The sequence below is a fragment of the Bidens hawaiensis genome, unplaced genomic scaffold (genome assembly GCF_021521415.1).
Source record: "Bidens hawaiensis isolate Kalapana, Puna unplaced genomic scaffold, B.hawaiensis_p1.1 tig00009067_1, whole genome shotgun sequence".
Lineage (NCBI taxonomy): Eukaryota > Viridiplantae > Streptophyta > Magnoliopsida > Asterales > Asteraceae > Bidens > Bidens hawaiensis.
The window spans coordinates 295520-439698 of NW_027491664.1; the positions used below are offsets into that span (position 1 = coordinate 295520).

A 144179-nucleotide genomic window follows, 5' to 3' on the forward strand; every position below is an offset into this window, starting at 1 on the left:
ACGGTTTGTTCTTTGTGCTTCAAGAGTTGTGCATGGCTACCCTCTAACTAACTTTTTAACTTTTAGCTAAGTCAATAACTCTTTAGTTACAATGGAAGTCAAAGTTAGTTAAACTTAACTTTAACTTATATCAGGAAATAAAGGATATAGGAAAACTAAATAACTCTACCATAATACTCCCAACACTACATATGACGTTTAACATAGGGATTAGCAAATTCGGTACCGAATTGGTATTAAAGTTTTGAGTTTCGGTATCGGTACGATACTGGTACCGGTATTTCCCGAATTTTTACCTTCAGTACTGGTACTATCCCGAACCGGCACCGAACCGAATATTTCGGTACCGGTACCAAGAATTTGTAAATTTCGGATCGGTATTTTCGGTACCGGTACCGAGCTCATCCCTAGTTTAATATGGGGCATGCGTATCTGTAATTAACTTTGTGTGGACAGTAATGTAATCAACGATCGGAGCTCCAAAATGCCCACGTACGGATATTAGTTTCTTAAATTATTTGTCAATCTAACGCTTGTTTGAAACTAGGAATGAAGTCCAAAAAAATTATAAATGAAAAACATTAAGTGTGCTATTACACTGCGTAGGCACTAACACACTCGCTCGCTGACGTTGCCAACACTCAACAAGGATTCGACAAAAACGTTGTCTCCTACCCACCAACCATCGCGACGCTACATTAAATGCGTATAATAAAGTGTAATGAAACACTGGTCGGTTCATGGTCCATATATGTTCTTCCTCCCACGGAGAATATTCCGTACACATGTCCTACATTTAAATCATACTTCAACTTGCTTTCACTTAAAAGTTCGGTTACGAATCTTATGACGTTACAAACTGAATACCTTTTTAACATAGATTAAATCATCCAAACCTTTTACCATATGTGTATTCCCGACTAAGAGCATTCCCAACCCATCCCCCATAATTATGTGAGGGGGATTGGTAAATTATAGGGTAGAGTTTTGAATGGTTATGAGTGTAAATTATAGGGTGGAGAGAGAAATATAGCGATTTTTTGTAAATTTGAGGAAACATTTGGGGAACATTGTTTGCCCCTATTTATTTTTTAATATTTGTTGAATTGGTTGTGAGTAGAGGGCAGAGAAAACTGTAATAATAAAGATATAAAAAATATTATTTAATTAAACATGAAAGAGAAATGTAGTGTTTTGTAGTGTAATTATAGGAATAAGGATGGGGGATGGACTGTGAATGCTCTAAGTAGTTCTAAAAATATTTGTTGTAAAATTGTCATTTGTGATAGTTTCTAATGTTAAAAAGTCCAAAGAAATATACGATGATATGGTTTAAGAGCCTAAAATCTATTGAGACAATTTCACATATACTACTTAAATCATATATTTACTTATTTTACTCAATAAATATAAATGCATACATTTCTAAAGACTCGTAAGAATTAACGTGCCGGGCGTGAAAGTAGAATGCGTAAACGGATGCCAAATGGAAAAATGGAAGCTAAAACGAAGAAATGGAAATAAAAAAAATACATAAAAAGAAGTCAAAATGCACAAATGAAACCTAAAAGGCGTACACTGATGGCAGAGGAAAAAATGGAAGTCAAAACGAAAATATGCAAGCCCAAATGCACAAATGTAAACCAAAATGAATTTGTTTGTATTTGTGAAGAAATAAGAAAGATGGAGATGGTGGTATTGGGTTTGAGAGGTATGAGATGATGAGTTTAATCGGATCCATTAAAAGTTCCCATTGGATCCGAGATTCTTTAACAAGTTTCGTCGGATCCGACGGTTCTTTGAGAAGTTCTATCAGAGTCATTAACAATTTGCCGTCTTCTAATTCAATAGGATCCATTAACATAAAACGTCGGTGATTGAGGAAGAACCATCAGATTCAACGGTTTAGGTAGCTATTTTGGGTATAAGAGCATCTCCAATGCTATTGAGATGTTTGAAATAAAAACTCATCTTCTCTTTCCTACTCACCCACTAACCCCACTTAAACCTTCATTCTCTCTCATCTTTCCTTCCTTTTTTCTTCAAAAACAAATTTCAATACACTTCCCTTCATCTCTTTTCCACATAGTCACTCTCTCCTCCATTTGGACACTCTCTCTCCTCCAACTAGGATTCAACATGGGTAGACAATCTCCCACTGAAGATGCCCTAATAAGTGACTATTTTAGAAAAATGATGTTCAAAATGACGATTTTAAAAATTGTCCTATCAAATTCACCTACTTTTATTTTTTATAATGCTATCCATTTAAGCAATTGTAACCCAATCAGCCCGTTATTTCTTCTATGGCCCGTTATTTCTTCTATGGCACAATCTCATATAATTAGTGCAGATCTATTAATTTCCTCTTCACTTAGAATTCTTCAATGTTAATTGTTGTAACCGCGTGCTCTAATATAGGGTTGTACACGGTTCGGTTCAGTTTTTAGGCAAAACCTAAACCAAAATCATGGTTTTTTTGAATATACAAGTTTTTTCGGTTTTCAGATTTTTGGTTATTTTCTTTCGGTTCGGCTATAGTCGGTTTTTTTCAATTACGTGTAAACATTGCAAAAAAAATTTAAAAATGAATATGATAATTTTAAGCTTGTAAGAGTGTATTAGAGTACCACAAATATATTGAATACAAAAAACAAAAATAGACGCATGTTACGTGGAACCATACGAATACAAAGTTGAAAGAGTAATAAAGTTTAAAAATCAACAAAGTCCTTAATAAAAAAATACTAAAATTTTAGTTCTAATATTCATTCATCATCTTGTTCATATTCAAGATTTGGTCGGAGTATTCATAATCGTCATCACCATTAATCGGCTCGATTTGGTTTTTCGGTTTTTTAAAAATGGAAAACAAAAAATTAACCGTCAATTAATGCATCTGTTCGCTTTTTGGTTAATTCGGTTTTTTACTCACCCCTACTCTAATTTAACAACTCGGTCTTCATTATCTGTATTCCACATAATTCCAAAAGTATTGCATCAACTAGGTGTCTTCAAAACCTACAAAAATATAAAAACAATATAAAGTAACAAATTCTGTAACCAAATCGACGCAATTATAAGTTAAATAATAGACAGAATTACAGAAATTGTCCTTTATGTATGTATCAAATTTCACTCGTTGTCTTTTATCTTTAAAAGTAACGCGTTTTATCCTTTACGTTTACAAATCTAACACCCTTTGTCCTTTAGTCCTAACTCAGTTAGTTTTTTTCGTTAAGTCAGGCCATGTGCCTTGCACATGAGAACAAATTGGTTATTTTACCTATTAAATTAAAATTTTAATAAATATAAACAAAAAAAAAATAAAAAACTTAAAAAAGTAAATTGATATATCCCCTTCCTCTCACCCCCTCTCCCACTTACCACCAATGGCCACCGTAGTTAGTCCGAACCACCAGCCAGCACCGCCACCACCTGCCACAAGCCCACAACCGCCACCACCACACCTTCACCATCGCTCACCACCCCACCCACCGACCTCCCTATCCGCAGATATAACCCTACATCCCTAAATCCACCGTCCCAGAGAAACAAGTTAGAGAAGAATTAGGCCAGTGGCAACATTAATTATGAAGCTTTTGATATTTTTCAAAAATTACCCATTCTTTATTGAGAAATCCATCTGCAAACAATTCTTACAAAGTCACCATTCTTTGTTTGAAATCGATCTGCAAACCCAACCCACTGATACAATCAATCCCAATTACAAGTTAAGCGATGGTTAGTTATAATTGCTAGGGCAATAGATTCAATCAATACATTATTTTGCAAGCTGATGAAACACCCAACCAAACAAAACGTCAGACGTGATATTCAATTGTGGGCAAGTAAAGGAACAGAGACCATGGCCGCGGCTTCCTCCGACACCCCTTATTTCGTTTAGGATTCTGCCAAGTAGCTTAATTATGCGACGCATACGACAGAGATGGTATTCCGACGGGCCTTTATGTTGTGATTCTCACCAAATCGGTGGTAGGCCGTCAAAAGGAGAAGCTCGCACCAGATCTGGGATGGTGTGGATGGTGGATAGCGGTGGTTTAAGGCGGCGACGAGCTCGTGGATTAGATCAAAACCCTAGATTGACCGGCGGCCGGTAGGTTGGATGGTGTTTAGGGTGAGGGTTGGATGGCCAGTAGATTGACGGCCGGTGGTGTTGTAGTCTTATTAATTTTTTAATTAAATAAGTAAAATGACCAATTTGTCCTTATGTGCAAGGCACATGATCTTACTTAACGAAAAAAACTAACTGGGTTAGGACTAAAGGACAAAGGGTGTTAGATTTGTAAACGTAAAGAATATAACACGTTACTTTTGAAGATAAAGGACAACGAGTGAAATTTGATACATATTTTGTATAAATAATATGCAATAACGTGTATATAGTTTGCCCCGATCAGAACTAAACTAACCCGGACCTTAGGCTGCTTTCTTGAGTTAATTAAGTTATGTATGAAAGTTGCTCACTCATAAAAGCATTCGCATTACAATCATTATGTTATTGGTTTTCCATATCCTAGAGTTTAAGAAAAGTTTAAGGTTTTAATAAATTGTTACACGTTATCTGATTCCATAATATAGAGTAAATGCATGAAGTGAATAGTGTAGGGAACCACGGTTCAATTCATATATATATATATTCATAACTAGGTTAGAACCCGTATAATACACGGGTTAGTAAAAAATCTAAATTCTTGAAAATACACAAACTACAAATATAATGTTAAAAACAAATTTAGTGTTTAAAATATTAGCAAAACTGAGACAAAAAAAAAACTTCTTACTAGCTACTACCATAGGACAAAAAATCTGCAACTTTTAACTCAAACGAACCAAACTTTCACAAATCCCTAAACTGCCCTTAGACCAAAAAATGAAGAATTGACTCGCACTCAAAGTTTTAACTCGAAACTAAATATTTGATATGTTCACCCTACACATGTATAACCTTTAGTTCGCAAATTTTATGTTACAAAAATAACAAATAAAAAATTCTATAATTATCCTTCAGATGCGAATTTCATTTACAATATGTTGCTGGTAATTTGTGGCTGACACTTGTGGTTAAAGAAAATGCAGATCCAGAATGGCCGTCTTTAAACTTAATCATTATCTTAAATTTATTTCTTTGTTTTTTAAGTCACGAAAGTCCTGTTTCAACTGCTTCAAACATCAAACCCCAAAAATGTTGCTGGTAATTTGTGGCTGACACTTGTGGTTAAAGAAAATGCAGATCCAGAATGACCGTCTTTAAACTTGATCATTATGTTAAATTTATTTCTTTGTTTTTTAAGTCACGAAAGTCCTATTTCAACTGCTTCAAACATCAAACCCTAAAAAATAATGAATAAATAAAATAAAAAATCCATTTCTACATAAATAATATGGAGCAAGAAAAACCAACTTCATTATTTTCCAATTCACAAAAGTCATCTATTTACCCTTTTCAAACAAATTCTTTAAGGTAACTGATAATTATTAAATCTGTAAATTGTTTTTGTAACATAAGAAATCATAATGTTTACATATGAAATTCTTGGTAATGAAGAAAGTGTTAGTATGAGAATGTTTTACAAAAAATTATAAGCATGCTGGCGTATTAAAAGTTAAAAATCAAAAAGAAAAAAAACATTTTACTTATAAAGTGATTGTTTTTTTCTTTTTTCCCTTTTGTTTTATTTGACAAGGAATTCACATAAAAATACATTTACAGTTAAATATAAAAATAATAGCAGACGCAAAAAAATGTAAGTAATTGTTCAGATCATGATCGTTTGAGTTAAACACATTCTTACTTAAAAAATACATTGATCAAATTTATTTTAAACTAAACATGAACCCAAGTCGGTCATTTAAAATTACTTATAATTAACTGTATAATAATGGTGATATAAAGTTGCATTATGATGTGCAGACTGATAAGATATTTGGTAGGGGTTGTTCTTTTTGTTATCACAAGTCATCTCCTTAAAAACTACAAAAGTCTATAATTCTTCGAAAACAATCAACTAAGAATAAAAGTAATTCAAACATTGCATATTTGAGGACATTTACTCGTTAATTTATTAAACGATGAATCTTGTACTATATTAACTTGCTTTTTTGGACCTTTTAATGTGTATATTTAAAGATAATATGTCTTTATTTAAATAATACTTATCGATAACTGATGACATACTTTAATTTTTTTGTAATATATCTCTAAGTAAATAATTTGTGTTATATAATGATCATAAAATTAGAGTTTCAATTGAAAGACAACGGATTACATATAAATCAATCACGTGAATCAAATTACATGATTCGAAATTAAATTAATCGCATTAAGAAGCTTGATCGATTTAACCTATGAATCGATTGAATATGTGTAGGTTAATCGATTGACTCCAATTGAAGCTGTTAATCCGATTGAATATGTGAAGGTGAAACAGTTGGTTATGTGAATCCAATTACAACGGTTTGATAATTACCTTGAATACTGATGAATTTCAGTGTAATATGTATATGGTGATTGCGAGGGTTAGAACATGTGAATTAAGATGATAAAAATTTAATAGGCATCACAAATTTGATTATGAAATAGAATTAAAATAATTAGGAAATGCTATGTAAAAATTTGAAGAAATTTGGTGGATCCAATTTATTTATTATATAAAGAGTTAAAATAATTAAAAAATATTTAGGAAATGCCATGTGTCAATTTGAAGAAATTTGGTGAAAAACAAAAAGGAAATTTTGTGAAAACCCACTTGTTTATTATATATAGAGATAGAGATATAATTTTTAAGTGAAAAAAAAATATTATTTAATTAAATAGAGTTAAAATACAAGAAATTAGATTTGTGAAGTTTTTATTTGGTGAAATTTTTAAGGACAAAGGTATTTAAAAAAAAAAACTACATAAAAATGAAGATGAAAAATGCTCCAAGTTCCACAATTTTGTTTTTAATCCTTTTTATTTTTAGTGCAAGAGGTACTTTTGTCAATTCATAAAAACTAACAGTATTTTCATGGATATTATCGGTTGACAAACAGTAAAAATAAATCTGTAAAGTCTGACTCAAAATCATCGACTTCATGTATTTATTTTTAATTTAAAGTAGTTAGTTAGTCAAATTAAATTGTAAAATTCCCATGATAAATATCAACAATCATGTGGTACGTGTGACTACACAAAATTACTAAAATTTATTTCAAAAATTCACATTAAAAACTTTTTTGACGTTATTTTACTAATCGGTTGAAGATAACGTTAAAAGTGACGGAAGGTTAATCAGGCATCATGCGGTGGCGTTGATAGCCGAAAGACAAGGGCACATGCACCAATCAGCCGGTGTCCCTGATGATTGAGTGCTATGTGCCTTATGTCCAAGGCTTGATGCAAAACTACTATCGAGCCGGGGTCTCACCGGAAGCAGCCTCTCTATCCCTGTGGGATAGAGGTAAGACTGTCTACATCTTACCCTCCTCAGACCCTACCATAGCATTGCTATTGGTGGGATATACTGAGAACGATGATAATGATGATGACGACGTTAAAAACTTTGAAATAACTCTTTAACTAACCAAGTCTCGGATCCCCAAAGGCAAAACAAAACAAGCCCTAATTTCATTTAATTTTATTATTTATTAATAATAATATTATCAAACGAGAGAGAGCTAGCTCATCATTGTCATCTACAACTCCTCTCAGATTATTATTATCTTCTTCGGTCCATTATCACCTCACGATTCTTCAATTGGTACGTATTATTATTATAATTTATTATAAATTGAATTTGTTTGAATCCGATCTAGATTGCTTCAATTATCCTGATTTCTATCATATTCCGCATCTAATATCATGTAATTTGAGTTGAATCTGAGCAGTATGAAATGTGTATTGGTTAATGATAAACAATTGGAGGTAATGTTTTATTTATTGTCATTTCTTACTTGATTATAGAGCAGCAAGTATATTGTTAAAAGTACCAACTGAGAAATTGAATATGTGTTTGTTAGGTTAAAATGTTACTGAACTTGTTTGAAAATGGATTATAAGGATCTCTTGATTCTAACAGTAATTTAGTTTTTTTACTCAGTGTCTATGTCTAAGCATCAATAATAATTATTATTAATTAATAAAAGCATTTAAAAGCAAGAAAGTCGATTTTTTTGCTCTAAGATATTTGACTCTGTCTTCATGTTATTTGTATATGACGCTTGCATATCGGCCGAGGTTTTTAAAATTATTTAAAAGCAAGAAAGTTCGATTTTTGGCTCAAAGATACTCGACTCTATCTATATGACACTTGTATATCGACTAAGGTTTTGTAAAGAATTTGAAAGCTATCATTACTATAAAAAAAACTTGCTTATATGGTGACAAAGTTTGCATTAGCTTATCAACTCCAGTTCGCTACAAACTTTGGCGCTCTATTGGCAAGAAAGCATTTTTATAAGTTTTGTTACTATAGTTGATATATTTTGGTTATGCGTGTGTATAATTGTATATGACTGTGGTTCATGGAGAAAGTGTTATATGTAGCGAACACTATGGTTGTTTTTCAGTTTGTGCTGTGTGCTGTAGAAATACTTTTATGATTGCATGTAGCCAGATCCATTATGATCAATTACTCATGTCATCCATTTGACAATTGGGAGTAAAGCATGTAATGTTAGGAAACAAGCAACTAACTAACAGGATCACACACACGGCTACTGAAGTTAAATAATTAAACAATACAATTTACCTTTCCCTTACTAAATATCTTTTCATTTCATGCTAACCCTAGGTATACTTAGGAACAGGTAACAAATACGATATTTCGCTTTCATATTATTATGGTTTAACCCGGCAAGTGGAACACCCTTTATGCTAAACTGTTTGAACGTTTATTTCAATATCACATATTCTTATGTATCATATTGATGTAGTTACTTTGCTTTCATGTTTTGTTGGTTCATTAATTCGTCTGTGGTTCAGTTGTAGATTTAGTGAATATATGGAGCGAAACAGGCGAAACCCCTCCTTCAGGAAACGCCCTAACCCTAATTTTAACAAGGGCGGTAATAAAAGAGGGAGATTTGGTGAACAGTCTTCAGAAATCTCAAAGACTCCAGAGACAGTCTACAGAATATTATGCCAATCTAGAAAAATCGGTAGTGTGATTGGGAAAGGTGGTGGTATAGTCAAAGCCTTGCCAGAAGAAACCCAAGCTAAAATTTCAGTTGCTGAAACGGTTCCTGGTTCAGAAGAAAGAGTAATAACAATATCCAGTCCTTCAGATATGCCAGTAAAAAGTAACACCGAGAATAATGATTTGGAGCTGCATTGTGCAGCTCAAGATGCTTTATTAAAAGTTCATGACAGAATAATTGAGGAAGATATATCAGGTGAAAATCCAATAACTGCACGCCTGCTTGTTCCAAACAATACAGTAGGATGTGTTTTGGGGAAAAAAGGAGACGTTATTCAGAGATTAAGAAGTGAAACTGGTGCATCCATACGTGTTATGCCTGGAGATGAACGCCCTGCGTGTGCTTTGACTACCGATGAGTTGGTCCAGGTAATGCTTTATTAATATTAACATTTGTTTTTTAGCATATAGAAAATCTTAATATCAATCAATCAATCAATCATACCCAGTAAAATCCCACCGACAGCAAAGCTATAAGTAGGGTCTGGGGAGGGTGGGATGTAGGCACACCGTACCTCTATCCAAAGGAATAAAGAGGTGGCTTCCAGAGAGACCCTCGGCTCTAAGTACATGTGTATGAAGCAAAATAAAGGAAATCAAAGTTTAACAGTTATATAAAAACTACTACTAATTATAATAATATTAATAATAAGATCACAGTTTAACAGCTATATAAAAGCTAATAATAATTATAATAATAATAATAATATATGTAAGGGAAATACCATTATGGTATGTGACCTAAATAAGTTAATTCTAAGCCCTAAGGTATTCAATTCTCTCTAAAAATCCTTAACTTTAATTCTACTTCTCCACGAATTCCTATCCTCAACCATGTCCTCGGAGAGGTTTAGGTCTATCAAATCATGCCTAATCCTCTCATCCCAAGTCAATTTCGGTCGTCCTCTACCCCTCCTCCCCTCTATAGTAATGTTTTCTACGGATCTAACAGGATTCGTCGTCTGTCTTCTCTTTACATGTCCAAACCAGGTATCAGCCAAACCAGATGTTGCAAAAAGGGCTCTATATCAAGTGTCTACATTATTGCATCAGAATCCACGCAAGGACAAACCTCCAACCGTTAAGGGCCAAAACATGACCCCCGCAAAACGGTCTGTGCGTGCTGAACCACCCATGCCATGGATGGGGCCCATCAGATTTGGTCCAATGGCGTTAATGGTGATTATGCTGCTGCACATGGTGAGAATGTCCCATCTGAGTTCTCAATGAAGATCCTTTGCTCATCAGCTAAAATTGGAGGAGTTATTGGTAAAGGAGGATCATCTGTAAGACAGTTACAGCAAGCAACTGGAGCTAACATACAAGTGGGTGAAGGTTTTGCAGGGTGTGATGAGCGTGTGATTCGAGTGTCTTCATTTGAGGTCAGTAGTATTTATAATTTTATCTATAATTAACACGGCAAGTTGGAGATGGCAGAATCCCACGGGTAGGCCTGTAAATGAACACGGGCAGAGCATGTTTGTGTTCGTTCGTTTAACTTTAACTGAACAAACGATTGAACATGAACAAATAAATGGACGGACTTTTCTTGTTTGTGTTAGTTCGTTAAGAAAATGAACGTGTTGTGTTTGTTTATGTTCGTTCATTAACAATATAAACAAACGTTCAAAAACATAACTGAACATAGAGGAACGAACATAACTTAGCTAAAATAAACTAAAAGTAAATGTTAACAATGTGTGAGGCCTAAAAAGTTACTAAAACTGACTAAATTGTAATGAGGCTAAAAAAATTTGATGAACATATTAACAAACGAAAACGAATGATCTCACATTACACAAATGTAAACTAACAAACATGAATGAGCTTAAACGAATTTATATAAACAAGTTCAATTGAATGGACGTAAGTGAATGCTCACAAGCATAAATGAACGAACGAGCCATGTGTTAATGCTCGTTCGTTTAACCAAATGAAAAAAAAAAAAAAATCATGGTCGCTTATAATTGGTTTAAATTTTAATTTGTACTGTAAATGGATAATCAATTAATGTTTTTGGTGAATCATGTCAGGCTTTAAGGAACCCGAGGTCACAAACAATTGATGCAGTTCTCGCTATTCAAGATATATCGAATGAACACGGTGAGAAAGGCATTATGACTACAAGACTTCTTATTCCATCTAGTAAAGTCGGTTGCATAATTGGACAAGGAGGTCAAGTAATCAATGAGACGCGAAGAAGAACAAAAGCAGATATTCGTGTTTTCTCTAAGGAAGAAAGACCGAAGTTTGCTGATGAAGATGAAGAGCTTGTGCAGGTGTGTTATCAATAATCTTAAAGTTTTTTCTAAATAAGGCCTACAATCTAGTGAATTTACCATTTTGACCTTTTTAGGTTTCTGGGAATTACAATGCTGCTAAAGATGCCGTGTCTGAAATTGCATTAAGGTTTAGAGCAAGATGCCTCAGAGATGCAAAACCTGGAACTGGGCCAACGGAGCCTTCTCAAGTGGGCCCGGTTCCAGGATTCATGCCACCAAGAAACTTAATTAGTAAAGGACCGTCTCCTTCCGGTGTCATTCGGGGCGGTCGATCATTAGGCTATGAACCTTTTCAGGTAGCATATTATGCATATTCAGTTAAATGAACCTTTTAAGATTAGTCATTAGCATAACAAAAGATGTGGTCCTTTTATGAAGGGTGGTGGAAGAGAGTATGAACCTCTTAGTTATCCGGCTCCTTCAAGGGAATATGAGCCTCATGGTTACCCGGTTCCTCCACGCGCCTCTGGGTACCATACTACTTATTTCATATTACTATACTGATTCATCATCTTGTGGTTTATTTACTTATTGGTTTTGTGTTGTTTACACCAATATATTTTATGTTTTAAACAAGATACTCAGGTGCTGTGGACGTGAATATATCAAACAGTGGACAGATTTCTGGCATGGGACCTGGAATTCACAACATTAAGGAGGTCAGTTGGTTCTTCAACTTGCTAATTTTCTAACCCAAACTATCGAGTGGCATTATTCTACTCATCCACTTGCTGGCTATGTAGCGTGTGTATTTCGTTACTATTGTTTGAAGTGAGATCAATGAATTGATTAAGCTATAATAATAGGAAATGATGACTTAGGTTTAAGAGTTTTAAGGTTGAAGTTGTAGCTCATATCATTCTTCCGGACTGCATGTTTTTGTGGTTATCATGCAAGTTAGCTAAAAGAAAGTCAGCTTTTACTCCATTAATTTTGGGAAAATGGCATAAAATACCTACATGTGTAGATACAATTGCAACTTGTTCTTTTTTGCTGCAAAGTAGTAATTTTTTGCCCGGTTACCAAGTAATGGGTTAAAACCAAGTGATTTTTATTTTTCTTATATCCTCTTTATGTTATTTGTGATACCTTTTATGTCAAAGAAAGGGTTTTTGAGTCAGGGGTCTTGGTGGGTGCAACCTCTCGATCTTCTGGGTTAGCGGAAAATTTTCCCTTATCTCACCCTCCGCATAGCATGCTATGAGTGGGATCTTATTGAGCATGCTTGTTTGTTTTGGATGCGTAGCCTTCAAATGCCCATCATCAGCGGTTCATCACACATGTTTCACTTTCACAACAAAACCACAGTTACGACCTGGTTTTGCACTGTTATGTAAGAATCCATTAAAGAAAAGAAGAATCAAACATAAACATTGCAAAACCTTAATCTATAAAAACCGTAATATACAAATTGAAATCCAAATCGAAATAGATATTTATGCCTTGTTGTTTGGGTTCGAATCGTGTTGCTCATTAGAGATGTACTTTTGTAGTGAAAACATATATTGAGGCTGGTATAAGAAGTGGAAGACAAAAGTGTGAGAGGCTAGGGTAGGGCTATAACCTTAATCTTATCACCACCTTTGTCCTCCACAGCCACCTTTCTTCACCACCGCTTCTACGCACCTCTTTCCCACCTTGGGTTCTACCCAATCGTATCAAATCTTTCACGTGATAACAATCGAAACCTAACCTCTCAACCGTTCGTTTTCTGCTTCTTGTACTGGCCTCAATACATGTTCTCACCCCAAAAATACGTATCTAGTTCGATTTGGGTTCTACCCAAATACGTTTTCTGCTTCTTGTACTGGCCTCAATACATGTTCTCACCCCAAAAAAACCGTTCGATTTGGGTTCTACCCAATCAACATGATTCAACGTCAAGCAATAATATTGGGAAATCTAGTTCGATTTGGGTTTTAATTTGCGTCTTAGGATTTTCTAATGTTAGGTGTGATGTTTGTGTTTGGATTTCTTAAATTTTAGGCATCCTTGAATTTTTGACTGAAAATCTGATGGTGGGGTTGATGGGTTGAACAAAAAGTAAAATGATATAAATAATAGTGATTTGTGTTTAAAAGCTTTAAATATTAATTATAAACTAATGGAAACAAAAATGGCCAATTAATTTGCTTTTATACTAAGGTGATCAAAGTGTATTTTACTTGATGGAAACGAGGTTAAAGTTGTCAATTATTTTGATATGCAGGTTCCAGGAACAGGGATAAAACCCCAAGATCCGTATACTGTTGGTGTGGAACCCGCTTCCGAGATACTCGGTTCTAATGCCATTCATGGTGTCAATGTCTACCAAGGATATGGCGGTCCAGCTGTACAAAGCCATCCTCTAACTGCCACCTATGATCACAACTACGGTACTCAGCAAGGTCCCTTCTCAGATATGAATTCTTCTTCACACACATCATATAACACCACCACTGCCAGCACCGCCATCACTACCACCAACCCTAATTACCTGCCCTACCCCACTCAACAAGTCCATTACCCAGAAAGTTCTTATCAGTATGGACACTAAGTTCGGGTCATTTATGTACCATGATCTACAAACTTTTTACAAGATACCCAGTGTCAGAACTGTTGCTGTCTGTCCGGCTTTTTTAGAAATTTGAGTGGAGATGATACTATGGTTTCTTGCCTAGAAATTGAGACGTGTCTTGTTGTCGTTGGACAAGTATGGGACTTATGGTTAGGTGCCTTGACATGTTACTTTTAGCCTTATTAAAATGATATCCACAAACCTAGGTTTGAATTAATGGTGTATATGTGCCACAAGGGCTTTTGGCTTGTGAAATTGGCTTTTTGTAGGGTTGGGATTGGTTTGTGGTTTACCATGTTTGAAAAGCTTAGGCTCAAGTGTGTGTCTTTTATAGTTGATGTGTTCAGCATATATGGTCCTGACTCTAGAGACTTGGCTTGGGTTATTGACTTTACATAGAACTGAAAACAAACTGGTCGAATAAATGAAAAGGACTGTATCTTAGCATACGGGCTTACATAGATTAATAGGCTTGGGTAGTCACAATTAGAGCTCACTTGTTAGAAATACAGTTTGTGTGTGTGTGTGTTTGGTTCTATATGACTTATAGTTCTATGTAATCCCATAAAACGAGCCAAGTCTCAAGAGTCAAAACCATATGTGTTGAACCTTCTGGCCACGTGCCTAAAAAAGCTTATGTTTCAGGCGGGTGGCCAGAAGGTTTAACATACATGGTCTTGAGACTTGGCTCGTTTTACCGGATTGCATAGAACTAAAATCGGACCACGAATAAAACCAAAAGTTAACTTTTTTTTAAAAAAAAAATTTTACACTTAGGAATTCCATTCTTTGAGATTTTCACAAATATAGTTAGGAATGCCATATGTTTTAACGGGTCAGATCATGATATCAGTTTTTAAATAATATGCCATGAGGCTTTTGGCCCAGTGACAGTGGCGAGGGTTCAAAGTTCAAACCGTATTTTTGTATTTGTATGTATTTAGATGAATTTTAGACAGTGTAGAATTTGGCAGTGTGTGTTGCAGTTCTGAAAAAACTTATTAAATTCGTAGGTAGGATGAATGTTTATGTTCTTCCACTCGTCCCAAAATTCTTGTGCAGCATTATATTCAAAATAATGTATTTTTGTATTTGCGAGAGGAAAAAACACTTTATTTTGAATAGGAATATTGGATTCTGATAATTATAAGCCTAGCTTTGACTCGTTGTTGACTAATATTAATCCAAACTTAAATAATTATCTCTTAACAGTCCAAGACTTCTCTGTTCTGCTGCCCGAGCTCTCCGTTCCAACTACTAGCCGATCCTCTTTTCGTTGGTACCGTGCTGGCCTCCATTCTGCTGCCCGACTAGCACTGTTTGATTAGTTCATCAGTCCCCCCTCGCTGCCCAAGTTGTAATGACTGATGTAGACATCGGAAATAGCCTATCAAGTAGACAATTCTCTTACCCCCCTTGTCTTATTCGATTATTGGGTTATCTACTGTTCGGTTTTTATTCTATTGTCTAAAGAGTGCACTTCATGTACTGCGTAAAAGTTCTTCTCTTACGAGATTTCGAGTTGGATGAACAGATCGAGCAAGTTCGAATTAAGTAACATGAAACCTATTAGTCCGAAAGCGCCGTGGAGAGCAACAAAAGTCCACAGACCGCCTAATTGACACCAACGAGTAAAATCTCCTTGTGCTTCAGGACCCCATAGTAATAACAAAGAATGTGCTAAACTATTAGCAGGAGTAGAAACTGCGGCAGTTAAGAAATTGCAGCCTTCCAAATAGGAACTGGCTAATCCATGGGTATACCATGAAGTTACAAAGGTTGTGCCCGTGAACCAACCCCCTACGGCGAAATAGGCACAAGGAAAGAGCAATAGGCCGGACCAGCCTACAAAAACGAAACGGTCCCTACGTAACCAGTCATCCATAATATCAAACAAATCATTTTCGTCTTTGGTAAATTTACCAAGGGCTATAGTCATCGTAATCCTCCTATTCAACTACTTCGACCATTTCCGAACACCTCATAGTATTTTCTGGGCGTCCAAGTTTGCAAATTGTTTTCTTTAACTGAACCTTTTATAATACCTTTTCTAATTGGGGTTTACACCAGTTAGTTTTTTGGTGACGTAGACACTGATATGGCACAAGCATTTGTTATTTGATGAGGTCGTTGCTTATGTGGCACTCTCATCACAACCTCACCTCCACCCCCACCTCACCCCGTCTCCACCTCACCTCCTCCACTACCACCACCAAGAGCCAAAATGGTTAGGGTTTTTTAGGGTGGCTAATGGTGGTGGGTGGTGGTGATGGCTGATGGCGGTGGAGGTGAGGTTGTGATGAGAGTGCCACAAAGGCAGCCCGATCATCAAATTACAAATGTTTGTGCCGTGTCAGAGTCCACGTCTCCAGAAAACTAACTGGGCTAGGTACTTAGATTTCAGTTAGAAAAGGCTCGGTGGAGGAAAATAGTTTGCAAGTTGGAACTGTCACATAAATTTCTTATATTTGGATTAATATCGGCTAACTGGTCAAACTTGAGATTATTAAAATCCAATATCCTTTTTGAATGCAACTCGATTTTCCAATAGATTTATGTTGTGATGATGATGATCTTTTCTTAAAATTGAGTTAATTTAGCTAAATAAAAAAAGTTTGCTTATAGGTTTATTTTGGTGTATTAAAAATAGGGTTCCAGACGTGTCTAGTTAACGGGTTAATAGAATAAATTGAACACAACTCATATACTTATGTCAAATACGTCAATCTGAAGCCGGACATATTCAAAATCATGCTGTGTTCCTATTGACCCGTTTAAAGTTCATTTGCGAATATAACGATGATTTAGCCCCAAATGATCAATTACTTCAACTTGAATGAACCTTATTTTTGTGGCAACATGTCTTTATTTATATCAGTTATGTTCAACAAACTTGACTTTATACATTTAGCTTTGGGTTAGAGGAAGCAGATAAAGTGTTGGTGACAAGTTGAATAGATAAAAGAAAAAGCTAAGTATCAAGTTTTAACTGTCAATGCTTTTAAAGTAACTCCCAAAATCTAAGTACGAACTTTTATATACACTCTTAAAACTTAAACGAGTATCTACCTCACCATCGTGACCGCGACTACTGTATCCACCACCGTTACCCATCTCTACAACCACTGCCACCAGTCACTACTTGTCATCAATATCCATCATAAAAGTATAACGACTGAACTTATTTGTTTATAAAATCAGGCTGTGATGCCTCTGTAAAAAAAGGATATTATGTAGTGATAAGTAGTAGACACTCATATATAACCAAAAGTAAACAAATATTTTTCACAATGTTCCAGATTAACAAGTAACATAAAGATTGAACCAAATAACAACACAGCATAATAACTTTGAATCTTAATTTCCAACAGTATGATCAACTTTCATAAGTAATTAAAGCTCACAGTTTTACCACCTCCGGGATATGCACCGGGTACCGATCAATGCAGTCCTCCCACGCTCCTGATCCATCCGTTTCAATGCTCAGGTTACACTTCCACACGGCGCTGTTACACTTAAACCCGCTACCAAGCGCTATTTGCCAAACCCTGTCTCCTTCCTTCATCCTCCCTTTCGCTTCTATATAACTAAGCTCGTACCATAGCGACGAGGATGACGTGTTCCCAAACCGGTGTAATGTCATCCTCGACGGCTCAATGTGCTCTGCTGATAACTGCAGGCTCTTCTGCACCTCATTTATCACCGCCCTACCGCCTGCATGTATGCAGAAATGCTCGAACGCCTGCGTAAAGTCTGGTATGTAAATATTCCATTTCCGCTTAAATATTCTCCGTCCAATGAGATTAAAAACGAAGCGAAATTGCTCGGATAGCGGTAACACCGATGGACCTAGGGTCATGATGTTCGATTTCAATGCTTCTCCGCCTATTACCGATAGATCTTTCGATAACTTGATGCCTAAATTACCTTCGGGATCTTCCTCTTGATGAATGCATTTGTAGGACTTCTCATCGGAAGCTTTATGCGTTCTGATGATGTTTACGAGTTTGTACTTTGATCGGTTTCGCTCACAGCGTTTGTTTGATAACAAAACAGCGGCTGCGCCTAACCGGAACAAGCAATTCGGAAGGAGCATTTCGCGCTCATTTCCTTCGTAATAGTTCGGAGTAATGATTTCGGTACTAATCACTATAGCATTAGAGTTTGGATGACTTTGAAACAATCTTCTCGCTAAATCGACGGAGATTAATCCCGCGCTGCATCCCATACCGGTTAAATTATAGCTCCTAACATCACTCCTGAATTTGTACTTGTTTATCACCATTGCTGCGAGCGAAGGTGACGGGGAAAACACGCTGCAGTTCACTATTAGAATGTCAATGTCCGTAGGTTTCAGCTTTGTTTTCGCGATCAATGAGTCCATTGCGGAGAATATCACGAGTTCAGCTTCGAGTTTTGCGTCGTTCATAGTAAGTTTAGGCGGGATGTAATGAAAACCTGGCGCTAAACACGTCTCTTCGCTTAATCCTGACCGTTCTAGTATCCGGACCTGGAACTCGAGGCTCTTACGCTTGTTTTTCCGGATCATTTCGGAGTTTTCCATGAAGAACGAGAACGGTGATCGCAATGCCTTTGATGGATTGTAGCAGGAGAAATCAACGAGGTAGACGGGGCTAGGTTTTGGGATAAGGTATATGGTGGAGATGGTAATGATTGAGAGTAAGGTGAATGCTGCTTGAATGTGATCGAGGCGCAGGAGTTGAACGGCTGCGGTGGTGGTGATGGAGATGATCAGGAAGTATGAAAGGATGTGGATGTGATCGGTGAGGTACCGGTAGGCAAGTTTGATGTAGTTGAGGATGGCAGAGGCCGCGAAAGCCGGAGAGTTGTCCGGCATTGTTGAGGATAGGAGACTTGGAAGATGATGTTAATTTGTATGTGCATGAGATTGCAAAAATGTGATTACGTTACGTTGCATTTATAATAAACTCTACTTAAAAAAGTTTTGTAGTATTTTGTTTTGAATACTGAAATTCAGTTTTAAGTTTAATAATAATATTTTTGATTTTTTTTCTTAATACTTTTATTTTATAGCTAAAATTATAATGATTTTAATTTAAATTTTATATAAAGGAACATGATTGTGTCTAGGACTCTTGTTGCATAGGCAAATTGTATAAAAAACTAATATAAACAGAAGGTTTAACAAAAACGTCACGGGAGGGGGGGACTCAATACGTATAAATCTTCATCCTTGAATATAAAAGTATTGAAATTGAAGTAATGTTGAATGTTATATGGGATTATCTTTAATACCAAAAACATTATTATATAATTTAAAGAACGGTTTCTATGTCGAAAAGGAAATGATAAAACATGTGATGAAAATCTTATAGTTTGTCTAGAAACCACAAAGCCCTGGTTCCTCACGCATCTAAAGCACGCAAATGTGGTTGGTTATATTCGATATTTTTTCTTCATTGTTTTGCTTGTTCCATAATTATCAACTTCTACTTACATGTTAAGACTCCATGCTACAAAAACTAGACCGTTAACATGAACACGTACCTGTTTCTTACGATCATTAAGCACCCATTTTTTATTTTCATATCATCGATTGCATTTAGTTAATTAGAAGTTATAAACAACACTGCAACTTTTATGATGAAAGAAATAAATTTGTTAGCATACAACAACGGTGTAACCAGATATAGTTCAGAAAACTGGTGACAAAAACATTTCCAAAACATCAAAACCATGGGAGTATGGGACACATAAACTTAAGCTATAACCTCAACCCTCTAATTGAATCAACAAATACACCTTTTCTCATCTGGTCACGCGTAAAAGAATCCGACTCGGTGACTCGGTACCACAAATGACAAATATGATATATATAATATACCTATGGTGAATCTTTAGCCTCCTGAAGGCGGTGTTGACCCCGACAAGTCCTCACCTTGCTCACCTTCATCCTTCTCCAATTCACCGTAACTATGATTCAGATCTGACCCTTTTTCTTCATTCCCAGATCCGGAAACAGAGTGTTCACCTGAAAAGTCTACATCTTGTTCATTACTATGAGTCATTGACCCGTATCCTTCATTCCCGTCCTCGGGTGCAGAATTACTGTGAATCATTGACCCGTGTTCTTCATTCCCGTCCTCTGGTGCAGCATTACTGTGAGGACTTGACCCGTGTTCTTCACTTCCGTCCTCTGGTGCAGCATTACTGTGAGGCGTTGACCCGTGTTCTTCACTTCCGTCCTCTGGTGCAGCATTACTGTGAGGCGTTGACCCGTGTTCTTCACTACTGTTCTTCTCTGACTCAGAATTACTATGGGTTGACTTTTTTTCTTCATTCATGTCATCCAATGCAGCATTAGCATGAGCTGACCTTTCATCATTCTCATCCTTCGCAGATGCAGAACTATGAGTTGACTTTTCATCATTCCCATCCTTGTCGGATGCACCATTACTGTCATTACTCGACCCTTTCTCTTCATTACCGTCTTTGTCAGATGCAGCATTACTATGAGTTGACCCCTTCTCTTCAACTTCTTCACCTTCATCATTACTGGAACCTTTTTCTGCAACTTCATTATCAGATTCAGAAGTAGTAGATGAGGATTTGGAGCTTTCTTCAACCATATCAAGTAGAACTCTATCAATATGACTTAATATATCTCCATCTGACTCTTCATCTTCTTCATTCTCTTCCTCTTCTACTTCTACCTCATCTTCACCGCCTGATCTGTCACTATATTCTTCTTTAGAATATTCATCCGAATCATCATTTTCATCTTCATTGTCATCCTCGTCACCAGCATTATCATATTCAAACACATGGTCTTGGTTAAAGTCAAGGTGCAAACGTTCCGTGAAGGTGGTTTCGTCCTCTTCGCTGGAGCTTGAACTTGTGCTCTCGGTCTTTATGGAATTTGATTTAGTAGGTTCATTGGTTGTTGCGGGAAAAGACTGGAAATTGTCCCAATCCTCATCATCACCATCATGGTCTTCTTTTTCTTCATTTGCATGGTCGTTGACTTTATTGACTATTGAAGGAGGCGGAATAATTTCTTCTCTTTGTGATGGCATTTTGATCACCAAAGGTGGAATAGAAGATTTAGGCGCGGTTGAAATTTGTTCTTGTATTACTGACGCACGGATTACATCCTGAATGTGCAAAAATTGGTTGTCAGGATAAAATAAATTTGATTTCACTCATTTTGTAAGACAATAACAACACAATCAAGAAATAATTTAATGTATTCATTTAAACCTGCAGTTTTTGCCTCCGTGTAATTGGCATTGATAATAAAGCATCCTTGAAATAAACTGCAGATGTTGGACTTTGAGCAAGTTGAGAAACAAGTCTTATGGAAGCGCTTTTTAAATCGTTGATCTCCTGTAATAAAAATGCATCAGTTGGATATTCCTAAATATTATCAAAACAAAATAAAAAGTTTGGCTTTGTTATCACCTGAGAGAAATCATTTTCTGAAGCTAGCAAAACCATAACAATTGCTTCAAGAAGAAGGCTCATCAAACTTCTTTGAGATTCTGGTGCTTTAGATGATGTATGCAAAAGCATCAAGATTTTCAAACAATCTCCAGCAACGGTTACTGCTTCCCTTTTAACAGGTTTCTGTCAAAAATAACAATTTTCAAAATTATGAAAACCAAAGGCTGGAAATCAGAAATGAGAGGGAAATTCAATTGAAATAATACCTTTAAAGCTTGCTTGATGAGCTTAAAAATATCATTTAGAAGCTCCCCGATAAAGAATGTTAGAAATGTGTTGTTTTCAGTACTGGAATCGCGTAGTATACCTATTAGTGTTTGCAACGTTATGGCCTGAACCTGCACACATATTTATTTGTAAATTCCTTGTATGTTATAATCTTTTTGCTGCAGGTGTTAAATGTTCTTACCTGTATGTGTTGATCATTAAGAACTTCACGGAAAGAATTGGTGCATAGGCATAACATGCTGTAGAATATGGGTTTACTCTCCTGATTCTCTCTAATAAGTTCAATTTCATACTTTAATTTAGCAAATGTGATAATCTGCTCAAGAGAGAAAACAAGCTTCTTTAATGATAATTGTGAGTTAGTCATCTTGTCCTCTGACAAATGGATGCTCTTGACACAGTTATTGGTTAGATTAACATTCATATTCAGACAAGCCCTTGTCATAGTCCTTAAATAGGAAAGATCATCATCATCCAGTGTAGGTTTTCCTGCCAAACAGGTTATAAAATGATATACTGCAATAGGTTACAAAAAATGCATTATAAATATTAAATAAAATACTTAAAGACTCACCATTAAAGAGCTTTTTCAGAATGCTGACCAGAGATTGAACATAATTAACAGGTCTCAACACGAATGCATCATTTGAAACTTCTCCAATGCATTTATATCCAATAATGAGAAACGCCAATGCTAGTTGCACTTGCTTCTGTTCAAAGGTTAATAAAATGATAAAACATACTAAAAGAATTATTAGTATGTGGTTGATGAGGAAACAGTTACCTTGGGATCTAGACGAATCAAAAGATTTGTTGCTGTAGTAAAAGATAGAGAAATTTTATCTTCCCAGTTTGAGTAGCTGGATGGTGTTACGCTGGCACTGACACAAAAGCAATATAATATAAAAAGATGGTAACTTATGGTTATAACTTTACATAACTAGTCCTGAAAGTAAGTAGAGGGCAAAGAGTTTGTTATTTTGAGTTACCTTTGTAGAAATTTGAACATGAAGGACATACAAAGTTCAGCAGCTTGATATGCAAAATCTTCAGTTTCAAAGAAATCTTTAGGGCAGTTCTTAACAATCTGTAGAAGAAGCATGCATAAACCTTTCATCCCGAATACAAGTATAAAATTGACCACAGTGCCATAAGATTAAAGTTAACCATTTATTATTTACCTGTGTTAGAACTGAGATTGCATGGCTATCCAATATATCCTCCATGAAGACGTAATATGAAAAAACCTATATTCATAAAGTTAAACCTTGTTATAAATTAAGAAACCAAATAACTGATAGCACCATTTATAAGAGCAAAGACACCGACAAAACAGATATTGAATAAAGGGTAAAGACACTTCAAAAAACAATCACCTGCAGCAGTTCCTTGCATGTATCAATAGTAAGAAATCCAGTCTGGAAGAACTTTTCTGCGGAAAGAAACCCAAAAACTGGAAAAATGATTTAATAGAACTTCATAGCTTTTGAGTGTGTGTCAGCAACTGGTGAATCACTGCCAAAGTTGGATTTTACATAATCTAATGGGATAATGGTTTCATCAGGAGTAGCGTGTTGTCCTTGAAAGAGAACAAGCAAAGAAAAGCTCCATAGAAACTGATAATCTTGTTGTTGTAGTTCCACCATATTGTATCCAGAGAAAAAGACACTTTTGGATGTATCATCTGCTGTTCTAGAAGATTTACTCGCGTCCATATTTACTGGAACTGCATCAAGAGAAACTGCTTGCAGGATAAACGGCCAGGATTCTTCTAAACAATGCTTTAATTTTTTGGCAACCAAAGAGGATTGAATTCCATCAAGAAACGGTTTCCACTGGAAAAAGAACAGACAAATTTTAATTTCTTTATGTGTGTACAGTTTGTTCAAAATATATGAAGTATATAAATAGATACATAGCTTACATTCATATGAGGACGTGTGCGGAAGCATACATAACTGTAATCCTTTAACAGAGATAACCAATACTTGCCCAATGTATTTGAATTTTTTGAGAATAATGGTAATAGTCCGAGATACTCCTCTGGGATGCTGTGCTGTCTCCTCAAGAACGCATAGGTGTAACATTTGAGAGATGCATGAGCAGTTAGAAGTCTTATCTTGATCTACAAAAAAAACAAAAAAGAGAGATTTTTAGTGAAGAATGAAGATTGAAAAAAAAAACCTAAGTGAAGGTAAAGGGATACCTTGCATGAAACCCATTCAGCAAATGATGGATAATAAAGGTCTTTAAAGTCCTCAAGGGGTTGAGAAAGCAGTGCAAATATATGTTTAACTGCTAACTGGTCGCCACTGATCATACCACTTGTTAATATCTGCAAAAATCGTCTATCAGTTTACCCTAACGAAAACCAGTTTTTCACAGAATGAACTACGGTAATGTTTGTGTACTGAACCTTAGAAGCCAGCAGTAGACCTGCTTCCAAGAGAATAGGTCCAGATGATGCATCCAATGCTGTACGAACAGCAGAAACAAGCTGGGCCTGATATTTTAATTAATATTTGGTTTTATAGTTAGTAAATAAGGTAAATGACAGCAGATTTAAACAATATTCAACAGCACACCTGATTCTGTTCCAATAATAAATGTCCAGGGAGCTCAGGGTCTGGTACCTTGCCAAACTGAAGATCACATACAACAAAAATAAATAAATAAATCCCAGTAATTAGCATAACTAGTAATTAGTGTTATACATTTTTTAATTAGAGTACAGATATGTACCTTGTCCAGAATAGTACTTAGGAGACCCACACCAATTGGCCTCATGTGTTCAAATTGAATTGTGCTTATCTATGAATAATATTTTAATCGCTAATTAATAATGGTAACAGGTGGTTCCAAAGGATATTATAATTAAATGACGCATCACCTGATAAGCAAGAGATATGAGCTCTTGAACATGGAGGACTAACCAGTCACAAGATAACAGGTTATTGGCTCGCCAGCTTCTTGCTAATGATAGATCAAAGTGAGCAGGATTTTGTCCAACTGCATCTGGTACATGACTCAAGCACCTGGTTCCAAAAAGATACATAATTTAAACCAATCCAACTACCTTGCAAGTTATTTAGTTTTTGCATATGGTAAAGAACAAAACTACAGAAGATACATGAAAAGAAGCTAAGCATGAAACACAATCGTGTTCTGTAACTATTATTTATATAGGATAAGATTCGCATACTCTGAAGCAAATACTCTTGTTCGATATCTGAGGTATTTGTCTCTGGCAGAATTAGGTAATCCTTGAGAGTTAGAAACCATGTTCTCGTCATCTTCTCCATATGATGTGTCCCCACCAGGGCCACTAACAGAATCGTCCTCCAATTCTTTATTGGTTCTAATATTTCCACTTGACGTAGCAAGAACCTGATTAAGATTTCAACATTCAACAGTCAAATTTTCCTTTTGAGCTTCATTTTTTGTTTCTACTTTTTTCATAAAGTAGATGGGTATGTAGAATTGTAGATACAACCACAATATTACATGATGTTTATAAACAACATTATATAAGAAGGTACACAATAATAATATTACTAGGAAGGAGAGTTAAGTGTACCAAATTGCGGCATATTGATAGCCACCTAGATGGAAATGATGGGCATGATGCATATAGCAATCGCATAATTGTATTTTTCACCAAACTCCCAATCCTGTGGTAACAAATGAAATTTTAAAAGTCACGCATTAAAAAAGAAATATGTTCTCTGCAGAAAGATTAGAATGTTACTATCTAATGACATATATGTTGCAGACTAACACGCATTTAACAGAGCATCATAAAACATATATAACTACAAAGTGTAAGGAATGCCACTACCGTCAAGCTGAACAATGGCCACTATTGACCATGCATAATGTCATAAGACTCATAACAGATCCTTAAAGACTATTTGAACTTAAAGATGTATAGGAATACCAGGGATACATACTCATTGTCAGTTTCCTCATCTAGCATGTGGAACAAGTTTTCTTCTATCCGTTCATTGATAATTGAATCCTGCAAGTAGTCACATCAGTAAATTGGCATGATAAGCAGATAAGAATCAAGTTAATGCTTCTAACATAGACAATAACAGAACTTAGGGAAGGTACCAAATGACAATTTGCATGATCACATTTTGAACTGGTACTTAAAAAACAGTAAAGAAGCGACCGCTGATTATGATCAAATTAAGAAAATAGCTTCTTATACGGAAAACCCATAAAACTTAAAAGCTATACCATTATGAAAACAATGCTTATGCACACGAGCTTCCATATAATGAGAAGGAAAAATATACAGTTCAAAAGGTATTTACATACCGGGTCCTTTTCAATGAGATGTCGTAGAGTGGCCACAGCAAGATGTCTCAAAGTTGGCTGTTGCAAAGATGAAACAGTTTCAGGACCACAGAAATGCATTATATACGTACTTTGAAAGTTGTTATCATCAATTACCTGTCTTGATGAAAGAGTTGAGAGGAGGATTTTCACATGAGAATGAACTGTAACCGCTTGTGGAGCAAAGAGGACAAGTTGTTGTGTAAAGCGAACACTCCTGTCAAATTAGCAAAACAATACATAAATAAAAAGTCTAAAACAAATAGTCTGTAAATGAATAGTAAGGTTACTTACGGGAGAAGTGTTGCTGTTTCTTGCTGTAAGCTTATCTCTGCAATGACAGACTGTACAAAAACAAAAAGTTAATTGCTGGCATATAACAGAAATATATTTTCTGAGCCGTACTATTGTTATCGTAAAACAAAAAGAAAAAGAAAAGTTGAAAAAAAAAACCTTGCAGCGGGAAAAGAATATGCTTCCAGGGTGCAGCTCAGGACCAAGAACAGCAACTATTGCATTTATGAGGTGGCCTATTTCTTGCTGAAGCACAACCCATCCATTCTCCTCTGACAAAAGGATGTCCAAAGCAAGCCCAAGTGTGGCCTGCAGATAGATTATAAATCTATAATAAATGATATATATGCTCCAAATTTTTGTTACATTAGAGAGAACTGGAGAAATAAAAAAGGATAATACCTGAACATGTGACACATAGGACAGGCCAGCAGCTTCAACAGTTAAAAGAAGTCCATGCAGAGCCCATACTTGTAAGCTAGGTATTGGACTCTTAGCTAGTAATGAGATAGTGCTCACAGTGGAAGGTACTAAAGTCGATAATGCCATCCCTCCTGCACTGAAGGCAACATGTCAAAGATGAAATCTTTTACTTACAGAAAAACCCAAAATTATCATGTCAATCTTATAATGATGTTTTAGATGATGTAGCATACCTGCGGTGGATGCAACCAAGAGCAAGAGCAATTGATCCAGCATAGTTAGAATCTGTTGCCCCAGTTACATCAGCAAGCAGTGATCTAGTCTGGTCAAAACAAAAGAATATATGAATCAGAAATTAGAACAAGCCATGTGCTTTATAAGCACAATAATATTTATAAAACTAAAAAGCATAACTTTATTTATATAAATATGGTGAAAAATATACCAATCTGGCAGTAAACGTATCATTTCCTAGGCGAGCTAATAGCCCAATCCCTTCTGATGATGCTCTGCGTTGTGATTCACAGATGCCCCCCTCAGCTAGAATACCCTGTCACGGAAAAAAGAAAAACTTTTAATAACCAATTAAAAAGTAAAATGTAAAATCAAACAATAAAGAACCTGAAAGATCCCCTGTATTGCATTTAATGTATCCATATCTAGTGATTGGGGTCGTAATGCAGCCATGGCCTAGAATATAAGGTATAATGAGCCATATTAGATCCGTTTCAGATATGTATGTTGTTAATGAAACAAAGAGAGTATTAGCACCTTTAACCCAGAAAGTAATCCCACACATACGTTTGTGACATTAGCTGCATGGTGAGCATGTTTCTTTCCAGTTTTTAGACTCTGTTCAAGTATGCTAAGAAGTGATAACATCCCACCACTATCCTGGGGTAATATTCAGATTAAGTTAAAAAATGACATCCAAGAATGTTTAACCACCATTAAAAATAAGGAAAAGAACGCACACTAAGGAAACACTACCTGAGTAGAAAACATGACCCCAAAGCAAAGAACCATTTGATTCACCAACATCTTGCTAATGGTCTCCGGCTGCATATTCAACCAATAAGTGTAGCAAATAAATTTCACTAAAGGATATAATTACTAATTTAGAAATAAAGTTAAAACAGACAATATTGAAGACCCAAGAAGCTACATATTCAGAAAATGAACTTGAAGAATATTCAACTACATCAAAACACATAGGCACATCGTACACAATGGTTTAGCCAGCAGATGAATCAAGATTAAATACTTATATGACTTTCTTCCTTTATAACAAGGAATATATATGTGTGTCTGTGTATCAGAGGATAACTCATTCTACCTGAGGAAAACTAGGGAGCTCATTCTCCCAAACACAAGGCAAAACACCATCTTTTCCACCTTGAAATGCTCGAAACTCATCTTCAAACCAATCCCTACATGCCACAAAAAATAAATAAACAATTACATATTTTCAACGACAAAAAAGTCTGCACACACGCAGAATCTTCAAGAATCATGGATCCAATGTTTGAGATTGCAAAGAAAACCAATCGAAGTTTATATGTATATATACCTTCCAGGAGTCCAAGGACCTAACCAAGCATCTCTGCTGTCTAAAAGTATTCTCAAATAGGAGCTTTCTTCATACTTGGATGCTTCTCTGTTTCCCAAAACCCATAAGAGGCCATAAGACGAATATTTGTGAAAACAATTGCAGTGAAATCCACCATGACATAAAGAAAGTATACAGAAACATAGGATTCCACATAGAAATAAACCTTAATTACCTGAACGGACTTGTGCATATTTGAATAAGTTGAGGATGGTCACTCTTGTATGCCATTGGATCATAAAGTGACTGATAAGCTATCAGTGTTCTGCTGATGAATACATCCATAAAAGGCTTTGCATCATTCACCTTGATTGATACGGAAGAAATATAGGGTAATGCCCTGTTATTCATCATACAGTGTATTAATACATTTATAGCTGAAATATAGTATTAGCACTATTTGATTTTAGTCATACCGACTAAGGTATAACAGTACTGGTTGGAGCAAGATCCCTTTGTTCAATGCATCAGGAAAAACAAAACATCTTATAAATGCAATTAGGGCATCAACTGCAGCAGACCACACTCTAGGAAAAAAAGGGGGGGGGGGGGTATTAATTCAACTAAACAAAATTTATATTATAAAAGTCTTATCTAAACAAAATGGCAAAAATGATGAACCGTATTTTAGAAGACAGATCCTCTGTTGAATCTACTTGATGATATTGGACACGACTAAAGACATCAGTCCATAAAGATAGAATATCAAACACTTGATCTTCCATCTCCTGTACAATTCAGGCAGCACCTTTAATAATCAAGAAGTATGTCATAATAATATCATCAAAGTAAAAAATAAATATATAGATAACTAGCCTCCTTTGGCATGGAAGACAACAAGGATGATAAAAGTAACCATCCGGCTTCTTTTTCAACTGTTGCAACCACAGGACTTCGACTAGCTTCTGTAAGCATTTTTCTAGCAACATCAAGCATTGTTCTGGGCAATCTATGCACAAAAATAAATAAGAATGACTAATTATTATTTCAGTATTATACAAATGTCAACCAAAGTGCATATGAAAAGTGGATGTTACCTGGCTGGATAACCAAGAGGTAGCTTTGGGGAAACAGATGCAAGTGCAGCCAAAACTGTAGCTTGTCCACTTAAGGAATCAAGCTCAATCCTCAGATTGGGTCCCTATCACCATGTGAGAAAAGATGAATAAATATTTGAGAATTAAACAAGAATAAAGATACTAATATTGACAGCAATACAACTTTCTAGCAGCTTAACAGAAATAAAGATATTAACATTGACATAATACTTAATATATAGTATTCTTGTTCAAAAGACTGTTAACAAGTATGAATTTGTGACATAATGTTATTTAGTGATTGAAGGCAACGAATCTGATAATTTCAGGCTGGGAAAACATACAGTTTGATCAAACTAGGAAAAGATATACAATCTACCAAAGTCCCAAACAATTTCAGAGTATATATATTCAGATTATCAGCCAAGTTAAACTTGGTAATTGTATATTGTATTTGAATGTGTGTGTACAAGACGAATATAGGAATATATAAAGGGGTTTACAACTGAAACCTACAGAGTATCCATATCACTTGACTCTCTACATATTCAGATTCCTTATGACTAAACATCTTCTGTCTAATAAGCCGGGTTTAAATTGATTAAATTTTAATCTTTTATGAAAAAGAAAATGCATCTCAGGTCATACCTTCTCAAATGCCACATTTTCTCTTAATGCCTTTAGTGTGGTGACCCCATAATTAACCAAACCACCAACACATGTTGGATCAATCTCTGTCAGTGCACGCAATGTCAAGGCTGACTCAGCACGTACCTAGCAAACATGTTGAATCCAAAACTTCAAATAAGCACTTAGAAACTGATAGAACCGAACAGATAGAATATATGTAGATTGTAAAATCGTCAATCTTTTACCAAAACATAAAAAAAATGCAAAACAAAGTCAGAAACAAAAGAAATGTAATGGGAAATTGATAACAATTAAATTATTTTCAATTAGACAAGTATGAGGCTATATGCATCTCATGTTTAACTGAAAAGGAATAACATAAAATAATATCATACAAGTGGTGAAGAGTTAGACAGTGCTGCTACAGCTGTGTCATCAAGAACCTCCTTGAATTCAACTGAAACCTGAAAATGAAAAAGAAAACCTTAAGTAACTCAAAGTCACAAGTTAACCTTCAAAACTGTCAAAATGCATTTGACAAACTTAGTCTCATATGTCATAACTCATAAGTAATTACAGAAAACGACCTCAAAAAGCCTTACCTCTCCTAACGTTTTTAGGGCGTATGATAAAGTGCGTAAAGCAGCAATTTTCATTGATGGACTTGCATCTTGGGACTGAAGCTGTAACAGAAAATTCACACCAAACCGTTTATTTAATAAAATCAAGATCATAACATATAATGAGTAGACATATACGAGTCATTTAGCAAACCTGCTTCCCTATATTAACTAAGAAGACCCTTTGTGTTGGCTCAGTCATTTGATCAATCACACCAACACGCAGGATATAAACAACACATGCCTACAAGAAAATACAAAAAACATATATTAGAAAGTTGATAAACTCTTTTGATTGAAACCGCTAAGAACCAACTCTGTTAAGATCCAAAAAAATAAAATAATCAAATTATCTAGCAAAATACAGGTTGCAACTTCATAAGGACGTAGCTCAGTTGCTTCACAAACATATAGTTGACTCAAATTACTTGATTACTCAATCCTGGTACTTATAAAAACTTTATTTTTTTAGGAAAAAAGTGTAGAATCTACATATTAGAAAGTAGAGAACTCAGTATGTGTAAAATCATTGCACTTCAATATAGAATTAACCTGGAGATATTCACAAAAACAATTCAGCGGGCCAGTAAAAGTGGGCACTTACTAATCTTAATCTAGACTTTGGTTTGCTGTAACTGCCACTAGGTACCAATTTTTCTATTAAATCTCGTTTGTCCTAAATATACTATGAATTTTTTTTCATCAGGTCATCACCTCAAGAAAAAAAAAGTTAAGGCTACAAAATAATAAGGAATTACCAATGATTGTGCATCTACAGAGGAATCTGTACGAAGCATATCCATAATCTGAACAAGATAATTTTGAAGCTCGGTATCTGGATACATATACTTAAGACGAATGGCCTGAAAGTATTTTAAGAAAAACTTTAGAGCTTTATTCATAAAAGAAAATATTAGAAAACAAAACAATTGAATCACTTCAGAATTTGTAACTGTTCAAGAACTGGCAATAGGCACAACTTACTTGTAGGAAAAAAAACCCATGATAAAGTTAGACAAACTCGCAAATTCGTTGAACGAGGTCCGCTTGCTGAAAAAATAATGTATTTATCAAAATATAACATAAATTGAGAAAACCCAATGCATTGGAGTTCAAATTATATAAGATCCTTTCACAGGTAAAGCTATTTTCGTTCATTGAAGTTTTACATTTCAGTCTACTTCTATTTTCCTTAAAACGGTCCTTACCTTTATTGAAGTGAGATATAAGATGATTTTGTAAACTCCCCTCAAGTTTTTTCGGATTAGACTGATTTTTCCCCTTTGGTTGCACCTAGAAGAATAAAAATGTAAGATGGTCATGACAAAACAAAATAAAAAGTAAATATACTACACGAAAGCAAAGAAATAAATTTGAGACCCAAATGGCATACCTGTGCTTGAGGGTTCATTCCTAGAGCAAGCAAGGCTCCCAAAGCTTCTGCAAAGGCATCCCTAACCGACGATTCATGATCTTCAAGAGCCTTATAAGATGAGATAATATTAGATAAGAAACCATAAAGCAACATACTAGTTGGCAATTTACACATTAAATGGGCAATTTGGGTTATATTTGTTCTCTAACGGGTCAAATGGGTTAACTTACCGAACTTAGCTAAAAGTAAAACAAGTCGAAATTCAAACGCCCAAATTCAGAATGTATAAAACCCCACATATTGTTTATTAGAAATAACCTAAATTCTTTTTGTAATAATATTGTTTTTGTAATGATAATACATCAAATATGTATAAAATTCAATAAACGAAATACAAAAAGAAAGTGTTTACAAATCAGCCGACACGTAACAAGTTGCAACCCGTTCTAACCCATTACCCAACCTGCCCATCTTGATACCTTGACACAATGAGCGGCGGAATTTTCAAGCTCTCCAGCCCCTAAACCGGGTCCACCAATATTAGCAAAAGCTTTCAAACATCTTGCAGCAGCTTTCCTAACAATAAATGATTAATCTCCAACACCCATCCGCATAATTATTCTAAATGCTTCTGCATATGCAGGAAAAGAGCCATTGCCTTCAGAACCTTCCAGCGCATTTCTAAGCATTTGCAAAGCCTCTCGTCTCACATAATCCTAGCATAAAGCAGTAAGAAACTTGGTGTAAGAGAAAAATAATCACATAATTGATTATCAATAATATGACTTAAATAGAAGTAGAGAATGGGAAGAGTAAGAGAAAAATAATCACATAATTGATTATCAATAATATGACTTAAATAGAAGTAGAGAATGGGAAGAGTTCACATAGTAACTAGCATTTCTAGGGTACACGCTTTCTCCCGTGTAAATCCATTATGCATATGACAGGTGTAACAGGAATTTAAATTCATTTGCTAAATACTATTGCACTTACTAAGTATATTCTAACGTTGTTATTGAAAAAAGTAAGTATTTCCCCCCCTTTTTTCAAGCCAAAATTATAATAATCGTGGTCCAATAATAATTACACTGTCAGATTGCAGAATTTGGCCCTTGGTGGTGGATAGTTCAGTATGTAAATAAATTGCTTGGTCACTTCTACAAAATAAAACGATAACAGAATTGAAAAATGATAACTATTAGTTGCACACATAGCTGTGATGATAGTAGAAATTAGAACTTAGAAGGCAACATTGGCTTAAAATATTAGTTAGTAAAATAATCCTCGGTTATGTGGATAACACAAAAAGAAAACCAAAATTATTACGATCCCAAAGGAATAATTGTTTTTATGATGTCAACATATTTGAGGATCATACTCGCATGAGATGATAAGTCCATATTACCTTCTAAGTTCCAGTATCATCACTACTATTATACACATAATTTGAAGTTTTGAACTTCCCCTAAACCCAACAAGTAATCAAAGAGAATCGATGATGATTCATGGCACATGTTGTAGCGTGAAGTACTGCAAAACAAGAAATGATCTCGAATGTTACCTCAGAAAACTTCATCAGTTTTGCTACATTACTTGTAGTAGCAAGCAAACCAGATGTAATTTTCTTTCCAAATAACCGACATAGCTCCCCCAAGCATTGTGCAGCACCTGATTTCACAATGGCACAACAGCAAACACATTAAAAAGTTCACCTTGACAATATAAACTCAAATACTGATTATATGATATCTTGTATGCAGCTGTGGTTTTATAAGAACAAAGTACTACAGCATATAGATCGTATAGGTACATGACCATTATAAAATAGATAAAGTTTGTATCAAATGTGGACATGTAACTGAATTCAAACTTGAAATAAATGAACAAACCAGCTAATCGCAAAGGCTCGCTTTTCTTTCCATCAGAGATAAACCCCTGTAAAGAGCTCACTCTTGAGTAGATTGATATAGTATCCCACTTATAAATGATTTTACCCATTGCAGTAGATGCCAAATGGCGTACAGGGCGCCTTGCACCAAGAACCAGCAAAGAAAATAGTGCATCCTCGCATTTCCTTTGCCACAAAAGTACAGACTCCTGTAAAGTTCAATATTCAAACGTATAAATCTTAAACTTCAACTCCCTCCATTCTTATTTAAAAAGCCCATGCTTGACTTAGAGATTAATAACCTACTTGTTGATTCAAGATTTACTTACTATAAAGTTTTGTTTCTGAAACTAATCCAGTTTTAATTGACCATAATGCATTTCTATCTCCAGTGTTGCTAGTACCGGATTCGGTTTTGATAATTGATTAACCTTAAATTATTCCAAATTCAATTTTTTGATTACTTTTACGTTACAGTATCCTTTTTTAACCATGCAAACTTATATCAATTCCAAAGCTAAAGCAGTTAGTTCATCTCTTATCTTCAAATGCTAATTATTTTGATCAAACAGGGCAAATACTACCTAAATAAACGTCGTAACTGAATACATGTTTCTTTAGCTCATAAGCTCAATCACTCGATCCAACCGTCACTTTACCAACCATGTGATGCCATTATACATGCATGCATATTGTATTCCTCTAGAGTCAAGAAGTAATTTCAATGTTAAATTAAAAGCCACAATGTGTGCCTGTCAAATTGTCTAGTTCCAATAGACCTATAACTAAACTAAGATCACAAGCTTGAAATTACAGATTGGATATCAGTCAACGAAATCACAAGCATTTAACTAGTTAGCAAAGAAGCAACTACTATAGAAAGCTACGTAACCCTAATTGTGAAAAAAAAGTAGCATTTAACTGCCTGCAATCAATAGGTTTTGGAATCATAAAAGGAACAAAATCATAACGATAGACGGATAGAATACATGTTTCTTTTAACTCATAAGCTCAACATGATCACTCGATCCAATCAAGTGATGTCATTATACATACATACATATTGTATTCCTCTAGAGTCTAATCTGAATGTGAAACTAGTTCCAGTAATTGCTATGGTTTATTGATTCAATTTCACATTTAGCTAAACCTAATGTCACAAATTATTAAGTGCAATAAACTAGTTAACGAAGAAGCAAATGGTAAAGGAAGCTAGGAATGATCCCTAACTAAGAACAAATTGAAAATGGAAAGAATAGGTTTAGGAATGGTGAAAGGAACAAAATCAATAGGTTTTGGAATCGTAAAGGGAACAAAATCATCACGAGACACGGATCGAATACGCGTTTCTTTAACTCATAAGCTCAACATGATCACCCGATCCAACCGTCACTTTACCAGTCAAGTAATTCCATTATAATCTGAATGTGAAACTAGTTCCAGTAATTGCTATAGTTTATTTGATTCAATTTCACATATAGGTAAACCTAATGTCACAAATTATTAAGTGCGTTAAAGTAGTTAACGAAGAAGCAAGTGGTAAAGGAAGGTAGGAATGATCCCTAATTAAGAAGAAACAGCATATAATAATAATAATTAGTGAATATTATTGGAATATACCTTTGGTTCATCGTCGATGGAGGAAATGAGATCGGAAAGAAGATCGAAGCAGAGGAGTGGATCAGGTAGCTTGTGAGATGCGGATGCCACTATAGATTCCAATTGCGCCACTAATACTCCGAATCTCGATAGAGGTACGTTCTCTCGTACGTAATTCTTCGCCATTGGACTGCTGCGTGCGTGCTTGCTTGCTACTTGAGTGTTATTGGTTTGACAGATGCAAGATCAACCATGAGAAAGAATGAGAATACAGAAGCCCCAACAAAGCAGGATGGTAATGAATTAGACTATAGGGCAAAAACACTCTCCCTTGTGTTTATTTACAAAGTGTTTCCGAGTTTTATTTAACTGAATAAAGGAAAGGAGAAGGAGAAGGAGAAGGAGAGATGGAAAAAATATTTTAGAGAAAACGACGAGTAAAATAAAAGAATTTGTATCTTTCCAAATTGAAATGATTAGAAAGGGGCAAAAACACTCTCCCTTGTGTTTATTTACAAAGTGTTTCCGAGTTTTATTTAACTGAATAAAGGAAAGGAGAAGGAGAAGGAGAAGGAGAGATGGAAAAAATATTTTAGAGAAAACGACGAGTAAAATAAAAGAATTTGTATCTTTCCAAATTGAAATGATTAGAAAGAAAAATAAGTTGAAGCAAAAGAGGAGATACCAAAAGAGGATAAAATTTTCTTTTCCTTGCCTTTCTTTTCTTAAATGAACTCGGGAACATAGCGTTAGAGACAACTCACATACAAAGGAATTTTTATATTTTTGATACATGTATTGTTTACTGGTGTTGGGTATCGACTAACGATTAATCGGATTATAATTTATATGTAAGTTTTTAAATATGTATGCATATATACCTGATTTTATATATAAAAATTTAAATTTTGACCAATCTTGACCAAATAGTGATTCATCAAAGACTAGCTGGTGGGGCACCGACTAGCGATTAATCAGAGATTAATCTGCGACTAGTTGGGATTTTTACAACCGTATGTACTACTTTCCTATGTGGAAAAGTTTATAAGGAAACATTTCAAGGTCGTGTACAAAAGTTATGTGATCGAATAACTTTATACGACCGTTAAACATTAGAATAATAAATTGTTGTTCCGGTGTTACTAGGCTTGTTTAATTAAATATCACTCTCGCTTGGCACTTAATACTTAATAGTCACCCTTTTACTCTGGAAAACTACCGGTATCACATCCTAAAGATATCTCTTATATCGGAATAATATTTTTATCATCATTTAGACGATCAAGTGAAAGAAGAGAGTTACAAACAAGTTTCATCTTCTTTCGTTGAATTTTTGGTGATCATTACCATGGTTTGGTGGATCGCCACTGTCTCTAGTTAGTTATCATCAAACATAGTCAGCTCATTTAACCATCAAAGATAACTTTATGATTTGACCCAAATGTCTTCTGTATCAACTTATAGCAAACTATCTTCCATGATCATGTAGCTTTATATTGAACAATATATATATAGATGCATCACTCTTTATCATCCGTAGCAAATACTCAACATAATATTCACCCGTAGCAAAACATAATATTCACCCGTGCCATTCATCTTTTCATTTGTAGCATTCCATGTCATACTTTTACTTTATTTTCATAAGATGCAAACAGGCCCATCCCTGAAAACGATAAAAAAAAAGTAGGCCTCATGCGAGATAAAATTTGGGCTCTTTTCATATTATATAAACTCATTAATTAGATATCAAAAAATCACAATGTGAATACATTGTTATCAAATAAACAAAAAAAGGTAGTCATGTGGTTTTCAATGTATTCGATGTATTTGCTTTAGTATGAATCCACTTGTATCGGGTTTGATAACCTTTTAGAATGTTACCATTCAATATATATACATGTCTTATGCTACATTAATATTAATTTATTATATGGTATCTTATTTAATATGACAGGCTTAATCGAAGTTTTAAACTCAACAATAAAGAAAAATCATGTCCAATGTTTAAATACACATAATAACTTTTGTCTTATATAATATATATTGTCTCAATGTCTTGTGAATTATAGATAACTTAACGAGGGTGCAATTAAATAAATATAGAAAAGTAAGGGGAGGTAAGTTGTAGATGTTTTTACTTGTAAAACATTCACACTGACAAATTTGAGGAACATCTAGATTTGTAGATAACGATAAATTAGAGAACATAAAAAGTAAATATGGGTATATGCATATCAGAAGAAGAATAGCCTTTGGGCCCCTTTGAGTTGTTGGGCCTCGTGCATTGGCACGATTTACACAGCCCAAGAACCGGCATTGGATGCAAAGTTAGATTTCAAGTTAAATACATTGATGGTTCCGGTGATGTAAACATAAAGGGACTCCTACCATAAGGGGGTGTTTGGTACAGAGAATGGAATTGAAGAGAAATGGAATAGAGAAATGGAATTGCAGAGAAAGGGAATTGGTCTGGAGAATGAGAATTGACTGTTCTGTTTGGTAGTACAGAGATTTCAGTAGAGAAATATAGCTGAGAATCATTTCTCTTGTTTGGTACATAGGAAATAAACATAGAATTATATCAACTTTATCATTAGCACAAGTATTTTTTTCATAACAAATATTTATTAAAAAATAAAAAACATATAAAAAGATGCATAAATTCCAACCAAAATATGCATTGATCAAACCAATTCACATACAAAACATAGTTTTTAAAGTGTGTCTTCCATGTCTTCATCATAGACTTTATATGTGGTTCTGCTTTGAGGCCAGAGTTAAGAAGACTTACATCTAGCAATTGTTGAACACCATTTAAATAACCTGGTTTGAATCCATTGTCAGCACCAGCATACTTTCCGGATGCATGTATCTCCATTAATGCATCAATTAGCTTTGCATCTTCATCATTTGTCCAGGTATGCTTGCTCCGAGTAACTCCTCTCACTATATTTGAATCTGCCATTTCTACGTACAAATGCATAATTATACAATTAAAAATCATAATTCATGTAACTACAAATACAAATATAACAAGAAACATTAATAAGAAACAAATAAAGTGCATAAATAAACATTAATAAGAAACATCATTGGTTCTACAAAAAAAAATACATAATTGTCAAACATAATTAAGAAACATTATTGGCACGCTGCGCACGCATCGCAGTCCAACTATTAAACATTTCATTAGCAAGAAGGTCTCTACGATCGGTCCATTCTTGTGAGGGCTCGATCATAGAAATAACATTGTCATGGTCATTTGCAGGTTGTGTGTGATTTACTGGGATTTCGTTATCAAGAGGGTCTTCACTCATTGTTGTTCGTATGAAATTGTGCAATAAACAACAAGCAATGATGATACGTGGCATGGACTCTATGGGATGATATGAGTTATCACGCAAAATAGCCCATCTATCTTTAATCATTCCGAAACATCTTTCTATAACATTCCTGGCCGATGAATGTCTCATATTAAAGAACTCCTTAGCATTCGTAGGAAGACGAGACCAATCGTTAAGATGATAACGTTGACCTCGATATGGAGTTAAAAATCCTTCACCATTTGTATAACCGGCATCACAAAGGTAGTATGTTCCTATAATTAACCATAAACTCTATGTTAATTATCATACTTAAATCTATGTATATTCTTTGAAAATTGTCTATCACATACCCGGAGTTATTTTAAGACCATTGGGTCTACTGATTGCATCACGAAAAACTCTACTATCAGCTGCAGAACCCTCCCATCCCGCTAAGACATACGTAAATAAAAGGTCTCTCGTACATACTCCGAGTACGTTAGTACAAATCTGCCCTTTTCTTGTCCTATAAGGTTTTCTATCAATAGCAGGGACTTTAACTTTAATGTATGTTCCATCTAATGCTCCTAAGCAACCCTGAGTTAAAAGAAATCATTACTTACTAATGTATGTTAGCAAAAAATATCTTTAATAAAAAATGTGTTTGACTAACCTTAAACCATTTCCATCTTTCATCAGTTTCATTATCAAGAAAAACAAATAACTCCAAAATATAATCCACGATAGTTTATAATAAGTGCACCATGTTCAGAGGAACCAAACTTATATATGTCATTAAAATATGATATTATGGCTGCAAAAAGATATCATGTTGTTACTTTTGTTGCACGGCTTATTTCTTATCGAACGTGTCACCACAATGCCGGTTCGGTTGCTTTTTAGTACTCTGTTTATTATTAATTTCTCGGGCTGGTTTTTACCAAGTTTAAGACCTTAAATATGTACACTTAACTTCTGGAGATTTTGTTAAATTTTCAAAAGTTAATAGAGTCGCATGTCGGGTTGGTTTTTGAGTTAGTTTTCACTTAAACGGGTTACCAAACGCCAACAAGTTTGGCTTCGGTTTTAAGGGCTGCACGTTGTAAGTTTTAAGAGGTTCATAGTCTAATTTTTCTGTTATAAACTTATACTTTTTTTTTCAAACTTGTAAGTTTATACCCAACTCACTTTATTACCGAAAATGCCCTTTGCCTTTTTATATATGTTTAGAAATTGGTTTTAGTTGCGAAACATGTCGGGACCTGTTAAAATACGTGGTAATAATTTACAAAAAAAGTTTAATACCGATATTAGGCTGCCCGGAACCGAAATATGGCTTTGTTTCGGTTTAGGCCCGTTAGCACATTTATGGTGCATTTCTAACAAAACTCATCTTTGGTTAACAAGTGTGTTACGACCTGTATTAGTACATAAAAATAAGTTGTTTTACATTACGTAGGTTTTAAAAATATTTTAAAGCTGCACTAACGAGTACGAGTCCGGTTTTTGGCCCGTTCGGGTTCTAGTTTGGCTTTAATACGATGTTTCACTTAGAGTAGTTTTAGATCAGATTATATATAATCAAAATAGTATATTTAAGGCTGCAAAAATATGTCATAATATCATGTAGGCTGCAGGTGTCGTTTCTTATTAAAACGGGTTACCAAAGTGCCGGTTCGGATGCTTTTTAACACACGGTTTATAGGTATCTTTCAGGGCTGATTTATACCAAGTTCAGGGTTCAAAATAAACACGTTTAACTTACAGCTTTCTGTTTTAAAATCAATATTTTCTGTTTTGTAGTTTTAGTTATATACCTGTCATATTTTTATTCCAAGAATGCCCTTTGCCACATTTATTGACTAAAACTGGTTCCTCACCACAACACGGTCCTGGGCCAGTTATAATATATTGCAAATGACTTAATAAAAGTTTCATACTGATAATAGGGTTCTCGGAACCTTAATAGTGGCTTTGGTTCGTTTGGGCCCGTTAGGCCTTTTGTTCGGTTTTAAAATGTATGTTTTCACATCAAACAAGTTTGGGTCAGATTATATGTTTAAAATAATATATGTGGGCTGTTAAAATGATATCATAACGGTACTTAGACTATAGGGTTCAGTTCTTGATCAAACGAGCCACTTAACTGTCGTTTCAGGGTATTTTAAGGCGCGGTTTTTATAATACTTTTATAGCTTCGTCAAAATACTTTTATACAAACAAAAAAGGATACCTAGTTGCTGGAAAATATGTGATAAAGTTCCAGGGTTCAATGGTTGCAAGACGAGTTGTTTTTCAAACTATTTCACATGGAAAATATTAACCAATTGGCCATGAGAGTGGCCACTGTTTTGAGGGCTGTTATAATACGAACTTAGCACATTAATATTCTTGATTATATCAGCATTTAGACTGTATATTTCTTGGTTAGTTCATGATTTTGTTTAGGTTACAATGATGTAACCGGTTTTTAAGCTTTATTTCATTAGGTAGTTGTTAGGATACCGGTTTGGGCTGTTAACACACGGGTTCGGGCCTTGGATTTGTTAACATGTAATGAGCATAAAAAAACGAATTGATACCTTCAATATGCAGACTCACACAAGATCAGAGGAGTAGAGAAAGAGAGCGTACCAGAGAAGGGGTGCCTTGGATTGGATTGGGATTCCAGTGGAGGTCAGAAGAGGCTGGAGAAAGAAGATGATTCCAGTGGAGGTATGCGATCGTTGAAGAGGCTGGAGAAATGGGAGAAATGAAAAGGAGGAAAATGGAGAAATGAAACCCTAGAGAAATCAATTCTCCGCTTTTTTTAGAGAAAAGGAAATGGAGAAATGGAAATGGTTTATTTCCATTTCTCACATCTTTCTTTCGTAAACAAACAAGAGAATTGTTTCCATTTCCATTTCTCACCCTCCAATTCTCTGTACCAAACACCCCCTAAGAGTCTATGAAGCATATATTGAAGAGTTTGAGAAAGTATTTCAAGCTTATGCTCAATTCTTTTTGGCAAAAATCAAAGCTCTGTAATTTAATTCATAAAAAGAAAAGTAAAGTCGTTACAAGGTAAACACGCTCTATCAGTATACACATATAAAAGACCAAAATAAGAAGCTTAAAACTACATATTTCATTTTATACCTTACCCGTAAAATAACTAATGAAATGTAATTCGAGTGTTAGAACATTCACATTGGAGTTTCTATATTCATAAATTATAAAATAATATAGAGGAACAATAGAAAAAACAACTTTAAATCCACTACATTGGATTCTCTATATATTAGACAAAAAATTATAAAAAACTAAAGTATACGTCTATTTAGAGGCTCATATTCAACTCTCTGTAATTTGTTGTGAGTTTTATAAAAGTCTTAGAGCATTCACATTGGAATCTATATATCATCTTTAATCATATAATTTAAGGATTTTACTTTTTTTTTATCAAATTTTGCACTCCATCCGATCTCTAAAACACGGAATTGGTATATGGATTGAATAGTGAATCCATATATATGTATGAACTTCACACATTCTATGTGAGTGAAACAAAAAAGAGAATATAATAAAGGTATATTGGTTTTAAATAATTTTAACTGTCATTTTTTGGTCGTTGTCGGTTTCAACTAATGAAATGGCTTACGACAGTCACACCTTTAACATATTTGCTTCAACGATCCATGACTAACGGAAGCGTAACTCAGTTAGTCTCTGGTCACCGGAAAAACGTTTTTGGCCATACAACTTCGTTTTTTCGCCGAAAAACTTCATATTTTCGTCTCAAATCTTTTTGATATGTTAGATCATACCACCGGGAACCTTTTTTTTGAGTAAAATCCTCAATTATTGAGGTTGTCTGAACCCTAGGTGGTGGTTGTCGGAAAAAAAATATTTTCAGTCAAAAAACCTTCTTTTTCAGATGAAAACCGTCAGTGATGGTGTTCCATTTGTGATGGTCGGTGGTGGTGCTCGAGGGGTGGTGGTGTTCAAGTTGAGTTTTCCTGTGAAAAAAATAGTTTTCCCATGGCCGAAGACTAATGGAGTTACAATTTCGTTTGTCGTGGGTCATTGGAAGCAAACATGTTAAAGTGTGGGACTATTAAAAACCATTTCGTTAATTAGCATCGACAACGACTAAAATGTGATAGTTGATATTATTTAAAACCAAAATAAACATATATCTTAAATATATATAAACGAAAACTCCCTAAATTCTCACAAGGCATCAGATTGTTTTATTTTTAAATGAATGTTTCTCATGCATTTGACCCGAATTCATGGGTATGGGTCTCACCAAACCCAAATAACCTTTAAACGGGTTATAACATCTCATTATATTAAAAATTAATCCTATCAAATATTTGATATGAAAATCCTATAAAATATGAGTATACTAAAAATTAATATCAATTTTTTTAAAAGTTATTATTTATAACTAAGAAACAATATTATAATAAAAAAAATAAACGGGTCATGGGTCTCACTAAATCCAGATAACTTTTAAACCGGTATAACATCTCATTTATTTATGAAACTTTTTTATCGTCAAATCCTAGCAATATTATTAACTTCCTTACAATAAATAAAATTAAAACTTAAAAAATATATAAATATTTTAAACGAATAATATAAAATAGCATATGAGCATTTAAATAAATTACAATACATGTTGAATGCAAAAAAAAAATGAAAGAAATAAATTAAAAGAAAAAAAATTATAGAACTAAGAATTTTAATCTTAAATATATATAAACGAAACATTTAAAAACTCTTTAGTTGCTTCTTGCATTCTTTCAAGTCACCAGATTGTTTTATTTGCAAATGAAGATTTCTCATACATTTGACCCGAATTAACGGGTATAGGTTTCACCAAACCCAAATAACCTTAAACAGGTTATAACATCTCAGTATATTAAAAATTAATCTCACCAGATATTTGATATGAAAATCTTATAAAATAGGGATTTACTAAGAATAAGATATTATTTATATTAAGAAACAATTTTATAGTAAAAACAAAATAAGCGGGTCATAGGTCTCACCAAACCCATAGCTTTTTAAACGGGTTAAAATATCTCATTTATTTGTGAAACTCTTTAATCATCAATCTCTAAGTAAATTATTAAATTTCTTACAATAAATAAAATTAAAATTCAAAAAATATAATATTAGACACGAAAAATAAACACAACCCCCGTAATACGGGGGATAAAACCTAGTAAATATATAAACAAGTACAATTTAATTGAATAAAGATATACATGAGGAATCAGATGTAGGGAATTTTTAAAAGAGAGAACCAATTTTACGGATAAAGATATTTATGGGGTGTTTGGGTTTTCTTATTTGTAGCTCCTTATAACTTATTGGAAAAGTAATAAGTCAAAATCTTGTAACTTATTAATGTTTTCCTCACAACATAAGCAATTCCAAACAACTTATTAACTTTTCGAAAAGTTAATAAGTTATAAGTTTGTAAAATAAGCAATCCCAAACACCCCATTTGTTGTTGGAAATTTCCAACGCATTTCTGTGACCTTTATCCTTTTTTTATTATATATATTTTTTGCAGTTGGACCATTGCGATTTTCAGTTGTTGCTAATGTCGTCAAAATCGTTAACTTCGTTAATTTACATCATTAACTCAAGGGTATATGTGTCTTTTCACCAAGGTGGAGTGACAGTCGTGGTGGTGGCTGGAGCCAAGGGCGTGTGAGTCGGGGTGGCCGCCGGTAGAAGTTCCATAGGAAGCGACATTTTTTCTTTAAATTAGGGTTTAAATTTAAAGATCACAAAGATGATAAAGACCAAAATACCCCATCATACCTCAACGAAAAGACAGTTTTTTCCTTGAGTTAACGATTTAGGCGACACCGTCAACAACTGCGTAACCTCAACGATCCAATTGCAAAAAAAGAAATATATATAAAAAAAATTGGACAAACCTCATGGACCGCTTTTGTTACTTTACTCTTAGTTGTACAAAATGAGAAATATGGCTGTAAACGAACCGAACAAACACGACCAGGGCCTTGCTCGTTTGTTCGTTAAGAAAATATTGTGTTTTCGAACACTTCCTGAACGAGATTTTATATTCGTATTTGCTCATCTTTACATACTATTAAAGCAATACAATTTGTACACATGTCATTCAACTAGCCTCTCCATATAAATTGTCCACATGTCATTCAACTAGCTTCTCGACATCATTGCCACATCATTGCCAAGTCATCAAACATTTTTTTAATAAATCAAAAATTAGTTGCGTGGACTAGGATTCGAACCTGAGATTTGAGCGAGATGAAAGTCTTAATACATGGCACACAAACCATCCAACTAAGCTATCTTGATGTCTTTAAGAATGAAAAATATATCATATATATTGAAAAAACACATTGTATTTGAAGTGGACAATGGAAATTAACTCAAAAATGGAAATAAATCCTATGTATATATATATTAATATTTTAATCTCTCTCTCTCTCTATCGGCTTACTAACTCCACTATCCACCATCTTCTATATTCCGGTAATGTAGATCGAGATTATTCGTTTTCCGGTAAGGTTATATATTATACTTTAATGCACTACTAGAAAATTGTTCAAGTTCCTACGTCACTTTCTGTTGGAAATGCGCAGGAAATCACCGTTTCCAACACATTTCTAATAAAAACGGGTATGTGGGAAAAAGCCTCGTGGGAAATGTTTTTTACGCATTTCCAACACATTTTCCAACACATTTCCTACAAAAATATGTCGTTGGAAATTTCCAACGCATTTCTTACACAAATAATTAGAACTTTTGTTACCACTATCTTACACATTTCCTACACATATTTCTTACACATTTCTTACGAGATAAAATATAACGCATTTCCTACACATCTTTTTGTTTTTTTTTTAATTTTTCTACGCATTTCCAACACATCTAATTTTTTATTTTAATATTTTTATTTCCTATTCATTTTCAGTATATGCATATAATATTAATTTTACTTTTAATACTCATTTTACTGCGCATTCCAAAAATTAAATTATAAAAGATGAAACAACCAGATCAAGATCTCTATACAAAAAGAAATAAGTTAAATATAATTTAAAACATGTTTTACAAAATCAACCACAAATACGATAACATAAAATAAAAGGTTCACAATATAGAGCACTAGTCTTAAGAAAGTTTGATTGCAAAATCACAATTACTAATTTGCATGAGACTGATGATTTCTAACAAACTCTTCAAATTTTTGCATCCTTTCGTCATTTCCCACATGCTCATTTTCCATTTCCCTCACTTGTTGTTCCAAGTTTTCTCTTGCCTTCCGGTCATTTTCCATTTGTGCTCGAACTTCTTGAATCTAAAAATTAGTTAACACATACACAATAGTTAGTAAACAATCTACACATAATTTACAAACATATTTCATTAGTGAACCAACAATTATTAAATGACTAAAATACTTTATTTTAAAGCACACAACCTGAGTTGACCCGGTTATTTTTTGTGAGTTTGTACACACTTTACAACACCATAAATCCAAACACTTTACATCAAACAATATCAGTAATGAAAATTCTATAAGCATATACCTTGTTGAAGTTTATATATTTTTGTTCAGGTTATTTGCTGAGTGTTTATACTCAATTTAGAATGCTATAAACCAAAACACTTTACTAGTCAAAACAATATCACAAATGAGACTAAAAAATAGTCCATAGTCAACTTCCAAACCTACAACTTCAATATACTTAATTTAAAGTAAATATCTTTTATTACTAAGTGTATGCAATTTGCTTACAAAAGTACTGAAGCAGCAATTCCTTATTCAATTATCACAACAAATATATAATTTATTCCTCATGGCTACATTTACATGTACAACAACTATAGATGTAGGGAATTCAATTTTAGCATTTTTCACATACTAGCGATGCATGACAATATTGTACCAAAGATCAAACAAGTTTATTTAAAGGGTAATTTATGGGAAAAAAAGGTGACAATCATTGGCGCGTTCCATCAACCACATACTGATTACCATCCACCGTAGCGCCAATCGTGAATGTCAAATTTTGTTCTATAAATTTCCCTTTAAATAAACTTGTTTGATCTTTGGTACGATTTTGTCATGAATTGTGCCAGTAAGTGAAAAATGAACTTTAAATCCCTACATCTATAAAAGTAAAACAAATATATCATTCAACTATCCCACCAAAACCCCACCGGTTTATCTGAAAATGGGTAATATAAGCCTAACCAGACTGCTGTGAACACCGGTTCCCGATCCAAACAGATATACTAATACTTATACCCCTAATAATACTAATAACAACAATAAACAATGTTAAAAACAATACCTCTTTTTTTGATCTTTGGGTATCAATATATGATGTAGACCCACAAGATGTAAATGGCGTCCCAGTTACAACAAAATGGGAATCTGAAGATCCTATCCCGTATATCCGGCTCCTACTTCCTCCTAGTGGCTGCACCTTCGTCCACACATCAAGATCACCGGTTGGATGCTGACTGAGGTCAGGACCGTACAACTCAATCATATTTCTCATGTAATCTGCCTACAATTCATTAAAACATTGTGATCGTTACTGAACTAAAAGTTGATAAAATAATTATATTTGAATGATAAAGATAATTTACATATGTTTCTTTTGATCGGTCGGTGCAAAATTCAAACTCTTCCCAATTATGAATGTCTAGCTCTCCTGCCCAAAATCTTGTTTTGCATTATCAAAGAACATTTTCAACCAGGTAATTTTACGACCTTATTTTTTTCCTACATATAAAAAAGTAATAAAATAAATGTTAACAAAAAATTAAATTTATCCATCCCAATTAATTTTCTAAAATTAATAAATATGATTAGTTTACCAAGTAGATGCGACGCTCTTCAAATCCCATAGATCCAGATGTGTGCCGAGCAAGTTACCTTACCAAATAGTTGTAACATCCCAAATTTTATTCTAAATTATATGAGATAAGCATTTTTAAACTAAGACTACAATTCTGAAACTACTGTTAACAGGAAGCATGATCTATTAACGTATTCACATTCAAAATCATAGCTTTTTGAAAAAACTAATGGCTAAATTCATTGAAACATATAAACAAACACCTGGCATGCATTGTTGTTAACTAGTGTAAGAAACATAAATCATAGCTTTTGAAAAAAACTAATGACTAAATTCATTGGAACATATTATCAAACACATGGCGAGCAGATCTTGTTAACTAATGTATAAAACATATTAGCAAACCTAATTTAATTTCCAAAAACCCCTAAACTATTAAGCAATCAACAACATAGAAGCCCACATTGAAAATCCAATAATGTACAAACATGAATTAGAACAATCTATTTATATGAAATTGATTCAGAAGTGAGTTATTATCCATTACCTGCGATAGAAACTCGAAAGAGGTATAAAAGGAGATGCAGGTGCCGACTAAAATTAACAACAAACATATACATGTTGAACTTATGGATCTAAACCGTTTAATGGATCGTGGCTTGGAAGTTTAATCCCTATTCCTCCGAAAGAGTGTTGCATGGATCGTGGTATTTAGGTGCTTGAAAAAATAATTAAACCTAATCTACCTATATAATAAAAGACTACTTACTAGTGTCATTTGTCACTCCCTTAGCCATTCTCATTTTTTAGTCTTTTTTCAAAAACATAAATTCAACAAACATTATTTTGGATCTGGTCAACTCATTTGCAATACTTCCTAAAAATTCGAATTCTTTGTTTATATGGAAAACTACAATCACGATTTACTAGCTATTTAAAACTTTTCATTATGTATTTTTTTTAATAACCAAGATACCATTAGTTGTTTGTTTTTTCGTTATTCATATTTGTGTTGACTATATTTTGCTTAATGTGCAAAGTTTTAACATTTTAAAATCACTTTATTTAATATTTTAAATTTAAGAGAATTTTAGGAAAACATTAAAACCATTATTAGTTTTAGGTGAAACTTTGGAAACCTACAATTCTGGTTTTCTTGCTAAAACTCTAATCATATGAATAATTATTAGTTTTAAACCTTACAATCAAGTATTAAAGTATATCTTTTTCCTTATTAATACATATATAACTATATAAGTGTGAAAACAATCATGGTTTACTATGTGTTTAATATTTTAACAACTTTCCAAATGAAATTATCTAATCACACGGGGTTTATCAAATTATAGATATTAATTATTTAACACTTTTAACTAATATAAATGTGAGTGATTTGATTTTCCAGTTTTTCCTAAATATAAATCAATAGATTATTTTAGGTAGATTTTTTTAAGAAAGAAATCAAGGGTCTAATATGATTAAGCTATAATAACGGTTTTTTTTAATCTGGTCAGCTCATTTACCATGATTGTTTCCTATAAATATGAACTATTTCATTATTTTGACTACAATCATGATTTTTTAATTGTTTTAAATAATTATAGAGATAGAGATATATCAATTTAATTAAATATTGCAACTTCTTCTTAAAATAATCACTAATCACACAGGATTAGTATTCAAAGTTTAAAACATTCTTTATCTAGTATTTTCAAGTATATATAAGAACAACTTGTGGTACTTTGCTAACTCATACAGTAATCAACGTTTTCACAACTATGGCAAACAGGTTAGTATGTCTTTTTCATATTTATGCCAATTGCATTCCTTGTGTAATACTTTCAACTATTTTATATATTCCTTGATTATATGACTTTTAATTGTAATAAATTAAAAAAAAACTTGAAATATTTCAATACAGATCGGTTGGTGACAGCAAATTTATCATGCTCATTCAACTTCCGATTCAATTAGTATAATACTTTGTATTAAAAGTCCGTTAGTATAATATTATTAAAAGTATCCAGTTTAATAAAAAAAATAACCAACATATATCTTTTTACTTGAAAGAACCCATGTTCTTACATGGACGGTTATATGTTGCCATGTCAAGAGTTACAAGCAGATATGTGCTAAAGAATTTGACTCTTGATAAACAAGGTAATCTAATACAAGAACAAATGTAGTGTACAAGGAAATGTTCTTATTTGTAAAGTATTTGTGTAATGTTTCTTTTGTAATTCATGTAATTTCAATGTAAGTTGTAATTGTATTAACAATATATGATAATTTAGTCGTTGATTGTATATTTCTTAATGTTTAAATTTTAAAATGAGAAAATTATAATTTGCTTCCCTATGCTTTATGGGCGGGAGCACTTTACTGGCCTGAGTCCGATTTTGCGTGTTGCGTGCCACTAAAGCACATGGAGGCAAATCATAATTTTCTCTTTTAAAATTTTCATCAATTACCCGTGTAATACACGGACCTCAAACTAGTATAACCATATAATGAGCGGCGATGTCAAAAACATAGATTGAATTTTGTTTATATTCGTTACATGTTACATTAATTGCTTTTATGTTAAAATATATACTTACTAGTTTTTATCCCCCGTATTACGGGGGTTGTTTTATATTGTTTGTTCTAATATTTATTTATTTTTTTAATGTATATTTTTTTATTGTATGAAAGTTAATAATATACTTATGGTTTGATGATAAATTGTTTCACAAATAAATGAGATGTTATAACCCGGTTTAAAAGCTATATGGTTTTGATGAGACCCAAGACCCGTTTATTTTTTTACTATGAAATTGGTTTTTTAATTATAAATAATATTTATGAAAGTTAATAATAAACTTATGGTTTGATGAGACCCAAGACCCGCTTATTTTTTTTACTATCAAATTGGTTTCTTAATTTAAATAATATATATATCTTTTTTAAAATAAATAAGATATTATTTTTTATTATATCCTATTTTATAGGATTTTTTACATAAATAATTTGGTGAGAATAATTTTTAATTTAACGAGATGTTACAACCCGTTTAAGTAATATCTGGGTTTGGTAAGACCCATACCCATGAATTCGGGTCAAATGCATGAGAAACCTCCATTTAAAAATCAAGCAAATCTGGTGACTCCAAAAAAAGGGGGAGCGACCACATCGCGACACGTAGGATTTTTATGTCTTCGTTTATATATATTATAGATTATATACGTACTACATAGTACATATGCTAATTAAATTGACTATTTTATGTTAAGTTATATGTTTATGTTTATATTGTTTTTATTCTTTTTATTCGATCCGTGTTAAGCTATATGTTTTGACTAAACCATGTTTGTAACATCCCGTTTCCTGATTTCAGTTAATAAACGAAAAATGAGCTGTTATGAGTTGGGCTAGTGTTGGGTAAATGGGTATGGGTTATGGACTTGGGTTATGAAAGAAGGAAGGAGAGTCCATGGGCTTGAGCCCATGATCCCTAAATATAAATACCATTAATCACCATTTAATCCTCATTCTCATATATTCCATACACCACCAAAACACACACTTAATATTTCTCTCTAGTTCTTCCTTATCTCTAGCCAAAATCAAGAAGGAAACCGAGCACCGACCCAAGGTATGATAGTATTATGTTGTATGAGCTTAAACTTGTTAGATATGGTCACAAAACGACGAGCCGACATCTTTAAACCGTTTAAGTCACGAGATCCGGGTGGAATCGGGTATAAACCGAACCTAAGATGAGCTTAGGGGTCACCCTAGCTCAGATCTGGATCGAACGGGACGAAAAAAGGTGAAAAACGAGTTAAAACTCGTTTTTCCGACGTGTTCGCGGTTTTCCGGCGGCTTTCCGGCAAAGGCGGCGCCGATAAGGAATGTCAGGGAATGTTCTGACATTCCCTGACCTAACCCTAGTTCGCTATGGGGACTTAACGAATTGAAGGTGATTCGTTAGTTGATACGCTTAAGGGAGCACAACGAACTAGCTCTAGTTCGTCTATGATTCGTCTCTGATTCATTAAGGGAAAAGGGTAACGAATTACCCTTGATTCGTTATGATTAGTTCGTTAAAAGAAATAACGAATTAGAAGGTCCAATTCGCTACTTGGACTTCGCTATATGGACTGATTCGTTAAGGAGTCCAGTTCATTAAGGGTTCAATTCGTTATAAGAACCAGTTCGCTAGGATAATCCAATTCGCTATGAACCAATAACGAATTAGAAGTTTAGCAGAATGACAATAACAGTCCCTGGACTTAGAAAAGAATGATTTAATTACAAAGAAGCCCTTGTACTTTAAGTCGCAAATTATTTAATGATTCAAAATCCTAATGGAAAATATGTTAAGACAGTTAATGAAAATAAAATTTAAGTCGCAGCTTAACCCCAGCCAGGGGCTCTGCCCCTTGGACCCCTCTAGGGGCTGCCGCTCCTAGAACCCCGCTGCCAGGGGCGCTGCCCCCGGACCCCCATTCGTTGAGGGTAATAATTAAATTAGAAAGACGATATGTGTAGTGATAGTTTATTGATACGTATAATTATTATACAGTTAGTCGTGCACAACTCAAGAAGGGAATAACCGTACATGGTGAACGCAACCGTATTGAGGTGAGTTTCTAGCCCCACTTCCTTGATATGTTTTCGGGGTTGTGTGCATACTCGATGTGATAGTCAATACACTTACCTTAGGTGGTAAGTGTATGCCTTGTATGATTTATGTATGACGATTGCTTGACGGTGCGTGAACGATTTTCGGATATTGCATGTGTCGTCAAGTGTTAGTTAAAGGTATGATTGATATGTATGATGTATGAATGACGTATGTACGAATATGTAAGATGTATAAACAATGTATGTATGAAATGTTGATGGTACGTGAATGCTCTTCGGAGATTGCACATATTGTCCAGGAAAGTATGTAAATGACAGGTATGTTATAATAGCACGAATGTAGGGAACCGACCCTAATAGTATCAGCGAATGAAGGGAACCGACCCTAATAGTATCAGCGAATGTAGGGAACCGACCCTAATAATATCGGAGAATGTAGGGAACCGACCCTAATAATATCGGCGAAGGTATTAGGGCGGAATGCTCTTTAAAACGTATGTGTATGAATGAAAGTATGTATGTAAGTATGAAGGAAAGAATGAAAGTACGTATGTATGTAAGTATGTAAGTAAATATGAAGTATGTACCTTTGGGTGCATATGTCAGTATGTGAATGTATGGTATGTCGTTTGATTAACTATAACTCACTCAGCGTAGCTGACTTTTAGTATGCACGCAGGTGAGTAGAATGAGGCAACTTGCTTGAGGGGAAGCACATGGCATGGATTTGAAGACACTGGCATCTCAATGAAGTGTTATGTTATGATGTTTTAAAAGACAATGTTTTATGTTTAAATAATTTGAATGCCCATTAAGACAAGAAAGGATGGTTATGTAATATAATGGTTTGAATGTTTTAATATTCCGCAAATGTTTTTATTAACTCTGATAGTATGAACTGCGTTTATGAGTAAATCCAACGTTAAAGTGAGGCACCGGTAACGGGGCCTTACAATGTTTGGTCCTCGTTCTGGAATTCTGTTGTATGTATTTTATATTTAAAGGATGTAAACACGTCAAGTTGCTCACGAGCCACTTGAGGCAGGAACAATGCTCCAAACTGGCCGAACTTTGCTTTGTAGCTTGAGCAGAGCTACTCGCGAGCAACTTGAACTTGTATCAATAAAAGCTGAAAATGAGTTGGGCGGCTCACAAGCCACTTGAGCTCGGTTCGATAAAATTTTTGAAAAGAGCTGAGGTTTTTGATCTCGAGTTGAGCCTCTTTCAAGATACTTGCTTGGAACGATTAAAAATATTGAAACGAGTTGAGCTTTCCTAAGCTCTAGCCTTGAATGAGAAATCCGTTTAGGCTTGTCAAGTCTTACCAAGTCTTTTGTATTTTTGAGTTTATTTCTTTTGAATTTATATGTATTAATAATTTCACATTACACAACTTAGCTCAATAAAGGTTCCTCATCATATATAAAAATATTTAAACACGTATATAAATTAATTATATATATAATAAATGAGCCTAGCCCGAGAGTTTGAAAAAACAACACAAGGGTCGAAATCGGACTTTAGAAAAGGAGCTTAAAACGAGTCGCGCTCGAGCTCTGATAACTAACGTTGGGCGGAAATGAATAATTGTAAAGAGAAAGTAATTTCTTGAAGATGGACGATTTTTATTAAATTTATGAATTCCAAAAACCATTACAAGAGGGCCCTCTATATAATATATATATATACACACACAAACACGAAAACGTAATAGAAACATTAAATGAATAAATTTTGAGCTAAATTGTCGGTGGCAGTTAGAAAATGTGTATACTTATTTATCACACACTGTATTCGAACAATTAGGCATATGCAGAACAAAGGAAGAAGATCAAAATTGTTACCGAAATTGCTGATGAAATAGGAAGCCTCTGGACAACAGCACCGACAATTGGTGGCGGCTAGTAAGATGATTTACTGGTGGTGCAATGGTGTTGGTTTGTAGCGATTTCAATCTCCAACAAATGCAAAGAGAAACGAAGTTAAGTTAATGATAGGGCGCGAGTTTCATCGTCAGTTAACAGAACGTGAACAAAATATGGAGAGAATTACGAACAAACTTTTAGATGAACCTTAAAATTTATAAATAAAAGTAAATGTTATGGGAAAAATAAACTAAATACATTCAAAGACCAGCACGTGTTAAGCTTAGTTCCTCAATTTAGGGGCATAAACGAGTCGAGCTGGGGCTCAGCTCGTTTAACTTACACGAAGCTCGAGCTCTATTTTCAAAGCACGAGCTCGAGCTTGGCTCGTAAGTAGATTTTCAAACTCAAGTTTGTAAGGCCCCGTTACCGGTAGCCCTACTTTCGTGTTTGATTTACTCATAAACGCAGTTCTAAATATCAGAGTTAAATAAAACATTCGCGGAACATTAAAAACATTCAAACCATTACATTCCATAACATAATTCTTGTCTTATCGAGCAATCATAGTCATTTAAAAACAAAACATAGTCTTTTGAAATAAATCATCATAGCAAAATCTTCAGATGCCAGCTTCGTCCAACTCTGCCATGTGTCCTCCTCAAGCTACCAGCCTCATTCTACTCACCTGCGTGCATACTAAAAGTCATCTACGCTGAGTGAGTTCTAGTTAATCACATAATCATACAATACCTTCTTACATTTCATACTTAACCTCTTAACTTTCTTTCATACACACATAAGTGCGTATACTTTCATTCTTACCTTCATACTTTCTTTACATACATAATCATATGTTTTAAAGAGCCTTTCGCCCTATAACCTCACAAATATTATAAGGGTCTGGTCCCTAACATCACAGATATTATAAGGGTCTGGTCCCTAACATCACAGATATTATAAGGGTCTGGTCCCTAACATCACAGATATTATAAGGGTCTGGTCCCTCTTCGTTACCATACAACCATGCCTTTCCTTTGTTTATTAACTTTATCGCATTCATACATGTAAGCAAATACATTATACTTACCTTATACGTAACACTACAACCTGACAGTACGTGCAATGTCCGAAGATCGTTCACGTACTAACAAGCAATCACTCATACATTTCACATCATTCATAAAAGGCATACACTTATCACTTAGGATAAGTGTATTAACAAACATATCGAGTATGCACACAGCCCCGAAAACATAACACAGAAGTGGGGCTAGAAACTCACCTCAATGCGGTTGCGTTCACCGTTTACGGTTATTCTCTTCTTGAGCTGTGCACGACTAACTGTATAATAATTACAGTATTAAGTACCGCTCTAGTCATCTCATTGCTACTTAGTTAGTCTTACACGTCTAAGCTGTTTTACTTCATTAAATCATTACCTAGTTAGTTAATCGTTACTCATTTACCTTTAAAGGTATCTTTCATAAATTGCCAAACTCTAAGGGCTGTTATGTAATTATATAATTCTTTTCTAAGTCCAGGGACCATTCTGTCTTTATATTAAACTCCTAGTTCGTTACTTTGCCCTTAACGAATTGGGTAAAGAATCACCCTCTGATTCGCTAAGCTCTCATAACGAACTAGCTAACGAATCACCCTCTGATTCGCTAAGCTCCCATAACGAACTAGCTAACGAATCACCCTCTGATTCGCTAAGCTCCCATAACGAATTAGCTAACGAATCACCATCTGATTCGCTAAGCTCCCATAACGAATTAGCTAACGAATCACCCTCTAGTTCTCTAAGTTCCCTTAGCGAATCAGCTAAAGAATCACCCTCTAGTTCTCTAAGTTCCCTTAGCGAACTAGGGTTAGGTCAGGGAACATTCCCTGACACCTTTATCTTTTCCGGCGCCGTCATCGCCGGAAAACCGCGTTTTCGCCAGAAAAACGAGATCTCACTCGTTCTTCCACCGTTTTCATCGTTTTTCGTCCCGTTTGATCCAGATTTGAGCTAGGGTGATCCCTAAACTCATCTTAGGTCCGGTTTATACCCGATTCCACCCGGATCTTGTGATTTAAACGGTTTAACGGTGTCGGCTTGTCGTTACGCGAATATAACTAACGTTTTAGGCGCGTACAATATTAAACTATCATTACCTCGGGTCGGTGCTCGGTTTCCATCTTGATTTCGGCTAGAGATAAGGAAGAACTAGAGAGAAATCTTAAGTGTGTGTTTTGGGTGGTGTATGGAATATGTGTGAATGAGGATTAAATGGATATTAAGGGTTTATATATATAGCACATGGTCTTTCCTTCTTTCTTTCCTAACCCAAGTCCATAACCCATATTCATTTACCCAACACTATCCCAACTCGTATTCTATTTATCTAAACCGATAACGACCCACTATGAAATAACAAAATTTATTTTTTATTATAATAACCGAAAGTAGTATGTTACAAGTCTTCCCTCCTTAAAGAGGTTTCGTCCCTGAAACCTAACTATTACATAAACAAATTTGGGTAAAACTTGCGCATCTCATCCTCCGCTTCCCAAGTAGCATCTGAACCTTTGCGATGCTTCCATATCACCTTCACTAAAGGTATAACCTTGTGACGAAGCTGCTTCTCCTTGCGGTCAACTATCTCTATCAGTTGCTCAATGTAGTTCAATTTTTCATCAACCTCAATGTCCATTAATGGCACGTGGGACGTGTCATCAGCTAGACATTTTCTCAGAAGAGAAACATGGAAGATTGAATGAATTCCTTCTAACCCTTCTGGCAAGTCTAGTTTATAAGCCACTTCGCCTACACGATCTATAATTTTAAACGGTCCAATGTACCTTGGACTCAATTTCCCCCTCTTTCTAAAACGGTTAATCCCCTTCCAAGGCGAGACCTTAAGCATCACATTGTCATCAATGTTAAACTCAATCGGTCGTCGCCGCTTATCCGCATACGACTTCTGTCTGTCTTGAGCGGCTTTCATTCTTGCTTTGATCTGATCGAACCTTGAAGACGTTTCTTGAACCACTTCTAAGCTTCCCATTTCCTTCTTACCAATCTCACCCCAGCACACCGGGGTTCTACATCATCTACCGTAAAGCATCTCAAACGGTGGCATGCCAATACTTGGATGGTAACTGTTGTTATAGGAGAACTCTGCTAGGTGCAGATGATCATCCCAACTTCCACCAAAATCTAAAACACAAGCACGCAGCATATCCTCAAGGGTTTGGATCATCCTTTCAGACTGTCCATCGGTTTGACGATGATACGCCGTACTGATGTTCAACCTCGTCCCCATAGCTTCATGGAACTTCTTCCAAAATCTCGAAGTAAACCGTGTATCTCTATCGGACACAATTGATAACGGTACTCCATGCTTAGATACAACCTCTTTAATGAACAAGCTTGCTAACGTTTCTGACGAGATAGCCTCTCGTATAGGCAGAAAGTGAGCACTCTTGGTCAAACGGTCCACAATCACCCAGATGGTATCATGGTGCTTAGCTGTACACGGTAGCTTAGTTATGAAATCCATGGTGATGTGTTCCCATTTCCATTCTGGTATCTCCAAAGGTTGCATCTTTCCATAAGGCTTCTGGTGCTCTGCCTTGACTTGTAAACAAGTTAGGACATACTGACATAATCTATCACATCATTCTTCATCCTGGCCACCAATAATCTCTTTTCAAATCTTGGTACATCTTCGTAGTTCCTGGATGAATCGAATATCTTGACTTATGAACTTCATCTAAGATTCGACCTCTGAGATCTCCATGGCGTGGGATCCACATACGGTCAAACCTAGTCTTAACACCATGAGTGTTTTCCATTAGCTCGTCTTGTTGGCCGTAAACTCTTTCTTTCTTTACCAACTTCTCATCTACTAGCACCTCTGACTGCACCTTGATGATTTCTTCAAAAAGACTTGAGTTCATGATCAACTGGTATGACTTTACTATTGCAAGGACTTCCTCGTTCTTACGGCTTAGCGCGTCGGCGACCACATTAGCTTTACCGGGGTAGTACTTGATCTCACAGTCGTAATCCTTTATCAATTCTAACCATCTTCTCTACCTCATGTTCAATTCCTTATGCTCAAGGAAATACTTTAAACTCTTATGATCTATATAAATAGTACACTTAGTATCATACAGGTAATGCCTCCATATCTTTAAGGCATGCACTACTGCCGCTAGCTCTAAATCATGCGTCGGATAAGTACTCTCGTGGACTTTCAACTGTCTAGACGCGTAAGCTATCACCTTCCCTCGTTGCATCAACACACAACCTAGCCCTTGATGCAAGGCATCGGCACAAACAACTAAATCCTCGTCACCATCGGGTAGAGCAAGGATTGGAGCTTGCGTGAGTCTCTTCTTTAACTCCTGAAAAGCTTCTTCTTGAAACTTATCCCAACTAAATACTATCGACTTTCGGGTCATACTGGTCAACGGTGCGGCTATCTTGGAGAAACCTTCGATGAATCTCCTATAGTAGCCAGCTAACCCTAGGAAGCTTCGTATATCAGTCGGATTCTGCGGAGTCTTCCAATTCGTTATCGCTTCAATTTTAGTTGGGTCAACGGTAATCCCTTCAGGATTAATCACGTGACCTAGAAATTGCACTTCTCTTAACCAGAACGCGCATTTCGAAAACTTAGCATACAACTTCTCTCTCTTCAGGGTCTCCAATACTTCTCTCAGATGCTCAGCATGATCGGACTCGCTCTTGGAATAGATCAATATATCATCGATAAAGACGATTACTGACTTATCCAGCATTGGCCGACACACCCTATTCATCATGTCCATAAATGCTGCGGGAGCATTCGTTAGACCGAATGACATTACGAGGAACTCGTAGTGTCCATACCGCGTTCGGAACGCTGTTTTAGGGATGTCTGCCTCTTTCACCTTAAGTTGATGATATCCTGATCTGAGATCTATCCGTGAGAACCAACTTGAACCTTGCAGTTGGTCAAACAGATCATCAATCCTTGGCAAATGATATCTATTCTTCACCGTAAGCTTATTCAACTCACGATAGTCTATGCACATTCTCACACTTCCATCATTCTTCTTCACGAACAACACTGGTGCGCCCCACGGAGAAACACTTGGTCTTATGAAACCTTTTTCGAGGAGTTCTTGCAGTTGAGACATCAATTCTTTCATCTTGGACGGAGCTAGACGGTAAGGTGCTTTCGCGACGGGCTGGGCTTCTGGTATTAAATCTATCTGGAATTCTATCTCTCGCTCCGGTGGTAACCCCGGAAGATCCTCAGGGAACACTTCTGGGTAGTCACACACGATAGGAACATCTTTCATTTATTTCGTCTCGGCCGTAGCGTTGACAACATACGCCAGGTAGGCACCACATCCTCGTCGTAATAACCCTTCGGCTTTTATCATCGAAATGACGTTAAACCCTGAACTTTCTTTATCACCGTAAACCGTCACCGCACTACCATCTAAAGACCTTAGCTTTATTATTCTACTCTTACATACTATCTGAGCTTCAAACTCAGACAACCAATCCATTCCCAAGACTACATCGAACCCTCCTAAGGTCATAACATACAAAGTAACAGGGAACTCATGTCCCTCTAACTCTATCTTACAATCCTTAACCATTTTTGTTATTTTAACCGAAGTGTCACTGGCGGTTTCTACTATAAAAGTTTCAGACACTCGGCAGCCTTTCATTTTAGCTAGTTTACTAAATTTCGTAGCTACAAAACTTCTATTCGCACCAGAATCAAATAATACGGAAGCAGAAATGCCGTTTACTAAGAACGTACCGGTCACAACATCAGGAATCTGTCTAGCTTGTTCCTGGGTCAGCATATAGGCTCTAGTCCTCGGCTTTGCTTGATCAGAATCTTTCTTCCCACTACCTCCAGCCTCACCTTCAGTGCATTCTCTTGCCATATGGCCTGTCTTGCCACATTTGTAACATGCTGGCTTCGCACTGCACTCATTGGCATAATGCCCTACCTTCCCGCACTTATAACAGGCATTCGACCCCATTCTGCATTCTCCACCGTGAGTCTTTCCACATTTGCTACAAACCTCAGAACTCCTACTCCACTTACACTCACCACCATGCATCTTTCCGCAGGTCTTACACGACCTCTTCTCCCACACTTTCTGCTTCTTATCTTTGGAGTTCCATAACTGAGTACCGGGTCGCTTAACAGGAGCAACCCACTTCTTATCTTTCTTTTCTTCTTCCACCACTGTGTCATCCACAACCAGGTCTGCATAAACCACCTCTGCGAGCTCGACAGCAGAGTCAAAGGTAGCAGGTTTACTCGTCTTGACTAGCACGCGGACTTTCTGTGGCAATCCCCTCACATAACACTTGATTCTCTTGGCCTCAGTGTTAACCATATCGGGTACCAACCTAGACATTCGATTGAACTCGGTGGTGTACTCACGATGTGTCATTGTCCCAGCTTTCAAGTTCAGGAACTTCATCTCCGCCCTCTCAACCTCGGCGTCAGCACAGAACTTCTTCATCACTAACTCCTTCAGATCCTCCCACTTCATTGCTTTGATCTCTTCACGGGTCTTCCTCTGCTCCACACTCTCCCACCAATACATAGCCTCATCCTCGAATGATTGAGTAGCATAACCTACCGCTTGGTCGGGACGGCACTCGCTAATGCGGATAATTTTATCCATGGCGGTTATCCGTTTAAGAGTAGCGATTGCGTCCCCTAAACCAGTCAGCTTAGGCGGGTCACAAACTTTGAAGGACTTATAGTTGCAACCGCCTCGGCCCCTCTTCCTATCATTAACTTTCACAGACCTTACCTCACTTGAATCACCGTTTTCCCTCTCATCATCTTTCCTACCATCACCACCTGCCCCTTCAACAGTTCTTTCACGGCTTCCAGCAGACCCTCCAGGAGTTATATTCTTCACAGCAGTAGCTACGGCTTGAATAATAGCTGCTTGAATCACGGGATCCAGTTGGACTCCTTCGTTGTTCTCCGGGTTTCTTCCAGCTGTGCTTCCTTCAGCTTTGGTGTTGGAAGCTGTCTCTACCGAAGGTCGTTGGGCACGACGAGGCCTGCCGCGTCTTCGACCTCCCGCTTCCACATTTCCTCCTGTTCCAGCCATCGTATTCTAAAAAAAGGGAAAACACAAACGTCATCACTTAAGGAACTATTTAGTAAGAGGATAGTAAGGCTAATAGGTAATAACATTGGCCAATTGTGATTAGCTGATCACGTTACTTTCCGTGTCCTATACACTTCCCCTTATGAGTCTATTTGTGCTGGTTCTATTCTAAACAGTTATTCAATCAAATAATCCTATCCCTAACATTCACATATCCTTTCTTTAGCAATCAAGCTAACATTAACATACATATTTATCCATACACTTTACCGTTACTGGGCTTGCTTGAGTGACACATGGCTATCTTGAACTGGCATCTTCTTTATTTTCTTACTTAAATCCCATTCTCTGTTCGAGTCTAAGCATGTAGGATGCTTTAATCTCTCGAACTTTGCTCTGATACCAACTTGTAAGGCCTCGTTACCGGTAGCCCTACTTTCGTGTTGGATTTACTCATAAACGCAATTCTAAATATCAGATGTAATTAAAACATTCGCGGAACATTAAAAACATTCAAACCATTACATTCCATAACCATAATTCTTGTCTTATCGAGCAATCATAGTCATTTAAAAACAAAACATAGTCTTTTGAAATAAATCATCATAGCAAAATCTTCAGATGCCAGCTTCGTCCAACTCTGCCATGTGTCCTCCTCAAGCTACCAGCCTCATTCTACTCACCTGCGTGCATACTAAAAGTCAACTACGCTGAGTGAGTTCTAGTTAATCACATAATCATACAATACCTTCTTACATTTCATACTTAACCTCTTAACTTTCTTTCATACACACATAAGTGCGTATACTTTCATTCTTACCTTCATACTTTCTTTACATACATAATCATACGTTTTAAAGAGCCTTTCGCCCTATAACCTCACAGATATTACAAGGGTCTGGTCCCTAACATCACAGATATTATAAGGGTCTGGTCCCTAACATCACAGATATTATAAGGGTCTGGTCTTTAACATCACAGATATTATAAGGGTCTGGTCCCTCTTCGTTACCATACAACCATGACTTTCCTTCGTTTATTAACTTTATCGCATTCATACATGTAAGCAAATACATTATACTTACCTTATACGTAACACTACAACCTGACAGTACGTGCAATATCCGAAGATCGTTCACGTACTAACAAGCAATCACTCATACATTTCACATCATTCATAAAAGGCATACACTTATCACTTAGGATAAGTGTATTAACAAACATATCGAGTATGCACACAGCCCCGAAAACATAACACATAAGTGGGGCTAGAAACTCACCTCAATGCGGTTGCGTTCACCGTTTACGGTTATTCCCTTCTTGAGCTGTGCACGACTAACTGTATAATAATTACAGTATTAAGTACCGCTCTAGTCATCTCATTGCTACTTAATTAGTCTTACACGTCTAAGCTGGTTTACTTCATTAAATCATTACCTGGTTAGTTAATCGTTACTCATTTACCTTTAAATGTATCTTTCATAAATTGCCAAACTCCAAGGGTTGTTATGTAATTATATAATTCTTTTCTAAGTCCAGGGACCATTCTGTCTTTATATTAAACTCCTAGTTCGTTACTTTGCCCTTAACGAATTGGGTAAAGAATCACCCTCTGATTCGCTAAGCTCCCATAACGAACTAGCTAACGAATCACCCTCTGATTCGCTAAGCTCTCATAACGAACTAGCTAACGAATCACCCTCTGATTCGCTAAGCTCCCATAACGAACTAGCTAACGAATCACCCTCTGATTCGCTAAGCTCCCATAACGAATTAGCTAACGAATCACCCTCTGATTCGCTAAGCTCCCATAACGAATTAGCTAACGAATCACCCTCTAGTTCTCTAAGTTCCCTTAGCGAATCAGCTAAAGAATCACCCTCTAGTTCTCTAAGTTCCCTTAGCGAACTAGGGTTAGGTCAGGGAACATTCCCTGACACCTTTATCTTTTCCGGAGCCGTCATCGCAGGAAAACCGCGTTTTCGCCAGAAAAACGAGATCTCACTCGTTCTTCCACCATTTTGTTTCCGGTAACACCTTTAAATTTTGCCGATTATTAAATATAATTAAAATAATCCATAATATCAATATTAATATTCGATTTTATTATTTCAGGTTGTTGTCCCATTCATATTATCTAATTTCACGGATTGATGATGACTTTATAAGATGTATTTTTTTTATATTAATGTATATTTATTTTTGAATAATCATGTATATTCATGTACATATTTAATTATCCAATTAATACAATTATTTAGTTTGACTTTCCTTAAATAACCAGATTAACATGAATATTGTAATTTAAATACTTTAATTATCCCAATCACACTTTAATTAACATCAATATTGAATACTAGGTTATTAACCCGTGTATGACACGGGTGGAAATATTGAAATTTTCGAACAAACACATGTCGTTTGAAAGGAAAACAAAAGTTGTTATATGTTATTCAGGACAACAACATACTTTAAGTTGTAAATAATATTTGTACGAAAACAAATGATTGTGAAATACAAAGATATACCCAAATAACATTCAAATTACAGTATTTGAAAACATAATCAAAAATAAAAAATTTAAAATACATAAGCTATTAAAAAGACTTCCTTATGAATCATATTGATTCTTTATTTGTAACTTTATCTTTTTTTTTAATAAGGATTTTAACACCACTCTTCGCTTTTGATAAAGCTACATAGAGGTGTCCATGTGTAAACACCGGGTCTCTGAGATATATGTCAACTTTTGCTAGAGATTGACTTTAACTTCTATTAATGATTATTGCAAAACAGACTACAACTGGAAAAAAAAACTACATTCTCTTCAATTTAAACGAAAGTTTCATATCTAAAGGTGTTACACCACAACGAATTATATAAGTGCAATAACCAGTATTAGTACCTGAAATAATTTTTACTTCAACAAAACACATTTCCCAACTTAATTACTCGCAATCTAGTTCCATTACACAAACCGTTCTTCTGATTCATATTCCTTAGTAACATTATTATCAAATCGACTTTTAGAACCAATCTTTGAGTCAAAAATAATTTTGGTATTTTTGATTTTATTTAGCATAATGTGTTTTTGAAAATTTTAGTTCAAATTAAAATCTAAAAAAATAATTGGTATGATCTTAATTAAAAACCCAAAAATTGATTTTTTTATATGGAGCACAACTAAATTTGTTAATTTTGTTGCCAAGTATGGAAACAATGTAAATTGAGTAAACCAGATATAAGTAAAAAATAAGGAGAAATATTTTTGCGCCTCTAATTAACATAATTTATTCGTATACACATTTTAATTAAAACATATATTTTAATTGGTTTTAAGAAAATAAAATAGTATGGATAACTGAAAATTATGGTTTGTATCAATTCTAAAAAGAAAATAGAAAAAAGAAATATGTAAACATATATTCAATGTTATTAAAGATTTGTTTATCAAAGAGGTATAATGTAGTTAATAATAAAAATATTAAAAATCGTTTATAATTTTCTGTTACAAGTGCCTAATTTTTAGGTAATAACATATCAAATTTTATTTACTATATTTTAGTTAATAAAAAAATTATACTTTAATACAATATAGTGTATTAACGCGTTTAAAATAAAATGTAACCATTCAAAATGTTAATAAGTAGTTATCTTGGCGTTTAAGCTGCATGTTTACAAAAAAATGCATACTTAAAAATTTTAAAGGGTAACTAAAAAATATGAAAATAACTAACCGTTTGAAATCTTCTTATTGGAAGGCATTGATTGACCAAAAATTACAGTTTCTTTAATTTTGAAGACATCTGTAATAGAATATAATATGGTTAGCATATGAAAAAAATGAACAACATAAATATAAAAACTTTTTATAGAGCATGATGTTACAATTTTTCTTACATAATGAATGATTTTAAAACATAAAACAAAAAAGTTAGAAAACAGGAAACCAAATACTATTAACTTTAGTGACAATTGTAGGTTATTTATATTTGGTGTTCATAAATATAAAAAAGACATGAAAATTAGAAATATTACACAGGAAACAACAATAACACAACTTACTCTACTGGATATGAAGACTCTCGGCTAACTTGAATCCACATAGATGATCAGAAATTCTTTTATGTAAAAGTATCTAACCCACCAATATATTTATAGAATAGTAGCCCATGTAACACATTGGTTGAAAACATATAAACAACCAAATACATATAGACAACCATAAAATTTCATAACTAACATATTAAACCAACAAAAATATTTAACATAAGTTTGTAACCAAAATATTAAACATTTAGACTGTATACAAAAAGGTTAATACTTACACAAACTTACTATACACCTAAAGTAAAAAACCAAATGAAGATACGAACATGTTATAATCATATTAGCCCACCATTAACTTCTTCGATATTTTACAAAAAAAAAATCGTTTTGCTTCACAATCTAAAAAACAAAATAAACCATAACAGCCTGATTATATATACAGCTAAAGTTTTTAAGGTATTATGAGTTTCATTTCAACATTAATAAATAAATAAATAAAGGTATATTTTATTATAAATTATTTATAATTAAACTTTTGTTTTATTTCAATTCAAAGACTATTTAGTTAAATGTATTAAGTTAAATAAGTAGATATCTATTTTTAATTAAATCAATATGAAATTATTTTTACATTAAAACTGTTTACTACTAATAACAATATTAGTTAGATAAATTATAGGTTTGAACTTTCCTTTTTTTTGTTGCATATGTCAAAATTCAAATTTATATGAAACTGATTACCTTGTTAGGTCAAAATTCAAAATTCAAATTGATATCGTAATTAATGGATTTTCAAATAATATGCAATGTTACATAATTAGATTCGAAATACAAATAATATATTTTGAAATTTTTGAATTTTATGTAATGGTAGTTCTGTAAAATGAAATATTACATAATGTAAAATGTAAGTTACTAATTATGTAGTATGTATTGTAATTCATATAAGGTGTGAAAATAAAAAGTTACTAATTTAGTTATATATATGTAACTCAATTGTTATTTCTAAGACAATGTTGACAATTATAAGTGAATGGGTGAATGGGTCAACAATGGATTTGTAACTAAATTGTTATTGTTAAACAATAATAAGTCAATGGATTTGTATTTTAATTCTTAAAAGTAAATGAGTGAAATTAAATAAGTGGGTCAATGGGTCAATAGGTCAACTAACGTAATTATAGTAAAACTTTTATTTTGAAAAGCATTTACTATTTTTATATATTAAAAAATCTTTGTATTTTTAGCTTCTATGATATTTCATATAACCTTAAAATATATATTTTTCTTTAATTCAAAATGTTAATTTAATTATTAAACTATTATATTAGATTTATATAGCTATCTTAAGTATGGTATATGGTATATTCTTTAATTTCATTCAACAATTTGAATTTTAAATAAGTAGATATCTATTTTTTATTAAATTAATATGAAATCATTTTTACATTAAAACCGTTTGACTACTAATAACAATATTAATTAGATAAATTATAGGTTTGAACTTTCCTTTTTTTGTTGCGTATGTCAAAATTCAAATTTATATGAAACTGATTACCTTGAATGCAATTGAAAATAATAATTCTTCTTTAATTAACTAACCAAAAATAATTATGTGTATTTAATATAACACATATTAACCTTTCAGTATAATCAAAAGTAAATTATTTAAAATTCATGTATTCATTAAATTTGTCATTTATGCTAATTAAAAATTGGTCAAATATAAAATATGGAAAGTTTTGACATTGAAAACTATTAAAAACTTCAAAAGATTGTTGCACGAGTAGTCAATTTCGGTTTTGAAAAACAAAAATAAATAAATGTAAATATTATTATAAAAAACTTTCCATTTTTTTTATAAGTTTACTAACTAAACAATATACTATTAACTTTTTTTAACTATCACGAAATTATTGTCAAGACTATAGCATCATTAACTTATTTAACAATAAATTCATTAGATAATTATTTTTCTAATTTTATACATTAATCTTGACATTTATGCCTAATGAAAAGTTAGTCAAATATAAAAGATGGAAAGTTTTTATTTTCTATTTAGTTTGATAGTTTAGTTTTTAATTTCACCAGAATAATTTAGACGAATAGGTAATTCTTGACATTTATGCCTAATTAAAAATTGGTCAATCATAAAAGATGTAAAGTTTATTGAGATTAGAGAATATTAAAACTAAAAAACAGTGGTCAAATTCAGTTCTTAAAAATAGAAAAATTAATGTATAAATGATTGGAATGTATCATTAAATTAAAGATGATGAATATTTTTAAAATAAATAAGCAATTATAGTAAATATCTAAGATGTTCTAAATATACATTTGAAATAAGTAATACACCACATATTAAATTGGTCAAATAAATTAATGTGTTTTTAATCCAAAACTTATTAACTTTCAAGTATTATCAAAAGTTAATTATTTAAAATTTTCGGTATATATTAAATATGTGGTTTATGCTAATTAAAATTTGGTATAATATAAAAGATGGAAAGTTTGTTGAGATTGAATACTACTAAAAACTAAAAAAAGATTGTTGCAATAATGGTCAACTTTGAATTTTGAAAACAAAAATAAATAATTGTAAATATTATCATAAAAAACGTTCGATTTTTTGGAAGTTCAATAAATAATTGTTAAAACTTTCAAGATAAGATTCAAAAACTTTAAAACAGAGAAAATAAAGATTGTTATTCATATAAAAATGAAATAGTTTACATGAATTGTCTAAGCTACATAAAATAAAAAAAATGATAGAAAATTAATAACTAAAATACATTAGTAATGACCAAAACAAACATAATCAAACTACTCTCAATCAAATATTTTTTCCATGCAATTAGCCAATCTACCAATTTAGGCCGCCATAAACTGAAATTATTTAAAATAAATTAATGTTAGATATACTGAACTATTAAAAAACAAATTAGTAAGAATTATCAATGGATGAAACAAAGCTTGTGTGGGCAGTCGATGTATTTATAAGTAGACATATTTGCATGAGGCCTTCCGAACAATCAAAGATTTATTCTCGGCAAGCCAAACATCATGCTTAGGAATGCAAGGCTTCCTTACATAGGCTTGCATTCTGTTGCCCTGAAAATTATTATTATTAAAATTAGTAAATAGTTGTATGAATAATATAGTAAATTACTGAATGTGTTAACAATACCATTTCGTCTTGAACAATCATTTATATGGACCAATCTTGCCCGGGCTTTGAGTTATCCTTCAGTCGCCAAAGTTTCAAAATACGGACCTTTAGGATACACTCACTATCAAGAACATCAAGTTGGTTCAACATGATGATATTTGTTGGCTCCATCTTGCTAGAAAAATTTAACAAAAACACAAATAAATTAAAATTAAACAACAATAACACTTTTAAGCCTCAAAAATGAAATATGAAAATGGAAGATATATTAACAAAAAAAACTAAAAACCTTGGCACAAAGCTCTTCGTTTTTACTAAAGAGGCTTTGATGGTATAAGAATTAGCCTTTCAAATGTACATATTTATAGGAAACGAATTAGGGTAGAGAACATTATAGAAGAAAGGTATAAATGTAATTGATTAAAAGCATAAATTTAGGAACTTTCAAAAATTTTCAAATTTATTATAGTAAGAAGGAATAGAATTGATATCGTAATTAATGGATTTTCAAATAATATGCAATGTTATTCGAAATATAAATAATATATTTCGAAATTTTTGAATTTTATGTAATGGTAGTTCTGTAAAATGAAATGTTACATAATGTAAAATGTAAGTTACTAATTATGTAGTATGTATTGTAATTCATATAAGGTGTGAAAATAAAACGTTACTAATTTAGTTATATATATGTAACTCAATTGTTATTTAGTAAATCGCATTTCTAAGTCAATGTTGACAGTTATAAGTGAATGGGTCAACAATGGATTTGTAACTCAACTGTTATTGTTAAACAATAATAAGTCAATGGATTTGTATTTTAATTCTTAAAAGTAAATGAGTGAAATTATATAAGTGGGTCAATGGGTCAACTAACGTAATTATAGTAAAACTTAATGATTGTTAATTAAATAAAATTGGCATTCAAATTTATACCATAATTTAGACAATAATTAATTCAAATAGGAAGGGGGGATATCAAATTTACAAATTTACAAATTTGTAATTAAACCTTTCCTTAATAAAATGGGTCATCATTTCCTAATTTCCTTAATTTTCTTACGAGTTTGGCAAATATAATTTAAATAATATCATATTTTAACTGAATTATAATATTTTAAATCGGTATCTCTATATTATATATATATATTGTTCGTAATCTCTTCTATTGATGAAATAACAAATAATTAATTAAATTATTTACTATATATTATCTATAAAATTAACACATGTGGTGAATGAAATCAACCAAAAAATAACACATGTGGTGAATGAAATCAACCAAAAATAATACAATTTTCAAATAAAAATTTTGAATATTTCGTATTCAAACTATAGCTACGATTTTAAAATATTACATTAATTAGAATATTTTTTGTTGTTATTAAATTAATCTAAATTTACACTTTTAGCTAAATGGACTATTAAAATATTAAAATATTACATTATTATTTAAGTATTCAAAATGAAAAAATAAAGATTAAAGGAAAGAGGAAAGATAATAATTAAATAGCATTGATTAATCTTATTTTAATATATTATTGATTTATTTTATTCACTTGAAAATTAGAGAAGGCATTGATATATATGGAAAGTATGAGAATCAACCAATATGAAGGGGGTATATAGACTTAAAGCTTATTGCTTTAATAGTATAGTTAGATTGACTTTCCTTATAAATAATGACTAATAATAATAATGATTTGACTACAGTATATTATTTTATATAGATTTAAATTTTGACTATATTTTAAAACATAACTTATATTACCGTATTTTTATAATTTACAAAACTATTTGATTTATATTTATATTCTAATTTAAAAAATTTATTATCGTTATAAAATTGATCACCATATATAAGTATATGTAATGGATAGTTATAAAATTGATCACGCACTCAAATTTGACCTTACATATTTAAGGTCAATGTAGGTTAATGTTTTGAATATGATAAATCTAAACAATATTGGTATATGATTAACCATTAATTTATAATTAATGGTCCATAATAATAATAATGATTTGACTAAAATATATTTTTTTATATACATTTAAATTTTGACTATATTGTTACATTTAAACAACTTAATTTTAGAATTAATTATCAATAATTTAAATAATAAGTTGACTAAAATTTTCAAAGATAAGTTATATTACCTATTTTGATAATATTTTGATAATTTACAAAACTATCTAATTACTATATATATTCTAATTTCAAAATTTTATTATCGTTTCTATTTATATTATATCTTACATAAATAAGTATATGTAATGAATAGTTATAAAATTAATCACGCACTCAAATTTCACCTTACGTATTTAAGGTCAGTGGAGGTTAATGCTTTGAATATGGTAATTTTAAACATTTTTGGTATATGATTAACCATTAATTTATAATTAATGGTCCATATTAATAATAATGATTTGACTAAAATATATTATTTTATATACATTTAAATTTTGACTATATTGTTACATTTAAACAACTTAATCTAATTGTGTTTATAAAGGTTAATAACTCAAGAACCATATACAATATTGTATATATATTAAAAATATCTTTGGTAATTTGTATACAAAATAAAATATTGTATATCTATAAATTACAAATTCAAATTAATTTTCCGGTAATTGTATGCATCTTTGGTATATGATTTAAAATTTACTTTATAATAATGATAATGAATAATGATTTGACTATAATTTTCAACCTTTATATGAACTTTACAAAAATAAGTTATACTTTAATATTAACAAACCGAAATTCAAAATTATCTTCCAATCTATTTCAATTTTAAATCCAATATTATAATCCCTACAACTACTATTAATTATTTTGTACTTTCGTTTTAAATTACCCGGGTTTGAAATATATTGTTAGTTCAAATACTATCATTTAGAACAATATTGAACAATATTGAAATATATAATTTATTTATTTGTACAACATTTGCATTTGATTAAATTTATATGATGTTGCATATATATTATGTTTTAAATATGTTTCACCGCGTGTAACACGGGCACTATCCTAAATCAATATTAGAATCTATGTTTCTTTTAAGATATTTGAATCACTTGAATCTTGCTAATGTTAGAAAAGAAAGGACACATTTTGATTTGGAAAATGAAGTTAGCGAGAAGGTAAAATGGTTGTTAGAGTGTGAGAACTATGAGCCAAAATTTGATGACCTTCTAAACTCTTTGAAATCTGAAGATTAAATTTAAGGTAACACTTATTCAATAACTTACTTATGCATGAATATGTTGTTTAAATTTATTATGTTTGTTGACATGTTTTCCACCCGTGTGTAACACGGGCTATACCCTAGTTTAGAAAATGCATGTGTTCACGAACGGTTCACAAACACAAATAAGTAGAGCCTAGAGACTAAGACTGATATGTTCATCATTGCTAATAATGAAAGACTGTAAGTGAATCGAACAAACACGAATAAGGGCATATTCGTGTTCGTTCATTTAACTTTAAATGGACACGAACACTTAATCGAACAAATATTTATGTTCATGTTTGTTTATTTAAAAAATGTATATTCGTATGTTTAAAATCTAAACGAACACAACTGAATAAAGATAACAAACATATATGAACAGATGTAAATAAACACAAACAAACATAAACGAACATAAATTGAAACAATTTAACAAATATTAAACCTTTAAGTAGATTACTCATCTATAGATAATATTTAATTATTTTCTATTAATACATAAACGAACATAAATAAGCAGACATACACGAACATATATAAATGAACGTTCATAAATGTTCGTTTAATTAAACCAGCACAAATTTTTTGTTCATATTTGTTTGTTTATAAAATAGACATAATTACAAATTTTGTCATTTAAAAAAAGTCAAATTACGGTTCGTGTCCTTTTTTTAGTTTATTTGCAGGCGGTGTCCTTTAAACATTTTTTCCTTACACGTTACGTCTTTTAAACTAACTGGGTTAGAAAAAACTCAGTTAAATACCCTCACGTGAGGCGCATGTTAGGGCATTTTGGTCTTTTCAACGAAGTGGTTTAAATATATTATTGTAAAAATAAATAATATATATTAAAGTATTAAAGAGATACTCTCTCTTCTCGTTTTCTTTCTCTCTCTCTACTCCTCTCCCTCCCGTCTCCACACCAACACCACCACTTCCTAGCCACCAAACCAACCACCATTCTCAGCCGTGACCCCACAACTACCATCACCAAACCAAATCCCTTTCTTCTCAGCCGGAGATGTAACATCCTAAAATGATTCTAGTATTAAATAAAGAAAGTTGCGTTTAGTTATCGAGTGTTAATAATTAATCTATGCTAAATAAAGAAAAGATCATGGATTGGGGTTAAATAAGAAAGGGTAATGGGCTTTAGGTCCATGGGCCTTGGGGAATATAAATATCCTCCTAAACCACCATAAAACCCTAAACCTCATTTCATTCCATCTAAATCTCTACACACTCCAAAACACACACACCACCACGCCACTATATACGGCCGGCGGCCGAGAGAGAAAAGCGAGCAAGATCCGAGAGAGATTAAACGTTAGTTGGTATTAGATCTTATAACACGAGATCTAGAGTGCATAAACATGTTAAACGAGATCCAAACGAGCACTAAAGGTTTGTTCTTGACCCTTTAAAGTTTACATTTTTATACACGTTTAATCTTGAAACTTGAACCTAGAATAGATCAAGTATAAACGAAAGATAAAGTTGTAAACTTGATAGTAAATATGAGTGAAATGAACCCGGAAATGGAAACGGCTCGATTAAATGAACCCTTAAACTAGTATTGAACGTTTCGAGCTTAAAGGTCCAAACTTTACGTGTTTTCGGGTCAAACCATATCCAAAAACGACCATAGGATTGATCGCGAGTTGGTTAAATATCGAATCCAAGAGTTTCATGTTAAAACATATATGATTGTGGGGGATTAAGATTGAACAGAGACGGCAGCTGGGCAACTTCGCCTACAAGCTTAACTTCGCCTGCAAGGTTAACTTCGCCTAAGGCCAAGTTCGCCAAACTGATAACTTCGCCTAAGGCCAAGTTCGCCCATGATAACTTCGCCTAAGGCTAAGTTCGCTAATGCTCAACTTCGCCTGGCATATGTTCGCCTAGGGTTAACTTCGCCTATGCTTAAGTTCACTTAATGTTAAGTTCGTTTATTGTTAAGTTCGCTTAATGATAAGTTCGCTGGAGTTAGCAAATTAGAAAATAAATTAAAAACCTAACGAAAAATGTGTTAAGACAGTTAATGGAAATAAATTTTTTCCAAGCTGACCTGGCAGCTCGACCCCAGCCAGGGGCTCTGCCCCTTGGACCCTGCTGCCAGGGGTGCTGCCCCCGGACCCCCGTTCGTTGTGGGTTATATAAAGATAGAAATACAACATGAGTACTAGTAGTTAATTGATACATGTAAATATTATACAGTTAGCCGTGCACAGCTCAAGAAGGGAATAACGATTAACGGAGAGCGTAACAGGATTCAGGTGAGTTTCTAGCCCCACTTCCTTGTTATGTTTTCGGGGCTATGTGCATACTCGATGTGATAGTTAATACACTTATCTTAAGTGGTAAGTGTATGCCTTGTATGATTTATGTATGATGATTGTTTGACGGTGCGTGAACGATCTTCGGATATTGCATGTACCGTCAGGTGGTAGTTAAGATATGATTGATAAGTATGATGAAAGATAGGATGTATGTATGAATATATGATGTATGCATAATGTATGTATGTTATGATGATGGTACGTGAATGCTCTTCGGAGATTGCACGTATTGTCAAGGAAAGTATGTATGAACAGGTACGGTACAGTTACACAAAACAAAGGGACCAGACCCTAATAATATATGTGATGTTAGGGACCAGACCCTAATAATATCTGTGATGTTAGGGACCAGACCCTAATAATATCTGTGATGTTAGGGACCAGACCCTAATAATATCTGTGATGTTAGGGACCAAACCCTTATTGTAACATCCCGAAATTTCTAAAGTAATAATTAATATATTATTTTGTCGGGTGAAATAAACGAGTTAGTGGAACAACATAATATGAAGACTTAGTAGGATAATTAGATGGGATTGGATATGGACCAAAAGGAAATATGGGCCTTCGGTCCATGGGCTTGAGGGAGTATAAATACCCTCTTAAACCCCAATTCTTTCCATTCTATCCATTTATCCATCCTAATCTCTACACACACCCAAAACACGCACGACCCGAACCAAGATCCAAAGGCGAGGACCCGAGCTTGTTGGTGCTAGATCGTCGTGACGAACCAAAGCAACAAGACCAGCTCGTGTTCGTAGTTCGACTCATTTACGGTACGTTTATATCGAGAACTTGTTCGTTTAGGTTTGGATTAGTATAGAAATGATAGATCTGTGTTTGTATGGTAAAAACGAATCCAACAAAGCTAAACTTACTGAAAATGGTTATGATTTGATGGGTTAATCGATTGATAAAAAGAACCCGTAACCTGTATGCCTAAATCGCACCCTTTAAACAACGATGTTAGGTCGATTTGATGATTGGGGTTTGTAGGCGCTGGTCAGACGATTCCGTGGATACCTAAATCGAGTTATTTGGTTAAGAAACGAAGGATTTAAGAGCGAACAGTACCTGCAGCTGATGAACTTCGCCTGCAAGCTAAGTTCGCCTGATGAACTTCGCCTGCAAAGCTAAGTTCGCCTGATGACAACTTCGCCTAAAGCTAAGTTCGTCTGATGACAACTTCGCCTAAAGCTAAGTTCGCCTGATGACAACTTCGCCTAAAGGTAAGTTCGCCTAAGGTTTAACTTCGCCTAAAGTTAAGTTCGCTTAAAAAATAAATTAAAAACCTAATGGAAAATGTGTTAAGACAGTTAATGTAAATAAAATTTTTCCAAGCTGACCTGGCAGCTCGACCCCAGCCAGGGGCTCTGCCCCTTGGACCCTGCTAGGGGCTGCCGCCCCTAGACCCCGCTGCCAGGGGCGCTGCCCCCGGACCCCCGTTCGTTGTGGCTCATATAAAGATAGAAATACAACATGAGTAGTAGTAGTTAATTGATACGTGTAAATATTAAACAGTTAGCCGTGCACAACTGAATAAAGGGATAACTATTAACGGAGAGCGTAACAGGATTCAGGTGAGTTTCTAGCCCCATTTCCTTGTTATGTTTTCGGGGCTGTGTGCATACTCGATGTGAAGTGTGAATACACTTACCTTAAGTGGTAAGTGTATGCTATAGATGTTATACGAGGTAGCTATTATATAATACTTGTTGGTGCGTGAACGATCTTCGGATATTGCACGCATCGCCAAGGATAGTGATTGCCAAGTGGTTATTAGTGTGTATGAATGCTATGATGTGACTTGCTTATTATGTAAATGATACGAAGCGTGTTGTAGACAAGTAGAGGTAGAGCGTGTTAGAAGTGGCAAGAGTGTAGTAAAAGTGTTAGTGGCATGACGATAGTACGTGGCAGGGTAAGCCTATACGTGACTACGTCATTAAAGTGGCAAAGTGGCAAAGTGGCATAACGTTATACGTTATTAAAGTGGCAAGGTGGTAGGTGTAAATAAGAGGCTAAGTGGTAAAGTAAGCAGGTTAGATAGTGGACTACGTGTCTTCGGATACGTATATGATGCATGTAGTGGTTGTATGATAAGTTGCTTGATTAACTAGAACTCACTCAGCGTAGCTGACTTTTAGTATGCACGCAGGTGATCAGACCAAAGAACTAGCATGAGGATGGCACATGACATGGATTGAACGGCTGGCATCTTAAGATGGAAGAAAAGATGTTTTAAATATAATGATTTGTTTTATAATATCAAAGAAGAGATTGAATGTTTTGTAACGAATGCTTCAAGTAAACGTTTCCGCGAAAGTTTTAATGAACTCTGATTTGTAAGAACTGTGTTTATGAGTAAATTCGACGCTAAAGTAAGGCTACCGGGTTCGGGGCCTTACACTTATAATATCTGTGATGTTAGGGACCATACCCTTATAATATCTGTGAGGTTATAGGGCGAAAGGCTCTTTAAAACGTATGATTATGTATGTAAAGGAAGAATGAAGGTAAGAATGAAAGTATATGCACTTACGTGTGTATGTAAGAAATGTTAAGAGGTTAAGTATGAAATGTAAGAAGGTATTGTATGATTATGTGATTAACTAGAACTCACTCAGTGTAGCTGACTTTTAGTATGCACGCAGGTGAGTAGGATGAGGCAGCTCGCTTGAGGAGACACGTGGCACTAAATTAGGGGCTGGCATCGGAAGACTCAAGACGTTTAAGTTTAATGTTTTGTTTATTTTGAAAGACAAGATGTTGTTTTAAGACAAAAGGTGTTTTGTTATGAAATGTTTTATGAAAGCTTTTATATTCCGCGAATGTTTTAATTAACTATGATATTTAGAACTGCGTTTATGAGTAAACCCAACACGAAAGTAGGGCTACCGGTAACTGGGCCTTACAGGAGATCTTGCCTTCCAATGTCTTCTGCATCTCGGGCCATGACTCAGATCCACCACCCCCATGATTTTCCGGCGAGCCCTGAGCAGATCTGGAACCACCATTGATATTAGGATGAGAACAGTGACATGAGTTTGCTTGTTTATGTTACTAACTGATGTTATTACTTCAGAATCACTGAACCCATCTCTGGATGATGATATCTTGGGGTTAATTGTATAATCTTCAAGACCCGGATGGTAAATTAACTGCATGGAATGAAGATGACAGCAGCCCATGTAAATGTAATGGTGTTAGGTGTAACCCTAGATCCAACAGGGTATCCGAGCTTGTTCTTGAGGGGTTCGGGTTATCCGGTAAGATGGGCCAGCCGGTAAGATGCGCCGGGGTTTGATGCACCAACGGCGGCCGGAATCTTAACCTCCGTTCACTTCACCGGTAACCTCAGTAAAATGCGGTAACACTATGGGTTTTGTTCAGTTATTATTATTATCTATTCTAATTTCTAAACCTAGGCTTTGAGCTTTGAAATGAGAACAGTGATTCATGTTTGTGAGGGTTTTGTTGGAACTCGGGAATCAATTTATAACTATCACAGATCTCGGACCTGAGTTAATACAATTAATACCTTAATCAATAGATCTAGCTCATAATTAACTTTGATTCAATGTTATATGTGTATGTATGTATATAATCAGTATGTTTACAATAGTAGTTGGTATAATATTAATATTGAAGATCTAGAGAGTACTTGGACAGCAATTCGAGAATTAACTCTCAAAACTTTTTTTATAAGTGAACAGGGTTCACTATAAATAGAATACAGGTCTGGTTCGCTAACATCCCCTAGCGAACCATAACCTACTTCGTTACAAACATTAAATAGGACGAAACACCCCCTGATTCGTTAACATCCCCTAACGAATCAGGAGGGAATAAGGTTAAGTCTTAGTTCGCTAACATCCCCTAGCGAACTAGACTATATACATAACGAACTAGATAATACTTAAACAACTTATTACATTAAATATTAAACAAAAACGTTAACGATAATTACAAAGACTCAAGACGAAAAACCGTGCACTAACAGACACCCCCTCGTCTTGAGCTCTTTGTCTTTAAGTTACTTGAAGCGCTTGGACCGCCAGTCTCTGCAACTATGAATTCCATTTTCATGACAGACACGCACAACGTGTTGAAATTGCATAGCCAGGTCGTAATCTTCACGGCGCTCAATCAAAATATGCTTACTGTATAGCACGTCATTGTCTGTTTCAGATAAATTAACCAACCACATTGGGTTGATTATCTTGATCAGTTCAGTCTCCAGTCCTCGACCAAGAACAATGACGGCCTCGCCCGTACGATTGTCATAGTACCATCGGTTGAAAGAGAGATGCATTTGTTGGGGCATCGTCTTCATCGGCACTCTCTTCATCGTCTTCGGCGGTTTAACTTTAAGCACAAGTTTCTTCCACCCAGTCTTTGGATCAATCTCATCAATGCGTTTACGTCTCGGGGCCTGGGGCTTGAAGAACTTGAACCCATGATTAACCTCGAACAGCAAGTGTTGATAAAACCACTCAGTTGTCCAGATGCCACCACGATTGATAAATGGACGCCTCGCGAGGGTACGAACATCCCAACGCGGTAGTGTAAGAACATCCATTATCCTCTCGTAGTACTGAACTCCCTTATCCCACTTAACTATACATACCTTAAGCTCGGAGTCGTATAGCCATGAGACGATGTCACCATGAACCTTGGGTACAGTCTTGAAGGTAGTTACTTGATTCTCTTTGACCCATGCAGCTACTGTGTCTTTCCGTTCTTGATCAACAAATCGATACGCCTTGATAATCTTACCCGTAGCTTTATGACTGAACCATTTAGCAATATCAGCATCAGTTGGGTTCATAATTGAGTCAAAACGAGTATCCACAACTTTCTTTCCCTTAGACATCTTCTCCAAATCATCCTCAGCTGCTTTAAAAACCTGTTCATTAAATACCGGAGCACCTTGATCAACATTCGTGTGTTGATACAAGTCAGGATACTCCTCAGCCGTGACGTCTTCCATCTCAACATCCTCATCTTCGTAAATAAAATCTGTGTTCATTTGACTAGACAGATCATCCTCAATACCTTCCTCATTCACAACTTCGACATCAAGTTCTGTTTCTAACACGGTCAACTGTCCGTCATTCAACCCAAGCAGTATGGAAATCTTCTCTCGTGTCAGAGACCTGCCGACAAACTCACCCTCCTCTATCTCATCCTTGTTCACCATGCTTCTATCACCCCCGATCCATCCATAAATATTACTGTGTCGGCTTCAATCATCTCTATTGGTTTAGTAGCCGAATAATCACGATACACAATAATCTGTTTCTCTGAATCATCAACAGAACTCGTACCCGCACTAGACGCAGGGTCTTGAGCTTGTTTAGACTCACCACCAGCACCAGTCTCATCATCATCAGAATCTTCCTCATTATTCTTGATCTTTTTCAAGGCATCATCTTTGCAAGTTAATTGAAGAATCAGATCCTCTTGCTCTTTAATCTTCACCCCCTGAGACTCAACAATCTCACGTAGGGCCTTTGTTTCCTTTGGACAGAAAGAAACATAGCTGACTAGTTTCTTCTGATTCTCCATGAGATGTTCTTGATTTAACCGATCAGCATTCATCTGGTTCTCATACAAATGGAGAAGATTTAAAAGCATTTCTGTCTGACGATGTGGTGGCATAGCATACAAGGATGGATGAATTGGTTGGATTGGACCTTGAGGCCTTGTAATTCTCATAAATTAGAGATCACTAAGAGGAGGAGGCCTCATAGGTATGGTTGGAGGAGTTGTAGCCACAGTATCAGTTGGCAATGGTATTCCAGTTAATGCTGACAGAGGTATCATGCCCAACTGCTCATGTGATACCATCGTCGTCGTTAAGGTTATTGTCGGAGTGCTAGTTGTGATTGGCACTACTGGGCTTTGAGTCGTTGTTTGACGAGGTGTAGGCACACCAATAATTACACCAGCCCCAGCAGACACACTTCTCTTCTTTAATGGCTCACCAGTTGCCACTGCCTTCCCTTTTCTTTTTCTTTCCAATTGAGCAGCAATGGTGGCAACTAATGCAACATCAACTGCATCTTGTTGTTCTTTAAGAGCGGCATCACCAGTACTACCATTTCCACCTGCATTACCCCCTTCACCATCATTCCTATCACCACCATCATTTCCATTATCATCATCGTTCCCACCTTCACCTTCCTCACGCTCGGAATCTGAATCATCATGAATCCAACGATCCTCGGAAGGACATACATAATTAGGATCAACAATATAACCAATCATTCATTTATCCGCGGGCCTTGCCTTTCGATATATAGCCATTCTACGTACTGTGTCGGCCGTCATGTGTTCCAGATAAAGCTTATCATTCACCAAAGTTGATCAATAGCTAAATTAGGTATCAAGTCTTGAATGATCAGCTGCAAAAACCGAGGATACATTAAAAATTTCTTCTTCTGGTCCGTCTGCTGAACTTGTTCTGCCAAATGATCGAATACAAGTTCAGAGTAGTTGAATGGCTTGTTGAGGATTAAAGCCACAAAGGCTGATTGCAAACTGAGTCGACATTCAACAAAGCCACCATGACGACCACTCATACAGTGAAGAAGAACATGAAGAAGATATTTGTATGGTGGGCATAATCCATTCTTGTTCAGCATAGATTTATTAACGTCTCCACCATAACGTACACGGGTAAACAAACCCCTGACTAATTCCCTATCGAATTCACTCGGGTTATCATCAGTATCAGTAAATCGAAGCACACGACGAATTACTTCAACATCAATTGTAATTGGAGTGTCATTGATCATGGTTCGAATATGCTTCTCTTCCTCCACATACGCAGCAGTATCCCAAAACTGCCTGACAATACTTAGATACACTGTAGGTCGAGCAGTGATGGCGTAATGTATCACTGATCGTATTAGAAAGGCCAACATATCTCCAAATGTAACTATGTCAGCAACGTCTGAGGCAACATAAGCACAGATGTTGTGCTTTTTGTCAGATGGTAATAAAATAACATCAGCATGTTGTTCCTGAGGAGGTTGCTCCTGTGGTGGTTTTTCTTGAGGTGGTTGATCTTGTGGAGGTTGTTCTGGTTGTGGTTGTTCGTGTTGCCCTTGATCAGCCATTGGTGGATCTTGATTTACTTGATCATACATGTTTACTGTATAAGTAAAAACGAATATGAGAAGACGTAGAATTGTATTCAATATTATAATATGTTAACGTATTTATAAGTGGTGTATCCATTGTTAATCAATATATATATTGAAGTTATTTACGCGTTTAGACGATTGAAATACTTTATATAATTTAAAAATGAATTTTAAAGTTAATTACACAATTAAAATTGAATGTCATTCGTTAACTATCCCACTGATTCGTTACTATTAAATAACGAATTGTGCGATTCGCTATCAGGTAAATAAGCCAACGAAGTAGCCTTAGCGAATTACGTGCAAGATAACAAATTAAAGATTTGGTTCGTTATACTTTTAACGAATCAACATCGGATTCGTGAACTCCATTCTTCGCTAAGCTAGTTCGTATATGTCCTTAACGAATTGGACACGGAACAATTTCAATTCGCTAAGGAGAACGAATGGTCCATTAATTAGACTTAATCTTTGACTCCTCATAGTCAAGGTCAAAATTAAGATGAACACATATAGTCAACAATATGAATCCATAAGCAATTAGTCCATAACTATCGTTGAATCATCAAACGTGTTGAACTCGGAAACACACAATGAAGCTCATGGTGATGAGATTGAGACTCAAAACCCAGAGATACTGAGTGTAACCGGAGCAAACTAAAACACAGAAACTATGAAAACAAAATCAACCCGGCAAACTATAATCAAACGTCGATTAAAGTCCACCAAGGGTATCGGAAGCACATTCCGATTACATTGAAGCATTAATAAGCTATATAATCACAATGGTCCATAAACAAATCAGGGTTTAAAGACTCGGAAAACCCTTAGACCACAAAAGTACATAATTCATCTATCAAATCACACTCATTTTTGACGAAAAACATATCGCCGTGACCATCTATACCTGAGAAACACAAAGATATCCTTTGAATGTCGAAATATGAAAGTCGAGATTTCAGATAAAATTTTGAATAGGGTGACTTTAGGGTGAAGAAAGAAGACGAACAGTGAAGGACTGTTCGTGTTTCTTGTCCTATATAGCTTAACACGCTACCCGAGGTATATAGTGGACGAATTACGCAATTCGTTTGAATTTTAAATAACGACGTAGCTAATTCGCTATTCTAGTTCGTTACCTTAGAGTAGCGAATAAGACATGACTTGTGTCTTGATTCGTTAAATTATGTATAACGAAGAAGGGATGATTCGTCACAGAGTGCGGAAGCGAATTAGGTGAGCGAACTAGAAACCAGTTCGCTAAAGAATCACCTAGTTCGTTATCCATAATTAACAAAGTAGAATGTTAACGAATTAAACATTTTATTTAATTTTAAATTAAATAAGGAAATGAATTAGATAAAAAAAAATTAATTAAATAAATTACTAATTTAACTTAAAAGAATTACCGATAACCGTTTATCCTGGTAACTAAATAACTTAAAAACGTTTCATTTTTACGAAACATAACTTAAAAAAATATATATATATAAGAAGAAAAAAAATCTTTTTGGTATTTTGTAAAAAATTGTAAAGAATGTATGTACAAAAAAATATCCGAACATTTAAAAATTGAACAATTTTTTTATTTTTTTTTTGTGTTTTTCTATGATTTTAATAAAAGCAATACATATTTTTGTGTTTTTGTTGAGTTTGAGCAGAGAATCATATTGACCAAATTGCCCTTCCATCACAGTTTTATATTTCAGCGATATTATGACTTATGTTAAATCGGTCATTGATATTGTTGTCCACTTAAATCTAATAACAAATTTTCAAGTGTTTTTGTTATATGATTAATTGGTTCAATTATAGAACAGAATATCAGAAACTATCAGCCTCTAATCTCGGTTTAAGCTTAATTTGATTTTTGCCAGATCACCCCAACTTGACTTAAACCATTATAGTGTTGATCAAAATTTTTGATACCAATTGAAAAAATGTTGAGCAATGCATCAAGTTTCTTTTACTGTGAATGAATATTCACGAGTCCATCTGTCGGCTTACATACATTGTATCCCCTGGGGTCCGTTTCTTAATGGTATTAAGACGCACGCAAGGGAGGAACCATGTATGACTAACAACGGATTTTGATCAAGTCAGTAATTTGGATTTGTACGAAGTACAACAGTGATCAAGTTTAATGACTTTGGGTTTGCTCTAGAAAGCGAGTGAAATATTCATGATTATGAATACCCAGATGATTAAGCCGCATAAAGACTCACAGTGTCCAGAATCCTAACGCTTGTTATTTGCTTTATTATAATTTTGGAGATCAACAACTATAAGGCTTGAGTATGACTGGTTATTACATTTCTGCCATCCTTACCGAGATTTTTGCTAGAGACTAACACCCCTTTCAATTTGGCGTTTCTTTATGTTTATATCACATACTTTACTCTACTTGGTTGTTTTAAGACCTACCAATGCACCAATTCAACTAAGCACACAGTCTTTTAAGCTTACTTCTTGCTGGACTTGGAGTCAAGATAATCAATGTACTATCATTTTCTCTTTTTGCTTCAAAAACTCAAAATTTTGAGGAGCATAAAACAAAATAAAGATAAATTTAATCGCCCCAGTTAACTTAAGTCTATAAATAAATGGCTGTTCTATCAATCCAACAAGTGAATAGTAGGACCAAGACATGCAAGCATGCTTCACAAACTTAAATAACCAACATAATTTTCAGCGAGAAAATAATCTAAAAACGCATAACGAACGCCCCAACTATTTTCCATTATCAGGTAAATGGCTAACCTGAACATTTACAAGTAAATGTCAGGACCAAACATATACACGTACATGTCCGTCAAATGTAGATAATTGACATAATTTTCAGCAAACGCATGCAAAAATCTTTTTGGATTTTCTCTATACAAACTTTAAAAAACACAATATTTTTGTCTTTTCCAATATTCTTATAAACAAAATAAACTTCACATTCTTTTTGGATTTTCGGATTTTTCTGTACAAACTGAAAAGTACATTCTTTTTGGATTTTCAAATTTTAAAATGTTTTTGGTTTTTCAAGAAATATTTTAAAGGAAAATATTAAAGAAAAGAAATAACAATATTTTTGATTTTTCTGATTTTTCTAATGTTTTTGGATTAAGATTTTTTAATGCTTTTAGGTTTTATCTATACAAACGAAAAAACACAATCTTTTTGTATTTTCTATATTTTCTCCCCCTAAAACCAAAATAAATTGTAAAAGAGAAATTAACAGAAAATAAAGATAGTCATCCTTGTTTAAGGACATCAGCGAGGGTCTTCAATCCGTTTAAACCAAGCAAAAATTTAAAACGCGTTTTGTCAAAAGCTTTAGTAAACAGATCGGCTTTCTGAAAGTCAGTATGTACTTTCTCAAGGTCAATCAACTTCTTCTCAAAACAATCCCGTATAAAGTGATATCGAATTTTGATATGTTTTGTTTTCGAATGTTGTACGGGATTCTTTGTGATAGAAATTGCAGTAGAATTATCAATCAGAATAGGAGTATTAAGAAACTTAAAACCGTAGTCACAGAGATATTGTTGTATCCACAAAACCTGGGAACAGCAACTCGAGGCTGCAACATACTCAGCTTCGGCGGTAGAAGTGGAGACCGTTGTCTGCTTCTTACACTGCCAGGAAACAAGCCGGTTTCCTAAAAATTGACATCCTGCAGTCGTTGATTTGAAGTTGATCTTGCAACCTCCATAGTCCGAGTCTGAATAAGCAGTAAGATCAAAAGTATCATCCTTGGGGTACCACAACCCGATGTCTGGATTTCCCCTAAAATACCTAAGAATTCTCTTGACTAAATCTAAGTGAGTCACTCGTGGACTTTCTTGATACCTAGCACAAAGACAAACAACAAACATAATATCAGGGCGAGAAGCCGTTAGATACATTAAAGATCCGATCATGGCACGATAGAGGGTTGGATCAACGGTATCCTCCAATTCATCCGGTGATAAATTGTGACCCACGGGGAGAGGAGTAGAAGGGATTTTTCCGGCAGAAATCTTGAATCGGCTCAAGACGTCGTTCACATACTTAGTCTGATGAATGAAGATTCCGTTAGCAAACTGGTGAACCTGCAGCCCTAAAAAGAAATTCATCTCTCCCATCGAACTCATCTCGAACTTTGTTTGCATGGACTTCTCGAACTCCTTACATAATGTGTCGTTTGTAGACCCAAAAATAATATCATCAACATAAATCTGGACTAGGAGAAGATCATCACCAACAGTTTTATGAAATAGAGTGCAGCCGACAGTCCCTCTTTTGAAGCCAGTATCAGTCAGATGGTCGGCGAGCGTGCCATACCAAGCTCTCGGGGCTTGATGTAGACCATACAGGGCCTTGTTTAATCGGTAAACACAGTGCGGATACTCAGGATCTTCAAAACCAGGTGGTTGTTGGACAAACACCTCTTCGTGTAGTTCACCATTGAGAAAAGCACTCTTAACATCCATTTGGTAGACCTTGATATTCTTATAAGCTGCATATGCCAGGAAGATTCGAATCGACTCTAATCTTGCAACTGGAGCATATACCTCTGTGTAATCAATACCCTTTTGCTGATGAAAACCTTGCACCACTAAACGTGCCTTGTTTCTGACAATCACACCCCGATCGTCTTTCTTACACTTAAATACCCACTTAGTCGGAATCGCTTTCTTGACTCTAGCAGGCTAGTCTATTAAATCCCAAACACCCAATCGTGCAAATTGTTGTAATTCTTCTTGCATAGCTTCTACCCAAGAAGGATCTTCAAGTGCCTTTCGAGCCGTCGTTGGCACAACTTGGGACAGAAAGCAAGCGAATTTAGCAAGATTCACAATTCCCGATGAATGTAAATCAGTGTAAGCACACAATATGTTATTATCACTTGACGAAGAAACTTGATGACGTGTACGAACGCCCACATCAAGTTCTCAAATGATGTTTTCCTGTGGATGATATCCATGAATCCGAAGAGTAGGATTCTCAGGAACAACAACATTTTCAAATAAGTTAGTGTAATGTTCACCAAGTTCAGGAGATGAAACATTATCACTGTCAAGGTTAATAACTTGATTGTCAGCTTGATCATCATCAGAAGAAGTGTAAACATTATCGATAGCCACTGGAGAGGCAACTTGAGGTTCCTCAGTTGGAGCATCAGGTTGAGCTGCAACATCATTAGAACTTGAAAAGAGTGGAATTGCCAAATGATCTTCAAAGTATGCTCGAACCATGTCTTCGTCAATGTGTTCAGTTGATGGAGTAAATGAATTAAATAAACTATCGTAGTCAAACATTCAATTGGGACATTTCCCTTGAGGAGGAGTCGTGTACTTTTGACAGTCCACGTGGTACCACTCTTCAACACAACCAGATGTAAAGTTAAATACCCTATTCTTTGGAGATGCATATCCCAAGAAATACACTTTGATAGCTTTTTCTTCAAATTTACCCGCATCCTTCTTCAACATAGTACAAGGACATCCAAAAGGTTCCAGGTACTTTAAATTAGGTTTTCGATTATTCAATAACTCATAGCTTGTCTTTTTGAGTCTTTTAACTGTCAGAACCCGATTAAGAGTATAGCAAGCTGTATTCACCGCTTCGTTCCAGAATTGGACGGGAAGCTTAGAATCAACTAGCATTGTACGTGCAGCTTCAATCAAGGTTCGATTCTTTTGTTCAGCAACACCATTTTGTTGAGGCACATAAGGTGCACTGTATTCTCGATGAATTCCTTTGTGAGTACAAAAGAAATCCAATACAGTGTTTTTGAATTCTGTACCATTATCACTTCGGATTCTCCTCACCTTTTGTTTGTACAGTGATTCGATCTTGGTGATAAGGTTTTGTACCAAAACCGGTGTTTGATCTTTCGAACTCATAAATAACACCCATGAGTATCTCGAATAATCATCAGTCACCACAAGACAATACCAATCTCCAGAAATACTCGCACAATTCACATGACCAAACAAATCCATATGAAGTCGTTCAAGAGGAGTATTAATGGAATTCAATAATTTAGAAGGATGTGTTTTCTTCTTCTGCTTGCCCTTTTTACATGCAACGCAGTGATCGGATAATTTAAAATTCTTCAATGAGACACCGTCCACTAAATCATTGGCCATCAAATAATTCATCTTTCTCACATGTATATGACCCATTCTACGATGCCATAGAATCGAGTCTTTCTCGGTTGCCTTCGAGACAAAACATGTTTCGATCGATGTGAATATCTTAGAGCTCATGTTCAAGACATAAATATCATTCGATCGTGGTGATTGCATGACAACCATGTCCTCGGGAATAACATAACCCGGTTTCAAGATAAGACATTCCTTGTCAGTGAATATCGTTATGTACTTTTTATCACAAATCTGCGATACACTTAATAAGTTATGATCCACTTTATCACAATAATTTACTTTCTCAAACGTGATGTGACCATTTGAAACTTCACCCTCTTGTGTGATCATGCCCCCAGAATTCCCAGCAAATGCCACATAACCCCCTTGAATATTCCTCACGTTGGTTAATAGGTCGAGATTCCTAGTGATATGACGAGAACATCCACTATCCATTATCCAGTTTTCACCAGACACAGTCCTGGATGTACCCTACACACAAAATAAATATGATTAGTTCAAAAAGGCAGCCCAGTCCTCAGTCTTGGGCACCTTTTGGTTTTCTCTTTGATCATTAATTTTAAAAGAGTTCAAATGTTGTTCAGCCACTTGTGAATAAGTTACTGGCTTCCTAGGCTTTCATCTTAAGTAAGCTGCTTGAACAATGTTTGAATTTGTGTTCCTACAAATTGGCTCATGCGGGACAAACTTTGGTTTAACCTGACCATGTGTCTCATTAACATGAATAACCTTCCATGGATTCACATTAGAGAACATAATATGAGTATCATCAGCATACAATACAGGTCGTTTCAGAATCTCTTTAACCAAAGGAACCTGCTTAGAGTGGTCCTTGATAAAAGGATGAAGATTCTGATAGCTCTTCTGATTATAATCCCTCACAACATGACCAAGTTGACCGCAAAGAAAACATCTTCGCATGTCTACACGATATTGTTGTGAGGTATTTGGAATGAATGACACAGAAGATTGATGATGGCTCACATTCTTGGTCATGCTCTTAGCAAACTCATCAGATAATTCAGATTTCTTTTTCAAGTAAAAATCCAAATTAGAACAATTTGAAAAACTTTTCAATGTATCTGTCCCAGTTGACTTCACAAAGTTGATTTTCTTAGCTTGTTTTAAAACTTGCTTTGCCTTAGTCAATGGGTCAGATGGAACTGATGTTTTCGCTTGAGCATATCGACGTTCAAGATCTTGAATCTGTGACGTTTCATTGATAAAGACACTCTCAATAAGTTCAGGTTTAATGATGCTTACTGGAATATCTTTTTCTGTGAACATTGTGTCCATCCCTTTTAATTTCAAAACTCCAACTAGCGAAGGCTTAGAACTAGGAGGATTAACAAATCGCATTAAGTCCCCATCAGAAATCTTTGGTTTATCTGACTTCTTTGCCTTTACTGGTTTAGTTTTTACCGGTTTTTATTTTTCATGTGAGACTTGAATGAACCATACACAGCTTCCTCAAATTCTTGAGGTTCGCAAAGAATATGATTTGAACTTGGGATGTTCTTATTCTTGTGTATAATCTCATGTTTAAACACGTCCTCGATAATCACTTTGTCATCATTCTCAACAAAGACATTTTTACTTTGAACATGAGGTTTTTGAGGAGCAACCTGGGTCTTAACAGTTTCTGTTTTAACTGATTTTTCTGGTTTAATTGGTTTAGGTTTTTCAGAAATCCCAGTTTCTTTCTCAATCAAATCCTCTTCTTTTCTAGCAAAAGGATTAATTTTGTAATCATTGTGAAATGGAGGTGGAATTTTAACAAAACCAATACCTTTCTTAGAATCCTTTTGTTTACCAGATATTTCAATAATTTCATTTAACAGAAAAGAAGAATTTCTAAACTTTCCCAGTTTGTTCTTCAACTCAAGAACCTCATTCTCAAGCTCGGTTATCTTTGAACGATGTTTCAGAATTTCTTGAAACTTTTGGTCATTAATTGTCATTTTCACAGATAACTCAGCTTTGAGATCGTGGTTACTTGTCGATAATGCTTCAATCTTTTCTCGAGATTTCATTTGAGATTCAAGAGATTGTCGATAAGTATCCTTTTGAGAAGCAATTTCTCTTACCAGATTATCATTTTGACTTTTCAAAGCTTCTAACTTAGGTTTGTTAGATTCACAATCAACACATGATATTTTAACAGATGAAGTAGCAGAGATAGAATGACTAACCTCATTGATTTTGGCCATGCAAGCAAATACTGTTGGAGGCTTGTCGCAAGAGTCGTCAAAATCAGATCCAGAATCATTATCAGAAGACGTCTCACTCTCACTTGTATCTTGACAATCTGTATGTAATCCAAACATGGCCAAATTTGCTTGAGCATCATTACATAGTAACCGTTGTGACCAATCATTACCATCTGCTAACATTGCTTGTGTTGTAGAAGAGGATGGTTTCTTTTCGGCATCACTACCTCGTGGTGTAGAAGAATTTTGATGTTGACCACGAGGACCAGTGTATTCTTTCTTTGGTTTGTCACATTCTTTTGCGAAATGCCCAAATTCTTGACTGTTATAACAATTTACTTTCAACTTGTCAAAACCCAATTTCTTGTTTAAAGCTGGAAGATCTTTACCAGTTCTTTGCATGAATCTTTTAACCTTACGGACGATCATAACCATGTTCCACTGTAAATCCATGATTTCCAAATCATCAGGATCTATCTGATCATAGTCCTCATCAGTTAAATCACTTGTGGCAATCTTACTACTTACCAAGTTTTCATATGACATGAAAGCTGTCAGAAAAACAAAGTTTTGCTCAGCTTCCTTCATATTAACACTCGGTGGTGAAGCAAATGGATTAGTAGTAGTTGAACTTCCAGAGCCACCAGACAATCCAGAATTACCAGCAGAATAGAAACAAACTTTTGGATCATTGAACATAGTTGATTCTTTTTCACTTGCTGCTTGAGTAAGAAAAGCATTGATTGGAGAGATTGTTGAACTAAGAGGCATACTTCCACCATAGAAAGCTGGATCTTGATTTTTCTTGGAGGATTTTTGACACTTAAGATCATGTTCTCTAGCTTTGATCTTTTGTAAAAATTCAAGTGCAGTCAAGTCTTCGTTCAAGAAGTAGTCATTCTCTTTTAAGACCATGAGAAAAGTTGAATAAGAACTTGGAAGCACACTCTTAATAGTGTCAATTTTATCTGTTTCAGAAATCTCCAATTTCATCTTGTCCATTTCAGCAATTAAATGAATAAACCTTGTTATTATCTCTTCAACCGTTTCTCCTTCAATAGATTAAAGTTTAGAAACTGAAATTTAAGCATCACTTTTTTACTCTTAGCTGTGTTCCCCATACTTCTCATACGGAGATGTTGGAATAGAGAAGCACATCTCTTAATATTACCCACTTGATGAAAGATATTTTCTGGCAATGCCATTGTGAGAGTGGAATAAGCTTTTGTTTCGATTTTCAAAGCTTTCTTCTCTTATTGAGAATATTGAGAAACTGCTTTAGGAACAAAACCAATGGTATCATCGCCAATCAATGGTTCCTTATAAACTTCATCGAGACAATATGAGCAATCAGGATGAACAGACCCCAAATGAGCACGAAACTGAGGTTCCCAGTTGGCAAAGTCACTAAACTTCATCAATCTTGGACATTTAGAATGTGAACCTATCTCGGTATCAAGTTGTAATATTTGTTGCATCAACATGTTTTGAGACGCCAATGCATACATACCGGCCATTTTTGACAAATTTTAAAATTCAAAGGTGTAACGAATCAAACAATCAAATAAGGTTTAACGAACTGTGAACAGTTGTAGCGAACTGTGAACAGTAAAATAACGAATCAAATCTTAACGAAGTGAAAATTGATCAGACAACGAATCAGAATTGAGTTTAACGAATCAAATGGTTAACAAATCAACTCAAAACCACGAATCAGATGGTCAACAATCAGTCAACGAACTAGTCAATACTAACGAATTGACTAAGTCAATCACGAATTACAGGCTTAGCGAATTAAAGATTTCTTGTAACGAAGTAGACAACGAACAGACTATAACGAATCAGCTACAGTTGATTTAACAAATCAACTATAACGAATCAAGTTGTTATAACCGTTTGTAACAAACTTTGATACCTTATGCCACGTGGCAAAGGTTGTTATGACACAAATCCCAATATGGACACGTATCACACGAATCTGTTTATCCAATTAGCGAATCAGATGACACGAATTAACAACTAACACGAACTGACAAACGAATCACTTGAAATAGATAACGAATCAACAGAATATAAATGAACGAATCAAAAGAAACAAGATAGCGAATCACCATACGGATGATAACGAATCAAGTTCATATTTGAATCTTCAAATCTTCAATGAGAAATTTCCAGAAATCTGGAAATGATGAACACTAAACCCAGAACACCAGAAATTTTAGATTCGTAATACCATCTCGATTCTAGGCCAAATCACACAAATAAACTATCAAATTACTCGGAATTCGATCACAAATCCAATACACCAAACCTCATAACCGATTATTACCAATATCAGTCCAATTTCACCAAAAACTCAAACCCTGTTTCGGCCATAATCCAAAACAATATCGAATCACTTCAAAACCAAATCAAACCTCAATTCCGATTTACCGAACCTTTCCAATACCTAAACCAACTCAAATCCAAACCAAACTAACCATAACTCACTCCAGTAACCTCTAAATTAATCCAAATTCACTAAACAGAACACTAACAAGCCGATATCCCAAATAAACACCAAATCAAGTGTAATTGAGCAACCAACAGCTCTGATACCACTTGTTGGAACTCGGGAATCAATCTATAACTATCACAGATCTAGGATCTGAGTTAATACGATTAATACCTTAATCAATAGATCTAGCTCATAATTAACTTTGATTCAGTGTTATGTGTATGTATGTATATAATCAGTATGTTTACAATAGTAGTTGGTATAATATTAAGATTGAAGATTGAGAGAGTACTTGGACAACAATTCGATAATTAACTCTCAAAACTTTTTTTATAAGTGAACAGGGTTCACTATAAATAGAAGACAGGTCTGGTTCGCAAACATCCCCTAGCGAACCAGAACCTACTTCGTTACAAACATTAAATAGAACGAAACACCCCCTGATTCGTTAACATCCCCTAACGAATCAGGAGGGAATAAGGTTAAGTCTTAGTTTGCTAACATCCCCTAGCGAACTGACTATATACATAACGAACTAGATAATACTTAAACAACTTATTACATTAAATATTAAACAAAAACGTTAACGATAATTACAAAGACTCAAGACGCAAAATCGTGCACTAACAGGTTTCGAGGGGATTTTGGAGTGATGATGATTGGTGGGTTGAATGGAATGGAATCTGCAACAGGGTTGGTGGAGGTATGGTGGCCGGAGTGGTTGTGGTATGGTGATGGTGTGGTGATGGTGGTGGTGTAGAGAGAGAAAGGAGGGGAAGGTGTTATAAATTTGGAGGTATAGACAAAAAGACAAAAATGCCCTCACATGCGCCTCACGTGAGGGTATTTAACTGCGTTTTTCTAACCCAGTTAGCGTAAAGGACGTAACGTGTAGGAAAAAATGTTTAAATGACACCGCCTGCAAAGAAACTAAAAAAAAGGACACGAACCGTAATTTAACTTTTTTTTAAGAACAAAATTTGTAATTCTGTCTATAAAATAAACGAACATAAACAAACTTCTCGCCAAGTATTCACGAACATTTCATAGGCCTAATGAGAAATGAGATGAAACGACGTCGTACACCTCATAAAAAAATCTACTAAAAACAAAACCAAAAGAAGCCCTAAAAACAAAGCTTGAACCTTCTCGACCGCTCCCACTTTCACTGTTAAACTCCCGCTCCGTCACCGTCACTTGTTCTTCTTCTTGAAGATCCAGATCGACGTTAAGTAACCAAAGGTAAGGTACACCTCATCAATCCCTCACTTCTGTATGTAAATCACTTACACTGTTATTTCTTTCTGTAAAATCCAGGATCGAAGATGTCTGTGCGAGTTTTGAACCCTAACGCCGAGGTGCTGAACAAATCGGCGGCACTTCACATGAACATCAACGCCGCCAAGGGCTTACAGGATGTTCTCAAGAGTAACCTTGGCCCTAAAGGCACTATTAAGATGTATCTTACCTTACCTTACCTTCCACTTTATTATTATTATTATTATTATTATTATTATTATTATTATTTCTTCTCATTTTGTTAATTTACTTACTCATAGGCTTGTTGGAGGAGCTGGAGATATCAAGTTAACCAAGGATGGCAACACTTTACTCAAAGAAATGGTTCGTTTGTTTGTTATCAGATTATTAGTATTACTCACAGCAGAAACTTATATTAGATTAAACTGACACGTGTATTCAAAAACTTGTTCTGTCATAAGATTTTTTGGTAATTTTTAACATGTGTATCAAAAACCTAAACTAAATATGTTTGAGGTACTGATTTTATACACTTAAAACTGATTACTTTTTTGTTATGATGTAGTTTTTGTTGATATTAAAGTTTGAAGTGTAGATCTGATTTATTGGAGATTGATATTTACTCTTCTATGTCTTATGCTTGCTGCAATTTTGTTTAATTTGAAAATTGTCACCTTTATCTGTTGTTTCTAGAATCTTTGTGAGATTCACAGTTTACTAGTATTGTATTTGTTTTCTGTTTTCTTATACGGTTAAAGGTGGTGCGTTTGCTCACTGAGAACTTAGAGCATGGTGTTATAGGCTTTTAGCAGACTTTTTTGTGTTAATAAAGTTTGCGCTTTGAACTTCCTGATATGTTCATCGTCAAAACATGGATTCGTTATAATTTTTATTGTACTTTTTGGTTTGTCAATTGCCATGTGACACTATCAGAATTTTAGTTGTTGTAGACTATGGTGATGTGATTGACACTTTTATGTATAGCAGGAGTGGTTTATCAAGAATATGAAAAGATAATGCTGTCTTTATTTATGTTAGGAGTTAGGTATTGTTGATATATCTACAATCTAGAAATTGAGTTTCTGAAGTACGGTATACTGGTATAGCTCTTTTCATTTTGCTAGATTAAAATCATTTTGGGTTTTGTATACAAGTTTTAGATGGGACAGTCAGTGCTACTTTTAAAATTTCACTAGGAAAATTTGATAATTACTTATTGGACGTCTTAAATAGATCTACAAGTGGTGTTAAGTATGTAACATGTCTCACTTTTGCATTCCGGAAGTCTTAATGTTGTCATTTTTTTGAGCGGAAAGATCATTTTATATTCAATAATTCTTGTTTTGTTACATCTTCATCATGCTTCTTTTGTAGATATTGATATATTTGTTTTATGGTTGCAGCAAATTCAAAATCCAACTGCCATTATGATTGCGAGAACAGCCGTTGCCCAAGATGACGCTAGTGGTGATGGAACAACTTCTACAGTCATTTTCATTGGGGAGCTAATGAAACAGGCTGAGCGTTGCATTGATGAAGGTTTCTTATTATTCTAGTCTCTTATTGTTAATCAGTTTTGATTGTAGTTCATTTTTGAAAATTTAAGTTTAAGTGCGCATATTTTATTGCTGTTTATGCAGGGATGCATCCACGCGTTGTGGTTGATGGTTTTGAAATTGCCAAGAAAGCCACACTGGTATTTCTTGAAAAGTTTAAGACTCCTGTAGTGATGGGTAATGAACCCGATAAAGAGACGCTAAAAATGGTGGCAAGAACAACAATAAGAACCAAGGTTTTTTAATTTATTATTCAACCCTCTTTTATCCTTTGAATATATTTTTGGTTGATTTTCTTTCTAGTACCTTATTTTCTTTTTAAAATTGTTGTGCAGCTGTATGAAGCTTTAGCGGACCAGTTAACCGACATAGTTGTGAACTCCGTGAGATTTCTACATAATTAAATCTACTGCGTAGATAAATATTCTAAATTTCGTGTATGTTATAGCCGAAAGTTATTTTATATTTTGTTGTATTGTAGGTGCTTTGTATTCGCAAGCCTGAAGAAGCTATTGATCTTTTTATGGTTGAGATTATGCACATGCGCCACAAGTTTGATGTAGATACTCGTTTGGTATGTGATTGTTTTCCGTATTCAGATTAACATTATTATTTTATTTTGATTTTCTGATTATGTTGTTGGATAGGTCGAGGGCCTTGTTCTTGATCACGGGTCCAGACATCCCGATATGAAAAGGCGTGCAGAGAATTGTCACATCTTTACCTGCAATGTATCATTGGAATATGAGAAAAGGTCACATATACTTTGAATTAAGCAGATGTGAATTTGTTTTTTCACTTTTATGTTTTCATTAAAATAGCGTGTCGATTATTTTTCAGTGAAATCAATGCTGGATTTTTCTACTCAAATGCGGAGCAGAGAGAAGCAATGGTTGCTGCTGAGAGACGTTCGGTAGATGAAAGAGTCAGAAAAGTTATTGCTCTGAAAGACAAGGTAGTTATTACTTTTTTATTTTTTTGGTGAAAAAAGTTTAATTTGAAGTTTTAATTCTAATAAGATTTCATTCTCATGGTTTGTAGGTGTGTGGTCCCGAAGACAACTTTGTTGTTATTAATCAGAAAGGAATCGATCCGCCTTCATTGGATCTTCTTGCTAAAGCTGGGGTAACTAACTAATGTTATAATCCAATTTGTTTATTAACCCAGAAACTTTTTTTTCTAACTCATGCATGGTAATTTGGTAATTTTCAGATAGTTGCTCTTCGAAGGGCAAAAAGGAGAAACATGGAGCGTTTGGTTTTGGCCTGTGGTGGTGAAGCTGTGAACTCTGTGGATGACCTAACTGCTGATTGCCTCGGTTGGGCAGGATTGGTCTATGAACATGTTCTTGGGGAAGATAAGTATACATTTGTTGAGAATGTGAAACATCCTAATTCCTGCACAATTTTAATTAAAGGTAATTCAGTTTGTAATGGTTTTCTACACTTTTATAGTTGTATCTTTATTTTTATTTATCATTACGTTTTATATATACCGTTGAAGGACCGAATGACCACACAATTGCACAAATCAAGGACGCTGTTAGAGACGGCCTGCGGGCAGTCAAAAATATCATTGAAGATGAGGCAGTTGTTAGAGTAAGTTTTATCTTTGACTTTAATAAGATTAACTTCTAAAACTGATACATATTTATATCTTATGTAACATATTTGATATGTTTTTCAGGGTGCTGGTGCTTTTGAGGTTGCAGCTCGACAGCATTTGGTTAATGAAGTGAAGAAAACTGTTAAAGGGGTACATTGGACATTGTTCATACATACTTCTTGATGTTAATCATAGTTTCAATCTTAATCAAGTTAAACACTTTTATTTTTTGGTTTATTCTTGTGACTAGCGTGCTCAACTTGGTGTTCAAGCTTTTGCGGACGCTCTTCTTATTGTGCCAAAGACACTGGCTGAAAATTCTGGACTTGACACGCAAGACGTTATAATTTCTCTGACTGTAATTTTCTATACCTTTTGACTCTTTTTTAATTTTAATATGATATGTTAGTGTATTAAGAATTAGTGATAATATGATTTACTTTTAACTAAATAATTAGGGAGAACATGACAACGGGAATGTTGTTGGACTAAATCAACACACTGGGGATCCAATCGACCCGGAGATGGAGGGTATTTTTGACAACTATGCTGTCAAGCGCCAACTCATCAACTCAGGGTATGCAAACAGACAGATTGCTTAGAAGTTAAATCCTAGAATATTGTATATAATGTTAAATGAAATTTGTGGTATTTTTTGCAGCCCGGTAATTGCATCACAGCTGTTGCTCGTGGATGAAGTGATTCGTGCAGGCCGTAACATGCGAAAACCAACTTAAATTGTTTATGATTTCAATCAAAAGATTTTGTTTTGAGATTTTGACCAAGGTAGGGTGTGTTACATGCTGTAGCTGTCATTTGTGTGTAGACAGCTAAGCTATATGTTTTTGTACTAGTTTTGGGGTGTCACGTTTTAAGTTTATGTTGCTATGGAAACACGTTTTATTGGGCCTAGTGCTTATTCGACTTTTTTTAATCTATTTTTGTTTTTTATTTAAAACGTTTTATAAAAAGTTATAATACATAAAACTTGAGTTTATTTTTAACGGTTATCATTCTCTTTTACCAGATGAAGCAATATTTGTCATTTTTGAAATACGTGTTTTCATGAAGATTTGTTTATTACAACTCAAAATGTTGTGTTTGAAAAGTAACACTTGTACTTTAATCAAGGAGTTAAAACCAGAAGCTATCTTTGATACCGTTAATTGGATCAAATATAGACACCAATTACAACTTACGGTATATTAAAATCAAGTAATCAACGGTAACAATGATTTAAAGAGCGGCCAAGCCTTAATCTAGATTTTGAGCTACGCTTGTTTATATTGAATGAAACAACCACGAAAGATGAGTGCATTTTCAAACCATGGTAAGACGGACGCAATTTATCCGTAATAGAATCCTTCCACATTAATGTAGAACATTTTAATATTGATTTCTTGTCATAGTCATCTAGACTATGCCTATATATACACCCTTATATTCTATTTAAGTGCTTATATTCTGTTTTAAGTATTTATACGTTGACCATTTACCATATAGACGATGTTGATTTATTTAGTATGCATTGACATTTTTAGGTAAGGCCATATGTAATGGGGTTTGACTATCAAGAAAAGTTGGTGAGCATGGTCACTTGATGAAGTTAACTTTTGGAACATTATAATTCAAAACTGAGCTAATTTGGTAGACCGTTTCATATCTAGATGGAAACGTTTCTTTGAAAGGAAGTAACTAAAGTAAGTTAAAAAAATAGAATATAAAAAAATAAAATTTAAAATAGTATCTACACAATAAATCAATAATTATGGTCAAGCCTCTTTTCAAGTGACGATTACACATGTCCCAGTAAGTTAACGATGATTGAAGTGATTACCTAGGTGACACCAATATGATAGCATGGTCCAATCCCTTCCGAATAAACATTACACATAACTAAATGTTATTGGAACAAGAAAGATTATATAACACACATTAATTTCTTTGTATCTTGAATTTTGATTGTCAGTAGGATCGTTTTTGTCATTTAAAGAAGGGTGATGACGATGCTTGTTGTCCGCTTACATGTCTTTTGATTATAATCGGATCTTTTATTATATGTAGATATATATTTTTAATTAATTTCCATAGGTAGTAACAAAATTAGCGGCACTATTGACGGTGAGCAGGTGTGGACAAACTGAATCGTGTATATCAATCATCGCCCGTGTAGCCAACTCCGCTTCCAAGGACACACAGCTGTCGTCTTCTCATTGGCTTATTATTATTATTATTATTATTCCTCCTCTCTTTCACCCATATAATAATAATTATTATTATTATAAACCCATCGAATCCGCTTCTTTTCATTCATTCATTCATTCTCCTTCGTCCGTTCAAACAGAATCACAACCGCCGCTATTCGCTCTATCAATCGAGGTACTTTTACTTACTTTTCAACCGTCTTTTACTTCCTCAAATCTAGCTAGGTCTAATATAGATAGATATACGCGTTCTATTGGTTGTTTAATCTATATTTATATCTCAATTGGTCGATATACGCGTTCTATAGATATACGGCTCAGTTAATCGTGTTTATATGTGAATCTGTTACTTCTTTTATTAATCGTAAGCTCTTGATTCTGTAAATCTCGTGCTTAGGGATCTGTAACGGTAACTGCTTCAATGAGCTAACACTGTCTAGTTTTCTGCTTTGATTTTCATCATTTCATGTTTTATTATAACAAACACGATGAAGACTTGAAGAATCTGTAAATCTCGATGAATTGTTTAGTTTGAAAATTGTCAACTGTGTGGTTGGTTACTTCTACCGTACAAGTCATGAATGCATAGTGCGTTGAATTGTGGATGAATGTATATAGCTTTGTAGCTAGGTTCATTATGCATCAATCTTATCTCTTGTGCTGCCAATTTCTTGCATGAACCTGTTAACATGACACGCTTAACAGGTTTCGTGTCATACACATGTCGGTATGTTTAAGGCACGATTAACAGCGTGTCTAAGTAGGTCTTAAGTTGCGTAACCTGTTTAGACTTGATTATATCTATTTATATTTTTTAATTTTTTCTAAAAATGTTCATATTTATATTACTAAAACTCTAGCCGCTTCTTTAAGTTAATTGGTCCTACACTCCTATGGTTTGATTTTTATTAAAGTGTATTATGTATTGTTAGTCAAGACTTTTACTTGATTTTTTAAAAAAATTGTAAGGATTGTTCTTGAAGGACATCACGAATTTTAATTTTTGGTGATCTTCATTTTATTTTGCTACTTGTCAACTGTATTAAATGTTTAGAGTCGTGTCATGTTGTTTTGGGTCGTGGCGTGCCGACGTGTAGTGTCACTAAATAGATGATACTAATCGTGTTAAACAGGTCGTGTCGTGTTACACGTTTATAAACAGGTTTGTGTTCATGTTTGAAGAACTGACATGATTTGTTTATCATGTCACATTTGTGTTTAGCCCTTTGTTTATCATGTCTTGAGTTACCTGTTTAATACATTTAGATCTGTTTTGCCAGCTCTAGTAATATGCACATATCTGTTGGCTGAAAGTCTAAAACATCCGGTTGATTCGAATGTAATTGCTTGAGTTTGTTCATATAGATCTGCCTTTATGTGTCTATCTACTTGCTAACCCTAAAGTGACTGAAACCATATGATATGTTTTGCAAATTCAGGCCTATACTAATCATTGAAATGGCATCAACCGAAGCTTCACGTGACGAAAACGTGTACTTGGCCAAACTGGCAGAGCAAGCCGAAAGGTATGAAGAGATGGTTGAGTTCATGGAAAAGGTTGTGAAGCTTGTGGATACCGAGGAGTTAACCGTGGAAGAAAGGAATCTTCTTTCTGTGGCTTACAAGAATGTGATTGGAGCCAGGAGGGCATCATGGAGGATAATATCTTCCATTGAGCAGAAAGAAGAGAGTCGTGGAAATGAATATCATGTTAAGCAGATCAAGAATTACAGAGCTACAATCGAGACTGAACTCAGCAAAATCTGTGATGGCATTCTGGGCCTTCTGGACTCTCATCTTGTTCCTTCTGCTTCATCTGCAGAGTCTAAGATCTTTTACTTGAAGATGAAGGGTGATTATTTTAGATACTTGGCTGAATTTAAGACCGGTGCTGATAGGAAGGAGGCTGCTGAGAGTACTTTGCTAGCTTACAAATCCGCTCAGGTGGGTGATTGTTTTTCGTTTTCATGTTTTGATACCTTGACTTGTGACCATGGTATGTTGCTGTTGTGTTGTAGGATATTGCTCTAGCTGACTTGGCACCTACTCACCCGATAAGGCTAGGGCTTGCACTTAACTTCTCAGTGTTTTATTACGAGATTCTCAATTCACCAGACCGTGCTTGCAACCTTGCTAAGCAGGTACTTTCATTATGATTGATCTTCAGCATTTTTTAGTATCTAAACAGTCAAACAACATAATATTTAGGTTAGTTATGACTGTGACATTGTGTTTACTAGGTGGAGTGTTTTGGAAATTTAGATTATCTTTTCAGCAGAAATTAGCAAAATTGATGTGCATTATGACATAGTGTATAATAGTAAAAGTGAACATATTTTATATTTCTGTATTTCATGACAGGCTTTTGATGAAGCTATTGCTGAGTTGGATACATTGGGAGAGGATTCATACAAGGACAGCACATTGATCATGCAACTTCTCCGTGACAATCTCACTTTGTGGACATCTGATATCGCGGTATCTCTCTCTCCCTCCCTCTTGTGTGTGTGTCTCACCTAATATCTTATACACTCCTCCACAAAGCTAAACATAGCTGCTTACCTGTGAAGTGTCTAAAGTACCCTGTGTGATTTTATGGGCAGTCTTTAACACAGTTAATGTTTTGTTTGTGTTACAGGATGAGGGTGGGGATGAGATCAAGGAATCCTCAAAACCCGAGGAAGCACAATAATAGATATTCAAGGGGTCTGTTTACTACACATCAGTATCTTATTACAAGTATCTATTCTTAATGTTTTCACAATCATTGGGTGCTGCTAGCACTAAGTAGATCTAAAACTTGGTTCAAGTACTTGTGGCTGCCAACTGTTTCCGATCAGGACTTGAGTTTGTTTAATCGAATTCTGGTTTTTTAGGTCCTCTTCTGTGTGTGGATCATGTATGCTTATTACTGCTTTTATTTCTCGTTTTATTGTTCGTGACCCAAATCTTGTTTACTTTGTACCCAACAAAAACCAAGTCATACCGACTTTTTATGAACAATCTTTTTCCTAAAGAAATTGTTGTGTACCCTTTTGGTATGAACGTTTCTACAAAATGTATTTCGGTCATGAGCGGCTCAACTCTTGGAAAGTTTTAATTTCGGACATATTTGGTATGTGACGTTCATTGTGATTATTGGACTATAACTAGGAAGGGGGTCGAAACCACCCTGGCTAGACTCGGGCTCGACTCATGAACAGCCCTAGATTTGTCCCTACTTAATGGCATTAAACTTTTTTTTTTTTTTTTGTATTTAATGTTTGAACCTGTGACCCAACATAATAATCTTAACTTCAACTAGGAAATACATAAATAACGCTCAAGTAGAAAATACAAAGCATGTTTCGGTCGTGATTCTTTTAACATATGGGAAGAATTTCCCCATCGACTTCTTTATTTCTGTAACAGAGGTGAAGAACGTGGGTTGGTCACCTCGTCGATGCTCATTACATTGCCAATGAGGGGTGGGCGGGGAGGGCATAAACCAAAATCCTTGAGACCATTTTGACTCTTTGCCACATAATCTAGTTGCATTAATGATCAATGTGTGTTGTCAGTGTTAATGTCGCAAACAATGGGTGGTTTGAGGTAAAATACACACTTTCTGATACATGTAAGTTATGGAATTAAGTCATGTAATAACGACTTGTCCCGTAATAATGAGCTCTCTATAAATATAGTAGATGCAAAACAGCAAAAGTTATGCACATATAAGTTTTAAGGAATAATATAATTTGTTGTCCTGTAATAACGAACCATGTAATTATGTTTAACACATGCAAGAGACCCATGAGAAAGTTTTATATAATAATATAACGAGTTGTCTCTTTGTTGGTGTTAGAAATGATTAAAATGTTGTTTGAGATTGTTTTATGAACTTATGATGTTTGGGTTGTTAAATCGGTTGTGGTTGTGAGTAGGGGTGTTCATCGGGTCAACCCGATCGGTTTTCGGGTTAATCGGGTCGGGTTAGTCGGGTTTTCCTTAAAAATATCTAACCCGCAACCCGACCCTGTTAAGGTTTCGGGTTAGTCGGGTTTCGGGTTTGTCGGGTCGGGTTAGTCAGGTTAATCGGGTTTGGGTGATTGTGTTGAAACATTGATTATACATATTTTTTTTTCATAAAAAACATGTATGTAAATATATGGTTTAAGTTCAAGAAAGAAATGAAATTACTGCGAGAAATGCGAGAAATGAATATGAGCCACTAGTTTTATTTTAGGTTTTAAAAGTTTAAATATAAATGAAAAAGATATAAATGTAACAATAAATGTACACTCTCTCCAATTAATACAACTAATATAACCATAATAAATCTCTCTTTAATTAATATATCTACATAATTTAACTAAAATAATTAAAAAAACTAAAAACACTAATTTAGTTTTCATAAATAATAAAAAAATGTCATACAAATGTGTCTATTAAATACAAATGAGGATCTCTCTGGAAGCCACCTCTTTATCCATGTGGATAGAGGTACGGTGTGCCTACATCCCACCCTCCTCATACCTTACTTATAGCTATGCTATTGGTGGGATTTCACTGGGTATGATTGATTGATTGAAATATAAACAATAAATATACAACCTACACAAAATTGTATAACCTACACTTATTTTGAGCAATAAAAACGTACAATATACAAAAAAACATACAACTTACATATCAAAATTTGACATCAACAATTATATAAACTACACAAATACACACATATCCTAAACGTGTGTAGGTTATATGTTTTTCGTGTGTAGATTATGTTTTCTCATTCTTAGAACAAGTGTGGGTTATATGTTATTGTGTAGCTTGTATATTTCACATTTAATGCGAACATATGTAAGATAGGTTTTTGTATTATTCATCACAATGTAACTACGTGTTGATGGATATTGATAAGTTGAGTTGGAAGAAATTGATTTAAATAGAAATTTTTTTTAATGTATGAATAAATTGTATTTGTGTAGGATAAAGTTTTCATGTGTAGGTTATATGTTTTTGTGTGCGTGTATATTTTATTGATGATGAATTTTGTGTGTATGTTATATGTTTTCTTATTCTCAGAACAAGTGTGGGCTATATATATTTGTGTATGTTGTATTTTTTTGTTGATATTTAATACTAACACATGTAAAATAGTTTTTTATATTATTTATCACAATGTAACTACGTGTTGATGGATATTTATATATTGAGCTGGAACAAAATTTGGAAAGAAATAAATTTTAATGTATGAATAAATTGTACTTGTGTAGGATAAAAATTTGGATAGAAAATAAATGAATTGTTAATATTTTTCAACTATAGTAATTTGATTAGTTATATTAATTTAATAGATATATTAATTGAAGAGAGAGATGCATTTATAGTTTCTTAATTAATCTTGAAGCTTTTAAAACCTAAAATAAAATTGGTGGCCCATATTCATTTATCGCAATCCTCGCAGTAATTTCATTTTTCTCTTGAACCATCCCCGTATATATATATATATATATATATATATATATGCTTAAGTTCATGAGAGAAACCATTTTACTGCGAGGAATCATTCCAACCAATCACGTAATTTCATTTTTATTTTCTAAATTATTAATTAAAAGGGCATATTAGTCACATACCCAAATTTCTTTTATGGTAACTATTAATTAAAAACAGGTTGTTACAAAACAATTTATTATTATGTAATTTTTTTTTATTTTAAACCAAAATTATTTAGGGTGTGTATAATAATGTTTTCCACTAGAGCCAAGCTCATTATTTAGGAAACGTATAATCATGTTTTTTTGGCAAATCCAAACCTGCGTTACTTATTGTAGCCCATTTAAACTTAAAAATCAATTTGGTGTTAAAGAATCCATATCATTGCCCTAGGATGTTCAATGGCCTCGGGTAACTTACAAAATATTTCTACTGCACAAAGAAAATAGCCGAAACCGACCGAATTTGTGTTCAGTTACCGTCTCAATGCCCAGAGTGACAATGCTTAGGTTTTACCACCGCCCCGGGTTTACTGACCAAATAAATATCATTTTAAATAATTTATTGTTTATATATTAATTTGAGGAATATATATTTTTTGGACGCTAAGGTTTTACCATTGGTGTCTATATCGTAAAGAACGTAAACAATACTAACTGAATTCGCATCAGCTCACCGACATAACTGTAACATCCTACTTTCAGTTATTATAATAAAAATAAATTTCGTTATTTCATAGTGGGTCGTTATCGGTTTAGATAAATAGAATACGAGTTGGGCCAGTACTGGGTAAATGAATATGGGTTATGGACTTGGGTTAGGAAAGAAAGAAGGAAAGACCATGGGCTTAAGCCCATGATCCATAAATATATAAACCCTTAATATCCATTTAATCCTCATTCACACATATTCCATACACCACCCAAAACACACACTTAAGAATTCTCTCTAGTTCTTCCTTATCTCTATCCGAAATCAAGAAGGAAACCGAGCACCGATCCGAGGTAACGATAGTTTAATATTGTATGAGCTTAACCCGTTAGATAAAGTTGCGAAACAACGAGCCGACACCGTTAAACCGTTTAAATCACGAGATCCGGGTGGAATCGGGTATAAACCGAACCTATGATGAGCTTAGGGATCACCCTAGCTCAGATCTGGATCGAACGGGGCGAAAAACGGTGAAAAACGAGTTGAGAATCGTTTTTCCGGTGAGTTCGCGTTTTTCCGGCGGCTTTCCGGCAATGACGGCGCCGGAAAAGTAATACGAGGTTAAGGGTATGTCAGGGAATGTTCTGACATTCCCTGACCTAACCCTAGTTTGCTAACGGGAATTTAGTGAATTAAGGGTGATTCGTTAAGTAGATTCGCTGAGGAAAGATAACGAACTAGCCTTAGTTCGTGTCCTGATTCGTTAAGTAGATTCGCTGAGGAAAGATAACGAACTAGCCTTAGTTCGTGTCCTGATTCGTTAAGGAAAAGATAACGAATTAACCCCCCCCCCCATTTCGTTATAGCCATTCGTTAAAGGAGATAACGAATTAGAAGGTCCAATTCGTTACTTGAACTGATTCGCTATGTGGACTGGTTCGTACAAGGACGGATTCGTCAGAGGTCCAGTTCGTTAGAGGGTTCAGTTCGTTACAAATGACCAGTTCGCTAAGATAAGTCAATTCGTTAAAGACTGAATAATGAACTAGAAAGTTTAATAAAATGACAGAACAGTCCCTGGACTTAGAAAAAGAATGAATTAATTACAATTCATCCCTTGAACTTTTAAGTAACATGTTATTCAATGATTCAAAATGCAGCTCGACCCCAGCCAGGGGCTCTGCCCCTTGGACCCTGCTAGGGGCTGCCGCCCCTAGACCCCGCTGCCAGGGGCGCTGCCCCCGGACCCCCGTTCGTTGTGGGTTATATAAAGATAGATATACAACATGAGTAGTAGTAGTTAATTGATACATGTAAATATTATACAGTTAGCCGTGCACAGCTCAAGAAGGGAATAACGATTAACGGAGAGCGTAACAGGATTCAGGTGAGTTTCTAGCCCCATTTATGTGTTATGTTTTCGGGGCTGTGTGCATACTCAATATGTTTGTTAATACGCTTATCCTAAGAGATAAGTGTATGTCTTATGTGAATAATGTGAAATATATGAATGATTGCTTGATGGTACGTGAATGATCTTCGGATATTGCACGTACTGTCGGGTTGTAACGCTATGTATGAGGTAAGTATGATATGTATACTTATATGTATGAACGTGATAAAGTTAATAAAAGAAGGAAATGATGGCTGTATGGTTGTAGGTTACGAAAAGGGTACCGAGCCCTAATAATGCTCGAGGTATGATGTATGGTTGTATGGTAACGAAGAGGGAATCGAACCCTACTAATATTCGATAACTAGGGAACCGAACCCTACTAATATTCGAGGAAAGAGGGTACCGAGCCCTAATAATACTCGAGGAAAGAGGGTACCGAGCCCTAATAATACTCGAGGAAGGAGTGTACCGAGCCCTAATAATACTCGAGGAAGGAGGGTACCGAGCCCTAATAATACTCGAGGAATGTAGGGCGTAATGCTCTTTATAACGTAAGATATGAAAGTAAGTTAATACAAAAGAAAGTACGAAAGTATGAATGAAAGAATAAAATTTTATGTGTATTGTATAATGTATGATTAACTAGAACTCACTCAGCGTAGCTGACTTTTAGTATGCACGCAGGTGAGTAGGATGAGGCAGCTCGCTTGAGGAGACACGTGGCATTGAATAAGAGGCTGGCATCGGAAGACTCAAGACGTTTAAGTGTAATGTTTTGTTTGTTTTGAAAGACAAGATGACGTTTTTAAGACAATATGTGTTTTGTTATGAAATGTTTTATGAAAGCTTCTATATTCCGCGAATGTTTTAATTAACTCTAATATTTAGAACTGCGTTTATGAGTAAATCCAACAGGAAAGTAGGGCTACCGGTAACGGGGCCTTACAATAACGCTTGGGTTTTACCAACTCCCGGGTTTCAACGTTGAGGTTTTACTAATTGCCCCGACGCAACGCGTCGGGTGAAAATCTAGTTACTATATATAATATAAAATAGTAAACAATCAGCACAAATAATAAATGAATACATAATTAGTATAATCTACATTAATGGTAAACTGCTTCTACATCCTACACACATAAAACACCTCCATATCACAACCCCCCCCCCCCCCCCCCCATATTACAAAAACAACCATATAGCATAATCATATAAAAGACCTCATACACATTTTCTAGATTAATATCCACATAAGTGGTAGACGTTCTACACAGTCACACGAACACAAATATATTGCAATTTAATATGTATAAACTTCATCAAACGTCCTACACATGAGTGCATGATTATAATTTTTATGTACATATATTAATTATCATATAAACCATTATAAAATAAAAAAATCGAATAGATGCAAAAATGCCATAATTTTTCCCCAAATTATTCACTTTAGAATGAAGAAAAAAAATTTAATGTAGGTACATATAGAGTAAGATGTCTATGATGTTCATAGAGTTTCAATTACAAAGAAATTGACTAGCCTTGATATCGTAAGTCAACAGATGAAGACCTGGTTGTTTAACACAAAAACAATGACGAAAAACGATTATGGTGCGCAACTCCTTGCAATAAGCGCTTTTCGTGTAGAAATCAGAATAATAGATACGGAGATTTTGACAATAATATATATTAATATAAATACTAATAGTAAGAAATAAGGAATGAAAAAAGGAAATAGAATTGATGAGACGTTCAAATTCAATGGGGCTAAACAAAAGACCAGCGTACCCTTTTGAATAAAAAACTAGTGCATTATTCTCATTAATAGTTACGAAGTTACCATTTGTTATTTTAACCATTGATTACACACAATCAACGGTCCAGATCTATTTCTCGCATTTCTCACAGTAAGGTAAAAATTATAGAACAAAAGAAAAACATTAATTTTAAAAAAGTAAAAAAGCCAAAATTCTTGTATTTCTTTCTAGTTTCATAAAAAAAAGTTTGTATTACACACATGTGTATGATTTCATTTAATCACTAGTTACATAATATATACATATGTACATTATCATTTACCTTAAACTGTACATATGTGTATAAAAAAACATGTATGCACATATATGTATAATTTAGCTAAACCGAGATGTTTTTTTTATGAAACCGAGATGATAAATAAGAATTTTGGTTTTTTACGTTTTTCATTTTTGCGTTTTTTTTTTTGTTTTATGATTTTTTTTTTTTTAAATTTGTTGTTTATCACTTTTTGTAGTCCAAAATGATTCTCATGATTCTCAAGTTTCAAATAGTTCTCACACGATCCTAGTTACACACACACACACACACACACATATATATATGGTGGGGTTAAAATAAAAAGTGGAGTGTGTCTAAGAAGTGTAAGAAGTAATCTGGTGCGCTAGATATGTTGATCTAACGGTGGATATGGAAAGTGTGTTTTGTGTGCCGTGTGCTTAATTTTAGTTGTGATGTGTTTATTGTGCGGTGTGTTTTATTAGATCTAGTGCTGAAAGCACACTTTCTACACTTTTTAGGAAAAATCTACTTCTTATTATAACCTTGCTATATATATATATATGTATGTATATATATATATGATTAGGTTCATTTCAGATGTGTTTTTTATTGTGAGAAGTGTGAAAAATGAATTCCACCAATCACATTTTTTTTTCTTTTTATTTTATCAATTATTTAATAACAATGGTGTTATAGTAAAAGGTCATGTATATTTTCATATTTAATAGGTCATAATTTATGGAGAAGTTACAAATTTGTTTTTATATTTTTTAATATAAAGTCAAATAAACCTATATTGAATTCTTGTTTTATTTTATTTTATAAAATTCAATGTTGTCGATTTGTCCGTATTATTTTTTTATTCTCTTAATTTGAATTTCACACATTTATCCCAATAATAGTTCCAAAATTCAACAGTGATGATAAAGTTACACGGAGTACGTAAATGAACCTACATACTACATAAATGAACATACACATGAATAAAATTGTACACGTAATTAGAAATACCACCTACAGAGTACATATATGAACTTACGTAGTAGATAAACGAACCTACACACGATAAAAAAATTACACACACAATTCGAAATATCACATTATCACATACGCAAGATATATGAACCTACATAGTACATAAATGAACCTACACATGATAGAAAATTACACATACACAAATTCGTAATACCATATACACGGTAGATACGAATTTACATAGTAATTAGTATATAAATGATCCTACACACGATTAAAAAAATAGACATATACAATTAAAATATCACCTACACAGTACATGTTTGAAACTACACAGTACAAAATAATTTTTTTTATTACATTAAACAACAATATATGGATCATACATGAAAAAAATATCACAAACAAAATATTATATTTGTTATGAATTACCGACAATATTATTTGGATGACACCAATTATTTGACATCACCGACAAACTTTTTATATGCACCAATTATATGATTTTTGTCCCCCCTAGATAGTGTATCTAAGTAATGTCTTGACACTGTAAATATGATGTATGTGTAACGAGTAAAGATATCCCAGTAAGATTAATAATTCTTACATTTTTTATTCCCTTGTCTCTTGTTAACTTCAAAGTTCATATATTATTCTAATAAGCTTGTTATAGTTAGAGCTAATGTTATAACACGTTATCAGCACGAGCTGCTTATATCCTAATCAAGAAAGGTAATAGACACAAAGGTATCCACATAAGCATCATAAACACTTCTTTAATTATGTACATTGAAAATATATACATATATAAGTAATAGCAATAACGTGTATAAACATTGTTATTAAAATTAGATAACTATTCTAACTTTTATTTATATATGCACACTAATATTTCATTTAGAAGTTAGATTTATTTACACTAACAATTTTATTCTTATTATTATTCATACTAGTTATATGTTTTATAAAAATAAACTTTATTTATTATCTTACTTTAAAATAATTAATATTATATATACATACACGCATACAAACGGTAATGTTATAATGTTACCATTATAAAACGGTAATATAACCGTTGTAAAACGGTTATAAATTTTCAACTATAAATAACTAATTATCAATCTCAAATATTTCACAAATACAAAAACTTTCTTCTCGGGAATACTCAAGATAATATTTGAAAAGATGATTCATCCGGTTTTAATGTTAACTACCATAATGTTGATAATCTTATTTTTCTTAATTTGTAATCTCCCACCTATAGAGTTTAATCTTTTCTTTTTTCTTTATCATTTTCTAGCTCTACCTTTGTATTTTATTTCAATTTTAATAAGTATGTAATTCTAATATTTATCTTATTTGTGTCTAGTAATAAAATGGCAAACATCGCAAAAAATTGAATTTTCGGCTCTTAATATCACCGGAGATAACTCTATGTCGTGGACAGCACATGTTAAACGACATCTCAAGTAAATGGGTGTTTTAAATACGATAACAGTGGGAAATAATTGCGAGGATCAAGACAAGGAAAAAGGTGATGTCTTCCTCCACAAACACATTGACGAGATGCTACAATTTGAGTATTCAAATTGTGAGGATCCATGCATTTTGTGGGAAGATTTAAAAAGCAGATTTGACCATCAAAGGGAAGTTCTACTTCCCTCTGCTAGAGATGAATGGAACAATCTCAGGTTCCAAGATTTCAAAAAAGTAAATGAGTACACCTCTGCTTTGTTCAGAATATGCTCAACGCTCCGATTTTGTGGGCAAACTGAAACTGAGGAAGATATGTTGGATAAAACTTTCTCTACGCTTCATGCATCAAATATAACCTTGCAAACGCATTATCGATTTCAGAATTTTAGGAGATACTCTGATCTAAATGCATTACTCCTTATAGCAGAAAAAAATAACGAATTATTGATGAAAAATCATCAATCTCGTCCCACAGGTTCATTAGCAATACCATAAGCAAATGTTGCTCATAAAAATTCTCATAAAAATTCTTGTCATAAATGGGAACAAGGTCGTGGACGAGGCCATGGACGTGGCCGTGGTCATTTTGACTGAAGACATTTTAATGATCGTAAACATTCATTTAAATGGAACACTAATTCTTACGGTCGTGGCCGTGGTCGTAGCCAGAGAGCCAATAATGTTCCACATAATACCAATTCCAACAACCACAATAAGTGGAATGAAGCTGGTAGGTTCGAAAACAATGGCACACCATGTTTTAGATGTGGAAGTACAAACCACTGGGCAAAGGCTTGTCGCACAGCTCCACATCTGTGTGAACTGTACCAAGCCTCTCTCAAATGAAAATAAAAAGAAGTGAACCATGTTGATAACTTTGGATGAACTATAAAATAGGGCGTTTGCGTCATGTGGTTCAGGCAGCAAATAGTGATTTTTTTTTGTGTAATGGTGTTGTAGGCTAATATATATATATATATATATATATATATATATACCAAACACAAACAATTATAATAATAATAAAACCAAAGTGAAGCAGGACGAGTAATATTCATCCCCCCTTCCCCTTATCGCCTGTGAGGGGTAGTGTTCCAATGATTTATTGCCCTACCACGGAGGCCCTTAGTGTTAACTTATATAAATAAAGAACAGCATATTGTTTAGTAATTGAATCCATTAAAATTTACAATTTACTTTATAGTAACGAGTTAAGTTCGAGCTTGAAAGATTACTCTCGAGTCGAGTTTAAATTGTACAAATGGAGTTCTAAAGGAGCCGGAGCTCGGTAATAATTATAATTAATTAAGTAATAAACGAACTGAGTTCCAGCTTGAAATTTTGGTACTAAGTTAAACTTGAGCTTAATGAGTCAAACTCAAGCTTCGGTTTACACAGTTATTGTTAAGTTGAGCTACAACTTTCCAAGTAGAACTCTAAACGAGCCGAGCTCAGTTTTAGCTTTAAGCTATAACACATTTAGTTAAGGGTGTGAGTTTACGAGAGACAACAACTTAATCCAAAATTGCTAGTCGAGTATGCTTTAAATAAGTTAAAGCCATTTTTAGTATAAATCTCACAAACACGTTGAGTTAAACGAGTTAGATTATGCAATTAATTTGGTTAGGCGTGTGAGTTTACAATAGTTAAAAAGTCAGTAAATAATTAGTTGGTTTGAGTGTCGTTTAAATGAGTTCAAGTCGGTTTTCACTAAATTTCACAAACAAGTTGAATTTACCTTTGGGTTAACCTAACGTGTTATTTTTTTTCTTAAATTTACACGAAGCTAGAATTTTACTTTTTTATTATTATTATTATTCAAAGTAATACATGATACATAATAATCAAATATGGTAACCCTAGGGACCAGTAACCAAAATATATTCCAAAAACCATTTGCCGCCTTCACCCAAAAATATCTCCCTCCTTAATTTCATTTAATTTGAAAACATTTCATCACCAAACACACTTTTATATTATAAAACCTCTCGATTGATTTATTACCACACTTTTATATTATAACCTGGTGCAAAGCAAACTATCAGATCTTCAACCAATGGCGTTAGCTGCAAGCCCTAACTCCAAAGCCAACAACAACAAGAAGACTAAAAAGACCAATAATAATAATAGCAGTGTGGAGGTGAAGGAAGCCACGGCTGAGGTGATGAATTCCGATAATAACCCTACCTCTAAGCCGCAGCAGAAGAGAAACAGTAATCCAGGCGTTCGTGTTATTCGCGGCCGCATTTACGACTCACAGAACGGAACCACGTGTCATCAAGTATATGTTTTCTTTCATCTCATTATCTTCTGCAGTTATTATTATTATTATTTTGCTAGGGTTTACGTTATGTACTGTTTAACTCGATTTACGGTGGATTTTATGTACGATTTGTGATTGATTCCATCAAGTATGTTTAATTATGCATATGTATTGAAATTATTGAGCTAGGGTTTACCTTACGGATTTTAAATCGGTAGATATTATGTACGATTTGTTATTGTTGCCATCAAATATGTTTAATTCGAGTATGTACTGAATTTATCGTGCTACGATTTACGGTAGATATTACGTATGATTTGTGATTGTTGACATCAAGTGTGTTTAATTTGATTATGTATTTAATTACCGTGCTGCTAGGGTTTACGTTATTGATTGCATGTTTTGTTTTTCATGATTATAAACTGATTTATATTAGATATTTATATGTACTGTTTGTGATTGTCGCCGTCAAGTGTGTACTGAAATTATTGTGATAGAGCTTACGTTATGTCTTTATGGACAGTATGTTAGGGTTTTCATGATTTTAAATTGATTGAGGGTAGATATTCTATACGATTATTTACTTTGCGTTTCTATGTCTAGATCGTATTAATGTATGTTTGTCTATGTTCAGTCGTGAGTCATTAATAAGATCATATAGGTGAAATTAAAACGAATATGAGAGTTGAGTGAGGCAGTGAGCCATATGAACTTTGTTAAAACTTAAAGAAAAATGTAACTTGTATTAATATATGTTTATTTATGTTCAGTCGCAAGTTATTATTATTATTTGCCGATATTTTGTTTTTCACCTAGAAGTTAAAGTTCTTTGTATTTTATTAACACATATAATATTACCTATGCTGTATGTGTTAACTGCAAGAATTGAATACAATTTAAGGCAGATATTCCGTACGGTGGGTGATTGCGATGATTTACTTTTTCTTTCTAGTTTTAGCTCAATGCTCGAATTAATTGTAGGACCTTATAGGCGAATCTAATACAAATATCATATATGACTACTTATGGGCCAATGCTCAATTGTATCTAAATTGCTAGATTGATAATCATATTTGCTTTATGATTATTGTTGAATTAATCTTGAATGTAGGTTGCAGCCAGTTGCTTGTTTGTTAATATTGTTAACCCACATTTTTGTTTTTTTAACCTAGGAATTAGAATTGTGTATCTTACTAACACATTGCATATTATACAGTGTCGACAGAAGACCTATGCTGTATTTGCTAGCTGCAAGAATCAAGAAAAGGCTAAGCCATGCCCCATCAAGTATTGCTGCACATGCCTCTTGAACAGGTTAACTTTTCTATCTGTTGTTAATACTTTTATCGGTGGTTTATTACTTCAAGTTATTTTAGGATTAAAGTTATGGTGTTATCGTTTTTGTTATTGATGCATATGCTCTATCTTTATCTAGATATGGCCAGAAAGTTGAAGATGTGGCATTGCTGGACAAATGGGACTGTCCCAAGTGTAGAGGTGATTGCAATTGCAGCATCTGTAGGTAAGTTTATCGAACCTTGTTATCTCTATCTATGACTCATGAAATTAAAATGGAATCTAAGAGCTGTTTCAACTATAGAAAAAAACGCGGTCAGATGCCCACTGGTATGGTTTCACCGATGGCAAAGGCAGGTGGATTTTCCTCTGTTTCTGACATGATTGTTGCAAAAGGCGATCAGAATGTTTGCAATTACAAGCGAGTGAAAGAAACAATTGCTTCACCAAAAAAGCAAGCTGCAACAGCAGAGGTGATTGTGCTATTCTATTAGTAGTTACGAGTTCATTTATGGAAATTTATTCAAGTTTTAATATTGAACAGGCAATTGCTATCAAGTCACCAAAAAAGCCAGGTAAGGAAAATCTGTTTGATGGCAAGACAGATTTAAATGCAAATCCTCTGGTTTCAGTCCTGTTACCTGATGAGAAGAAACCAAAGAAAGTAAAGCGAAAAGGGCTTGAAGTTAAGCCTCATGACAATGCGGCTAATGATGTTTTAGAGATCACGACTAACAATGCTCTAAATGAATATAACCAAAAGAAAATGAAGACACAAGAGTCAAAGGAGACTGTTGAGGGACATGTGGTTGAGCAAAAACCAAAGAAAGTCAAGCGAAAGAAACTTGAAGTTAAACCTGATGGCAATGCAGTTATTGATGTTTCAGTAACCGAGATAACTGATGATTTAAACAAGAAGAAAAAGAAGTTAAAGACAAAAGAGTCTAAGGAGACTGTTGAAGGAAACAAAGTTAAAGAAAATAATATTATTCAAGATCAAGATGCAAACCAGCAGTTGGAGGATAACCAATCTTTAGTAGCAAAAAAGACTACGTTAAACTTGTTTGAGTTTGTTATTCCTTTGCCAGCTGGCACTGAGTTGGTAACTATAGCTGGAGTTGACCTCCCAAAAGAAGATGCTGGTAATGCATTGCAATTGTTAGAATTTTGTTCTACTTTTGGAAAGGTAAGTCATATTTTATGGACTTTTAAGAGTCTTTTCGAATTAACTTAAAGCATCATATTTCTCTTATATTTGGCAGGCATTAGATTTGAAAAAAGGACAGGCGGAAGCAGTTCTGAGAGACCTAATTAATGGGCGAAGTACACGTCGTGGGAAGTTTACTTCAGTAATACAGTTTCATATTCAGTTGCTGTCTGTTATTCAAGAGGAATCTGAATCTGAATCAGAGTATAGACTTTATTTCTGTTAATTAGTATAGTAGTGTAAGATTTTACATCATGATAACATATTTTTTATGGATGCATAATCTTTCAGTTCACCGACGTCAAATCTGACTCATGGCAATGATTCATGGTTGAAAGCTCTAAAAAGTTGCATTTCTAAATCAAAAGTAAAGGATATGGAGTCTATAGACTTGACAGCTGGTGGATATGATAATTTGGAATCATCAACGAAACTTAAAGTCTTAGTTTTCTTGTGTGATGAAGTTCTTGAAACTGAGTAAGATTGATATGCACACTTTAATGATCAAAGATTTATGTTAGCTTGCTGTTACAGTAACTGTATAAGTTATTCAACAGAAAAATAAGAAACTGGATTGATGATCAAAATGTGAAGTTTGCTGAAAAGAAAAAGGAAGCAAAGGAGAAACTTTCTGTTGCAAAAGATAAGGTATAAATTAGTTAATTAGAAAAGAAAATATAACATTTGAATTAGTTTGTTTTTAATTTTAATAAGCTAATGTGTTTTGTTGTTGAATTTATAGGAGAAAACTTTGAAGCAGCAAATGCAGGATGAGATTGCTAAAGCAATTGTTGCCAACGAAGGCGTTCCTATTACTTTAAAGGCACACGATGCTATTATTTCTAAGATTAAGATTAAAGCATCTGAAGCACATGCTGAAATGCTTGCATGTAAAGAAATGGTCCCCTTAGGTAAGTATATGGTGATCCATGATTATTTAAATTAAAAATCTCAAAATTATATGTTGATTATATAATTACAAAATTTGTGACTGTAGATAAAGTGAGGCCTGATGCTGTGAGAGTTGAGCCAATTTTCAAGGACAACAATGGGCATATGTACTGGAGATTGAAAGGGTGTTCTGAGAAACCTGGCATTCTTCTTCAAGGTAAGATTTAGTTGCAGTTATATGAAGGTTTTTATTTATTTTCTTAAAGTTCATAAAACCATCAATGTAACCGCTTCTTAAAATACAGATATAGGAACTGGGGATCATACAGTTGAAGTGATTGATAAATGGTTTGAATATGATGATGAACAGATGGATGTAATTGAAAAACACATAAATGTCTTGCGGTAAGTGGCAACTCTTATTCTCTTTATCTTTTTCTTTCTTTTTTTATCGATGTTATATTATAGACTGCTAACGAGAGTATTATTTTGCAGGTCACGGTTTAGAAAATACTACAAGAACTAGGGGATGGTGTGCTTGGTGTAACATGGCTGCATATTTTGTTGACTTATATTGGCGAATGCTATGTTATTTTGATGACTTATATTGGATGTAGGTTATATCTGTTGTAGCCGGTGATGATTTGTGTTTTGTCCATGTAGAGTTCATGAATACAGTTTCATTAGACTTATGAATTTATAAAAACTTTTGTAACCTATATATGCTTTTGGTTGTTATCAAGGTCAAGGTTATTTGGTCTATAAGATGTTTGTTATTCATGGAGTTGTGAAAAATATGATATTATTTTATTAAGTTTGTGGTTTAGGTCTATTTGGTGAGTTTGTGAGATTGCTTGTTTATTTTGATAAGTGGTTTTTTAAACTGCATTTTTGAAGACCAAATTTTCACCATTACCATGTATTCAATTCTATTGAATTCAACAAGGGAGTTGATACATGAAGCCGCAGACTAACTTTGAAACAGATCAAAACGTTCCCTTGTTATCTCCATGCATCATTGACAAGACACTGTATTTGAATGCAACGTCTTTTGAACATTATATTCATTATTTTCATGCAGAGTAAGTCACGAGAGTTTAATCATTATACGATGATAATTTATATGTTTGGAACTTTGTTGTGCATTATTGCTAATGCTTGTACAATGTGTTATGAATACTGTATCTTGCATAGTTACTTGTACATAATTAGGTGTGATGTACAATGAGATGTATATATAGGATAAGAAAATTTGGGGAGAAAGCTAATCTATATTAGGTATTGATAACCAGTGGCGGATCTAGACTCGAAACCGAGCCGTAGCGTTCAAAAATCCCCCCCCCACCACCCATATTTAATACAATGTTAACGAAACAAATATAAAGAACACGACAACAAATAAATTTAAACTAACTGGGTTAACGAACCTATAGTGGCGGATCTAGGTTGGGCTGTAAATATCTCCTCTTCGGTATTTGATAGCTTGAAACCGAGCCATTACATCTTCTTCATTTACTTTATCAAACGTTTCTCTTTCGACCGCATAAACTAAAGCATTGTTCAAATACTCATTACCCATTTGATAGCGCAAATCCGTCTTGATAAACTTCATTTTAGAGAAACATCTTTCAACGGTTGCAGTTGCAACCGGTAAAACCAATGCTAGCTTCAATATTCGATAAACCAAAGGATAAGTTGTGTGTTTTCCGGTTTCCACCATTACACGAGCAAGATCACCTATTCCACCCAGTTTTGCAAAATTAGCATCTTCCTCTAAAGTGTAATAAAATGTCGTAATATCACCCGGAATACACCCTCTTTCTTCGTTAGTAAAATCATTTGGATACATCTCTGAAAAGCCACTATCTTAAATATGTCGAACTTGGAAAACGAATCACAAGGATTTAAACCCGACATATTTTCTAACAAAGTAGCTGAGACCTCACTAAATCTATTTTCAAGTTCTTGAATTTGCATATCCAAGAACGTGTTAAAAACTTCAACCTCAAAATGATGTTGATTAGTAATGACGCACTTCCGGTTTCTTTGATTACCATAACTTTCCTCCATATCTAACATCTTAATCTTGTTTTTTTCACAAAAAGATGTAACTTTTGCCAACATCTTGTCAAATCCGGTTTGTCTTAGATTATTCAATGCTCGATTTGTCCCGCTTATCAACTTAGACGCTTCCAACAAATCTTGACTCTTTTTTTGAAGATATTTTGATAAAGCATTTGTGAGGCCTAAAATTTCGTCCAACAAGTGTATATAAAACACATATTCAAGAGTTTTAAAATATGATAGAATACTTTTCGCATTAGATTTTTGTTGCACACTATTTTCATCTAATTAATAAATTGAAGCACCTCAACAACTTCCGGGAATAATTTTAACAAACTTGTGATTGTTCTATGATGAGAACCCCATCGCGTGTCTCCGCTCGTGCAAGAGAAACCTCTTGATTTAATCCTTATCATGTTTTAATCTCACCAAGAAGAATTTCATTTTTCACCCTCTCACTTTTTAATTCCAACATAATATCTTTTCTTTTGCAAGAAGCACCAACCATTTTTCCAGCCGTAACGAAACACGAAAATCGGCCAAATATTTTTTTTTACACTACCCGTAAAAATTTGAGTCGTAGCGGAGGCTACGGCTGGCCTTAAGGTATGTCCGCCCCTGTTGATAACCATAATATTAATATATTTATAACACTTTGTAAATTTTTAGCAGCTACACATACTTATCTACCATTACTTATATATTTTAATTACTTTAAAAAATAATCTTCACTCATGTCAGGTTTTGAACCATGGTCTTCACTCCCAAATGCGAGAGCCTTTACCAACTTAATTTGTACTTTTCATCATTACATTTAACCGTATAGTTTTCATCTTTTATAAGTTTGTCTTCATTCTTAGCCCCAACACTTTTCCACTTTCAACTTTTGTCCAAATACTATTAATCTTTTACATATTTTTCAGTTAACGTTTCAGTCTAAACTTTGTGAGTTAACATGTTGCAACACGCACTTGTAGTTCAACATTTTTACGTATATTTTTTCCCGTTTAACGGCCCCATTACAAAGTGAAGTTCAACGTTTTTACGTCAATCTTTCCCGTTTAACGGCTCTATCGCAACAAGCTAGTTTAATTCTACAAAAGAACACTAAGACCCTTTCCCTATGATTAATCCAACCTTCTTATGTATTCCAATTTCCAACCACAAGTTTTCCATCTTTCTCAAGTTACTAACTCAAATATTTTCCTTGTTACTCTTCATTTGCCAATTTTTAAATTTCAAATATTTTGCATGGTCCCACATGTAAAAAATAATTTTTTTTGGGTAAGTTTTCTTACAGCCCAATTGAGAGTAGGAGGGCAATATAACTTTAAACTGGGGCCACATGACATTGCATAAAATTAATAGAAAAACACCAAAGTTAATTTCATTTTGAAGTGCTATTCTTCAAAGAAACAGTGCCTGTTGTGATTGGTTGGAATTTGATGCTTTACATATTCATTAAGATAAATAAAAGTTAATTCTCCATAATCTCCATTTACGTACACCCCTAACCTCGAATTAAGTTTCGAGTTTAAATTGCTTGTCGAAAAGCTCAGCTTTGTTGTAACATTAACATGAACGATAAATACATCATCACATATATATTTTGTTTAATATAATGAATACACTGTTTTCTTTTACAAGGTTATAATAATCTAGTTCTAAGGAGATACAAAGCGGAGCATGTGAGTAATTACAGTGTTGTGTTGGAGATTAGGCATACATCATACATATTCTCTTCTTCTCCTTTCCCTGCATCCAATACAATCCACAATGAACTTATTTTAATTCAATTGTTAAACTTTATATAAAATAAAATGTAACGAGAAGTCATTAACTCACCAACTTTGGCTGTGATTCCCGGGCCAAAAAAGGAAGCGAATTTTTCCTGTGAAACAATATTGTTTTGACGTGTTAGTTATAGATCGCGTATATATGTGGCCAAATCAACATATCCGAAACTACTGCAATCTTTTGTATGCTTAAGCCTCGTTAATTAATATACCGAAATTATGTATAGATTATATTCTAGTAGTTGCTAAAAATGCTCACCTGTCTCTTCTCAAAATCAGCCAACTCAAGTGCTTTTGCCTCGAACACCAACACTAAACTATATTTACCATCTTCAGTAACCTAAATCATCATACCCAGGTTAAAAAGTAATTAACTGGCATCTTCGATTACAGTTATGTGAAACGGTTTTAAAAAAATGTTGATAAAAGTCAAGAGGTGGCTTACTTCTTCACGGATTTTTTGTAAAACGGGAGCATTTCTTCTTGCTACGCCTCCACCCTAAACCAAATGACGACATATACCGACATTAGCCAGTGTATAACTGTAGTCTGCAGAATGTTGAAGTTTTGATAGCACAATGAAGTGTATTATTAGTGGTTACATTTTTTAGTATTTAGAAATTATATTTTTTGTGATATGAAAAGGCTGCATCTAATAAACGCCTGCACACGATGTATGTAAAAGCTAGAACTTACCAGACCATACTGGAATATACGTTTTAAAGCCTCATCCAAATGTTGCTCATCCCCATAACGGTATCTGATAACATCATCTCTAACCTAATACAAAGGACGCGTGTCAAAAGTATTCACTATATAGCATTAACATCATATTGCAAAATTAATCTTTCTAACCTGCTTAAGTATTGGAGTTGCACATTTCTCTCTCAGTGTCTGAGCATCAGAGTATGTCAAACATGGTACTGGTTTGAGTTCTGCATACTGCAAACATGGAAAAAGTTGCAAGCATTTACAAACAGCTTATGCTTTATGAGAACTCAATATTGTAATTAGGTTAATTCCCATTTCCCACATAATGCTAAATTATAAATATTTTAATGGTTTACCTTAAGAGCCATCCCAATAATTGACAAAGGAAATCCATATGTTAACATCAATGCAGACCATTCAGATCCAGGGAGAATATTGAAGTATGCTCCAAAACCGTAACTGTAACGCGTGTACAACACGATGTCAAAAAATGAAACCTATGTACTACTTTGGAAATGTAACTTAAAGCATAGAGTATGATCAATGGCGTTTGGTGCTTACGATAGGAGTGATAATCCAAGTCCCAGTCCAATAACACCAAAGGATACCTGCAGAAAAGAGTTGATAAAAGACAATTCAGCAATTTAAGGATACTGATGCAATGGTTAGAAATGTGGTTGAATTAGGAGTGCAAACGAGCTACTTGATCCTGGATTAATAAAAAGCTCGAAAGAAGTCGGGCTTTTTTGAGCTCGAGCCGAACCTGAGCCTCAAATAGAGCTCGCTTAGTTATCAAGCCCGGGCTAAAGCCTTGTATGGAAAGCTCGTTCAGGCTCGTTGACGAGCCTTGTGGATATTTAAGTTTGACCTCTTTTGGACTTTTAGAAAAAAGCTCGAAACGAGCTGAACTCGAGCTCTCGTAAATCAAAATGAAGTGAGCTGGAGCTTGGGCTCATCTCGTTTACACCCTTAGGTTGAATGACTTAACAATAATCCACAGTAAAAGCCTAAATTCTATCATCTTATTACCTATTTGTTTTAAAATGTAATAATTAAATCTTAACTTGTAATTATGATATAGACGAGTATGCATGCATCTATCCCCAAAATGGCAGATTGTAATGAAATTGATGTGCATAAATAGATAAGTAAAGTAAGTATCTATCCAGTCTTAATATAAAAGTAAGGGTTACCTTTGCTAGGGAAAACTCATCGTCTTCAACAATGGACTTGGTAGCGGTTGCAGGAACCGAGGAATCAGCTGCTCTAACGATAACTAACTTAAACCTCCTAAGGAAATGATCCTCCTGATTAGTAGTGAGGTATCTAGAGTTCAACGACGGAAACTGATTGGAAGAAGAGATTGATTGGTGGTGGCCGGAGAGAATTAACCGATTAGAACAGATGATGTTACCGCCTCCGCTGATTGTTGCGGTGGTTAATGCTTTCATTGCCATGGACGGATGGAGTTCGTGATTGTGATTGATTAATCTCACACACTCACACTCACACTCACACTCACAGAGAGGAATAAGAGGATATCGTTAGTCGTTAAACAAACAACAACAAGATGGATTAAGTTTCGTTCCAACCGCCAGATTTCTACTGACGTGGCAATCTCTTAACTACAGATTATTATTATTATTATTATTCGTTTCAGGGACACTTTATTTGTCTTACCAAGTTTTCTTTCGGTTTTACTAATGAGTAATAATAGGTTAGTAGACATGATCATTTCTGAAGAGGAAAACATCCATGCTATAAGTTGTGTAAAAAAATAAAAACTTAAATATGTATTTACTCTTTCAATCAACATATCACTTTATATTTATTTATCATCTTATCTAGTGGTGGATCCAGTTCTCACAGGGGTCGGAATTTCTTTATCTATACATAATTAACCATCGCTATATAAAATTTTTTTTCGTCCGGTTCGACAATCGGGTCGGGCTGAATTGCGTCAGTCATATATATAAAAAAAATGATAATCAAACAAAGAATTATATAACAAAAGAAAAGTACGAGAAACTTTATTATAAATGCATAATTATTGAGCAATATATCTAGCTTTTTTACACGGGCTTTCATTTTCTGAAATATAACCAAAACATTATCTAGTTTGACATTTATAAGCAAGTTGTTTTTTAATGAAATAAATAAAATCATCGTTTAAACTCTCATCACCATATGATTACGTAAATTGGACTTCAGGTACTCCATCGCCGAAAAGCAAATTTCAACGCATACGGTTGCAATGAGTAATAATGATATGAGAGGTAACTTCAATTAATGAATAAACAATACACCAACGCAAATGAAGTAATTGAGCAAAATAATGTATAGCTGAAACATTTTTTAGATTAAAACACTTAATTCATTAAATTTACATGATCTATTACTTCTGCCATCATACTTCTTTTTTTAATTAGCTTAAACGTAGATTAAGTTGGGAGTTTGAGACTTGTGCTTATAAATTGAGCATAGATTAATTGAGCATTTGAGCTTAAACTTGTATTTAATTATTTCCTACTAAACTCAACTTTAGTTGGAATGTTATTTATATATATTTATATAATTAAACTTGTAAATATGTCAAATAAAAATTATTGGGGTCGGTCTCAAATTTCATAAGGTTGTTCTCGAAATCCCAACAGGGTCATTGTGCCGTCCTCGAAATCACACAGGGGTCGGGGTCAAAATTATACAGGGGTCGATCGGGATTTTAACACATATATACTAGTAAAATAAATTTTGCACAGGGGACGGAGGACCCCACCTTAAAGTGTGGCTACGCCACTGATCTTATCCCAACATCTATACTATAGTTTGTTTGATTAAAATACATCATATACTACGTGCACCAATATATGGAATCCGCAATAAGCGGGCTTATTTCAATCAATAAAACATTACGATGTAGTAGCAAGCACGCGTGATTACCTAGGGTCTTATTCATGTTTTCATGTGACATTTGTATTAAGTTATCAACAAACCAGCCTTGGAACTCTCAAAGCATCTAGAACCATAGTAGTATAGAATGGTTAATAAGACTATATGTTTTTTTTTTAAAAAATGATTGGTTGAGCGCAGTGCTTGCCCAATCATATTGGAGGCTTAAAGCAAAGTAAGCTTCACATAGCTCAAAAAGTTTTGGTCCGGGCTTTCGCCCTTTGTATTTTACATGATGGAACCCGTAAAATGCGTAATAAATTTTAAACTAGATGGTTATTTATAATCAAATAAAGTTGGTTATCTCATATTAAAACAAAGTTGGTTAAGTGAGCTTGACCTACTAGGCCATAAAATAACTCATATCAATTGCATCAGTTAACGTTTTCACGGCCATGTTGTGTATCAAAAGAATAAAAACATGTGTAAAAGAAAGTAACGAAGATCACATATTTAGAGGAAAAATACGAAAATAGACATACTTTTATGACACCCAATAAAAAAAATTAATATCTGATTTACAGCATATGAAGAATCTGATAAAGTTATGAAATATTTATTCGCTCAATATTATCATGTGCAATGTAAGGCCCTGTTACCGGTAGCCCTACTTTCGTGTTGGATTTACTCATAAACGCAGTTCTAAATATCAGAGTTAATTAAAACATTCGCGGAATATAAAAGCTTTAAAAAAAACATTTCATAACAAAACACATATTGTCTTAAAACATCATCTTGTCTTTCAAAATAACCGAAACATTAAACTTAAACGTCTTGAGTCTTCCGATGCCAGCCTCTTATTCAGTGCCACGTGTCTCCTCAAGCGAGCTGCCTCATCCTACTCACCTGCGTGCATACTAAAAGTCAGCTACGCTGAGTGAGTTCTAGTTAAACATACATTATACAATATACACAAACTTATATTCATTCATTCATACTTTCTTTTGTATTAACTTGTTTTCATATCTTACGTTATAAAGAGCATTACGCCCTACATTCCTCGAGTATTATTAGGGCTCGGTACCCTCCTTCCTCGAGTATTATTAGGGCTCGGTACCCTCTTTCCTCGAGTATTATTAGGGCTCGGTACCCTCTTTCCTCGAATATTAGTAGGGTTCGATTCCCTCTTCGTTACCATACAACCATACATCATACCTCGAGTATTATTAGGGCCCGGTACCCTCTTCGTAACCATACAACCATCCAACCATCATTTTCTTCTTTTATTAACTTTCACATTCATACACATAAGCATACATATCATACTTACCTTATACGTAGCGTTACAACCTGACAGTACGTGCAATATCCGAAGATCGTTCACGTACCATCAAGCAATCATTCATACATTTCACATTATTCACATAAGGCATACACTTATCTCTTAGGATAAACGTATTAACAAACGTATTGAGTATGCACACAGCCCCGAAAACATAACACATAAATGGGGCTAGAAACTCACCTGAATCCTGTTACGCTCTCTGTTAATCGTTATTCCCTTCTTGAGCTGTGCACGGCTAACTGTATAATAATTACATGTATCAATTAACTACTACTACTCATGTTGTATTTCTATCTTTATATAACCCACAACGAACGGGGGTCCGGGGGCAGCGCCCCTGGCAGCGGGGTCTAGGGGCGGCAGCCCCTAGCGGGTCCAAGGGGCAGAGCCCCTGGCTGGGGTCGAGCTGCCAGGTCAGCTTGGAAAAATTTTATTTCCATTAACTGTCTTAACACATTTTTCATTAGGATTTAATTTATTTTCTAATTTGCTAACTCCAGTGAACTTATCATGAAGCGAACTTAACAATAAGCGAACTTAATATTAAGCGAAGTTAAGCATTGAGCGAACTTATCACCAGGCGAAGTTAAGGCTCGGCGAACTTAGCTTTAGGCGAAGTTATCATTGGCGAACTTATCACCAGGCGAAGTTACAGTTACGCGAACTTGCTTGCAAGCGAAGTTAAGCTTGCAGGCGAAGTTGAGCTTTGCAGGCGAAGTTAAGCTTTGCAGGCGAAGTTATTCAGTTCAGCTACGGGTTTGGTTTTTATCAAGCATTTTGGCGATTTTAATACCCTTGTTATGGTTCGACATCACCCACTAACGTTCCCTAACCGTTTTCGTTCGTATATATATCACGTATATACTATAAAGCTTGGACCTTTAAGCTTAAGAACGTTCAATACAAGATCTACGGTTTATCTTAAACGAACCGTACATGTTTATGGGTTTATTAGGTTCGTCCTAGCATCAAGTTCGCTACTTTACGCTTCGTTTAGATCCGATCTATTATCGTTTCAAGTTTCAAGGCTAAACGTTCAATAAAACGTAAAATTTAAAGGTCAAGAACATACCTTTTGTGCTTGTTCGATCTTGGTTAGCTTGTTTGGGAACTCTAGATCTCGTGTAATAAAGATCTAATATCAACTAACGTTTAATCTCTCTCGGATCTTGCTCGTTTCTCTCTCTCGGCCACCGGCCGTATGTGGTGGTGTATGTGTTTGTGTTTTGAATGTATAGAGAATAAGATGGAAATGAATGATGGTTTAGGGTTTAAGGGTGCTTTAAGGAGGTATTTATACCCCTTAAGGCTCATGGACCTAAGGCCCATTACCCTTAATCCATCTTAATTAAATCCAAGTCTATGATCTTTTCCATATTAGACGTTAGTTAATATTATTAAACGCACGACAATTTAACGCAACTTTCTTTATTTATTAGAATATTTAGGATGATACATGCAAGGAAACTTGGTGGAGACTTTTACTTTTCCTTATTAATATCACCTAACTTATATAATGTTATAGTTCACGAGTTTTATATAACTTAACGTACTACATGCGGGTATTCTCAAATGATCAATACATTTTATATACTTTTTGTAATTTTATTTTAGACCAACATCCGTAAAAATATCACATATTTGAGTTTTCTTTTCATTAATTCAAAACCTTTACTATCTATAATCTAATCAACTATTAAATGATTTTATAATATATTCTAATCTACATACTATTGAAAAAAGAAAGAAAAAAAAACTCCTAAGAAATTTTAAGAAAAAGGCGGTGACGTTGGATGAAACGGGGGTTTTTCGTAAAAATAATTTGAAAATCTTGCCACTAAACCACATAGAAAAATTAAAATTGAATTTGAATTTAAGCTTAGACCATATATTTAATATAATTATTTTCAGAAAAATGGGGGGCTTGAATATTTTGTGGCCTAAAACTGTGACTTCACATGCTAATATGCTATTAAGGTAGGGCCACCACGGGTTGAGCGGGGCAAATGACCCGCGTGGGGGTGGTGCATTTTGTCCTAAATACCCGTACTCATATTCGTACCGTACCTGTACACGTACCTTTAGCCGTACCGATTTATCTTATTCGGTATGGGTATTGGTACTCATTTTTGTTGAATTTTGGTACAGGTACAATCGGGTACATGTACAGGTACAGGTACGGTACGGGTACATTTGGTATTTTGTACCTGTTTGAAGTATATAAAGGTTTAATTGAGATTCTTCATATTTAAGATATAAAATAAATTCTCCAACCATGTTATTATTGAACAAGTACGAACGTTTCTTCGAAATTAAATAATATAACATCCAAGACTTGAACCAACAAACAAATCACTTAAAGTCGGCGACCGAATTTGGGTTCTATAATACTATCTTATCATTAAATCGACGTCAATTTGGTACATGTACTAATTTGGTACCCGTCACGCACCTGTGAAAGTACCGATACCCGAACTAATTCAGGTTGTTTGTTACTCATACCGGAACCGGTTTCAAGATCGTTGAAGATTTAGAAATAAAAAGGCAAAGTGGTACAAAAACGGGTACTGTACCGAAATACCCGTATCATACCGAAAAATTTGGTACGGGTATTGGTACATGTTTTTATTGATTTTTGGTACGAGTACAATCGGGTACAGGTACGGATACGAATACGGGTACTGTCCACGCTCATCCCTAATTTGCACCCCTTCACTAGTGACACTGAGGCGGGGTTCAATGAGCTTACAAGCGCCATTTTGCACCCCATGACCAAAATGGTGTATACCGGATGGTGTTCGGGTTGGTTCTAAATTACCATAAACTACCCAAATTAATGGTACCATTACCATCGACTCAAGATCCTAGTGAGAGCCAATGAAACCTCCCATCCTCCTCTCTCCTCTCCAAACAAAAACATAGCTCTCTTCTCTCTTCTCAATGAGCACTACTCCCTGATTTTGATACCCACACAAAGTACCCTCAAAGGGTGGCGACAACGTACCCTAAGCTACCCTTGAACCTGATAGGGGTACCCGCATGGTGCCCGTCTACACATACAAGATTCAATGTACTGTAGGTTCATTAACCGATCCAAACCAACACAACAAACAACAGTACTGATATCCGCTTCGCCATGTTTGATTGTTCTGGACTAATGCATGATCCTATTCTCAATAACTAGCAAATACAACCAAGTAACAATATTACCAATAAGAAACCTCGGTCATCCGTCCAAAGATCAAAGAAACAGTACTTAAAACAACTTAATATTCATGTTGGTCGAATAAAAATCAGGATTTCAAACATAAACATGGTAATAATGCAGACAAAAGGTTTTATAATTTATGTGCAGCAGATAGCATGAGACTGCACTTCTGGAAAAGTAAATGTCTTATTATTATTCAATAAACACCACCATTTAAACTTCTGGTGAATCCTATACTCCCATTGTTGACTCCAGTCCCAGAAGCTCAAATAGTCACAAATATGTCTTTAAAGTGTTCAGGAGCATGTCACTTGCTTAGGCGGCATGAAACTCAAACAGCACTCCACCAAACGGGTTCCATAATATTCTCTGTACAGAAGTAACACATGAAGACGCATAAGTTGATTTAATCCACAATTAAATGCTGCGGGAACAGAAACTACACAAATCTGTCAATTTTAATCCATAAATTACTAGATTCTGATATCTATAAAGTCAAAAGTAAACTATTTTCTAAAACCTAGGGGGTACGAAGGAATAAGAGACGTGTTTTGGTCTGACAACATGAATATTTCATACAGGGAGGAAGTTTTTAGTCCATACCTTCAAGAGCACAGTGTCCACAGAAACATTCGCACTACATGAAAGTATAAGTGACAACTGAAGCTCATGATTGGACAGATATAACAATGAAATGATGGTTGGAAGAGAACAAAATGGCATCCACCTGCAAAGGTATACATATCATTATAGCAGTAATAAATAACTTAACAACCATGTGTTCAGTTAGCAACTAGTTCAATATGATTCAAGATCATTAATAGTTTAGTGAAAATAAAGCTTTTAAAAACTTGTTTGAAGCCTTAAGACTCTAGATAAAGGTAAGCTTTTAATTTGTATGTGTATCTCATAGTAGTTTGCAAGAGTGAACAGTTTGGAACAAATTGTGAAATATGCAGATACAGAAGAAAAAAAGAATTGTTAACAGTCTACCACCTGTATTTGTGATGGTAATTGTCAAGGCTAATGTAGAAACTTACTCTTTAAACAAAAAGATCAATCAAGGATTTCATAAGCGGAAAAAGTCATCAATGTGTGATTGAAGATATACGTCCTGAAAATCCAAATTCAAAATAAGAAGACGAAAGAGAATAAAGAAATCAATCTCCAAGAAAACATAAGTTAAAAGATCATGTTTGTAGCATGGCCACGATGTACAAGTCATATGATTAATTACTATAAACCGAAAAGATAAATGAGTATATACCAGATTGGAAAGAAAAACAGCATCATTAAGATATTGCATAAGCAAAGATGTTATTGGCTGCAAAAATAAAAAAGGTAATCAATAGAACTATAAACAAATCAGCACCGGCAGCCGAGACGATTAAAGAAATTGGATATCATAGAATTCATTTTTAATAAACATACCTTGTCCAAGCAACAATATTGCATTTGCAGACAAGGGAACAATTTCTTGAATCTTTTCACTTGTAAATATAACTTGAGTGGCTGGCAAAGAACCAATCAATTCATAGTAAAAGATACCAACACTTTATATTAACATTCAAAGCAATGTAAATCATTTTAACCTAACACAAATCAATATCAAAGGTCCTGATATGCATACTATCTGTAACACAAACCACTAAACTCCATCCAAGTATATAAGGTTGCCAACCAAAAAAACAAACCCTTGGCAGGGAGTCTTGCTATAATAACTAAGGTGTGTTAACAAAAAGAAAAAAAAAGTGTCATTTATGAGCGATGACTATCAAGCATGATCATATGGAACAAAACAAAAAAACATAATTACGACTATGAAAGGGTAACCGGTATGAACAACTAGCTAACAAATTATACATATCATAAAGGGTTAACATAACGAACGAAATCTATCAACAAAAGCTGTATAACTCTGTTGACAAATTATAAGAAAATCCATTTTGAAAAGTAAAAAAAAAAAGTTTAGTACCTGAGCGTTGAATCTTTTCTTCAATGTTGGTTTCATATTCATTGGCAGCAGTAGAATCCGTATCCGATAAAATTATAGCATGTATAGTATATTGTCCATCTGACAGCCAAACAGTTTTAGGACCTGCAACTTCAGAAGAATCATGTACAAGAATAACAATAATGTCAGTATTTCAATCAAGTATTTGCACTATAAAATCAAACAAAACAAAAAGTTGCAACGCTGCATTAGGTTTTACAATAAAGATAACAGGTAAAAGCAACATACTTGTAGACTCATCAGGAAAAACTCTGAACTTTCATGGTGAGAGTCAACTTCTTCATCTCATGACCGGATTCTGATCCAGACGCATGATTGGATAATGATAGCAGGTACAGTTCTCCATCAGAGTCCAAAACAAGAAACTTATTATGTGCTAAAAACTGAATGGAAACCGCCTTTATTGACATCATCAACGGTCCTTTTGAGGATTCGTAATCCTCAAACTCTTTGCTCTTAAATGGCACAAATCTAACTCCATATTCTTGCGAGTTTTGCCTCAATTTCAAAGGCTTCAACTTTGCTGTCAATATACAATGTATGGGCAGACAAAATATCAGTCATCTATAATAATGCGCATAACGTATGATCCTAAGCATCCATAACTCTAATTCCCTAAACTATTATATTGCATTAAGCGCGATATAACTTACCAGCACTATCATAATGTTTCCCAATCTTTTCTTCCGTGCTGCCATTAACTTTCCCGGTTTTCGCATACAAACCCGAGCCTCCATTAATTCCCGAAACCATTCCATTAACCAATTTCAACTTCTGAACCTTCGACTTATCCAATATCTTATCCGATACCTTCCGCCCCTTCACAAGCGGCCGCAACGGAAAAACCCTAACCCCACCCTCCTCCCCCAAAATCAAAAACCCCGTCGAAACACAAACCGAAAACACGGGCAATTCACATTCAATCACCGCCGTTCTCATCAACTTCACCATCTCCATCTCCCACACCCTTCACCGCGAAAACCCTAACTTTCCGATCCGAAACCGAGTACATCGCAAACACATTCATCGACGCGGCAAGCTTAACCGACACACCGTGATTCACCTTAACCAAAACCCCTAATCTCTTCTCATCAAAGACTAAATCACTCTGATTGCACATAACCCTAACCCTAGCGAATTGGTTATCGTTCCGAATAATATAAAACCGTAACAGTATTGAGCTTCCGGCAAGGTACGGAGAGGAAACAATAAACATTACATCGGTATCGGTGGTGGTACGGAGGCGGAGGACGGTGGCTGAGGATGACGGTGGCGATACGACGGTGGTGGTGGTGGCGGTGGGAGGTGGTGGTGAGAAGGGTGAGATGTGAGGGTAGAGAGAGAAGGAAGAGTCGGAGTGCATGAGAGCAAGAGAGAGAGAGGTGGGGTCGTAGATGACGGAGGAGACGGTGGCGGACGGTGGTGGGTTGAGGCGGAGCTGCCGTGCGTGAGTGAGAACAACCATTAAAGTGACGGAGGAGAGTTAACGGTGAAGTAACGGTGGCATTAGAAAGTCAACTGGTGTTCTTGTGAGGGTTTGATTTTCATTTGAAGGAAAGATTAGTTTCTTACAAACCCCCTTCGTGTTTCAAAGTTTTTTAACTTTCAACCCCTAGTCGAGCTCAGGCTCGGCTTAGCTCGTTTACACCCCTAATCACATGACGTTTGCCACTAAAGAAATAGAAATGTCGTTTATTTGTTTATTTGTCTCAAGGTTTTGATAACTATCATATCGAATCTAAAGATGAAATGGAGTTAGCTAAAATCTAAACATTGAGTTATTCTTAGTTATTCTGGTTCAATCAACCCTAATGTACTACTTAACAATTCTAATGATGATTACTTCTATGTAATTTTTTACCAGCGAACATACATCTAGTAATACTATACTATACTATACTCTTAATTTTATACAATTGTTTATTTCAAACCCTTACCCTTAAAAAGAGATAAATTTTTAACAATAAACGCAAGCACTATTTATAATCATACTCCTAAAGTTACAACACTATTCACTACAGTTTTTAAACCCAAAATAAAAAACATCATTTAATCATTATCTATGCAGTTGATATCGACGATATAAATCATCAATATATCAGTGATATATCGGTTATCGGTCTTTGGCGATATATAAATCAAAATATTGGTTCATAATATCGGCACCGATAATATCGACGATATTGGACTAATATTTGACCAATATATCACCGATATTCACAATGTTAGTGTTTTAAGTCTTAATTATTAACTTTTAGCGTTCAGTGTTAGTGTTTTAAGTCTTATCAATTATTTCTTGCTACGATTGTTAGTGTTTTGCAATTTGCAAAAGGTTAATTTGTTAATGGTGTGAGACTATACTGAATTATTAGTGTTAGATTGTTATATATAGAAATTTTACATGATATTAAAATTACCGATATTCCACCGATATCTCACTGCGATAACCGATATCTCAGGTATCGGTCATTGACCGATATCTGATAGTTTTACGCATTAACTGTTAAGATCATTATGATATCACTAGGCTAAAAAGTCTTTTATGGTTACTTCTAAAGGTGTATAACAAAATGCTATACATGTGTAGTTAAAAAAGAATGATTTTGTTTCCCTGATCATGACTCATGTTTTCAGTTTAAAAGTTACGAAAAACTAAAAGTTAAAAGTCACCCTCCATAAAATACTATGTTAAAAATGATGTTAACATGCATCTATTTAACTAAAAGTCACATTTTAAAAAAAGTTCTCTCTCATTTTCTAAAAACACTCACATCTAATTCTTTACCTTTATCTTTTATCTCACAAACACATATTTTATTATGTTTCTTGTTTTTTATACATTAACAATAACTTGATACGAATGACTTTTTCTTTTTTTTTACTTTCGGGTTGAGACAGAAAAATGGTGGATGAGATCTAATATGTTTTTAAAAGATTTTTTTTATATGTTAAATATGAAAAGAGAAGATGAACTGGTTGTGAACGCTCAAAGGTTTTTAGAAGAATTTTTTTTGTATTTTAAAGATGAGAAGATAAGATGGATTGATTGTAAATGCTCAAAGGTAAGAATGTTGACATATTGATGATTTTTATCAAAATTTAGTGTTGCATAAAAACGTTTTGGTTTATTTTACTTTATATTTATTAAGTGAAGGACAGATGTCCGAGCTATATTCTGTCTATAGACCGACATCTTGTACAAACAATTGTACTTGGTCTTGTTATCATATATTTTAAAGTTACTAATTTTGAATTTACGTAGTATTTTTGTTTTTAAGCAATGATTGTGGTTTATTTGTTTAACTGTGGTATTTATGTTTATGAGCAATTCAATTACATACTTCACACGTTTGTCGATTCGATTGGCTTATCTTGTATATTTTTTCTACGTGTCACTTAGAGATGATGGGGCATAAATACGAATAGAGTGTATGTTTCTCAAAACACATGGCAACAACGTTGCCATCTTTGTGGGTATGATACATGACTTCTTTCCATAACAAAGATTTGTCACATAAAGTTGATTCATTTTTTACCTTTATTATACTTGTAGAACTAAAAAAGAAACAAAAAGTTATAACGTACTTGTGCATATGTATTGCCACTAATTTTGTGATTTGCATATATTTACGGTAAAGATGAGGTGGCAATGCAGGATTTAGCGGTACATGGATAGTATGAATAAGTGTCATTTTCCCTCTTATCTCTTAGATTCCTTAAGAATATGCTCCATCGGGCGTAGTGATAAATCATAGTTGTATTTTCTCTTTTATGATATAGAAGATTTCGTGTAATATAAATATACATTGTTGGTTTCTTTTAAACTAGCAACCTTTTAGTTGATCGATTATTGACATACATAACCCGAATCAACATATATATATTCATGTCAAACCGAAATAAAAAATACAAATAACGTTATTAAAAATGGAAAAAGTACTAAACTAGGGCCTTAAATTTTTGTTTCATTTGGTCCTCAAAATTGAGCCATAGTTGACGGGATAGAGACAGAGGAATGGTAGAGCATGAGCATTCTCAATTGGTTCTCCATCTTCAAATCTAAAATTACACTAAAAATCACTATTTTTCACTCTTTTTCAATTATATAACATTTTTTATACCTTTATCATCATTACGTTTTCTCTTTACTCTACTCGCAATTACATTCAAAAACAAAAGATTATGAAGGGTGAACAATGTTTCTTCAAATTTAACCATGAGCAGTAACATCTTCTTGTTCTTTCACTCACAATCACTCTAAGCACACCTTAAAAAATAGAGAACACACTCACATAATATGAAGAACCCATTATGAATGTTCTACCAAAAGAACCAATACAAAACTCTCTAGAATTTGTTTGTGAAACGATAATAATGTTTACTACATATGCCTTCTTTCTTCATCTCGGTATCCGTTTCTAAATCTGAAAATGACGAGTATGCAGCAAAAACCCTCTTACCTGACCCACAACATGATTTGTTTTGTGTCTTCCTCACCAAGGACCGACATGAGACCTTCACACACGACCATAGCACGATTATTGGACAGCATACGCATAAACACGCACCACAAGCGAATTATGTTGCTTTGTGACAACACTTTTGTTCCTTGCAAGAAATCGAATTCGTTGAGTTCATAATTTTTGATTGAGTTCATACATTTTTCCTTTTATATAGTTTGGCTTTCGCCTTTTTAATCACTTGGTTTTTAAAAGAGGAATACGATTCCAACATATCCTGTGTCTTTTTGGTGCCCCACTTGGACATTGGACAAAACCACCCACAAGCTTAGCTAACTCGAATATTACCTCTTGAATTTTATAATGTGTGTATCATTTTACATTTCCGGATTGATATGATATTAGTTCATTTCAATTTCAATAGTTGATGAACAACAAAAATAGAAGAAATGACTCGTTAACATGGCGGCGTCTCTTCTCCATATATAATACCCCTTCTAACCCCAACATGGTGTGGGAGGCGTTATCATGCCAATGTAGTGTTAGGATTTTCGCCATCGTTATAATTGTTGGTGGTTATTTTCTCTACTAAGTTAATATATACATTTAATGATCATTGGTCACGGTTTCATAAACTAATATAATTGGTTGGAAATTCACGATTTATTTTAGACAAATTGGTTTTAATAATCTTATTTTTTTACAGTTGGTTGATAATAATCCTACCTCAGAGAATAGTTGTCAGTGGTCCCAACTTACACACTAATTGTTTTCATTGGACACGCGTTAAAAAAATAATTAACGCCATTGAGTTTTTTCCAAATTTCAAACTGACATTTTAGGACTTTTGATTAAAATGAGGATATGAGTCGACTGATGTAAAAATTACCTCGAAGCGGTGCTCCAAACATCTTGATTTTTGTTAATTGGAAGTCTAAAAACCCAAATTTGAAGCACTATTTCGTCGTTTTGGACCACCATATATGTCTCTTCTTCTTACATACCCATTAGTCAAGTCACTTTTACAAAATTGAAGTCAGAGTTGTTTGTATTTTCAAATCAAAACGGAAAAAAGTATCTCCAAATTGTGTAAAAATTTACATATAGGTAAACGTTAAAAACTAAGTGGGGGTGTTCAGCGTGAAAGATACTCGTGGTAGGTCTCAATCAGCGGCGGATCTAGAAGAAAAGCTGAAAAGTGGCGCAAGCTACCCCTCAACCTATGCTAGATCTGCCCCGGGTCAAACCACTTGATGGAAACTTGCTTCCTAAAATGGTTCATGATAATATCTTCGGTTGATACAACATGATGTCCAAAGTCCAATGTAAAACTTTGCAAACGTATCTTTATTCATGTTTTCAAATACAATAGTGGTTACCAATGGTGATTATGTTCAACGTCCAGCAGTCGATGAACGATAATGCGTTTGCGTGGACAACCTTAGTCTAGAGATTGTTGATATAATATTTTGACCATTCAAATGGTAACTACTAACTAGGGCGATGTTCATCAAAAAATGTCGTTAGTAGATGCTAAGGATTCTTCATACTTTTGGTACAAAAGTATATGGCTCAAGGCCCATATATAATTCAAGTGTTCTATGTAGCTAAGATCCGCTATAAACACATTCGAGCAGATGCAGATTACCGAAGATTATACATTCATGATGATAGTCAACCCTACTAAGTCAACATCGAAATCTCGAAGTTGTATAAAAAATGAAATAGTTGCATGAACCATATCTCCGTGTAACAAAAATATTATGTAAATTCGCAATCATATCAACAAGCGTAATTTTTATATTACCATGCGCATGCGTCCAAAATGTTCCCAATCATGTACCTTTAAGGGGGTGTTTGGGATTCCTTATTTTACTTCCTTATAACTTTTCATTAAGTTAATAAGTTACAAAAGTGTAACTTATGAAACTCACATTATAAGCAATCCCAAACACCTTATTACTTCTCAAAAAGTTTATAAGTTATAAGTTAGTAAAAATAAGTAATCCCAAACATCCCCTAAGTATATTGTTGTATTCATAACCAAGATTGAATCGATTACAAATCCAACCTTACGAAATGACAGAATCCTGATAAGTAACACGAATTCTAACCATTTTCTACTAATTCTCACTCCAAACTATTTCTAAATGATCCTGCAAGAATGAGTGTTATCCTAATTGTAACACTCCAGTCTGGAATGACCTAACGTCAGTTATAGAACCAAAGACCGAAGATAAGAAATCAATAATCAATATATAACAATCTGATATATTCTGAGTTTCTACAAAACTAATAAATAATTACCCTATAATTTAATAACCTTAATAACTCAACTTCTTACGGTTTTTAAAATACAACAATTCAATAATATAAAGTGAATTCTAGAACAATTAAGTTTTTTTCTTTTTCATATGCTTAAATGCCTCAATTTGTGAACTGTTTTATATATGTATCTTGTAGCTACAAACACTAACAATAATGCTAACTGCAAATGAACTAAAATAGTATAAGAAAAAAAGACTGATTTAGAATAAACGTGTAGAAAGAAAAACCCGCAAATTATTAAAGCAATTTTCATTAAATAGACCTCATATCTGCATACAGATCTACGAATGTAACATATCACCTTACAAAACACCCCACAATATTTCCTATCAAAAACACGTGTGCAAAAAAGCAGTTCAGCAATAACTCGTGAACCACACACACATTAACAAGCATAATAACATCTAAACAGTTTGACTTGATTGAACATACTTTTGTCTTACCTATTAATCAGAATCTGAACTAGAACTGGAATCAAAGTCTTCATCAATATTTACGTCGGGTTGGTCCTTTCGAAATTCATTCATCAACTCATCATCCGAATCTTGATGCTTTCCTGATAACTTTCTTTTCAGTATTGATTCAAAAATGTCTGGTATCGCATCAAAATCACCCTTGTAAAACTTGTCGATTTTTGCTTTAAGCTCTGTCATAAAAGAGTTCACTGATCAGATATGAAACGATTTTTGCTTAAAAGTTGTCAATTTTTGTGTATAAGTATACGAGTTATCAACAAGTCAAAAATGAGATTCGGTCAAAACAAGCAAGTTTTAAGCGAGACAAAGCAGGTCAGTTCAATGTGTAAACTAAACCTTGCCAGCAAGTACGGAAGGAACGGTCATTTGCATATAAATCAATATATTAGTCTATAACACATTTACAACAGTACATAAGTAATACAAAACGATTACTTTTTTGATCAAACAATTTTACCAATCCGTTAGCATATAACAAACACTAGCAACCCGCGTGACTCATTTCCTTTATAGCTAAATAAAGTCTACTATACTGTATCTAACATTGCAAGAAGTTGTTAGGATATATTTTTTTATAGTGTTGCTACCGGAGGACTTTTGAAATTCAATTTTCCCCAACCTTTCTGATCTTGCGAGCAACGACAACAACCGTTGTTCCTTGGTTGATAGAAAAAACAAGAATTGTCTCTCAAAAACGCAAAATTTTGGTACCGAAAAGTTCGGCATGCAAAATTCGAGAAATACCAGTACCTTATTGAACCATACTGGTACCAGTACTGAAAACTCACAACTTGGTACTGGCGGTCGGTACCAAAAACGCTCATCCCTAGCGTTGACAGTGGTTAAGTAGAAGCCAAGCATAGTTCCTGACATAACTACCACATCTTATTATTTATCATTCAAAAACTATAACAAAAGTACCTACGCAGTTAATGCGGAAAAATATAGGATATCGGTCAACAACCGATATCCGAGATATAGATAGGTTATCGCAGTGAGATATTGGTGGGATATCGGTAATTTTAATATCATGTAAAATTCATATATATAGCAATTTAACACTAATAATTCAGTATAGTCTCATACCATTAACAAATTAACTTTTGCAAATTGCAAAACACTAACAATCGTAGCAAGTAAGAATTGATTGAGACTTAAAACACTAACATTGAACACTAAAAGTTGATAATTAAGACTTAAAACACTGATATCGGGAATACCGGTGATATATCGGTCAAATATTAGTCCAATATCGGTCAATATCGTTGATTTTATCGGTACTGATATTTTGATATTCTGATTTATATATCGCCAAAGGACAGATAACCGATATATAGGCGATATTGACTGCATAGAAAAGTACAATTGAGTCCTTAAACTAATAGAAATTAAAACAAATGCTATATAGATACATTATACCAAAAAAGTTAGTTGTTCATTGGTTGGTGCAACAAAACAATATGTATTGAATGGATTACCTTGGGTGCTAGCATCATCATCAATGTCGGAATGATTGTCGTGGTCGTGGTCGTGGTCGTGGATTTGGGTTTGGGAATCAGGTTTTTCGGATTTAGATGTGTAAAATAATGTGGGGGTTTTGTAATTGTAATTTGTGGAGCAGAGGAATTTCAAACCTCCTCGCATGAACACAAATTTCTGCATCATTAGTGATTGATTCTCAATTGGAAGGGTTGGAGTAAGTGGGCATGTAACTTAATTAAATCTCTAGTTTGAAGATAATTTAGGGTTTGAAGACAAATGAATAAAAAATGCATTCCCGATACGTCTTTTTTATTTATGATTTTTCAATATTCAAATTATTTTTTTTTCTCTTTTTTTAGTTCTCCATTTTAGTTTTATGATTTTATTCTATACAAATTAAATAAAGCTAACTTTTTAAATGTTACTTGTATTTAATAATAACATTTAATTATGTTTGTTAATATATGAACTTTTTTTAACGACCAACTAGGTAACGCCGGGTACTTCGTACGCGGTCCACCTATTGAGGGATTTACCGGATAAAACCCGATCTCCACGCCAGCCAAATGGCACGACAGCGAGGAGCCAACATAAAAATATATATAATAACTAGTTTTTATCTCCCGTATTATGGGTTGTGTTTCTTTTTCGTGTCTAATATTTATATATTTTTTTTAATTTTATTTACTATAATAATGTTAATAATATACTTAGGGTTTGATGATTAAAGAGTTTCACAAATAAATGAGATGTTGTAACCTGTTTAAAAAATATGAGTTTGGTAAAACTCATGGCCCGTTTATTTTTTTTACTATAGAATTGTTACTTAATATAAAAAATATCATTTTCTTAAAAAAATTGGATGTTACTTTTTAGTATATCCCTATTTTATAAGATTTTCATATCAAGGTGAGCTTATTTTTTAATATAATGAGATGTTATAACACGTCTAAGGTTATTTGGGTTTAGTGAGACTCATACCCGTGAATTTTGGTCAAATTCATAAGAAGTCTTCATTTATAAATAAAATAGTTTGGTGGCTTAAGATAATGTAAGAAGCAACCAAAGAGCATTTAAGGATTTTGTTTATATATATTTAAGATTAAGATTCTTAGTTCTATATTTTTTATCTTTTAAGAAGCAACCAGAAAGCATTTAAGGATTTCATTTATATATAAGATTAAGATTCTTAGTTCTATAGTTTTTTTTTCCTTTTCCTTTTTTTTACGCACAACATGTATTGTAATTTATTTGTATCCTCATATGTTGTTTACATTATTCGTTTATAATATTTACATATTTTTTTGGATTTAAATTTTATTTATTGTAAGAAAGTTAATAATATACTTAGGAGTTGATGATAAAAGGGTTTCACAAATAAATGAGATGTTATACCCGGTTTAAAAGTTATGTAAGTTTAGTGAGACCCATGACCCACTTATTTTATTTACTATAAAATTGTTTTGTTAATTATAAATAATATTTTTTAAATGGATATTAATTTTTAGTATATCCCTATTTTATAAGATTTTTCATATTAAATATTTAATGAGATTAATTTTTAATATAATGAGATGTTATAACCCGTTTAAGGACTATCTGGGTTTGGTGAGACCCATACCCATGAATTCGGGTCAAATGCATGAGAAGCCTTCATTTAAGAATAAAGCAATTTGGTGGCTTCCATAAAAGACGGGAACGACCACATCGCGACACGTAGAATTTTTGAATTTTCGTTTTATATATATTATAGATAATTGAATAATGATTAAATCATCAACCAAGCCCCTCTCATTACACTCATTTTAAGTATTTACGAGTGAGCAAAAAAATGTGTCCACGCATTGCCTACGTAGCGATACATTTTTCTCAACTAAGCCCCCAATGAAGCCCTCGTAACACATAGCTTAGGAGGGTGTTCCGAATGCCGACATTAGTATACATGATCTCAAACACACCTTTAAGAACGTAAACCACCTTTCTTAAATAAAATAATTGCATTTCTTCTAGTAAAGTATTGTTTCCGTCCATGTGGTGAAAAAACGATATGGCACATGGCCCCTCAATTAAATCAATAGAAATGTAGCTCATATATCTATATAATATATAAATATAGCGGTTAAGGACCTCTTGAATTTTACGAGGTCTAAGATATATTGCGTTAGATACAATAATTTTAAGAATTTATGAGTAAAATAGTTTTTAGTTTACATAGTTCCCTCAACTTCACTCACTTTTAAATTTTAAATAATAGTTACAAGTTTACCTTTTATTCTAAACTAACTACCCCATGATTTTTTAATATACCTAACTTTTTCACATGTCCAAGTTTTTTAAAAAAGATTATATAATAAAAACGACCAGCTTATTCTCTTTTTAAATTAAATTGCAAAAAAGACAAATTTGCCCTCATGTGCAGTGCACAACACTAGATTTAACGAAAAAAATTAACTGTGTTAGGGTCAGAGGACAAACGTTATTGAATTTTTAAACGTAAAGGATAAAACATAGTAATTTTAAAGATAAAGGACAACGTATGAAATTGGATAAAAACATAAATGAAAGTTTATGTAATTCTGTTTATAAACAATCCTCACTGCCTGATAATTTTATACTTATTTATTTATCTTTTAAATTTATTAAAATAAATACTTTATTTATTAGTATGCCCATGTTTTTTTTAAATGAATTATTGCAAGAGCTAATGAGCTTTAGCTCAATTAGTATTTAAAAAGTAGTGAACATGGGTTGGGGACTTCAAAATCTCAAGCTTGAATTCGATTTCAATCGGTTTTTTCAAAGAACAAGAGATTGTAGGCTTGGGGCTACCTAGCATTCTCTGCGATCATTTGTGTATGAGATCGCATTTTACCATTAAATTGCCCTATATAACCAAACTTTATTCGTTAACCGTTAAAAAATTATCGCAATGTGTTAGAAAGAAACACAAGTACTACATAAACCGACATAGATAAACTTCCCTCTAATAGTAAGTGGCTCCCATACAAATTAATGTGACAATCCAACAAATACTTCCATTATTCATAGCACGTTACAAAATGAGCCACAAGACTCACTTTTACATTTTTCACACATTTATGATTTACCCCTAAAAGTACACACAACAAAGCATAGAGTACAACTCACAATCACTAAAATAACTCTACCTAAACAATTTAAAGCAATGGTAGTATACTAGTATGGTACCATCCATCAATGCACATCACCATCACTCCTTTAAACTTATTTAATTACTATAATTAGGTGAAGTGGCCCCAGCCTCACACGCCTTCGCCGCCGGCGACGCCTCCACCGCCGGCGACGGCGTAACGGGTGTCACCAACAGCTCCGACGGCAGGTCAGCAGACAACCCTTGTAAGTAAAAAGTGTAGAACAGCTTGAACGGAAACACCAGCTGCTGAAGCTTGACTTGACCGTACGCTCCGGCGAACACTCCGGTGCCGCCGGTGACGGAGAGGTAAGTGTCCTCTGTTGTCACGTATGCGCCTTGCACTGCGATCTGCCCGTAATCTCCCAAGTGGAAGCTGTAAATGGCTTCGTATCGGTCACCTTTTGTCTCCGGCATGTTTTTTATTAGAATGCATATTCCGGCGGTGATTCCTAATCGAGTTTGAAGGTCCGCGCTGTACACCTGCATTGGATTTAATAAAACTTTTAGGTCTTAGTTCTCGTCTTTTGGACGAACTAAACATTATATCGAAAATAGAATACAGACTAGCAACAAGCTGCGCCGCTAAACTTTTTGAATAATGATGTTATAACTTATAAAATCATTATTAATAACCCGTTAGCAGCTTCAAACGCTTAGACGTAACAAAAACCAAAAATAACATATGTAAATGTAGCAAAAATTAAAAGAAAAGAATAGAATAGAATAGAATAGAATGCAAATGGGTAACGGGATGCGCCGTTAACATATTTTTAATAGATAAGTAAGTTTTTTGAAAATTACATTAATAGATACAGGGGTTGTAACATCATTATTAGTGACACGTTAGACTTCATTAAGCATCTTCATAGGCTCATACGTGATGAAACCAAAGGCCATTAATGTTATTGTAACAAAAAAACTATAAGAAACTTTTCTTGGATAAAAAATAGGTAGCCGTTTATTTTTGTTAGTTGGCGTGATCCGCGTAATTTTTTTTCAATTGTTTAGACATGTAGTCATAACTAGGCACACCCGGATATTTTACGTCATGTGGCGTCTAGTCAGCTTTTGAATATTTTGCAAAGAATGAGTTAGTTGGAAAATGCCCCCCTAAACGTGTCTCTCTCCTCCCCTCTCTCTACTTCTCTCTCACAAGACCCTCAAAATCTATGTCTTCCTTGCGGTATGTACAAAACGCTTTGCCAAAACGCCAACCCCAAAATGCCAGGGGAGCGGTGTACCCGGCGTGTTGGAGTGAAAACGTTTCGCTAGTTTTGCCTTGAATGAAACTAAGTTGCCGTTAAGAAATTACCTTGTTGGTAAACGGAACAAGATCCCCGAGCGAATTCACCGGTTTTTGACCTAATCGAAGATACGCGGGGCTTCCACGGTCACTTTCATTGATCTCATACACACACAGTTCATGAACTTTCGCTACAGATCACACAAAACATCAAATTAATTAAAACCCGTAAAAAATTTTTGCTAAATAATTAAGGAAAAGACGAAAATGTTCAATACAGGGTTACAATATATAAAGATAAACCTGTCACTGGTCTCGATATTAAAATCCTAAATACTATAGTTTCAAATAGAGACTCCACTTACTGGGTCTGGAAGAATCTGAGGGACTGCTTTGACTCTTGACACTAAACGCTTTCTGGGTACCGGAAACATTGACGTTGGCGGTCAAATTGTGAGAGAAAACCGGGTTAACGGAGCTTCTAACCGACAGAAGATTAGGAGCTG

At 34.3% G+C, this 144179-nt stretch overlaps 5 protein-coding genes, 1 long non-coding RNA gene and 3 pseudogenes across 10 annotated transcripts in view; 4 read left to right on the top strand and 5 right to left on the bottom strand.

Annotated features, from left to right (window-relative positions):
• The first annotated feature begins 7640 nt into the window (after nt 1-7640).
• On the top strand, nt 7641-14456 carry LOC143530935 (KH domain-containing protein At4g18375-like; annotated as a pseudogene). The gene is made up of 8 exons (XR_013134939.1): nt 7641-7763; nt 8987-9569; nt 10191-10582; nt 11234-11479; nt 11557-11778; nt 11861-11952; nt 12060-12141; nt 13692-14456. The product of XR_013134939.1 is annotated as a KH domain-containing protein At4g18375-like (transcript).
• A 2983-nt stretch (nt 14457-17439) lies between these two features.
• Nucleotides 17440-18897, bottom strand: LOC143530909 (3-ketoacyl-CoA synthase 6 pseudogene; annotated as a pseudogene).
• Nucleotides 18898-19762: 865 nt separating this feature from the next.
• On the bottom strand, nt 19763-35886 carry LOC143530939 (protein SWEETIE-like; annotated as a pseudogene). The gene is made up of 48 exons (XR_013134940.1): nt 35593-35886; nt 33974-34181; nt 33646-33752; nt 32561-32797; nt 32100-32189; nt 31915-31999; nt 31697-31756; nt 31465-31574; nt 30861-30950; nt 30689-30769; nt 30482-30550; nt 30105-30230; nt 29457-29560; nt 29236-29368; nt 29041-29147; nt 28836-28946; nt 28595-28759; nt 28381-28467; nt 28147-28240; nt 27801-27869; nt 27582-27704; nt 27432-27500; nt 27256-27360; nt 27044-27132; nt 26790-26946; nt 26547-26696; nt 26388-26437; nt 26211-26310; nt 26076-26132; nt 25703-25770; nt 25330-25423; nt 24955-25139; nt 24643-24787; nt 24495-24563; nt 24338-24394; nt 24169-24255; nt 23959-24087; nt 23677-23877; nt 23129-23587; nt 22934-22999; nt 22742-22839; nt 22537-22633; nt 22327-22462; nt 21934-22241; nt 21731-21862; nt 21483-21647; nt 21282-21407; nt 19763-21175 (listed from the first exon to the last, which is right to left on the bottom strand). The product of XR_013134940.1 is annotated as a protein SWEETIE-like (transcript).
• Nucleotides 29287-101768, top strand: LOC143530938 (14-3-3-like protein). The gene is made up of 6 exons (XM_077026348.1): nt 29287-29291; nt 98921-98987; nt 100252-100756; nt 100831-100953; nt 101174-101290; nt 101451-101768. The coding sequence occupies exons 3-6, from the start codon at nt 100271-100273 to the stop codon at nt 101502-101504; spliced, it is 780 nt and encodes a 259-aa protein (XP_076882463.1). The 5' UTR covers nt 29287-29291; nt 98921-98987; nt 100252-100270; the 3' UTR covers nt 101505-101768.
• Nucleotides 93375-97520, top strand: LOC143530936 (T-complex protein 1 subunit zeta 2-like). 2 transcript variants are annotated; one of them, XM_077026345.1, is made up of 16 exons: nt 93375-93434; nt 93513-93646; nt 93747-93810; nt 94851-94986; nt 95088-95239; nt 95339-95386; nt 95485-95577; nt 95651-95757; nt 95844-95958; nt 96045-96128; nt 96216-96420; nt 96507-96601; nt 96690-96758; nt 96859-96966; nt 97067-97185; nt 97270-97520. In XM_077026345.1, the coding sequence occupies exons 2-16, from the start codon at nt 93513-93515 to the stop codon at nt 97343-97345; spliced, it is 1605 nt and encodes a 534-aa protein (XP_076882460.1). In that variant the 5' UTR covers nt 93375-93434; the 3' UTR covers nt 97346-97520. The 2 variants fall into 2 exon arrangements, with proteins under 2 accessions (XP_076882460.1, XP_076882462.1); XM_077026347.1 differs by having other exon boundaries at nt 93402-93429.
• Nucleotides 101769-112884: 11116 nt separating the features above from the next.
• Nucleotides 112885-116917, top strand: LOC143530963 (uncharacterized). The gene is made up of 11 exons (XM_077026370.1): nt 112885-113109; nt 114308-114405; nt 114527-114613; nt 114692-114860; nt 114932-115573; nt 115650-115798; nt 115886-116071; nt 116152-116242; nt 116337-116505; nt 116592-116702; nt 116791-116917. Exons 1-11 carry the CDS (start codon nt 112885-112887, stop codon nt 116892-116894), a joined length of 2031 nt encoding a protein of 676 aa, XP_076882485.1. The 3' UTR covers nt 116895-116917.
• Nucleotides 116918-120127: 3210 nt separating this feature from the next.
• Nucleotides 120128-122556, bottom strand: LOC143530910 (uncharacterized). Its single transcript, XM_077026319.1, has 9 exons — nt 122250-122556; nt 121618-121664; nt 121413-121515; nt 121201-121287; nt 121042-121125; nt 120791-120844; nt 120605-120685; nt 120395-120440; nt 120128-120304 (listed from the first exon to the last, which is right to left on the bottom strand). The coding sequence occupies exons 1-9, from the start codon at nt 122511-122513 to the stop codon at nt 120246-120248; spliced, it is 825 nt and encodes a 274-aa protein (XP_076882434.1). The 5' UTR covers nt 122514-122556; the 3' UTR covers nt 120128-120245.
• Nucleotides 122557-128624: 6068 nt separating this feature from the next.
• Nucleotides 128625-130762, bottom strand: LOC143530911 (uncharacterized). 2 transcript variants are annotated; one of them, XR_013134936.1, is made up of 7 exons: nt 130741-130762; nt 130474-130596; nt 129930-130010; nt 129766-129822; nt 129539-129612; nt 129102-129225; nt 128625-128867 (listed from the first exon to the last, which is right to left on the bottom strand). It is a non-coding gene; the product is annotated as an uncharacterized LOC143530911 (long non-coding RNA). The 2 variants fall into 2 exon arrangements; XR_013134935.1 differs by lacking the exon at nt 130741-130762 and having other exon boundaries at nt 130474-130606.
• Nucleotides 130763-142413: 11651 nt separating this feature from the next.
• Nucleotides 142414-144179, bottom strand: part of LOC143530912 (allene oxide cyclase, chloroplastic-like) — a 1836-nt gene continuing 70 nt past the window's right edge. The window contains exons 1-3 of the mRNA XM_077026320.1: nt 144039-144179; nt 143743-143864; nt 142414-142910 (exon numbers count right to left, since the gene is read on the bottom strand). The exon at nt 144039-144179 is cut by the window's right edge and continues 70 nt beyond it. Of these exons, the coding sequence (XP_076882435.1) occupies nt 142506-142910; nt 143743-143864; nt 144039-144179 (668 nt within the window). The 3' untranslated portion in view covers nt 142414-142505. The remainder of the gene's footprint in view (nt 142911-143742; nt 143865-144038) is intronic.

What these genes read in the sequence shown, in the direction of transcription:
- LOC143530936 (XM_077026345.1), top strand. Translation starts at nt 93,513, where the DNA reads ATGTCTGTGCGAGTTTTGAACCCTAACGCCGAGGTGCTGAACAAATCG. An exon ending in TCATTGGAATATGAGAAAAG is followed by an intron (nt 95,758 to 95,843) that starts GTCACATATACT and finishes ATTATTTTTCAG; the next exon opens with TGAAATCAATGCTGGATTTT. An exon ending in AAGATGAGGCAGTTGTTAGA is followed by an intron (nt 96,602 to 96,689) that starts GTAAGTTTTATC and finishes TATGTTTTTCAG; the next exon opens with GGTGCTGGTGCTTTTGAGGT.
- LOC143530938 (XM_077026348.1), top strand. Translation starts at nt 100,271, where the DNA reads ATGGCATCAACCGAAGCTTCACGTGACGAAAACGTGTACTTGGCCAAA. An exon ending in TAGCTTACAAATCCGCTCAG is followed by an intron (nt 100,757 to 100,830) that starts GTGGGTGATTGT and finishes GTTGTGTTGTAG; the next exon opens with GATATTGCTCTAGCTGACTT. An exon ending in TGTGGACATCTGATATCGCG is followed by an intron (nt 101,291 to 101,450) that starts GTATCTCTCTCT and finishes TTTGTGTTACAG; the next exon opens with GATGAGGGTGGGGATGAGAT.
- LOC143530963 (XM_077026370.1), top strand. Translation starts at nt 112,885, where the DNA reads ATGGCGTTAGCTGCAAGCCCTAACTCCAAAGCCAACAACAACAAGAAG. An exon ending in ACGGAACCACGTGTCATCAA is followed by an intron (nt 113,110 to 114,307) that starts GTATATGTTTTC and finishes CATATTATACAG; the next exon opens with TGTCGACAGAAGACCTATGC. An exon ending in AGCAAGCTGCAACAGCAGAG is followed by an intron (nt 114,861 to 114,931) that starts GTGATTGTGCTA and finishes AATATTGAACAG; the next exon opens with GCAATTGCTATCAAGTCACC.
- LOC143530910 (XM_077026319.1), bottom strand. Translation starts at nt 122,513, where the DNA reads ATGGCAATGAAAGCATTAACCACCGCAACAATCAGCGGAGGCGGTAAC. An exon ending in TTATTGGGATGGCTCTTAAG is followed by an intron (nt 121,288 to 121,412) that starts GTAAACCATTAA and finishes CCATGTTTGCAG; the next exon opens with TATGCAGAACTCAAACCAGT. An exon ending in CTGATTTTGAGAAGAGACAG is followed by an intron (nt 120,441 to 120,604) that starts GTGAGCATTTTT and finishes ATTGTTTCACAG; the next exon opens with GAAAAATTCGCTTCCTTTTT.